The sequence below is a fragment of the Copidosoma floridanum genome, unplaced genomic scaffold, assembly GCF_036245765.1.
Source record: "Copidosoma floridanum isolate Cflo_tuat_1 unplaced genomic scaffold, Cflo_Japanese_pri ptg000013l, whole genome shotgun sequence".
In the NCBI taxonomy this organism is placed as follows: domain Eukaryota; kingdom Metazoa; phylum Arthropoda; class Insecta; order Hymenoptera; family Encyrtidae; genus Copidosoma; species Copidosoma floridanum.
This window is the reverse complement of record NW_028321890.1, coordinates 36,329,883-36,469,616: the sequence shown is the minus strand read 5'-3', so window position 1 is coordinate 36,469,616 and position 139,734 is coordinate 36,329,883. Positions and strand designations below refer to the sequence as shown.

General features: G+C 37.9%; 13 protein-coding genes and 1 non-coding gene across 30 annotated transcripts in view; 6 read left to right on the top strand and 8 right to left on the bottom strand.

The window, feature by feature from the left end:
* The first annotated feature begins 1,764 nt into the window (after positions 1-1,764).
* Positions 1,765-10,913, top strand: emb (exportin-1 emb). Of its 7 annotated transcripts, XM_014363113.2 has the most exons (14): positions 1,778-1,857; positions 2,138-2,397; positions 5,782-6,014; positions 6,091-6,285; positions 6,368-6,718; positions 6,799-7,753; positions 7,838-8,001; positions 8,076-8,210; positions 8,292-8,435; positions 8,522-8,668; positions 8,747-8,995; positions 9,102-9,354; positions 9,425-9,681; positions 9,768-10,913. In XM_014363113.2, exons 3-14 carry the CDS (start codon positions 5,817-5,819, stop codon positions 9,912-9,914), a joined length of 3,195 nt encoding a protein of 1,064 aa, XP_014218599.2. In that variant the 5' UTR covers positions 1,778-1,857; positions 2,138-2,397; positions 5,782-5,816; the 3' UTR covers positions 9,915-10,913. The 7 variants fall into 7 exon arrangements, with proteins under 7 accessions (XP_014218596.2, XP_014218599.2, XP_014218602.2 ...); XM_014363110.2 differs by having other exon boundaries at positions 1,765-2,397; XM_014363116.2 differs by lacking the exons at positions 1,778-1,857; positions 2,138-2,397 and adding an exon at positions 4,908-4,970.
* Positions 10,914-30,001: 19,088 nt separating this feature from the next.
* LOC106646820 (uncharacterized) lies at positions 30,002-44,684 on the top strand. The gene is made up of 3 exons (XM_089591575.1): positions 30,002-30,213; positions 30,300-30,592; positions 42,940-44,684. The coding sequence occupies exons 1-2, from the start codon at positions 30,050-30,052 to the stop codon at positions 30,436-30,438; spliced, it is 303 nt and encodes a 100-aa protein (XP_089447701.1). The 5' UTR covers positions 30,002-30,049; the 3' UTR covers positions 30,439-30,592; positions 42,940-44,684.
* On the bottom strand, positions 30,698-38,812 carry lace (serine palmitoyltransferase long chain base subunit). 2 transcript variants are annotated; one of them, XM_014362960.2, is made up of 10 exons: positions 38,368-38,812; positions 33,605-33,805; positions 33,338-33,492; positions 33,067-33,212; positions 32,742-32,960; positions 32,513-32,676; positions 32,272-32,433; positions 31,926-32,188; positions 31,698-31,827; positions 30,698-31,618 (listed from the first exon to the last, which is right to left on the bottom strand). In XM_014362960.2, the coding sequence occupies exons 1-10, from the start codon at positions 38,482-38,484 to the stop codon at positions 31,511-31,513; spliced, it is 1,665 nt and encodes a 554-aa protein (XP_014218446.2). In that variant the 5' UTR covers positions 38,485-38,812; the 3' UTR covers positions 30,698-31,510. The 2 variants fall into 2 exon arrangements, with proteins under 2 accessions (XP_014218446.2, XP_014218447.2); XM_014362961.2 differs by lacking the exon at positions 38,368-38,812 and adding an exon at positions 34,039-34,116 and having other exon boundaries at positions 30,699-31,618.
* Positions 44,267-86,588, top strand: Rtnl1 (reticulon). 2 transcript variants are annotated; one of them, XM_014363099.2, is made up of 6 exons: positions 44,267-45,944; positions 69,383-69,418; positions 83,862-84,069; positions 84,469-84,677; positions 84,757-84,862; positions 84,956-86,588. In XM_014363099.2, exons 1-6 carry the CDS (start codon positions 44,822-44,824, stop codon positions 85,011-85,013), a joined length of 1,740 nt encoding a protein of 579 aa, XP_014218585.2. In that variant the 5' UTR covers positions 44,267-44,821; the 3' UTR covers positions 85,014-86,588. The 2 variants fall into 2 exon arrangements, with proteins under 2 accessions (XP_014218585.2, XP_014218586.2); XM_014363100.2 differs by lacking the exon at positions 69,383-69,418 and having other exon boundaries at positions 44,268-45,944.
* On the bottom strand, positions 57,767-57,925 carry LOC111643906 (U1 spliceosomal RNA). The gene has a single exon (XR_002759756.2). It is a non-coding gene; the product is annotated as a U1 spliceosomal RNA (small nuclear RNA).
* Positions 86,589-87,544: 956 nt separating the features above from the next.
* Glyp (glycogen phosphorylase) lies at positions 87,545-95,551 on the top strand. The gene is made up of 9 exons (XM_014363134.2): positions 87,545-87,991; positions 91,469-91,570; positions 91,681-91,995; positions 92,074-92,185; positions 92,274-92,593; positions 92,657-93,082; positions 93,152-93,682; positions 93,755-94,084; positions 94,161-95,551. The coding sequence occupies exons 1-9, from the start codon at positions 87,749-87,751 to the stop codon at positions 94,314-94,316; spliced, it is 2,535 nt and encodes an 844-aa protein (XP_014218620.2). The 5' UTR covers positions 87,545-87,748; the 3' UTR covers positions 94,317-95,551.
* A 329-nt stretch (positions 95,552-95,880) lies between these two features.
* LOC106646875 (galectin-8) lies at positions 95,881-99,266 on the top strand. Its single transcript, XM_014363043.2, has 7 exons — positions 95,881-96,242; positions 96,892-96,977; positions 97,393-97,603; positions 97,700-97,897; positions 97,970-98,058; positions 98,134-98,325; positions 98,405-99,266. The coding sequence occupies exons 1-7, from the start codon at positions 96,153-96,155 to the stop codon at positions 98,550-98,552; spliced, it is 1,014 nt and encodes a 337-aa protein (XP_014218529.1). The 5' UTR covers positions 95,881-96,152; the 3' UTR covers positions 98,553-99,266.
* LOC106646872 (acetylcholine receptor subunit alpha-like 1) lies at positions 98,748-102,468 on the bottom strand. 2 transcript variants are annotated; one of them, XR_001339222.3, is made up of 10 exons: positions 102,311-102,468; positions 101,241-101,425; positions 101,065-101,121; positions 100,937-100,989; positions 100,626-100,839; positions 100,202-100,370; positions 99,963-100,115; positions 99,706-99,875; positions 99,286-99,631; positions 98,750-98,937 (listed from the first exon to the last, which is right to left on the bottom strand). XR_001339222.3 is itself a non-coding variant. In XM_014363040.2 (9 exons), exons 1-9 carry the CDS (start codon positions 102,459-102,461, stop codon positions 99,344-99,346), a joined length of 1,440 nt encoding a protein of 479 aa, XP_014218526.2. In that variant the 5' UTR covers positions 102,462-102,468; the 3' UTR covers positions 98,748-99,343. The 2 variants fall into 2 exon arrangements, 1 of the variants encoding a protein (XP_014218526.2); XM_014363040.2 differs by having other exon boundaries at positions 98,748-99,631.
* Positions 102,469-102,946: 478 nt separating this feature from the next.
* Positions 102,947-113,233, bottom strand: LOC106646871 (uncharacterized). 4 transcript variants are annotated; one of them, XM_089591597.1, is made up of 6 exons: positions 112,971-113,233; positions 112,007-112,331; positions 111,680-111,912; positions 111,526-111,597; positions 110,700-111,410; positions 102,947-108,671 (listed from the first exon to the last, which is right to left on the bottom strand). In XM_089591597.1, exons 1-6 carry the CDS (start codon positions 113,017-113,019, stop codon positions 103,582-103,584), a joined length of 6,480 nt encoding a protein of 2,159 aa, XP_089447723.1. In that variant the 5' UTR covers positions 113,020-113,233; the 3' UTR covers positions 102,947-103,581. The 4 variants fall into 4 exon arrangements, with proteins under 4 accessions (XP_089447723.1, XP_014218524.2, XP_014218525.2 ...); XM_014363038.2 differs by having other exon boundaries at positions 111,264-111,410; XM_014363039.2 differs by having other exon boundaries at positions 111,270-111,410.
* Positions 113,234-117,005: 3,772 nt separating this feature from the next.
* Positions 117,006-118,558, bottom strand: LOC106646876 (ubiquitin-like FUBI-ribosomal protein eS30 fusion protein). The gene is made up of 4 exons (XM_014363044.2): positions 118,477-118,558; positions 118,129-118,220; positions 117,571-117,759; positions 117,006-117,296 (listed from the first exon to the last, which is right to left on the bottom strand). Exons 2-4 carry the CDS (start codon positions 118,201-118,203, stop codon positions 117,165-117,167), a joined length of 396 nt encoding a protein of 131 aa, XP_014218530.2. The 5' UTR covers positions 118,204-118,220; positions 118,477-118,558; the 3' UTR covers positions 117,006-117,164.
* A 273-nt stretch (positions 118,559-118,831) lies between these two features.
* Positions 118,832-121,481, top strand: Sirt2 (NAD-dependent protein deacylase sirtuin-2). Of its 4 annotated transcripts, none has more exons than XM_014363042.2 (8): positions 118,832-118,909; positions 118,983-119,086; positions 119,169-119,423; positions 119,505-119,861; positions 119,936-120,131; positions 120,209-120,392; positions 120,475-120,528; positions 120,600-121,056. In XM_014363042.2, the coding sequence occupies exons 2-8, from the start codon at positions 119,053-119,055 to the stop codon at positions 120,666-120,668; spliced, it is 1,149 nt and encodes a 382-aa protein (XP_014218528.2). In that variant the 5' UTR covers positions 118,832-118,909; positions 118,983-119,052; the 3' UTR covers positions 120,669-121,056. The 4 variants fall into 4 exon arrangements, with proteins under 4 accessions (XP_014218528.2, XP_089447073.1, XP_014218527.2 ...); XM_089590948.1 differs by lacking the exon at positions 118,832-118,909 and adding an exon at positions 121,262-121,481 and having other exon boundaries at positions 118,991-119,086; positions 120,600-120,653; XM_089590947.1 differs by lacking the exon at positions 118,832-118,909 and having other exon boundaries at positions 118,916-119,086; positions 119,173-119,423.
* A 57-nt stretch (positions 121,482-121,538) lies between these two features.
* LOC106646768 (putative 2-oxoadipate dehydrogenase complex component E1 homolog) lies at positions 121,539-124,803 on the bottom strand. The gene is made up of 9 exons (XM_014362889.2): positions 124,692-124,803; positions 124,303-124,598; positions 124,006-124,225; positions 123,367-123,929; positions 123,121-123,278; positions 122,791-123,061; positions 122,105-122,728; positions 121,812-121,932; positions 121,539-121,732 (listed from the first exon to the last, which is right to left on the bottom strand). The coding sequence occupies exons 1-9, from the start codon at positions 124,801-124,803 to the stop codon at positions 121,539-121,541; spliced, it is 2,559 nt and encodes an 852-aa protein (XP_014218375.2).
* A 692-nt stretch (positions 124,804-125,495) lies between these two features.
* LOC106646831 (uncharacterized) lies at positions 125,496-129,746 on the bottom strand. Its single transcript, XM_014362977.2, has 7 exons — positions 129,648-129,746; positions 127,745-128,266; positions 127,585-127,656; positions 127,296-127,514; positions 126,708-127,011; positions 126,222-126,654; positions 125,496-125,986 (listed from the first exon to the last, which is right to left on the bottom strand). The coding sequence occupies exons 1-7, from the start codon at positions 129,697-129,699 to the stop codon at positions 125,753-125,755; spliced, it is 1,836 nt and encodes a 611-aa protein (XP_014218463.2). The 5' UTR covers positions 129,700-129,746; the 3' UTR covers positions 125,496-125,752.
* A 3,964-nt stretch (positions 129,747-133,710) lies between these two features.
* Positions 133,711-139,734, bottom strand: part of LOC106646767 (uncharacterized) — a 6,880-nt gene continuing 856 nt past the window's right edge. The window contains exons 1-2 of one of the 2 annotated variants that reach the window (XM_023389573.2): positions 135,769-135,973; positions 133,711-134,030 (exon numbers count right to left, since the gene is read on the bottom strand). In XM_023389573.2, the coding sequence (XP_023245341.1) occupies positions 133,737-134,030; positions 135,769-135,846 (372 nt within the window). In that variant the 5' untranslated portion in view covers positions 135,847-135,973 and the 3' untranslated portion in view covers positions 133,711-133,736. Of the gene's footprint in view, positions 134,031-135,768; positions 135,974-139,734 lie in introns of those variants that run through there. The other variant, XM_023389574.2, reaches the window with a different exon arrangement.

The following is a 139,734-nucleotide window of genomic DNA, read 5'->3' as shown; positions in this document are numbered from 1 at the left end:
ACTACATTGGTCTGTTTCCTTATTTTTCAGCAGGACAATAACCACTTATTGCTGCAAGACACACATTAGTGTAAGATGCACAACAAAATTGGTATCGTCGCTACCCAGTAAAATATGTAGTTATCGCAGCTTTTTTGATGAACTGTCGTAATGCTTTTTTTTCAAGAGTGCTTTGAATTTTTCTACCAAAGCAATAAGCGCAACCATCTACGTATAAAACCAATTTTTTTTTTTTCTTCATCCTAAAATATCTTTTTTTATCTTTTTTAACTTTTGTGTATGTCTCGATAACGTTATAAGTGAAAATAACTGCTACAATGGATTTAAAAAAAGCTATTTGCGTTTCAAACCAACTAGATCATACCCTAAAAACAATAGGTGCACTGAACAATAAACCTAAATAAAGTAAAATGATAACATCAAGTGAAGTACATAAATATGTACTTTCCATCCTACTGATCCACAATGAAGACAAAATTATTTTATACACCTATACTAAAACTCAAGTCCATGTACGTCCTTGAATGAAAATTACGTGATTCGTTAAGAAGATTGAGCCAACAACAATATTTTACCTTGTGTCGTTACAACATAAATAATCCATTTGATTATTACTGTGGAATAAATCATAATCAGCGACTCAAGCACGTATACTCATACATGCACACCAATATCAGAAAATATATTGGGGGTGGCATACGCATGCAGGGATCCCCATAAAAAAATATATGCACTATATGTACGCAAAAATAATGTAACAATTGGCTGAGTCGATTGAAAATGACCAAGGACATAATTATAAAGATATATTCTTACATTACAATATAATATATACACACTACGTACATATACATACATTCACCTCCTTTTTGCAATTTCCACCCCCTTCCCCTTTTGCTCGCTCACGTGGATTTTCCCGCACGTGGCATCAGTTTGACGTCAACTGACAAACGTACATACTGTAGGTATAACATAAATGTACTAAATGTATTTAAATGTCAACATTTGTACACTTAACGTTCGACATTCGCGCGGCAGTTTTTCAGTTTGGCAATCGCATATTATATATGCACTCGTATAATTTTTGTTTAATCACGAATTTTAGTGATTTTCACGAATGTGGAGAAAGTGAGAATACATTTATGTTGTGTGTTATGTACAAACTTAGATGATGAGTAGAAGTAAAAATGCGTTGTATAGTGTGTCCCAATAATTACAAGTGAGGAATAAAATGTGATCGAATGATAAAAAGAAGAGGTACAATCGTCATTATCGTCATATAGGTATATAGTGAACTCGCGGCGAGGGCGACTGCGCTGCGGATCCCCCGCGATTGCAAACCCCGCGAACAACGGGGTGCAACGGGCCTGTGCAATTGTGCATGCATGGCATTTCATGGAGGGTGCATGGGCTGGTGTGCATATATATATATGGCGTTTGTGTATATTATTGTTTTTTTTTTTTTTTTTTTTTTTTTTTTTTTTATACCCATATACAATAAGTATACAAAGTTTACGTGTGACGACTACACGTGACGAGTGACCGGACTCAGCAGGAGAGAGAGGGGGGAGGTGTATTTTTTATTTGGCCATACAGACTGCGGACGCGTGGATGAGAAAGAGATAGCATTATTCGTGAGAGAGCGACGAGAGAGGCGGTTGCGAGAGTTTTTGCGGCGCATATTACCTATCCTTACCTTACCCCCACCCTTAACACTAAAATATATTTACTACAAATATCTATATATAATACCGCCTATCCAGTTATCCACACACAGGACGGACCAACGGCGACGACGAGGACCGACCACCGACGACCGACGCGGACGGAAGACGGAATCGAGAGCGAGTGCCGAGAGTGTGTGACGTGTGTGTGCAAATAAATTGTGTTTTGGCTGGCTGGACAATTGCAAAAGGGATTAAAATTGAGAGAAAGAGCACTCGGTTTGTGTGTTTGTTTGTTGTTGTTGTTGTTGAGGGTCGAAAGTCGAAAGGCAAACGAGTATACGTGCTGGTTGGTGCATGGTGTGTGTGTGTGTGCGTGTGCCATTTCCCAATTCCCATGCGAGGAAATAATACATATATAAATATACATGTATACCTAATGCTCGAATAAAAGTGCTTGTGAGAGTATATAGAGAATAACTGATACCAAAGGGCCAGCGGCAGCCGCTGGTATACGACGACGGCTGCAGTTACGATATCCAGGACGACGACGACGTGCCGGCCCCGCGACACGAGCACCGCACCACTTACCTGTATACCTATCTGCTAGATATATACGATTGCGATACCGGTGGCCATCACTCGTATGATATTCAACGGGGACCGACAAGAAGACAGGACGATTATCTTGCTGCAAGCCCAAGAAGGAACGACATTACAAACTCCTGTATAGGTGAGCCTCCTCCTTAGTATATACCTATACTGTAGTATACAAATTACCTGCGGATTTACTTTTTAAAACCTAAATAACATTTGAATCTATGTTTAAAAAATTTTTTAAAATAGCGCAGAGCCTATACTGAATTCTCACATAATTATTAATAAGTAAAGCACCACTCGAAAGAAAACTCCCGCAATTTCATGGTCCATGATGATTACTCTTTGATGATAAGCATTGTGCCCTCTGTATGCAACGTTTTTTCTCCCTTTTTGTTATGTATATATGACTGTATGTATCCATCCACCTACCCCTATTGCCTTATATACCTACACCTATCTGCTGTTCATTCTTCCGTCTCTTTTTAGTATGGCCCTTTGTTGCTGGCTTTATAAGCATATAGGTGCAGTGTACAGAATTACAGATTCGAGGTTAACGGTGGATCCGAGCCTGGAGGTTCGCAGAGAGAGTTTGCAAGTAGTACGCGTCCCCGTTTTCCCCCCTCCTGTTCTTTCCAGTATAAAGAGACGGTCCGCTGTGGGCCTGTGGTGACGGTTCTCGGTGTAGGAGATTATGCTGAGTACGGGGAAAGCCTTCGCCGAGGGAAAAAGTGAGGTTACCCGCGCGACGCGTACCTCCGGTGTGTATGTGTGGGTCAGTGCATTTTCGGTGCAGCGTCTCTTTTCTTTGTATCTCTATTTGGTGCAATGCTAAGAAAAGCTTCAAGCTTTGAGTGTACGTATAAGTGCACTTAGCACTTATTTAATGTTGTTTGTTTTCAATATCGCGTACCCTGCAGTAGTTGGGCTAATCGTTTGTTCATGATTCATGATGGTTATTAAATTTCTCAAACAAGTTCAATCTCGCATCTTTCGTTGCAGTGGATGATCATGTTAAAAATTGCAAATTAATTTCCTACTATCAATTTTTGGAAATCTAAAATGATAAAAAATTATGGTACAAGGATGTGTGGAATTTTTTTTTCTATTTAGAGACCTCGTCGAGGCAAGTAGTAAAAATGATATGATGTAGAGAGATAAGTATGTGATGTGACGGGCAAAAAAAATCTTCCAATAAAAAATAAAACACACGAGTGGGTATTATCAGAGTGAAGTTTATCTGCATATCGTCATATAAGTGAGAATAGTGAACAAGCGCGAGAGTACCTGTACATGATTTCTATATGGCAATACTTATGTATATGGGAGTAGTAATGGGAGTGCTCCGAGTGCAGTGCAATGTGCATGCGCGTGAAAAACGGGTACACATACATAGGTATACGTAATGAAAATTCCATGTGTCTTTACTACAAGCGCGGGAAATGCTCTTTACAAGGGATGGACCACTGTCAGGTGTTGTCATGTCATTAAAATCTAGCTATCTTCTACTTTTCCAGTGCACTTATTTTTCTGGACCAGACTCCCGTTTTTTTGCTTTTTACTTGTGCCATCAGACGCAAAATATATGGTACAATACAGTGCCAGTACCTGCATAAAAAATAAAAACTGAGAGAAAAATAGTCTAGCCTCCAACCGTGCTTTACGCATATTGAGTACATTAGGTACAAGTACTCCTTTCGGTCTTAGCTTTCCCGTAGACGAGCGGAAAATTAAAAGACCCAACAATCATTACAATTGACCGCGCGAGAGAGCATTCATTGTCCGCGAGAGATGGGTAAGCAGCAATGTAACGTAAAGACTCTTACACGATTTCTGTGGAAAACTTTTTAAGAAAGTAACGATTTCATCTTAATTAATATTTGCTTCTTTAAAACCATCTATTACAATTGCATACCGCATATATATTGGGGAAAATCGATTGAAATTAATTTTAATACTTGATGTCAATTGAAGTGCGATTGATTGAAGATAAAATAAATGAAAATTTGTGAAAATTTTCTATAGAAAGTTTAAAAATTTCAACTTAAATCTAGATCACTTAACTATATACATTTTTTTTAATCAAACGAGTGGTAGTATTTAAATGTCAAAATTGGTACCAAGATTCGCCATTCAAGTCAATTAAGTTTTCAGTCGACTTTTTCTAAGGGAGTAATTGCGCATCTACTTTTTCATTAATCGCAGATTACGAAAAAGCGCTCACTTTACAAGTACAATTATTGCAAGACATAATATGGGTACACGTAGCCCTTTAATTTAATATCTATAATAAATACATGTACCCATAATCATAATACAGAATATGTATACACGTATGCCTACGTAATGTACAACGGATACTTATTATTTATTTATAAGTACTTATGCTTACACGTGCGAACGTTAACTTTTGTTTAAAGCGCCTTTAAGTATATGAAAGTCGCTCGTGTCCGACTATCCGCGCTGCGAGTGCTGCGACGTTAGGTACCTATACTATACCTATGGAGTGTGTATATGTGTGCCGTGTCTCGAGACTCGACTCGAGAGAGAGAGAGAGAAGAGCCGAATGCCGAATCGAATGCCCGGAAAGGAACTGCGTACCTATACACGCGAGAGTGAGTAGGTTCCTATGTGCATTATAGCATATACTTACTTAGTACTTACATTTCGGAATTCAATATTAATTTGCCGGCCCTACTCTGCATTCAAGTACGTGGGTAATGGGTATACCTAAGCTGCCCTATCTTTCGTTTGTCTGTTTGTTAGTTTGTTTGTAGGTATGTTAACCCACGAGATTGTCGCATGTGTGAAAATTGATAACAACCAAAAGTCGTGCAACGGAATGACGCATCTCCCGCGCGTTTTCTAGTGTTCTCACTTCTCGGGGAAACGTGCAACCGAAGGAAAAGAAATTAAGGAATAAGTATCGCCAGTCCTTCCTCGGTTCTCTGTTGCAGATATCACTGCAGAGGGTCGTTGAATCAGCCGAGAGCTTCTTAACGAGCAAGTTGAGGTTTTCTAATTGAATACTCGCTTTGTTGTTCGAAATAGGAGTCTTGTACTTGTATTCGTCGTCACCGTCGTCGTTAACGCCTAGGTTAGGTTCGTCTCGTCATTTTCAAGAAAGAAACGTCGTGTTTTAAAAAACTCGAACGTTCTTGGTATAATCCTGCATTTTAGGCCGCTTCGAGCTTCTTCTGTGTATTCCTGCAGTTGTAAAATATTTTATTTTATTTTATTGTAAGACAAAATCAGTGCTTTATGATCTTTGGTGAGTTGACGAAAAAAATTTTCCACGCGTTTTACTACGTTGTTCGTTACTGCCCTCCGGTTACTTTAATTTGACCTGAATTACAGGGTGACGTTATCATGGAAAACTTGAGCCAAATTCTAATAACCAGAAATTATAATTCAGTACCATGTATCCTCCCGTTTTAATATTATTTTTCAAAAATTTTTCCCACACTTACAATCATTGCATAGAAAATTATACTAATTACTTTTCTGTGGGGTCTTTCAGCTGGAGTGTTAAATCTGCAAAAGTAACTTGAAAACATGGCAACTCTTGCCGAGCAAGCATCCAAATTACTGGATTTCAACCAGAAATTGGATATTACTCTTCTTGACAATGTGGTAGGCTGTATGTACTCAGGGATTGGTGACCAGCAAAGAGTGGCACAAGAAGTGCTGACAACACTTAAGGAGCATCCAGATGCTTGGACAAGAGTAGATACAATATTGGAGTTCTCTCAAGTAATAGATTTGATGATTTTCCCTCCATATCAGCTTACATGTTTATCAAAGTATTTACATGTCAATTTTATTTTAGAATCAAGAAACAAAATTTTATGCCTTACAAATTTTGGAACAAGTAATACTAACAAGATGGAAAGTTTTACCTCGAAATCAGTGTGAAGGAATTAAAAAGTACATTGTTGGCTTGATCATCAAAACAAGCAGTGATCCGGAATCACTTGAAGCTTCCAAAGTTTATCTCAATAAATTGAATATGATTCTTGTTCAAGTAATTTTCTTGAAATCTTCCATTTACTTTTCTAAACGTTGATATAATCACATGGATTTATTTTTGAATATATACTCTGCAGGTACTGAAACGAGAATGGCCGAAAAATTGGGAATCTTTCATTGGTGACATTGTGGGTGCCAGTAAAACAAATGAAAGCCTTTGTCAAAACAACATGGTTATTCTAAGGCTGTTGTCAGAGGAAGTTTTTGATTTTTCTAATGGACAGATGACTCAAACAAAGGCCAGACATTTGAAAGATACAATGTGTACAGAGTTTTCACAAGTTTTTCAGCTCTGTCAATTTGTCATGGACAACTCTCAAAATGCAGCCCTTGTAGAGAAAACCTTGCATACACTTTTGAAATTTTTGAATTGGATTCCATTGGGATACATTTTCGAAACAAAACTTATCGACACTTTGATACTTAAAGTAAGACATCAGAATATATATTTTTTTTAATCATTTGAATTGAGTTTTTGAAATTTTTTAATTTGATAATTTTATTTCAGTTCTTAAACGTTCCAATGTTTAGAAATGTCACGTTGAATTGTTTGACTGAAATCGCTGGTGTGACTGTGACAAATTATGACGAGAAGTTTATTGTACTATTTTTACACACAATGCAACAATTAGTACTAATGTTGCCCCTGGACACCAACATTCGCAATGCTTACGCCGCTGGTCATGATCAGGAACAAATTTTTATACAGAATTTAGCAATGTTTTTGTGCACTTACTTGAAAGAACATGGAGCACTTGTAGAAAAAAGACAGTTGAACGAAGTTCTACTTCATGCATTGAATTATTTGGTAATGATTTCTGAGGTCGAAGAAATAGAAATCTTCAAGATCTGTTTAGAATACTGGAATCAACTTGCTGCAGATCTTTATAAAGAGCATCCATTCGTATCAAATTCACCAATTTTCATGACTAAGACTATGAATGTACCACCACGAAGGAAGTTTTACTCTCAAGTTTTGACAAAAGTTCGTTACATCATGATCAGTAGGATGGCCAAACCAGAAGAAGTGCTTGTTGTTGAAAACGAAAATGGAGAAGTAGTCCGAGAGTTCATGAAAGATACCGATTCGATCAACTTGTACAAAAACATGAGAGAGACTTTGGTTTATTTGACTCACCTTGATTATGTTGATACTGAACGAGTGATGACTGAAAAACTACAAAATCAAGTTAATGGTACTGAATGGTCTTGGAAGAATCTTAACACATTGTGTTGGGCAATCGGTAGTATTTCTGGAGCAATGCATGAAGAAGATGAAAAAAGATTTTTAGTGACAGTTATCAAAGATTTGCTTGGATTGTGCGAACAAAAAAAAGGCAAAGGTAATAAAGCTATCATTGCGAGTAACATCATGTACGTAGTTGGTCAGTATCCACGATTTTTGAAGGCACACTGGAAATTCTTGAAAACTGTTGTTAATAAGCTATTTGAATTCATGCATGGTAAGAATATTTTAAATATCCTGTATTAAACCTTCTATCGACATTGAATTAAGCCAAAAAATTATATTCCAAACAAATTTCCAGAAACTCATCAGGGTGTACAAGATATGGCTTGCGATACTTTTATCAAAATCGCAATAAAATGTAGAAGGCATTTTGTGACGGTTCAGCTTGGTGAAGCTATGCCTTTTATAGAGGAAATTTTGACTAACATCAGCAGTATCATTTGTGATCTTCAATTACAGCAAGTATGATGAACTTTCAACAGATATCTACAATTCCTTTGAGTATTTGTAATATTTACAATAATCAATGTCACTAGGTACACACATTTTATGAAGCAGTAGGCTATATGATCAGTGCCGAAGTAGATTCTGTACAGCAAGAACAACTGATAGAAAAGTACATGCTCCTCCCCAATCAAGTCTGGGATGATATTATCAGTCAAGCAGCAAAGGTATGTTGTAATGAAAATGTAAAGACTTGACAGATTATGTCCACCCCAACTGTTTTTAACTGGTATATATTTAAATCATAGAACGTTGATATACTGAAAGATCCCGATGCGGTGAAACAGCTTGCTAGTATTCTAAAAACTAATGTCAGGGCTTGTAAGGCATTAGGACATCCCTACGTTTTACAACTAGGAAGAATATACTTAGATATGTTGAATGTGTACAAGGTAAATTATTTTTCTTCTACTTCATGACTTGCGTTAATTTATTTAATCGAAACGTGAAATTAAGATAATACGTTTGTTCCCTTCAGGTAATGAGTGAAAACATATGTGCTGCTATAACTTTGAATGGAGAAGCAGTCACGAAACAGCCACTAATAAAAAATATAAGGGTTGTCAAAAAAGAAACACTTAAATTGATTGCAGATTGGATTAGTAGGTCAAACGACCACCAAATGGTAAACAACTTAAATTTTTTTAACAAATTTTATTTTAATCAAATTTTTTTATTGAAATTTTTTTTTTTTTTACGTAAGGTTTTAGATAATTTTATACCGCCACTATTGGATGCTGTGCTGTTAGATTATCAAAAAACAAATATCCCTAGTGCTAGAGAGCCCGAAGTGCTTAGTGCAATGGCAACGATTGTGAATGAACTGAAAGATCGCATAACCCCTGAGGTGACCAAGATTTTCGAGGCTGTATTTGAATGTACGCTGGACATGATTAATAAAGATTTTGAGGAGTATCCAGAGCACAGGACAAACTTTTTCTTGCTGTTGCAGGTAAAATCTTTTACTATACTAACAATCATGTCATATTTATTGCACTTAATTTATATTAGGTTGCTTAATAGTAAAAATATACTGATTTCCTTTAATGTTCTTTTAGGCAGTAAATGCTCACTGTTTCTCAGCGTGTCTATCAATACAGCCAATACAGTTTAAATTAGTTCTCGACTCTGTTATTTGGGCATTTAAACACACCATGAGAAATGTTGCCGAAACTGGTTTACAGATTTTGTACCAATTATTCCTAAATATGGAAAAACATGAAGAAGCTGCCCAAAGCTTTTATCAAACATATTTTATAGATATTCTTCAGCATATATTCAGCGTTGTCACAGATACATCACATAAAGCTAGTGAGTCACTTTCCATGTTGCTATAATGTCACACATTTTTCTTCATTTTACATAACTTATTTTTCTGCAGGTTTGACCATGCATGCAAATATTCTGGCATACATGTTCTTCTTAGTTGAAATGAAAAGAATTACGGTACCATTAGGCCCTCCAAACATCCCGGACAACATTTTATATGTTCAAGAATACGTAGCCAGCTTGCTTAAGACAGCGTTTCCTCATTTATCAGACAATCAAATTAAAATTACTGTCCAGGGTCTTTTTAATCTTAATCAGAATATTCCAGCTTTCAAAGAACATTTGAGAGATTTCCTTGTCCAAATCAGAGTGAGTATTCTTAAATGTAACTAATGGGGATTCTAAATTTCCTACTGAAACGTGTTTTTGATTAAAAATATAAATCTTTCTTCTAGGAATATACCGGTGAAGATGATTCTGATTTGTTCTTGGAAGAACGAGAAACTGCCCTACGAGAAGCCCAGGAAGAAAAGAGGGGACAACAAATGGCAGTGCCAGGCATTATTAATCCTCATGACATACCAGAGGAAATGCAGGACTGAACAATCCATCAAAGAGCTCACGTCAACCTATTTTGTACATCAGAACAAATGACGCTCTGCTGTAGGTACTATCGTTTTCTATGCCTACAACCAATCCTATCGCCACTACTAAGTACGCCAACTTTACGACTAAAAATACGTTTATAAAAGACGAAATTTAAAGAAAGAAAAAAAAAATGATAAAAATGTATAATATATCTATTTGCCCGTTGTTACAAAGGGTACCAACAAATGAGATGACTGTTTGTTTATCTGTTATAGGATTTTTAAAAATGAAAAAATGAAGTTTATGTTGTGGGTAAAAATGTGAAATACCTGCTTGGCGATACGATTTTGTGTATACTTACGACTGAACCATGTTTCTTACTCCATGAATGATAGTTTACTGAGAGAAAAAAATGTTAAGTAAACAAGTGATCGTACAACTAATGAAAGAACTTGATGTTATTCTGTGAGTGTTTAAGATGTTATGGATGAATGCAATAGATAATTGACTATTATGATCACGTGAACATAGAGTACACGAGTCTCCATATTATGACACACGAGGCAACTCTAGCGTCAAAGTTCTATTGCTCAACAAAAAACGAAAAGAAGTAAACAACAAGCAAGTGTAACGACCGACAATACACATTTTTTAATGTCTTGCTTCTTGTTATGTCTATAAAGTGCTTGGTACAAGTGTCAAGTCCAGTATGATTTTTGAATGTGGTAACTGCGGCATGAGTGAGAAAACATCTAAGAAAAACGAGTATGAAAGACTAATACATTAAATGGAATCGTCGGAGCAGGAATTTAAGCGATACAGATGTGCTAGAATATGTGTTTTTAACAGAATAAAGTTGTATTATATTAATATTACATAGTTAAGATCAAGAGCGAATTTTGAATTGGCATTTGTAAATTAATCTGCTGATATTTTGAAAGATAAACTGATATTGTGATTACGTTTTTTTATAAAATAAAAATCTGTGTTAAGAAGACAACAGAATCAAACAAGTACAACTATGATAATTTAAACATTTCATTTATCACTTACACACGTCGAGTCGTCGATAAATAATAAGAGTTGCCGCCTAAAACTAACATTTTTTTTATCGTACATTAAAATAAGTTGTGTGTCACCTTTTCGAAGCAAAAGCTTTAATTATTTATTTTTTGTGAATGAGGGACTATTTGAATCGTCCCTTAGTTTTTCATGGTACTAAAAAAAAAAAAAAAAAAGAAAAGAAAAAAATTCGTAGAAGAGCATATGCTATTCGTTTTTGCATTTTAATTTAAAAGTAGACTGAAATTATGAAAAATCAACTTATTCAAGTAAATGTTGGTTATTAATTTATTTTTTTTTTTGTTTTACTAGTATATGAATTATAAGCAACTAAGTCGCGTAACTTACGTGATTCCATTTTAAAAACGTGTTTTACAACTCGTAATAGATTAGTTCGCCCATACCGTCTGGAGTTGCTCGGGGACCTGTTCTAAGCGATCTTCAAATATATATATATATATATATGTATCCATTTTTGTAGAGCTCTTCGAACAGTTTCAAGCGGTTTGAGCAAACTAATAAGCAAATTTCAAAATCTTGATTTTCCAAAATTTTACCGTGCTTGTGTTATAATCTATTTATTTAATAATTCAAGCATACACGGTTGGCATATGCAACTAAAAAAACCTTGAGTAGATTTATCACAACGGGGGAAAAAAAAAAAACGAAGTTCTAATGAATTTGGGTAAGCAACTGAAGATAACGAGGGAATGAGCAATAGTGAGCGTGCGAACAGGAGAGCATGAGCGGAAAAAAATATTCGAGTGATTACAGTCGACAATTAATTAAAGTGTGTCTCGAAATATTTTATACAAATAAATACATGAGTCCTTTTTATAAAAGTCATATAAAATAATTGTGCGAAGTAAGTACCCTTGAGAGGATTGTTGTCCCATCATCAAAATAACTCCAGGTAATTTTGCAAGTTTATCGTATAATTTTTGCCATGTCAGTGAAACAACACGACAAACATTTAAAAAACTAAGTGCAAGGCAATATATGATGAATTAGTAAAACTGGGAGCATAATGAGCAAGATTATTTGATCATAAAATCATTGCCAGTTTATAAGAAAGTTGTATACAAATAAGAACGAAATGTTTTCTGGCTAAATAAATGTGATATAATAAATTTGTAAACAAACTGTCCACTATGTAACAAAAAAAAAAAAAAAAGACAAAAATGCTTCTTTTACATTTTTAAAGTGTAAACGATTAACCGTATAGTGATACAGAAAATATAAAAGTAGGTATTTACAAAATTTTGACGGTTAAAAACAGATAAGAGTAAAGGCAAACAAAAAAAACAACTTGTAACCGATTTTTATAAGAGTTGATTATTCAAAAAGGTATTTATTTACTGCCTACATTATATATTATCTTACACGGTGAGTGGGACTTTACTAGCAGTCTACGCATGGGTGTGAGGCAAAAAATAGTAGTAAATAGTAACAAATACGATAGATATATGAGTAAAAGATGCAAACGAGCACCAAATAACGAAAAAATTTTGTGAGTGTTAGCAAGATTGAAAAAAAGAGCCAGTGTGTCATTTGTACAATCCCACGGGATGCCGTGGATTAAATACACTTATTATACACATACAAATATAAATGAATGAAGTAAATATGCATGGCTACTGCATGGTGATCTCGGGACTGGGTTTACTATTTTTTGGAGCCATAACGTTGATAAGAGCGTACTATGCGTCCCAGGGTACCGAATCTCCGGTCTGAGCGACTCACCTGCATAGCCGTCCACGTCGTCGAAGCGAAAGAGAACGAAGGAAAAAAAAAAACATTTAAAATAGAAGAAAAAAAAATAACTTTACGATTGTGCGTCACTTTTGATATGAAGCTGTATTTATTTGCAAATTAATACAATTATTATGAACAACGTATCCCCAAGTTTAAATGCTTTTTGTACGCCATTTCATCGTATTCTTGCAGATTATTTTGCTTATAAGTTAATCATCTCCAATTGAGTATTTAATCTTTTACACGTTTAAAAAAAAATAATCTTTGAATTTTTTAATTTTACAAATATTTCGTTAAACTAGCGAGTTAAAACGTACGTTACCACGACTTTATTGCGTTTTGCCTATACTTTAGTGCAAAATGCAGGTGTATGACAAAGAAACTGTATGCTCGCACATCTCGGAAGAAAATAAAGTATCCCTCAGATCGCATGACTTCCTTCCTCGTTTACGAAACTGTCACTAATTAACACGCGATCTGTGGTATTCTTTGATTTTGCTCCCCAAGTGCGTATCTTATTTGGTACAAGTTACATAAGAGCACAGGAGATATTTTTTTCAATTTTCTTCTTTTACTCCATTGATCATTAATCCTCAAAAATTACACTGTAATTGAAAAATCGAATCTCAATCTTGGACGATTGCAAGGACTACAAAAATCATGTGCTTCATCATCACGGAAGATCTCCGAGGAAGATTAAATATCATTAAATACGCACTGCGATTGATTGCAAGATGAGTCCCAACTATATATATTTATTAAAGGTGTGAGGTAAAATTGAAAAAAGCACTGTCATAACTGATAATATATCTTAGCGTGTAATAAGCTTATTAGAGTAAATATACAATATTAAACTCTTTTATTCACATGATTGGTCGTTTGCGTTAACATGTCCCTTTCGTATGTTGTTTGAGGGTACCAAAATAATTTTATTTACTTTGATTTTGTCCTCCGTCGTGCGAGTATACGTTATACGTTTCAGTTAATAACTGATATGAGTTCAAAAATAAACCCTAACTCGAAAGTTCAACCGCATGGATTCGAACAGTCCAGGGCTACGTTGAACTCTAATGCTTTATTATGTTAGTATTAAGTACTTGAGCTCTAGTTGTCAGTACGAATTTTTTTTTTTTTTTTTCGTGGAAGAATTGACTTCATCCGGTAACTCGTCAAAACATTCAACACGTATGTTTTTCTCTTAGATGTAAAACTAGGAGGAACAGCGAACGTATCGTATGAGTTGGTGTAGTAAATAAATAGTGTTGCCAATGCGATAAAAAAAAAAAATTTGATAAGTAATAGAAAGTAAATGTCAGAAAAAGGTGTTAGTTTTAGGGAGAATAATAAATAAATAAATAAATTTGCATAAATTTATTACAATCAGATAATCCACAACATTTTTCATATACTCCAAGTTTCTTAATAAGAATTGTTTGCGCTGTGAATTTTTTCATACTTTTACTTATTAGTATTTGAAATTTGTTGCAACCGTTGCCCGAAAAATCATCTGTTAAAAACCAATAAATCCTTACAACGTTACAATCGATAAAAATAAGCAACGTTTTACAACTTGGACCGATTTTTTCAATATTTAACATTATTTACAGCATTTACAGCAAATTTTTATTTAATTTCACTTCTTGGATTTAAAAATTTTTTTTCTTTAATATCCTGCAATAATACTATTTTCGCTTATGAAATAACCCCTAACATCGTCTAGTGTACATGAAAAGAGCAGGTAATTAAGCTTTAATTCTCAAGTATTTCATGTTAGACGTGAGACTTGAGACGTTCTTTATTTTTAGGCTTAAAACTCGTCATATAATATTTTTTGCTCGAATACCAATCTATTATAGTTTTCTTTTACATTATCCATCTTATCGTTCACATCGTCATACATTTTTTTTTCACTAATATATTTGTTGTATATTTCAAGAGTCTTGTCATATTTAGCATATTTTACATCACCATTTGTTTCGTTATTATAATCGTCTAAGGTTCTATTATACAACGTCTCCCACGTCTCCTTTTTTTCTCTTCGCGTTTGCAATTCTGGATATAACCGTTGAATTTCTTTAACTACTGAAATTGCTTCAGGTGATTTAGTAACAATTGTCCTGTTTTCTTCTGGATTATAAAATGTTAAATAAAGGTTTTTTCGAATTATTGTGTGACTCGAATATTTATTGTTCAAAACACTATTAATGAAATCTAAATACTCCGATACTCTGGTACTCCCTGAATACTCTTTTGATTCATCGCATCCCCATGTTCCAAGACTCACGATTCCAATAACTTTGTTATCGAAGGAAACAGGACCACCACTGTCGCCCTACAAACAGAGCAATTAAAAACATTAAATGGTAACAAAAATGTCGGTATATAAAAAAAAATTGCTACGTGGCAATAAAAGAATGGCAATATTTTTTTTTCAACTTTTCATTTCCTTGTACTACAGATAGTGAATAGAAATACATATATCTATTTTTTTATTACTAGTCACTATATTTACAAAAAAAATTATAATTTAACAGAAGATCAAGACACACCTTGTCGGATATTCACTAGACATCAAATCTTTTTTCATTATTGAGAGAGCATTAAACGTTAGTAAAAAAAGAATACTAAGTAGAAAAATTTTTTTTACGTAAGTAGGTATTACTTTTTAAATTAATCACTTGTAAATATACGTTAGTAAATATATCATCTTTCAGTTTTTTTTTTTTATCACAGACACTACTTATTTATTATTAGTCGAATCAAAAATAGTGATATCATACCGGACAGACGCCTGAATGTAACCCAGGATGTTGTTCCACTCGACCACAGAGCATAAGTGATGTCTTAACGGTGCTACAATATCTTCCATCAAAAATTTTCACAAATGCTTGTCTCAGTTTTCCTTTTGAGGTACCGGTATGATTCTGTTCACCAGTTCGCACGGCGTAATCCCAACCAAAACCAGATACGTTTGCAGTTTTGCCCACGAAGTCTTCATGTTTATGTGGCAGCTTTGCCAAATCAATTGGAAAATTTTTACCAACATTGAATACTTTATCAACCTTAGAAAAAACAAAAAAGTCAATTGCAGTTTGTTTTCTTCTGAAGTGCTACAATTGATTTAATGTATCAATTTTGTACTTACCCTTACAAGGGCGATATCGTACAACATATGAGTGGAATAATTAAAGGCACTTGTGTATCCTTTATAAATGTACACTGTTTTTACACGTCTCCTGTAGGTATGATCGTGGACGTCATTTGTTCCCGCGACAACAAAAAATGGATCATCAGAGTAAACCTTTTTTTTTTTATCGTAAAAACAATGTGCTGCAGTCAAAACTAAATCTGCTGTAATAAGTGTACCACCACAGAAGTGTTGCCTTACATTTTGAATGGAAACTTGATATTTGATTTCGCCTTTGTCCGAATCGTGACCACCTTGAAGGTTTTCCGTTTCCAAACCGCCAACTGAAATAAAAACAACCAGAACGTTAAAGGTAATTTTCCTGCTTATTTTTTTTCTTCTGTTTTTTTCAACATTTGAACTTTTACTGCGTCCTTGTTGTGATAAATCGCATTCGCCTCTGTCACGTAAGCGTATATGGCCAGGGCAGTCACAAAGATCTCAGTGATCGCAAAGAAAGTGAAAACAATTATTCGTGTGTGTGCGGATGTTCGTTTTATAATTTAAAATTAATATGTATGAAAGCCTAAGTACAGTAAACTCATTGGTAATGTTAAGTTGAAAATCGTGATTTTGGTAGCTCAATGTATACGAACTTCTGTGGGAGTTTCGTGGGACGAAAAAATAATTTCTACCCAAAGAAAGTAAAAAAAATCAAATATTTCACATGCACCTTCAGTTTTATTTGACGTAAGTTAAAATTACTATAGTCGATTAATAATAGAAAAATTTAGTTATAACTTATTTTCAAACTTCATCTGAAACTTTCAGACCAAGCACTGATACACATGTAAGAAAATAAATAGTATGTATAAAAAAGGAAGGTACAAAAAAATAAATAGATTAAAAGTTTCTTTTTAATTTATATGTAATAACTTTTTTAATGCTAATGATAAAAAAAAATTAAAAACATACCATTGCTACCAAGTATGACAAGACATACTGCCAAAACGATAGGAAAATTAGTCCGCATCATTGTGTGATACTTGGAGTGAGATTCTCTGACTACACGATGGTAAAGAAAAATTTAGCTTTATAAGCAAAACCAAGTGGTTGTTTTTCCGACAAGAATTTGATGGATGTACGTTTCGATCAGCTTCATTGGTATCTGTTGTGATGAATAGAATATACGTTTTGGGAATTTTAATGGAAGATACTATTGTCATAATACTTTATATACACCTTAAAAAACTTACGCAACAGTAGCTCACCAAAGTGGGGAAAAACAGTGGAAAAACCTAAAACAATTTTTCAATTTGTAATTTTCAAAGCCGAAAATAAAAACTTGCTTTTATTGTCTTCATATTTGCTTTACGGGAAAAAACTTTCATTATTTTTTCTCTCTGTGCAGTCGTTTATTGGTTTATTCGCATTATTATCTATAAAATTCAAACATTTACTCATATGATTGTATTCCATTGCGTGTTTCGCATTTTACTGAATTTAAAAATACCGTCTACACCATCTTTATTTTCGAATTTTTTATACGTCTTAATGATCGTACTCATATGATTTACACATAGAAAATCAGAAAATATTTCTTCATAGAGAATAATTGCTATTCCGAATTTCTAATATCTTGTACATTAATTTTTAAAAAAGTTTTTTAAAATTTGCATGAATATATCTTCTGTGTGTCCCTTTCATTTCGTAATTTTCAGCAAGGAAATGTGTAACACACTTTTCTTTGGCAATATCGATAATTACGTTTTATTAACATTTTAGGTTTTGACTAATGAACAAAAAAAAAATCGTTTTAAGTGGAAAAAATCACCGAAATTAGATTAGTCTTTGTAAATTTTTCTAAATATATTTAAAGTAATTCTTTAGTAGCTCAAATTTGTTGAAAATAAATATTTTTAGTTTCAAGTAGCTTGTTATGCAAAATCAAGTATCAATGAATACTTGAAAAATTTCGCTCAACTAATCGTAAAAAATACGATCGTAAAGAACTTTAAGAAACTTATTTGCAGTTCAGTTTTCGCATAGATAATATTGGAGATTTACAGCAATAATTCTAACAACAATTCGTGCTAGTGTAGAAAATACTTCTTACGTTGTAATTAAATAAAAATGGAGCAATTTTGCCGTAGGTTCACCAATTTTTCCTAAAATTATAAATAATAACTAATGATTACTTTTACTTAAAAAGTACCCACAAAAACTGTGGTATACATGCATTTCTTTTTATATTACGAATTTGTTGTATCATTTAACTTGAAATCGTTTTCTTCTCTCAAAGTCACATAATATTTACACATCATAAAAACAAGTAAGTAAGCTTAAAATCTTATGTTATTTATTCTGGATTTTGATTAAGATGAAAATAAACATGAAATTCGAGTTACTTTTTATTTTTATTTCCAAGCTTCTGCATACATTATTTTTAGCTCATTTCACAATACATGGTACTTTTCTATTTTTATTATACATTAACTACTTTTCTTTTATTAACATATTATAAATTAGTTATATATTTTTAATACATTTCTTTACTTTTATTGAATCCAGCATTACACACTTTTTGATTTATTTCGCTTGTATGTTCAATTACTATTTCATCATATAATTTTGTAACTGTATATTATTTTTTCCACTATATGCTTGTAATTTTTAATTCGAGTTTCCAATTTTTTTATCGGTTAAAAAAAAATCGATCTGGGCCATGTAAATGATCATTGTCCTGATGGTTTAAAACTATCATGTTATCTGTTTCTTCATTGTTCAAAACATGATAAATGAAGTCGAAAAATTTCGAAACATTGGTATACCCTGAAGAATATTCTGATTCATCGCATCCAATTACGCCATAACTAACAATTCCAATAACTATGTTTCCAAACATAAGAGGACCCCCACTGTCACCCTGCAAATAGACAAATTATAAACATTCGATTGCAATATAATTTTAATGTAAAAAAAAAAAAAATTATGAAGGGGCTATGCAAGAATACTATTTTTTTTTTTTTTTTTTTAATTCTCTACTTGTACCTAAATAGTAGACAGCGAAAGTTTTTGTAATATAATGTTTGATATGGCAGTCAAAAAAATATATATATTTTAAATATAAATGATAACAGAACATACTGCTTTCGTATGTTGTACAAAATTTCTAAAATTTTGTCAATTGATAATATCAGTTTAATAAATGTCTTTTTTTATTTCTTTAAAATTGTACACACATTATTTATATTTTGTTAAAAGAATTAAAAAATTGTGATGACATACCGGGCAGACGCCTGAACGTATCCCAGGATGTTGTTCCACTTTTCCGCAGATCAGAGTTGGATGCCCCTCCGGTAGACAATCGTGCCAGTTCATAATTTTTACTGATGCTCTTCTTAACTGTCCTGTTGAGTAACCAATATGATCCATTATACCAGTTTTCTCAGCGTAGTCCCAACCAAAACCAGATACAGTTGCAATGATACCCATAAAGTCTTGGTCTGCACGTGGCAGCCTAGCCAATTTAATAGGTGAATTCTCACCAACATAAAATCCATTTTCAAGCTGAAAAAAAGAACGATCGAGTTGATTATAGTATTTTAAAAAATAATGTATAATTTATCCAGTCCATTAATTTTTTACTTACCCTTAAAAGGGCAATGTCATTAACAAACCTCTCGTTAGAGTTTTCATTCGATACATATTCTTTGTGAATATAGATTTTTTTTACAATGGTATTGTAAGTGTAATCTTTTACATGTGTCGTCCCTGCGACAACATTTATGGTACTCGTTGCTGTGTAACTATTTGTTTTCTTATCGTAAAAGCAATGTGCTGCAGTCAAAACTACATCTGGTGCGATAAGTGTGCCACCGCAGAAGTGCACGTTGTTTGAGGTTTGTAGGGAAACTTGATATTTGATTTCTCCTTTCCTCGATAATGGATTACCTTGAAGGTTTTCTCTTTCCAAACCAGCAACTGAAATCAAGTAATCAAATAGATAATAGTCTTTTATTACTTTATTAACAATTTTTTTTTTTAAAGATGAATTAAAAAATAGTTTCTTAAAGATGCAAATTTAAAAAGGAAAAGGGATATTTTCATTTTTTCGAAACAGGAAGTTTTCAATACTACTCATTTTATAGAGGGAAACACTAGCTTCCCTGTATATAGTGATTTTTACTATATTTCTCTCCTGAAAACAGTAATTTTACTTTTAATTGTTTTAAAAGTAATGAGATGACATTTTTATTTTACTCTTTCAAAATTGTGCGTATTTACTACTTAAAAATTATGCATTTTGTGCGATTAATAAAAAATCATTTTAGTTCATTTTTTCCAAAGAGTTCAATTAAAACTACTCTTTTACATTTTTAATTTTGACACTTTTCCCTTTGGAGTGATGATCTTTACCTATTACAGAGTAAAAATACATTTCTTTATAATATGTTCATTCAAAAATTATGATTGTATAAGAAAGCAGGAAAATCGATATATGTACAGATATATCGATACATATGCAGTAACGAAAAGGTATGTATAAAAAAAAGGTGCAAAAAAAGTAAGTAGATTGTTTTTTCATTTTTACGTAAGTCTAAAATTTTTATTGATACTGTATGTTCTGACACTCTTATACATTTGAAAATTTGTTAAAAATTTATACAAAAATTTTTTTAATACAACTGATGAAAGAAATTAAAAACATACCATTGCTACCCAGTATGACAAGACATACTGCCAAAACGATAGGAAGATTAGTCCGCATCATTGTGTGATACTTGGAGTGAGATCCTCTGACTACACGATGGTGACGAAAAATTTAGCTTTATAAGCAAAACCAAGTGGTTGTTTTTCCGACAAGAATTTGATGGATGTACGTTTCGATCAGCTTCATTGGTATCTGTTGTGATGAATAGAATATACGTTTTGGGAATTTTAATGGAAGATACTATTGTCATAATACTTTAAGGTAAAGGGCCCATCTATGAGACAGTTTTTTACCACTTTTTTTGCTATTAAATTAATGTACACTCTCTATGAGCGGAAATATATCAAGTTTTGGTATCAATGAAAGCATTAGATCATTACGAATAATATTATAATTTTTAAATTCAAATAAAACGTTAAAAAATAATTTTATAAACAAATATAAACAGGATGGAAATGCACCTATTAATGAGACACATTGAATCTGTAGGGCCCTGTGTATGAGACACACGTCCGTTACTATGAGACACCCATGTTATTTAAATGCGTCTTGAGTGTCTCTTAATAGGGACAACACATGTTTGAGGTTATGTTTTCACATTGTACCTATGTATGAGACAGGGTCTTACAATAAAATTCTTTATTATTTAATAACGTTTGAAGTTCTTTAAAATATTTGTTTATTCAAAAGATTATATTATAATGATATTAAAAAAAATTTCTTTTCATGTTTAAGTATTACGTATATAAATTAAACTGGGTGTCTCATGCATAGGTACCGATTTTAAAATTGTCTCATAGATGGGCCCTTTACCTTATATACACCTTAAAAAACTTACGCAACAGTAGCTCACCAAAGTGGGGAAAAACAGTGGAAAAACCTAAAACAATTTTTCAATTTGTAATTTTCAAAGCCGAAACTAAAAACTTGTTTTTATTATCTTTATATTTGCTTGGAGGGAAAAAACTTATTATTTTGAGAAAAACTTGAGACGTACTTTGTTCTACTATTCAGCCAACATATCGATCATTCAAATAACTTATTTTTAAGTCTGAAAAAAATACGTAATATCACATATGCATTACAAATTTGAAAGAAAATGCTATTTCCATCGAAGGTATTCATACGTAGTAAGTAAATATAACCAAGCTAGTAGAATATTTAGAGAAAACCCAATACAAAAACCCGATAAATTTTAAGCTTCCCGAATCCCCCAACTTTCATGTGTACAGTTTTTTTTTAACATCGTTTTACTATTTTTTTCTTTTTATTTATTTATTTTTTTTTTTTTGCTATCTAAAGCGGTATCTGATTAGTATTTCAATGATCTAATGTAACTTAAAATTAATTTTAACAAACTTATTTTATCCTATTGAGTAGACGAAAGTTCACTGTTTTGTGTTATTATGAAGATAAACGGAACATATTTTAACCGTAATAGTAATAGAAACAAAGAAATTTTCCGTTTCTTCCAATTGAAAGAGCTGGAACGTGCCTTAAATTGTCTGTTATATTTTAACTTCTTACAATAGCAATAATTTTATACAGGCTTTCGACTTAAAAACTTATTTATCTGTTACAAATATACAAATTAATTAACTAACTGGCAAAAAAAGTTTCACTAAATGTGATGTAAATGTTTGAATAATAGTAAAAGCAATTTCACTCATATTTTTAATAAAGAAAAAAATAATACTTTGTACTTCAGCCCAAATGTTGCAAAAACAAACATATGAACGAAAGACTTAAATTTTCATAGTAATTCAATAATTTATTTAAACTTATAAAAAAGTTACAAACATGTATTTTAACCACCAACTAACCATAAAAAAGAACGAGTTTAATGGCATGCAAAGAATGAGTTTAGTGCTGCCAGTGTGATACGAGGATACTTAGCTACTGGGAAGAAAGGCAATCTTTAGTTATCATTAAAAAAAAAAAAAAAAAAAAAAAAAGAACGATGAACAAATACATTTGTATGAATTTATTATTATTGGTCAACCTACAATATTGCTTACATCCTGTAACTTTAATAAATTTACATACTCAAAAATATTGAAAAATTTTCATATTATGTGGTAAACAGAAAAAAAAAATTCGTTACGAAACTTTCATCAACATTTGTATTTTCAGATATTTTAACTTTTACGAACACATATTATAACGTACTAACTTTTATAATGTCATTTACACCTAATAATCGCAAATGTGGGTGCAAGAAGGTATTGCATATGAACAATTTTTATACTTCAATAATGAATTAATAAATTATATGCGACTTTCGAAAAATTAGTCTGTTCAACACTACAAGAAAGGATTAAAGTGCGTTGAATAAAAAAAAATTACATCTCGAATTTTTTTTAAGTACATTATATTTTAGTTTTAAAAAGGTTGTTATACAGTTTGATTGATTACATATAACATTATATAACATAAAAACATACAGAAAATTTTGAGTAATATAAAAATAGCCTTGCGTCGTTAAAATAAAGTAAAAACCGAACAACTAATTAATTTGATGTATTATTTAGAATAAAACCACTCATAAAAGCACGCAAAAATCATCCTATCATTATAGAAAACAAAGAACTAAGTATAGAAGGTAGAAAGATTGAATTTACCGGTTTATAGTCTTACAAGACTTTACACTACGAAAACAAAATTATTTAATACGTTCTTTTTAAAAGATGAAATTTATCTTTCATACTATAAAAAAGTGTGAAAGTTTTATACTGTAAAATAGTAAAAGTTTATTCTCTTTGTAAAAGTAATAAGTACATTATTTCTTCGATAAAAGTTATAGAATACCACGTACAAATACCACATTCTTTGGACCCTATAAATTTAATCTTTTCACCTTCAAAATTAAGTCTTGTGTTTTTGAAGGTATCTCAAGGTCTGTCATATATTATTTCTCGCTTATTTACCAGTGCATTATACGTATCTAATTCACTATTTATTAAATTGATCACTTGGTTCAATATATTTAAATTGGTTTCATAATTTTTATGTGCTGTTTGCTGATCTGCTTCGCTCCGATGGTTTTCCACTGTTTCTATATACAATTGTAGCAGAAAATCATTTTTCTCTTTATAAGTTTCTACTTGTTGATTCAAGCGTTGAATTTCTTTAACTACTGAAATTGCTTCAGGTGATTTAGTAAAAATTATCTTGTTTTCAATTGGATTATAAAGTGTAGTGTAATTATTGCTTCGAATTATCATGTCACTTCTTTTTCTGTAGTTCAAAACACTATTAATGAAATCTAAATACTCCGATACTTTGGTATACGTTGAATACTCTTTTGATTCATCGCATCCCCATGTTCCATGACTCACGATTCCAATAACTTTGTTATCGAAGGAAACAGGACCACCACTGTCGCCCTGCAAAAATAAACAAACTGTAAATATTTGATCGTAAAAACGTTATTAGGTGGCTATGCCAGGATAGAAATACCATATTTTTGAGTTTTTATGTCCTTACATGTCATGTATTATACAGAGTGAACAAAAAGCATTTTTGTTATAGTTTTTTTTTTTTTTAATACGGTTATCACAAAAATAAAAATAAAAATTTAAACAAGAAGATAAAGGTACATTCCGCTAACTCACAAGATATGAAGCCTCACAAAAGGCGCAGTAAACGCCTAAGAGAAAAAAAGCGCCCAATGAATAATTTTTTTTCATGAAAGTAGGTACTATTACACAAAGTTTTTAAAATTTCGTCACTTGTTATGTCAGCTTAATGAATACAAGGTCTTTTAATTCTTTCCACCTTACAAGCACTGTTTATTTTTTGTTAAAAAAATTTTTAAAAACTTTTTATGTCATACCGGGCAGACGCCTGAATGCATCCAAGGACGTTGTTCCACTTGACCACACAGCACAAGCGATGTATCAGATGCGCTACAATATCTTCCATCAAAAATTTTCACAAATGCTTGTCTCAGTTTTCCTTTTGAGGTACCGGTATGATTCTGTTCACCAGTTCGCACGGCGTAATCCCAACCAAAACCAGATACGTTTGCAATTATGCCCTCATAATTTTCATGTGGACGTGGCAGCGTAGCCAAATTAATTGGAAAATTTTTACTAACATAAAATCCACTTTGAAGCTGAAAAAAGAACGACTGAGTTACTTAAAGTATATTTAAAAAAATAGTGTATAATTTATCCAGGCCATTAATTTTGTACTTACCCTTACAAGGGCGATATCGTACAATTGATAAGTGTAATCATCATAGGCACTTGTGTATCCTTTATGAATATACATTGTTTTTACACGTCTCCTGTAGGTATGATCGTGGACGTCATTTGTTCCCGCGTCAACAAAAAATGGATCATCAGAGTAAACCTTTTTTTTTTTATCGTAAAAACAATGTGCTGCAGTCAAAACTAAATCTGCTGTAATAAGTGTACCACCACAGAAGTGTTCCCTTACATTTTGAATGGAAACTTGATATTTGATTTCGCCTTTGTCCGAATCGTGACCACCTTGAAGGTTTTCCGTTTCCAAACCGCCAACTGAAATAAAAACAACCAGAACGTTAAAGGTAATTTTCTCACGTGGGACTTTTTTTTTTTTTTTCTTTAATATTTATACATTTATCGAGCTCTCGTTATGAAAAAAAGCATTCACGTTAGCACATTGGCGCATCCCGCAAGGACGATCTCTCGGGCACAGTGACTAATATTTAGCACTTTAAGCTACAGTCTAGGTCATTGTCTGGAATGCGTTGGGAAAAAACGGGAATAAAATATTTGGAATCAGTTTTTTTGCATCATCTTATGCAAAATCATGCAACCGTGGCACTTGTATTTTTAGTTAGTTATAGCGAGGCTGAGGACCCACCAACGGAAATTTGAAGACTTTAATAGAATTTTAATAAATTAATAACATTAGAACCGTTTCCGCTTTACTAAAAAATTATTTTTATACTAGTTAGTAACTGTCTATTCACTATAAAAACTTGGATATACGTATGTAACGATAAAATACCGTATTCGTCTTCTCGGCTTATTTTGACAACAAATTTAAACAAAACTCGAAAAGCGCGGTACTTGCGAAAATATAAACAGGACGATTTTTTTAAAATAATACGTGAATCTACGTTTGAACTCCATGCATAAAGAAAGTGCACAAAAAACACTGTAGGGGTAAACGGTACAGTTATTGACACCTTAAGGTAGTGATTGACCCCTGCATAATTTGTATATCTATATATAAAGGCTCCATTTAAAAATGCATGTGGCGGTCAATCACTATCGGGGGGTCAACAACTGTACTCTTTACCCCTGTCGATATTCTTCTCTTTTTTCATGCAACCCAATTCTTTGAATCAAATTAAATTTCTTTACCCTCATTCCGTTAAATATTTTCTTACGAGTAAAAAAATATAAGTAAATTAAAAAAAATATTTTTCGCAATAGTGTGCGGAAAATGGGTGTTTTCCGCACTGGTATTATTGTGGAAAATCGATTTTCCCACATAGTGTGCGACAAAGGTGTGCGGCAAAAGGTTTTTCCGCACAGTGTGCGGAAAAGGTGTGTGGCAAAGGTTTTTGTCGCACAGTGTGTGGAAAAAGTGTGCGGCAAAGGTTTTTGCCGCACAGTGTGCGGAAAAGGTGTGTGGAAAAGGTTTTGCCACACACCGGAAAAAATTTTGCTACACACTGGAAATCAAAATTCAAACATATTTTATACCTATTTTCCTCACACATTGCGAAAAAACTTGTACGCAACTCGTGCGGGACGATTTCCCGCACTCGTGTGATAGACTCGCACTCGTGGCCGGTGACGGTAACTCGTACCTTGCGATCACACTCGTGCTACGCACTCGTGTGCTCAACTGGTACTCGTTCCCGTCAACTCCGGCACTCGTGTGAGTCAATCACTACTCGAGCGGGAAATCGTCTTTTCCGCACTTGTTACGTAAATAACTATTATCACATTGAAATTTTCTTTTTTTAACTACAAATTTCTCATTTAGTTGTACGAAATGTTTTTTTCCTACCTCGGGCGTTTTTGAGGGTCGGGTGTGCCCTCGATAGAATAAATAGGATTCGCCACATAAGTGCCATCGCTCCGTGGCTACCTTGAATCCTTCGGGCCGCAAAATAGCCCCGGAGACGGTGACACTTACTTATCAGCCGAAAACTACTATTTTGGTCGTCTAAATTTTTTTTAATTAAAAGAAAATAGTTAACAGAATGAGGATAAAGAAATGTTCTTTGATTCGAAGAATTGGGTTGCTCAGTGGTGTTAAAAGAAATGATTACTGTCGTTTTACAGTCTCTCGATTCTCAGTTTAGATTAAAAGTATTAATAATAAGGCGGATGTGTATGTTTTTGAATACGGACATAAGCACAAGTAAACTCATTGGCGATGCAAAGTTTAGATCGGAGACTTTACTAGTACTATTGTATACTTATAGTTTTTAGTTTTTGGGTGAGTTTCGTGGACAAATACTAAGGGGCTGCGCACTCAGAAGTCCATTCGAGGCGTGAAGGACTTATAACGACTTATGTAGTCTTATTTAATGACTTCAAATGTTCGCAGCCCCTCGGGCCAATATAGTAGTTATATAATCGTATACCTGGTGGCGCATGTCGACAAGACAAGCACAAGGCCCGAGAAGCCTAAACAGGAGAGCCCGGACTTTTTGCGCTTACCATGGTTTGATGAGCGCCAAGTGTAAACTTTATTTTTCTTACTCGGGTGCAGTAAACTTTTAAAGGTTGGAAGAAAAAATTTAAAAAAAGTAGGAATCAGTAGTATTTGATGCACATGTCTTGGAGGATATTTTATGTTTTGAATCGTACGTATAATGAAACAGCTATTTTTAAAAACTTTCTTTTTGCCATGCAATTGAAAATGGACGGAAACTTTTATGGATATAATAAGACACCACTTTTAACATCTGAAATTAATTTATTTCATGACAAAATTCTTAAAAGCTTAGAAGTTATTGACTGTTCCACTATTGGGACAGAATCAAAAAGTGCGTCCCAGCATCGGTACTTTTACCTTAATTAAAAAGATCACTTGTATTTAATAAATTTTTCTCACCATTAGGACGCAAAGTCTGCCTATTGGGCACATTGTAAGTAAGTACGACTTTACACCCTACGAAAAGTAAAGCGACTTTGGACCTTGGGCACAAATATACAAAAATTTCGCGATTGTGACGAGATTTTTTTACTTGGCACTCATAGTACGAAAACTATTTTTCAAGATTTCATAATAATGTTTCAAATAAAACTAGAGATGAAAATTAAAAACATACCATTGCTACCCAGTATGACAAGACATACTGCCAAAACGATAGGAAGATTAGTCCGCATCATTGTTTGTCACTTGGAGTGAGATCCTCTGACTACACGATGGTAAAGAAAAATTTAGCTTTATAAGCAAAACCAAGTGGTTATTTTTCCGACAAGAATTTGATGGATGTACGTTTCGATCAGCTTCATTGGTATCTGTTGTGATGAATAGAATATACGTTTTGGGAATTTTAATGGCAGATACTATTGTCATAATACTGTACAAACAACTTTACTTTACGAAAAACTTAGATAACAGTATAGCTGAGTCGGAAGAACTGATACAAAATATGATATTTGCTTAAAGTTAGTCTCACTTCAGTGGCAAAAACATTAGAAAGATCTGGCAGAATGTCCCAGTTTAACTGTGAAAACTTGCCCTTGTCATCCTTATATTTACTTTGCAGAAAATTAACTTTTATTATTTTGACGATGAGTTATGACGAAGGTGGTTCTACTATTAAACTAATGTAGTCATCGTTCAAATTACTTGTTTTCAAGTGTCAAAAAGTTTACGTATCGTTACATACATGCATTAAAAATTTGGAGGAAAATGCTATTTTCATTAAAGGTATTCATATGTAGTGAGTAAATATAACGTAGCTAGTACGATAAATATTTAAAAAACCCACTATAACAATTCGATAAATTTCAAGCTTCCCAAATTTTCCGACTTCCACGTGTATAGGTTTTCAACGATTGTCTAATAAATACACAATACTCATAAATACTCTGTTATTTTCGTTAAGTTATTTTTCAACCCTTATTTATTGCTGCATCAAATTTATTGTAAATCGATTCAATTTAATGATATAATATTTCGTTTTGTTGCTGTTTATCGCTTTTCTTCTTAACATGTATATTAAATATTTCAAAATCATATAGAATTTTTTCTTACCAATAAGCAAACAAATTTTCGTAGGAATAATACGTCAGAATTTAGGAATTGAATCACTAAAGTTTTTCCACCATTTTTCGTCGTTCATTCTTATTATTCCAGTAAATTAATTAGCTCGTAATGGTCATTTCGATTCTTTTATCATTAAGCAGAGCAACGTACAATTAATACTATTTGTGTTATCTACAAAATAACATGATAAAATTTAATTTTTCTGTCCATCTAAATCTATAAGTTTCAAATACTTATTATTTATCTTGTGATTGTATTGAATTACGCGCCCCATATTTTCAAATAAGTTTACGAACATGTATGTACGTACTAGTAACGTACATATATATTATGTTTATATTTAAAAATCTTGTTTTCAGTAACGCAAAAACGTGTTATTTATTTAAGTTATTCATGCTTCATTAGTTAATTATCACAATATTTACACTACAAGGTCGAGTATGCGGTGCAGTCTCAACAATAATGTTAAAATTAATAGTTACAGTATTTAGTAATTCTTCATTTTTTTTTTCCATAAAAGTAAAAAATGTTTATGATCATATTTGTAATCGAACCTAATTTGTAACAGCAAAAATACTCTTGTATGCTATTTTCCATTAAAATTTGATGCAAACGATTTCTGTTCTACAACATTAATTTAAAAAGTTTATAGTTACTTGAATAAAATTTTTAGCAAAATACAATATTTATAAGGTTTTTTAAATAAATTATTTTACATTACTGTGCAATATTTTAGATAAAGTAATTTCATACAACTACGACAACGAGTCATTTGAAAATTGTTTGTAAATATGTATCTCCGTGTTTGCACTGACATAATTCGGATATCGGTAGAAGAAGCGTTTATTTGTCTATTGTCGGAGAATCAATATAAGTAATAAGTTTTTTTTTTTTTTTTTTTTTTTTTTTCTCTATAAAAAATACTCATATTTTTGAACTTTTTGCTTCGATTGATTATTGCCTCAACTAATCATCAAATTTTGAATCACCTAAAAATTGTTTAACCTTCGGCTAATTATGTTTTCTGTTAATCTACTACAGCAATAAATTTTTTCGGTAATTTAACCATTCGAAAAATTTTATTTCGGTTAAATTAATATGAACCCCTCACATGATCCTATATATCATCGGCACGAAATAAATATGTATATACAGTGCACTGCAGTACTGCATGCAGCACCAGCAGTACCTGGCAGTACATCTATAGTACATACTCCAATAACCCACTCGCGTCCACTTCATTCAGTCGGCAAAACATGTCTTCTCAGATGAGAAACGATACTTCGAATTTTTTACACAAAATTTACGCAAATGATCCCGTTCTGTTCAAGAATTACGTTAACAAACGCCTAAGTATCACAACAATCGATGGACGTGTGCACACTGGTATTGTTTACACAGTGGATCCTGCATCCGAGAGGTTAGAATTTTGTTTTTTTATAAAAATTTATTTCTTACTTGTGCATAACTGTACTTTATTAATTATCGTTTCAATTGTTGAATTAGCATTGTCATCATGGAACCTTTAGAGGGTGAGAAAACAATGAATATAAAAATCATCATGAGGCTAGCTGTCAAATCCGTGGAGTGTTCTCACGACACTGAACTTGTGTTGCCGGAAATTTTTTCTCCGAGAAAAAACTGATAAGTAATTAAGTTTGTGGCAAGAAATACTTAAAATTACAATCACCAAACAAAAGGCTGTGCTGTTAATGGAGGATACCATAGAATCATTGGTTTGTTTCATTCAACTTCAGTATTTTCCACAGGATGCAAAGGCTTCTTCCCAGCATTTCAATGTAAGGAATTTTTAGGATGAGTTGAAATGTACTACTACTAATAATAATAATAATTATCATAATAACATACACTAGTGATAATTCAATATTAATATATTTCACACAAGAATTTTGTTTGAACAATTATTACAAAAATAAACCTACGTGTATGTACTGGTATAGGGTGTAATTAAAAGATATTTTCGCAATACGTGAGTTGATACTAGCAAAGGCTTGTGTGAAATAACTTTTCTTTCCTTTTATTTGAAATTGTTGCATAATGACTTGTGCGCATACAGTAGGTTGATGAATTAGGGTATGAGCTATGCATATTCTAATTTATGTAAACTAGTTCTCTATCATTTTTACAAAATACAAGTATTATTAAACATTTGTTCCTATTTCGAACACATGATAATAAAAAAAATATGAAACAATCGTTAAGTTTCTATAGAGATTTAAGTTCCCCCCCCCCTCTATCATTCTAAGAACTTTATTGATTTGCTGATACAGGAAATCATCTTACTTTTTAATTACTGCGCGATGTGTAATTAAACAGATTATCAGTGCTCGTTTTGCTGCATTACATTGTATTTATTGCATGGTAGAAACAAATTTCAATTGTTATCTTTGTTTCACAGTAGGTGTCTATATCCTAAAAAAGTGTATATTCGTTTTAATGGTGTATACTATGTAGACCAAAGAGTCCAGATGCGAAGAATTATTATCAAATTGGTCTATCTATTACGAACTGTATGTCAAATAGTTGCACTACCATGAATTATTGTTATTACCCTCAACTTCATGCAAAAAATCTCGAATCCACTCGCTAATTCTAGTTACGACTCAATGCGTACACCAGGTATGAACATTTTCAATGTGTAATTGTCATTGACAAAAAATGCTAATCTCTGTGATCCTCCTTCATTGTAAGATAGGTCATTCTGTCTCGCTATCTGAGTAATACTCTATCGAGTTGGGATCACGTAGCTTTTTAGAGTATTTCAATCCAAGCATGTTGGAAATGTCCTCAATGTTATTCAATACCTGTAACAGATTGAACCAAAATTTTTATCCAATTTTTACAAGTATCAAGTAAAGATTTGAGCATTGAAATTTGATTTACATAATCAAGCTGCTCTTTGGTATGAGCTGCTGACAAGCAGAATCGTATTCTTCCTTCCATTAGTGGCGTGGCAGGAAAACCGACCCCTACTGTGGCTATATTCCGTGTTGTCAGGATTCGTACCACAGAACTACACATACGAGAAAGCGCAATGTATTGACATCACTTGTTTTTCATATTTGCTATGTAGGTAAAAAAAATGTTTTAATTTCAACTCCGTCAACTCACCCGATTTTTGAGTACAGGTACACAAGCATCGGCACAATGGGAGAATCGTTGTTTCCGTAAATAATCACACCGATCTGATTCAACCGACGTCGGAAATACCTCGTATTTCTCGCCAGCTGCTTTATTTTCCTCTTGCCGGCATCTGTGCCATCCTCACCGGCAATTATCTTCATCGACGTGATAATTTGTTGAGCAATCGGAGGTGCCATAGCTACCGCATAAGTGTGCGCGTGGCTGTGTATTCTCAAGTGATTGATCAACACCTACGGTCAAATATTACCGGTGTAAGTGGGTTAAAAAATAATTGTACCACAAACGGAATGTAGTAACGTTCGAAAGCGTGTACCTTCGTTCCTGCTATGTAACCGCCAGCTGATCCAAAACTCTTGGTAAATGTGCCCATGAGAATGTCAACTTCTTTGGGATCGACGCCGTAATAGTCGCACACTCCTCGTCCACGCTTTCCCATTGCCCCGGTACTGTGTGCCTCATCCAAATAGATGTACGCCTGCACGTAGGAATAAAAAATTTTCCTTAATGGCAATTTAGACTCAAAATTGTCTGCACCGTTCAAACAAAACGTGTACCTTGTACTTTTTCTTTAGCCTGAGCATCTCGGGGAGACGAACGATGGTACCCTCCATCGAGTAAATACCTTCGACAACTATGACAATTTTTTTCCACGACTCCCCGGTCCCCGGCTGTCCGCTCGAAATGGCTCTCTTCAGGCACTCTTCCAAATGCTTGACATCTGTAATTAATAACCATTACAAAAACGAGTTCGGCTGAAGGAAAAAAAAAATTTCCTCCACTCACCGTTGTGCTTGAAAACCCGAGTCGTGGCGCCCGAAAGTCGCAAGCCCAGAATGAGGGAGGCGTGATTTTTCTCGTCACTCAAAACGAGACAACCCCGGGATATCAAGGATGGCAGGTTCAAGGCGTTCGTGGCAAAGCCCATGCCGAAAACTATGGCATCCTCGACCCCCAAAAATCTCGCCGTGAGTTTTTCCAGCTCATCGTGTATCGGCATGCTTCCTGCAAGAAATATCAAATTGAGCGACAGTTCACGCACACGTGATTTTTTTTTTCGCCGGTGTACTTCATATCTGCCAATGAGAAGGGATTTTCCCAGACCTTCTACCTAATTCTAGTCTGCTGCTGCAACCAGCGCAGCCGTACTGTTTTAATGCGTTTATGCTCTCTTGGGCGCACGGCCCCGACGACTCGGCGAATCCAAGGTAGTTGTACGAACCGAGATTTATGCACTCGGTCTTGGTGCCCGTGAATCTACAAGCGTTGAAAAAAACATTTTACACGTCAATCAATCATGTAGATGGAAAAAAAATCGACTCCGTGCAACAGTATAGGATAATCGGTATGTATATATATATATATATATATATAATACCTACTTAAACGTCCACCCGTGGTCGGGGGTTACGCGATCTTTCAGGGTTACAGTTGCCCCGGGCACCGAACAAATTGGCCTGTTCCAGCAGTCTTTTATCCGCCTGTAGACGTAGTTCAGGTAAAACTTTTCGAAATTCTCGTAAAGCGGCGCATACCCCTGTAAAAAAAAAAAAAATAAAAAAAATAAATAAATAAAAAAAAGAATCAGTTGGTAACTTTTCAGCTCGACGATGATACGTAACAATATACTTGTAGCAAATATTGTGTACCTTTCTATTTTGCTCTTTGGCTACGTTTGGCGTAAAAAGTAATTGGTTTACAAATCCCAAGAACATGAGTACGTAAAAGCCAAAGTGAGTGAGGGCAGCCGTGATGAAGGGAACTTTTTCGTAGAGCTCTTTGTACTGTGGCGACTTTAATGTGCAATTCCTCGCTCCCTCGTCCCTCGTTTTTTCCCTCTCGTGGTAGTACTGAAATTACGTAAAAGGAAAAAAAATTATTAATTTTTCAAAGAGAAAAAAAATAAAGTACTGCATTGTGCATCACACATCTATAGGTAATATATACGCCGCTGCGACAAAATTCTCCTCGATCGTACAGCATTGTAAATATATAGGTGCATTACATCCGCAGTAAAATAGCGACTTTCGTACTATTTCTTGCCTATATATAAGTATACCTATTTGAGAATATATATATATACCTATGGACACGACTGACGAAATAAAATACCACAGCTATAGCTCATTAATGCTCAATCGGAGAAAGAGAGAAATTAAAATTAGCCCAAAGCGTCATCGTCATTTCCCTACAATGGCCACACGAAATCGATACCGGGCTAGTATAGAGATAAATATACTTATCATATTATGCATTTGCGGTTTATTTTGATTCGAAAAGTATTACATTTGAAATTCTCACGTAAGTATTATATGTGCGACAAAAGCTTTGTTTTTCAAACGTGTCAATACGAAGCGAGACCGCGTGTTTGAATATCTCGGTTAGTCGGTTAGCGCGGAGGGATCGTTACGTGCTGCATCAGGTGCAGCCGCGGCGAGCGTGTCGTGAGGAAAAACGAGAAAACGTTCAAGGAAGTCTGCGGTGTCTACATACCCAAGTGTCATATAGGGCTCTTGCGCGAATATTCGTTATCTCTGCAGTGCAGGTGCACTACGGCTGCTATTTTGGTCTAGAAGGAGGATTTTGAAAAAGGTGGCTCCAGTGGCCTCAATGTTAAAATTATAAATAACCCAACCGAGGTTAATAAAATTGAATTATATTCTTTGAATTCCCATCTTTCTATTCGTATAAAAAAAAATTAAGGTTGACGATGAAAGTTGTAAGAAATCATGCTTACAAAATCGTAGTTTTAAGACGGGTTAGATAGGAAATGCAAGCTTACGCGATATACAACCTACTGCTGCACTTATATCAATAACCCGTAAGGTGTAAAAAACATACTATCTTGTATATATTATTACGCAGTTTTCGATGACATGAGAAAAGTGTCTTGTTATCGAACAAAATCTTTAAATAATCGGAGACTAAGTATACAGTTGCGAGTGCAAGTCAGCTCTCAGCTGTCTGCATTCTGCAGAGTATATATATATATATATAGGTATAACTACTCTTGAACTTAGGAGCGTACCGTAACAGTTCATCAATTAGGGCACCATAAAACTTTTTTGTTTTTTTATATTAACTCACTAAAGTAACAGATAAAATGTAGTATATGGTTTACAACAGTCTCTACGATAATTTTATACCATATTTTAAAGAAAATAATGATTAATTTTTAGTCTCCCCATTTTGATACGGCACTAGGCGCTGGAGCCACCTTAAAGGAGGTAAATTTGTTAAGTCAAAAAGGGTGCATGAAGAGCATCATTTTCAGGATTACCAGCTCTTCCACCCTATGAAGGGACATCAAATCCTATAGTTGATGAATCCTATGATCTCAATACTCCTGAGGGTGATACTGAGGTGGATTTACCATGTATTGATGAAGGTTTTCCGTCTGACAATGAAGGAGAGATGCCTGATCCGAGCGGGAATTCTAGCGGATCGCACAGCAAGGTGTCTGACAAACTTGAGAGACAATCGTTAGAGAATTTGCCTCGAGATTTTCCCCTAGATGAACGAAGCTTATTTGATGGGAGGTCCATAGGAGGCTTAGCCCCAATTCTTAGTTGGGCAGAAACCCAGTTCTCATTAAGCACCACAGAAACAGATGATTTCTCTGCACTGTTGAGAAATGAAGATGAAAATAAGTCCCATTATCTTTTGATCAAGTTGGGTATTAACTATATCCCCATCAACTATTAAATATCTGTGTAGTTGGGATCGTGTGACTGCACTTCCACAACATGTGAAATTGTGAAGTGTGAGTTGACAAAGGGTCTTAGAGAGAGGATCCCAGTAAGAGAAAGGCCAATTCTTGATCCTTATGAGGTGTGACCATTGACTATATAAATGGAGAGATATCTAAACCAATCTCTACAAGAGGAAACCCCAATGTAGGAAATGTAGTCAACTACTTGAGAGAGAATAAGGTGTTTCGTTCCGAGAGCACGCTAGGACTCATCAGTAAGGCTGATGACGTGCTCCCTGCCTTAGAGACACAAGAGGAGTGGGCTTAGATGAACTCGATCGCGCTTATATAGTAATCGTGCGGGAATTTCGCCGCTTCACGGGAGTTGATTATTAGGGGCTTGGCCACCTGGCGAGTAGAGCCTGAAGCGCGAGAGATGTGAGACGCCACATATGTATACACGTCTGCTTCGATCGTTCGGGAAATCGGGGTGTACGTCGAAAATGCGACTCGCCGATTTTTTCTCGGCCACTTTGACGAGAAAATTATATGGATTAACGTATATGATGCAGACTTTTTTTTTTAGATATAATTTTATGCCAAGAGCACTGTTTGTGCGGACAAATGTTATCTTTTTCCAGGAAAAAAAAAAAAACAATTTAGAACAAAATATGTAGTCAAAGTATTTGTCAATAAATGTTTGATTTAATAGTAGTTTTCGTTGGATGAGTGTCATCGTCTCCGGGGCTATTTTGCGGCTCGAGGGACATAGCCGCGCTGCGATGGCGCTTATGAAGCGAAACCTATTTATCCTATACCGAGAACACACACCAACGTCTCAAAACACCCGAGGTAGGAAAATGAGCTTTACAATAAACTTTAATGTATAAAATGTATTGCATTCATCTGCCAGAAAATAAATTTTCCTCGTTATTGTGTTGTGAATAGTGATGAATGAATAATTTTTTTCAGCAAAATGGCATATTGAGGAACAAAAAAAAAGAATTCCTTTTGAGGAGTTAAAAAATTTATACAATAATTGTGCACAAGTCTACTTGTGGTGCATCAATTAAATCTCTTAAACGAGTTTGATGTTCAAATAAGGATATACGAAAAGAACGGAGCTAAGCTAAGTGAAATTATAACTAATAGTCTTGAATACAGTTACTCTTCACATTTACGTTTTTCATGCAATTCTGTGATAAATTAACCGAGTCTGCAGTAAAAACTCGCTTTTGGCAAATAATTCCCCGTGTACACACAATCGACAATCTTTGCGACTTAATTTTTCGAAAATGATAAGAAGGTAATCTTCGTAAGACTAGTGTGGCATTATTTTAGAAGAATTTCTATGAGAAACGTAATAAGCTTACGCAAAAGGGGCCATGACCGTGATGCTAATTTAGAAAAATCAACGTTACCCAAAGTTGGAAAAAAAAAAATTGGACCAATCGCTTATATAAACTTAATACTATTTTTCCGCTAAAAACATTAATGTAGACAACTGGTGGATACAACAAAAGTTTCATGTAAAAAAATTATGTAGAGCACTAAAACATTCGCAGTGCAGTTAATTTGTTGTTGTGTAATGTACGTGGCGTTGCTCCCACGTGCAACCGAGCACCAAACAAACCATTGAAAAGCAGAGGCATGCGATGCATTGAGAAAAAAAAAAAAAAAAAGTGTCTATTTAACGTTTCCGTATATCCGTAAAAACACGTTTTTCGCGTGAATTTTCCTCCATCCTGCGCCTCGAACCAAGAAAACCAGATGTCACAGCTCACATCGGACTGAGTACTATATAAATGTATGTGAAAGCAATAAAATTCTGACTAGCATTCGAGAATGATCGTCAACAAATAAACAGGCCCATTTGCTTGACCCACCTATAGGTAAACGATAGAGAGAGAGGAAGAATAAAAGGGAGAGGTATCGTACGATATTCCCATCCGCTGGCACGCCCATCAAGTGAAAAGGAATAGCCTATGCTACAGAGAGAAGCTGCTCAAGTACACAAGTGAAAAGACTCATCTCGAGCAGCATCGATCCACTTTTATTTGTGAGTAAAGTAGTCACAAACACATAAACAAGCGCAAACTGCATCCGTTCCTTGGAACGCGGGAAATACCCCGATGATATAATCACGCAACAATTTATTTCTCGTCTGATATATATATATATACGCCCAACCATCCCCCGGATAACATGCACATCGCGAATTCGCGGTGGCAGAAAGGAAGGTGGTTGTTGACGCGTGGGGGCGCGCTCAGTGAGCACGTGTGCATGCGCTACTTAGCGTATATATTATTATATTATATCAGCGGCGCCGCGCAAAATCACAACATACGTATATATATATGTATGTAAGTACATTATTAACATAGATATACGCAGGGGGGTATGCTTGGCTGCAAATTACGCCGCGCCAAATAGGTGGACTATAATTTGGTGTACCTATAATATGACGTGTGTGAGCCCCCGATATGTGTGGTGTGTGTATAAACGATTCACGCGGGCACGCGAGGTATACGAAGGGGGCATCAATTAAATGGAAAAACGGAGCGGAGCTATACGTGTTAAGTATTCGAGTGCGGGCAATCACGGCACCAGCATCAGATTTTCGAAAATCAATAACATTGCATACACAGCCACACCAGAGGGTTGCAGTACCTACGGGGGTACTTGTACAAAAAAATTAACGTATAGTGAAATTTTACTCACGGCAGGCCTGGGGTGTCCGTTGAGGGGTCCCGCGTAGCCATTGAGCCGACGCGTGCTCTGTTGGCTCGGGTGCTCGAGGGTCGTGCCGGTGGTCGTCGTCATCGTCGCCGAGGCCATGCTGACCGCGCCACTCCGGTGGTCACCCTCTTTGGCACCGCAGCAGCTCACCGTCACCCCCTGGCGTCTTTACCGGCTCCTCGTTTTTATTGATACCTGTCTCTGTACCCGCGCGGGTGGCTCGAAGGGGCCAACTTGTCCCGCGAGAAAATTTTTTCAGCCCAAGTCGTTGGCTCGCGCTTTCTTCCACTGCACCGTCGGCGCGCAGACTGGCTCCTCGAGGCGCGCGCTCTCGTGTATTGTATATAGTACAATTCTCTACAGCTACACCTATACACAAGTAAGTCTAGACCTCGTGTGTTGTTCACTCGAAAGCAGCTGCTGGCAGTGCTGGAAGACGCGGGTTGAGAGGGGTCTCCGCGGGAGCGCGCGCAACCGAAAGACCATCGAAATAAATATATTCTATTGTATAGGATATATATTATGGCTTTAACTATTTATAATAAATAAAATAATAACGCAACCGCCTATCCCCACACAACCTGGGGCACTTACTGGCAGCTTTAATTATTTATGATTAATAAAATAATAACTATAATAGGTAAAAGTTCCGATAGCGGTGGGGGTATGCGAGTAAGATCCCCTTTGCCAACACTGGCACTCAAGGACCCGACACTCGACTATACAAGTACCCGAGTGTACAAACCACCACCACCACCACCTACCAACCGACCACCCCTTGCGCCATCTGTGGCTGCTACGCGTGTTTTATTTTTACGACGAGGCTGTATATATTACACCCCCTCGCGAGGGTGTGCCACCCTCTCGCGCTCCTTTTCCACTGCAGGCCTACTCTGTACAATATATTACATGCAGCTAAATGCCGTTTCTACGGTCTTGCCTGGGAGTTGCAAGCACAACACTGTAAAGGTGGTAGTTATAAGTATATTTATGGTTGGAAAGGGAGTTGTTGATGATAAACAATATATATGCTCTGCCAGTGGAGATTGTAGACTATTTTCTTGAAAAATATTATGTCCATTCGTGCCCCGGAGCAGTAATCAATTCATATTCCTGAGCATTTCAGTCCCAAAGGTTTTAATAATTATCGTCGTGCGTTGCAGGTACGCCGAGAACTTTCGTCGTGTCGAATTTTCGTCACAATTATTACTGAACGTGACAAGCATTGTGTAAAACTGCGAAACGTCCTTCGTTTTTTAGCGTTTTTTTAAAAAGTAGACACATTGATAACAAGCCTTCAAAATTAATTGGTGCCTTGCTGGTGCACACATACAGTTTAAAGAATAACCAGTTACTTAATTGGTGAATTTTTTTTTTTTTTTTTCGTAAAAGTTACTACCTCCTGATGGTGATCGTTAAACGATATTAATTGACATCGTATCGCGATGGTATTGTAAATTTTCTAATCCGATGCACGTATATTCGTCCTTACGGTGTTTGTTATATATTACTCGACGTAGTTGACAAACGCTTGAGCATTAGTCGCTTTTTCTCGTCCAACAAAATCTCCAGACAGCGTTCGGGCATTTTGACACATCGTCGTAATTATAACACCTTCGCTATACATTTATATGCCTGTTGCACATTGCACATCGTCTTTGAATGGTCGGTACGTGTGGCTCACGTAAAAGTTGTACGTTGACGATGAAGTTGTGAGACACCTTATTTCTTTTATCTAGTTCATTTTCGTGGTACTTTTACCTGTTGATAAAACTTACCTAATGCCGTATGCAATTTTTTACGGCTAATCTACGTATTAAACCGAGAGATAAAAAAAAAACAGTCACGACGAGAACACGGCAATGACTCATTTGATGGTGTTGTTTTTTCACCGTCATTGCGAAAACAATAAAATACGTGTGTTCGAGCAATGTGCAGTCAACGGCTTTTTTAAGCCTCTGACGTCAACGTGTATTTTTTAAAAGGGGTAAAAATCACCGTGGATATACGCAGTACCGTTAAAATATCGAATAGGTTTTTGCCCGCTAAGGAAAATTTTTTAGTGATATCACAGATGTATTGTTTGGTTTCGTAGATTTATTTATTTTTAGTCGAACAAATTTAATGTGCTTTGAAACTGCAAAATTCGAACCATATACGGAAGTTTTTTAATTAAAAAATTCTTCATTTATCATTAAAACTGAAATTAAATTGGTCACTGGTTAGGATCGCGCCCAGTTTTCTGCATTTCTATCGAGCACCGACTGATATTGCAGTCTTTGTACTTTTAATGTACAAAAACTCATACAAATGATAATAAAAGAAACCGTTTATTTAAATTGGGAAATATAGAAAAAAAAAAAAAAAAAAAAACCATTTGGATATATATTGTACAAAATAAAGTAATAATTAGTATTTTGAACTTTTGAAAATATGATTTAATAATTAATGTAAATGATATTACGATTAAATAAATTTTAGTTACAACAGAAAATGATAATCTTAAGGGTATGATTGTACAAAATATGCGTTCAATTTTACTGACTATGAGTGCACGTGCACCGAGCGCATTGGTAACCGGATCCACCTTCGTTCATCGACGTCGAGTGACGTTTATCGATCCAGCCGTCCTTAGTACTCCTTATCACTGCTACGGTTACAAAAAAAAGTATAGGTACGGAAAAATCTTTGGAATCTCGCACAACTTTATCCGCAAAACTATACTCGTAAAAGGCGAGTTTTGTGGAGTGCTATAGTAAATATATTACGTGTACATAGATATAGCGTCGAATAGAAAAATCGGATCGTAGCTCTTATCGCCGACATCTGTTAGCTATTGCGCGATTTGATCTTGAGCTCTTCGGTTACAACGTATATATAAATTATGTTTCATTGAGCGGTGAAGTGGCCGTTACAATGGGCTCTTGTATAAATTGTAGTCATTTAACATTGTAATTTTACATTGTATTTTAATTTTTCTAAATTGAATGTTTATTCAAAGTATCGTATTTGGTTTCGTGTGTGGTGTGTGACCCAGATGTGGAAAACTTATTTACGAAAAGTAACGTATTTTTCCAACCATAAATGAGACTTACACCTCCTATACTCATTTACTCAACCTTTTATTTCAGATTATGGTAATCCTGATTAATTTTTTTTTTTACACATGTTGAAAAAATAATTTGTCAAAGTATTAATTTTTTCAACTTTGTATTCGACAAAAAAATCTGGCTATTTCTGCTGCGCTTAGTACTTTAGTGCCATTTGAGTCAAAAATGTTGAGCCGTTAAGCTGCTTCAGCAGTGCAAGGCTTGGTAAATCATAAGAATAATTGTAATATACGGAAGAGAATCTCAGAATTATTTTTTTATCAATAAATGAATTCTTAAAATATGTTATCCAGAAATTGAAAGTCTACATGCTATAAAAATATTATTTTAAGAACCTCTAAGAAAAGCGTGTGTGTATGTTACTACTGTAAAAAAAAAAAATTTATTAAAAAAACCAACAAATTTTAAAAATGCCATTTACAGAGAAACTGAAAAGTTTGAAACGAGATCGTTTTTCAAAAAAATTTTTATGATTTTAAAAAAGAATTTTATTTTTCCATAAACACAATACTATAATAAAAACAACTAATTCGGAGAAATATTTTTCGAGTAACAAGAAAGATGAGCACGTGGCTCAACAAAAGGAGCTCACGATTGCGATCGAATTTTGAAATCTTCATAAATATTTCGGCTATTATAAACTCCGAAAACTTTCCAGAAACACGCATCATTGATTACAATAGGATTTTTTTGCTTTTACGTAAGAAAAAAGACTGCCTAATGTAATTGAAACGCTTTTGGATTTGTATTTTTTTTTTTTTTTTTTTTTCTACCATTTCAAAACATTTGTATATAGTCCAAGCTAATACTCCACATGCTTTGAAATGTCTGACTAAACGACTATTGACATTTTACAGACAAGTCTAGTTTAAACTATATTGTAAAACAAATTTTTTTTATTAAAAACTGACTGGGTTACCATATAAATGTGTATTCCAAAACAATTCTTTGAAATCAGACAAAAAATTAAAATCCATCAATATAATGGAGCTAAGATATCGGGCATCGATATACACGCACACAGCAATACCGATCGCGTCGAATCAACTTTTCGAATGTGAAATGTCGCGGCAGTAGATATGCTCGTTTGAAACCCGAAAATTTTTGTTGTGACCCGTGGAAACCTTTTTCTTTTTTTAACATTAGTAGGTACACTTGATTAAAAAACATCATTTGAACTCACAAATTCAAAGTCGTTTCAATTATAGTTGAATGTTATTGCATTAAAGTAAACAAATCAAGACGATTCAGCTATAAATTAATGTTCCTGTCACGGTATTATTTGCAATTTAAAAATGAATGAAGCTTTTATTAAAAACAAACATTACGATGAAAAATCTGAAAATTCTTTTGACCACCGTAAACAACTATTTAAAATATTCCTCCCCTTTAATCGAATGGTGCCTTTTAAGTAACGTCGTGAATTTCAAACCGTTTGTTTCAGACCAAAACCAGCGAGAAGAAACTAAAAATTGAAATCTCCCATCCGAGGGCGCAGACTCTGCTCCATCACGACGTTCGAAAGCTGTACACACTCCTGTACTGTGAAAGGGTCGAGGATAAAAGGGTCGCGCAACCGGAGCATGCGTGCGTGTGCGAAAAAGAGCAACAACACTCGGCAGCTTCCAGGCAGTCCAGACTCCAAAATCCAGCACATAGGGAGGGAGCTCCGTTGCTCCTCGTTATCTCTCAGCTCCGCGAATACGTCAATACACCTGCAATGTATATTTAATACATCCGCAAGTTGAGAAGGAGCCACACGGAGTATACCTATATATCTACGATACAGTACATCACAACGACGGACTCTGTTTTCTTCCCTTCCTCGCTCGTTTTTCGGCATCGCGCATCACCGGGAAAAAACTGCAGACGGTAGCGAGACAACCTCCCGGTATACAGGTAGAGAGAGAAAGAGAGAGTCCCTTCTCCAGCGCAAGGACGCAGTGTGGATAGCGGTATTTATACCAACAAAGACACCGGACAGACAGACCGGGTGGTTGCTGTTCCAGTAAATAACTCAAGTGCATCGTCAGAGAAGGTGCAGCCTTTCAGTGGTTTCCAGTTGGTGTTTTAAGTAGTAATAGTGCACGAGTGGATAAGAGACAAGGAGGAAACAACCCTTGCTCCCTCAACTCTTGGGGGGTGAGCGAGCCAGCGCAGTGGTACTTACATATAGATATATACACGGTACGTGGTGTTGCTCCGTAATTCGGAGTTACGCCGTGAGACGTAAAAAAGACAACACATCCGAAAGCCGCCGCCGTCCGAGCGCGACTCCTTTTTTTTTTTTTTTTTCGAGCAAAGCCGACTCTCGCGCTCCGGCTTTTCAACACACCTATAACACGCCAGTCAGTGAGTCAGCTGTGAGTGCGCCGCCAACGCGTTAGCAACAGTAGCTGCACCAGTGTCAGTGTAATACAGTCCATCTACGCGCGAGGAGGGTCTTCCGCTGGAGCTTCCGGCCACCTTGTCCGTAAATTTTACAGAAAGCAAAGTGCGCGCAGAATCATCGTCCTTCCTATAATATCATACATATAGATGTGTCAACAAATATAATCATCCGTGTGCCGCTTATGCTGCTGCCTGACAACTCTCGTCTGCTTCCTGTATACATACAAAACTTTGCGCTGTGATATCATCGTCGTGTGTGGTGTACATATTTTATACACATGTGATACGTGCTTTTGGAGTCCGGCTGAGAGCAAGAAAGTTTTTATTTACCGTTTATTTTTAAACTTGTACACACAACGACGCATACCGTCTCGAAACTCTTTTTTTTTTTTTTATCCATTTAACTCTTCCAACTTTTGCTACTCCACCACCGGAGCGCTTTTTTCCCGTAAGTACTCCGGCTTTTTACCGCGGCACAAAGACACAACAGTCCAAACGTGTAGTGTCGTCCCGTGCTTTTTTCATCTCGTCCGCATCTACTTACTTGCTTACACGGAATTTCGAGCTATTTACAAAGTGCGCCGGCCAAAGTTTTGATTAAGCCGTGCGGCTCGCCGTATTTACACGCGCGCCCGAAAACACACTCGTCCAAGAAGAAAGAAAGTAAAGAATCCGTCTGCGCGGAAACAAAGCATCCCACCGAGACTCGTCTCCTCCCCGGGAATCTCGCCGCGCGTTCGAGGAATTGAACTCCCGGTGCAAAAAGAAAAGCGAATAGGTGCCCAAGAAAAAAAACAACAACAACAACAAGGAATCCAGCAACATCAACGAGGGCTTTTAAATAGCAGCGCAAGTGTCGGGAACCCGGACAGTCGGTGAGTGCTGGGGAAGCGGTAGCAACAGTGTAATAGATAACATATACACACAGCGAGAGAATGTCTGACTTTCTGGAGCACCAGCAGAACATCAAGCTGCCCAAGCACGACTCGACCGACGATTTCGAGCATCTCGAGCACGAAGTGCACAACCACCACCACCACCAGCAGCAGCAGCAGCAGCAGCATCACGAGCCCTTGCTCGACCTGTCGAATCCCCTGGCGTCGTCACCTCTGATGCACCCGCACAACCTGCTCGACGGGCTGGCCTCGCGCGCCGACCTCCTCGACACGAGCGTGCCAACGAGCAACGGCGCCGAGCCCGACCTGCTGCCGGTACCCGCGACCCCACCACCCTCCGCGGACTCAGCCAAGTTCGAGCCTGGCGGCGCCCAGCAGGCCGAGCCCAACTCCTTCGAGCTCGAGGCCAGGATCCGCGAACAGCTGCAGGACGCCAAGGCCGCGACCATGGCCTTCATGGAGTCGGAAAAGGCGCCGGCGCACCACTTCGACGACGACGACCTCCTCGGCGCGGGCAGGCCCGCCAGCGTGGACAGCGACGAGGACGAGGAGTCGGTCACCAGGAGCGAGCCCAGCGAGCCCATCCTCAAGAAGCCTTTGGCGATGCCGATCGAGCCGAGGGACGACGACTTTGAGGAGTTCGAGGAGAACGGCGGTGAGCTCGTGCAGGATGTGAGGTCGTCGACCCTGCCCGAGCCGGAAAAGTCGCCCGAGCTGGACTTTGTCAGGGACGAGATAGTGGTGCGCGAGGCCACCAGAGAGATCCAGAGGAAGCCCGAGGAGGACGACCTCTGGGACGTGCTGGAGAAGCCGGCGGTCAGGCTCGTGGAGGACGAGCCGCCTACGAAGCCCCTGCCACCGTTGCCCAAGGGTGCCCTTGTCGACCAGGACGAGGACGAGTTGTTTTCTGGTGGGGACGGCTACGCGGACAAGTACGGGCGGACGGGCGAGTTTCTCGCCACGGAGTCCAAGCAGCAGTTCAGCGGTGGGGAGACGGACGAGTTCGAGTCCGAACCCGAGCCCTCGCCGGCCAAGCTGGCGACCGGGGCTGCGGCTGTGAGACCCGAGTTGGGCGACGCGGCCGAGAGGAAGGTCTACTGCGCCAAGCCCGGAAACAAGGCTGGTCTATCGGCCAGTGCGATCTTCAGCGACATCGGCATCGGTGAGTTTGTGTTGTGCTCCGCTTGTTTTTTTTTTTTTTTTTTTTTGTTTTTTTACACTTGGGGAAAAAAAGTACGATGCTACGTCAGTGCAGTAGAATAGGGGTATGCGTTGTTTTTGGTGCTGTTTATCACGTTCCGATGGCATTTACACTGCACGCACAGACACGGTTATCGTTCATAATTTCATTCATGACAATCGCGGCTGAATTTACACGCGCCTTACTTCTAACTTATTCCAAAACTTTTCTACCTTTGCTCTGTCGTGGGCAATTCGTTTGGAATGAATTCATGTAAATTTCGGGATATTTCGTGCTAATCGTTTGATTATACCTTTTGCACGCTTTGTCGCACACCCCTGGTTATAACTGGACATTGCGTAATCGATAAATTAATGTTACATCCATGACGCAAAGGTAAATTACGAAAAACAAAGTGAGTGAGTTAGTTTGTAAACATTTATTTTTGTACATGACAAAAGTACTAACAATAACAAACGCACGTGCATGATAAAAACTCACACGTTAACGACATTACTTGTACCGTATAATTTTATGTTTAGCACGTGTTTGCTCATTGTTTACTCTATAGTCTCTTTCATTCACACGCTGATAACATTGACAAAAAAATGAACATACATACTTATCTAATCCCTACAAGCTCCTTCAAAAGAAGATAAAATATGTTTGCTTGGATAATTGAAATTTCACTTACAGATGTACAAAGAAGAAAACTTTTCCTACCACTTGACGAATCGCGTGTATGCGTACCCTTCTTTCCCAAATGTACAGGTATATCTAAAATCCTTGCCACGCGTCACAGTCTCATTTTATGTAAATTGTACAGGTAGTCTCCCTCTCGAAATTTTTCCGATTGAACGTACAAGAGGCGAGGAGGACGCGGAAGTCCATCGCACCCGCGCTGATCATGTATACATACATATACAGTGTATTAGGTGTTGTGCACGCGAGCGAACTACTTAGGTATTATATATATACCCATGCAGCTGTCGATAGCGCGCCAATGATTTTCGACCTCGTAAGGCTTTCGCGTGTCTGACGATCGGAGTACCCGGTACAAGTGGAGTAAGAGGAACCGAGACAAAGTAACAAACCCTCGCGTTTTTCCGCGCTTCTTGCGCTGCACGACTTGAAAATCTACATATTGTTACCCACACACGTTCTCTCGTGGCGTGCAAATGGGGAGATGCTGGCCTGCTTCCCGCTCTGATTTTCCATTGGCCCCCATTCGATTCTTCTCTCGTTGCTGCCTTTTTTTTCCTGGTATAATAAAGTTTGCGTGATTTCTCTTTGCGGCCGGGTCTTTCAGGGCACTGCGTTTCACGCCTCAATGACTTTGTATTTTTAAACCAAAGGACTCGACCGTATGATGCCCCTTTTTTTTTTTTTTTTAAGTTTCGAGTGCGCGATCGAATGAGCGTATTTATAGTATATAGGTACCCACATGGGAAATCGTCCGAAGATACAAAGTGGAGGTAATTGGGTTCGGGAAACGCAAAAACTCGCTGTGCAATGCGCATCTGTAAGGTGTACGCCCGTGAGTCACACACGCGTGACAAGGATTCATTAGACCAGTGGTGCAATTATATTAATTTGGAAACTAAGTTTCACGTCTTGCTTCATTCGAGCGAGCGAATTCGCAGAATATACGCGTAGTGTTACACGGAACAACAGAATTTACGTGTGTCGCGTATGCGTGATTACACCGAAAATCATCAATTTTTTTTTTTCGCATGATTTTGTGACTTGTCTTATTTTTATTTTGTATTCCAAAAAATTATCGTTACCCTGAGTACCTGATGTGACACGCTTTTTTTCAAATTTCGAAAAATTCGTTTACTCAGAAGAGGCTGTTGAAAAAAATTACATGATCAAAGATTATATCGTACTTTTTGAATATATGTATTTTTGTTAAAATTCATCAAATCCGATAAAATTGTACAAATGGCCTGCAACTTATGATCACAATATTATTTTTTGGCCATATGCCATTAACTATAAGCTTACGAATAAGATTTTTGAAAATGAAAAATAATAGTAGGTTAAAACATTATAGTCAGTTATTTATATTTTGGTAGATGTGATCAGCTTAAAGTTCCTGTAATTTTTATTTAATATTATTTCTTAGTTTAAGAAAATATTATTTTAAAGCTCCTTTCACATATTTCATACAGTATATTATACTTTTACAAATCTTGCTGTGGAATAGCGAGACCAAATTTCTAATTAACTTCAAAACAAACCCTCTTTCCAAATTTCAAAATATTCTCTAAAAAGTCCATCGTATCGGCTTTTCGTATTTACCGTGATTTTTGTAATAAATCGCGTTACAGTACGATGATTAAAATAAATTAAGTTGTACGGATAAAAAATTGATTTTAATTCTTTATTGCGTGATTTCTTGCAGAATTTCTTATGTATATATGTCAAACAGTTGGTTAAGTGCGCCACGTATAGTTACGTACACGCTATATATCTGTACGCGAATTGAAAGTTGTCAGGATGATTCATCGCCTAGGAAGTATAACGGTCACGTATACAACAACGCGGATTAGAATGTACAGGTATATTTATAAAGTCTTTCAAATAATGTGTCTTCATTGTATCCTCCTTCGTGTTGGTACAATGAACTGTCTTCGCTCCCCTCGATCGTATACTTTCGTATTTTGAGTTGTTGCGTTATCCTTTCCAGTTCTGGTATACTTTGATGGATATTTCTGAAATGGTACTTTATTGCTAAAGAAATAAATAAATTGAAAATTGACATCCAAAGTACTACAAAGATTTACTTGATAAACATAGATTCTTTATCGGAGTTGTATGCCATTCTTATTTGTTCTGAGCAAACATGTGACACGAGTCTTCTCCCTCGCTTTATTTGACAAAGGAACACAATTAGCTCCTGGGATTTCAGAAAACTAGTTACTACTGTGCCTATGTGTATACAATTGCTAACGTGACACTTCCTACACGTGCGGATCGAATAAAAAGAAAAAAAAAAAAAAAAAAAAAAACCCATCTGATCGTTTGAAAATCAATTATTGTCTTAATTACAGCAATTAAAATTAAAGTTAACCTATTATGACAAAAGTTTTTAAGTATGCGTGGAATTTTTAATAGCCGAAGCACTCCAATCTTATGATAAATAATCGTTTTACACTACTAATCCATTAGATTAAAAACTTCAAGTTTGTTTTACTAATTTCTTTCCCAACGTAATTACGGGATTCGTTATCCGCTTTTCAATTTGTAATTTTGAAAATTTTTGTAAAATTTCTTATTTCTTCTGTTAGGCGTTGATTATTCAATTGACGTATTGAATTTTTGACAGCATTGATAACCCTATAGACGATGTGTATCACTGATAAGCATATTTCGTTAATCTAATAAAACATTTTATCGCCTAATGGTTGATGTGCAACGTTTTATCAAATTATTGATTCTATGAAATACATTAAAAGGTAACTCAACGCTTGTACTTTTAAATTAAGATACGGACCTAATTGACAAACTTAGATTTTTTGACAGAAGACCAAGTGATGCTTCAAGTCGATGGATTAATTTCATTTTAGGTGCTGCGTCAATATCACAACAGCATACTCGTGCAACGAATTCATCTTCAGTTTTTAATTTTTGTTTCACTACCACCGACGATCCCTGTATTTATTGATTTATAAAACCATGTTGGTTTACACTCGAGTACATATTCCGTTTTTCCGAAATTTTCAACTTTGACGTATGCCAATTGTCATCTGATCGCTTCTCTGTACTTAAGATCTGACTATTCGAAGCACCGCAAGAGTTGTCGCTTTCTACACAAAAGTGCCTCCTTTCATATCGTATCTCAATCACAGTAAAGTGCTGGGCAGATTCCTCGCAACCCGTAAGAGTTATTTTTGTTTGGTTTTCCTTTTTTTATCAACGTTTTCAAAAAAAGGATAAAATTTTTGATTCATTTTTTCAGAATAACATATTTAAATACATTCAATCAAAAATAAACAGAAAATACAAAACTAGGTTTTTCAAAGATAAAAAGTGTTTGGTCTGGATAATGAAAGTAAAAATAGAAGCTTATTTTTTTACGCTTGTTTTCTTGCGGTATCGCGATCGCTCTACATATATACATGTATGTGTGTGCCGTAGTCTATTCATAGAGATTAAATCATTGCTATTGAGAAATTTAAACGTGAGTCATGTGAAGAATCTAAAACATTTTCTTCGATACAATAAGACAGAAAGGATCCCTTGCAGTTGATGAATAATTTTATTTTAACAAAAATTTGAGACATTAACTTATTATACAAAAATACTTGTTAACACTTAAGTTGAGCCACTAATAATATTATTATTAATAAAGTGTATTTGATTATTCCACTGTTATTTTTCTACGTAATTTTATTTTTTCATATGTATCTAACGAGTATTTTTCCATTTTTTAATTTACGATCATTAATACTTGCGGAGTACACTGTAAATGATCATTTCTACTAGCGAAATATCCTGACATTTCAGAATGCAAATTACGTGTCAAAAACAATACAAATATAAAATAACCATGAGAAGCCAATTATAAATATTAATTTACTCATTGCAATGGGTTTAAAATTAAATCAACGACGATTCAATCATCCAACCTTCCATTTGGAAACGATTTCGATGGATCATGATTGTTTCCCATACGCCATTGTATTATCTATGTGTTGAAATTGATTTTAGGGAATATGTACACATAAATATTTTTTCTCCATAAAACTCAACTATCTCAAAAATCAGTATAAATATACAACGTTCTAAAATTCATGTAAACACCTATAAGTAATGAGTTATTAATTTACAAGATGTATTGAAATTTTGGAAAAGTTAAATTATCTAGCTCAATAAAGTTTTCTAGATTGCATACACGAATAAACCCTATAAAGTATACGTGTACTTCGGCTCGTATGGCACAAATACTGCTCGTTAGAAAATCCCACACAAATGAACCTAACGATCTTCTTTTTAGCGAGAGATACAGTGAAACTAGAGTCTAGGGTACGTGTATAACGGAACAAGAGGAAGTATTAATCAAATTCGAGTTTGGAATTAAGCATTCGTAGGCGTACAAGTGAACCATCGGGCGTGGAGGCACCGCTTCCGCCTCCATATACTTACGAATTTCCTCGAATACTTCACGTACCTACACGTGCACACAACGAAGGGAAGAAAAAAAAAATTCTTGTCCGTCGATACACTTGAAAATGAATATTTATTCCCCATCACGTTCGCTTCCGTACGCGTACCCATATTTTATTCTGACTCACTTGTGCACTCAATCAATGAACGCAAAAGATTTTTGCTCAAGAAGATTATCGCGCTCGTTTAGGCTCTAATTTTTTTTTTTTTTTTTTTTTTTTTTCATCACTGCAAATAGTAAGTCCTTATATACAGTCGTATGGTTTTCGAGAAATTACACTTCGATTGGCATGCAATCTGAGATCCATGCAGTACTTGTAGGGTGCGCTCCCACAAAAGTGGGACATGAAAGTGGCCAAGCCTAAAAAGTGTGCACGTATAATACCCATGTACGCATTATACTTGCGAGGGAGCGCCTATATACCTACGCGTGATAGAGTATTGCAGAGGGTGGCAAGACAACAACACGCGAACAAGCGATGGCACGCACGTAGCCACGAGCAAGGGGTGGCTTTTCACTTTCTTTATACCCGCCCCGACCCCATTGCCCCTCCCCCCCGCGGGAGCTCGCGAGCCGTCGCATTATATCGATCCTGTGCTGCATCCATCCCCAGAGGCTGTACAGCCCCGACCACTTTCCGCGCATATATTGTATACCCACGACTTTGTGTCTTTCTCTCTCCGCTGTTACCGCACGCGTGTGTATACACGAGAAAGCCTCGATAGACTCCCTCTTGTTGACGTCGTAGGTGGTCGAGCTTGCTACCCCTTGGCAAAAAAAAAAAAAAAAAAAAAAAAAGTCACGGACGTGTCAAAAGTATTGGCATGGAAACACGGACTCATAAATACAAATGAAGGGTATGGTTAACAATTAAGCCGGCTTGACTATAACTTATTCGTCTGCTCAGAGTTAATGGTAATGATTTTCGTGTATCAAGTTTGAATTACTTTCGATAAAAGTATGCAAATTTTTCTCGGTGCTTTTCGTGTTTTTCAGACCGCGAGTCTTCATCAAGTATTTATCGAGAAGCCGGCCTAATATAGGGCCACTGCGCCTTTTTACGATGCCGCGTATTTTACAGCGATCGAGGCGGAAAAGTAGCAGCTTCTGTTTTCGATGCAGACAAATTTATAGTCATTTCCGAACTCGCGCGCTTCCCAACGAGTATAAAAATAGCTTCGCGAAAGTGTTCTCGGCGAGCTTTTTTTTTTTTTTTTTTTTTTTCGCTCGGGTTTGTAAATATTTAATTTCATCGGCGGCATTGCGCAAGGTTGCGCCAACCGGGAGGGTTCCGTAAAAAATCTAGGAGTGTATTTCATTCGGTTCTTGTTGAGTGTCTTCAAAATCGAGTTCAAAATCATCGCCTGATTTCGCGTCGTATTTTAATACTTAAAATGTAGGCCGATGCGTAAAAAAACTTTTCTGCCCTCGGGTTGTTTTGGGAGGCTGGTACTTCCTCGGGCAAAAAAGCAGTTTTCCGATACTCGTTCGAAAAGTCTCCTTTACGAACCTCGTTACGGACCTCGCCTTCGGCTCGTGCCGCAAACCTCTCGGTTCGCAAACAAAGACTTTTCAAACTCGTAGGAAAACTACTATTGTTACCCTAACGGGTATATTTCATTCGATGTCTCTAAGGAAAAGGGTACTTGTTTTTTTTTTCAATTAAAAAAAAAATGTTGCATCAATTGTAACAAAAGAGGATGTTCTTTAAAATTTGTAAATGCAAAAAATTTAGTATAGACACTTTCGGTAAAAAAATGGTTTCTAAAGTGATGATGACAAATCGAGAAATGATGTGATTTTGTACTGTAGTCCGAGATTCATCGTGTTTACAAAGTTTGTGTGAAGGAAAGCCGATATAAAAGGCGAGTGCAGACTAGATCATCGTATATAAATAGCTTTTACAGGTAGAAGGTGTAAATATACGTATATATTCAAGCCATATAGCGTCTCTAACTTTTACGGTGTGTACATAAATTCGATTTTAGTCAACATATCGCGTACCAACTAGGGCAGGCGGCTCGTAAATAAATTCACCAAATTTATAAAACTAAAGCATGCAGATATTTTTTTCAATGAAATACAATGTTTGCTTCCTCTTTTTATTATCATAGCTCTATTTTTGCGTTGATATATGGCTCTAAAATATTTCGCGCTTCTTTCATACATCGATTAAATATCGAAATCCATTTGGCGACTGTAATTTCATCCTTGTGCTCTCACCACACACACGTACCAGGCTTGACAGCCCTGACTGTATTTTTAGAATTCACTTAGCGCTGTCTCCGAAGGTGACTCATACTATATGACTTTATATGTATATTATATGCCCATTAATTATTTCATTTGTCTCTCCCGCGAGCAATTATGATCTTATATTTCTTTCGATGAAACGCAGCCCCACACCCACATAATATATAATGACTTTTACTGAAATAACACCGTAAGATTACTCGTCCGTAAATTGTTTTGTCGTCCCTTCTTATAAAATTTATTCCTCGCTCTTTTTCTCCTTCTTTCCATCAAACGCCTCTTTAAGTACCTTCATTTCCAATAGCTTCATAGCTTTTCCAAATCGATTTATTCGAATGTTACTTTAAAATATTATTAAAAAATAAATAGGCTTTTTTCATGAAAAAAAATATGTTTTTTGCACATAAGGAACTATTGATACATTAGTTTTTGGAACAAACAGAAATTTCTTTACATCATGGACGAATAAAGTTTTGCGTTATTTTTTATTTTTTAGATTTAAAACTTTTACTTCCTAATTTTACGATGCTAGAAAGTAGCAGTTGAAATAATTTTTTTTTTTATAATTCATTACTCATACAGCATGTGAAATTTTCATACCACCCTTGCATCTCAATTATAGACTCGTTTTGAACTGAAAATAGCCTATCAAATATCAATGCGCGGTTACACTTTTTGCTTACAATAAAAATGCGAGTTGCTTCGTGTGTGCCTATAAGTTTTTTTGATAAAACTGAGACGCCACTTCCGCATTTTTCTGTATACACTCGGGAAAAGCATAGCGCGCTGGCATTTAAATGTCCCGTAAATAGCGCAGTCGTGTTCCGTGACACCTTTTTTTTTAGTAGGGCTTCATCTATACACCTTACCGTACAACTGCAGGGGTCATCTGGGAGCGATGACATGGGGGAATTTTTTAAGTACCTCGACTCGCCTACATATAAATAAGACGCATGTATTCACAAGTAGCAACAGCTGATCGTGTGTACATGTCACCTTTTTCGTAACATCGTGTAGGTGTACGTCTTAATCTTCGAGCCCACTTGTGTATTATGATCGAGCAGCTTCTCGACATGTCATGAGCACCATTCCGCCCATTGAATCGACCGGCTTACTTAGTCATCCTCCTCTAGAGTCTCTTTCTCTCTTCTCTCTGCATAGACCCAAAGCTCCATTTAAAATCAATACTCTAATGTGGTTTTCACGATTAAGACTATTTATTGGTTTATTTGACAAGTTCAATTGAATGAATGTTTGCTTTTTCGATCCTCAATCAAGTATGTCAAAGGTAAGGAGATACTGTGCTTATTTTTTTCTTAACAACGCCGTATCGGATTTTTGGAACTGCGAATCAAGAAAAGAATTTCGAGGGATATCCAAACATTCAAAAATATGTATTTTAACAGATTATAACTTTAGTTTCCTTGAAACAATAATTTGAAAATAAGATAATGTACTTAAGTATACGAATATAAAAATCTAGATGGAGAAAATTGTTTCAACATATAATGCATAATGGTATCTTGGCGTGTATTATAGAACCACCGTCCAAATGATACATCATATTACGAATGCGTCTCGTGAGTATTGTCGGTATTATAAGTTATTTTTCTGTTGACATTACACGCAATTGGCGTGAATGATCCCTCGATAAACTATTAGTCATCTCAAACGTGATATAAGTAACAACAAAAGTAAAAATGAACGAATGGAAAAATTTTTAAGAAATGATTTAACTTTTTTCCTTTTCCAACATTTGCAGAGCTATCCAACAGCTTCATCACATGATACGTTAAATATTACTTGAGAAAAAATCAGACCTGAGCTAGTCATACCGATTAGTATATCATAATCATCTCACCTATTAATATAAGACATTGGAGAAATTATTTCATTTTACCGTCGAATCTTAAATTTTTTTTCAGAAATTCAATTTGATTTCACAATTTTTATATTTTACGTAAATTAAATGTAAAAAGAATTTTACGTCCATGCGTAGGTAAAAAATTTTTACCGTATCGTTCTTTTATCAACCTTTCATGTTATCATGAAAATTCGTCTTCCTTACCGACTACCGAGCTCAAATATCGATGCCGCATCGACGCACGACGTTTCGTTTCTATTCCGCAGCAAGTTTCAGAGGTGTCGCTACTTTTTACTTTGAGAAAGTTTATTTTTATTTTTTACTGCATAAAATTCATTCCATCATCTATTTGCTACAGAAAATTTAAAAATTATAATTATATTGCTTCAAAAAATATATCACTCATTACACAGCTTTCGTAAAACAAAATTTAAGCCAACGAAAAAAATTTTTCAAATTGAAATAATTTGCTTAATGATATCGAAGCACAATGTTTTAAATACACCGTAAACTGCATCTGTGCAAAAAATGCGAGGGTAAATTTCTTTTAATTTCATTATTACGTGTAACACACATATAGGCACACAACTGAACGTGGAAAGACGCCAGTATGGAAAGTCGCCAGTCCAAATTGTATTTAAGTCGACTGCATTATTCTGATGCCTTTTGGGCATGGGGCCAGTATTGGCCGCTGTGCCGTGATTCTCAATTCGCGACGGGACGTTCGCCTGCGATTGTGTACAATGTCTCTATCTCTGGTGTTAACGATTTTTTTCCCTCGCCATGCGTTTGCGTGACTATTTTGCGGCCTCGTAATTTACAATTTTTCTTTCCACTTTTGTACTTTGCCACGTATTTTTAATTTAATTTCATGTTATTAGTAACATGTATCTTTATAATATTTTGATTGATATCTTACAAAATTTATCGAATCTTTTTTTTCTACTCGTGTCGTATATTTGTATATGAATGAGATATATGATAATCCATGTGGCAATAATTTTTATAACAATTTTATATTAGAATTATACTTCATAAGTATTTGTTTTACTGGTGTCGATAAAAAGAAATTTTATTAGAACTTTCATTGTTAAATAATATTATGATGGACGCAAGACATATTCAAAAGATTGTGTCGTGTTGATAGTGGAAATATATTCGTGCGATAAAAGTTAAAATTTTACTTGAGTTTTTCTTTTCAATTTATTGCTTAATATTTATCATGTTAATTTTTACTAAAGCTTGGTAAAATCATTTTTTTTTTATTACTTTTTATAAACAACATAATATTCCAGTTCAAGACTATTTTGACGGAAGCAATTTAAGATCTTGTTTCCAGTTTTACAAACATCGTCTGCAACTAAAAAATAAAAAAAAATTTAATACTTGAATCCATACTTACAAGACTTGTAAGGTGCAAAAAATAATTGCAAATTCTTGCCTTCATCGTCACATTTCAAAATGACAGTGTTTATTCGGTCAGTTGAATTTGGGTACCTTCTTTGAAGGTCTTGTCTGATGAAAAATTTGTCCAAAATTCTTTCATTTATCTGGATAAAAAATAGTCAATAAGTAACAAAACTTTGTAAGTACATAACATATAAGTTTACTTACAGAGTTTAATTTTGAATACAGGCAGCCCATTAGACAGTCAGTATGTTCTTCTAGCGTTGGGATGATTTACGGATAAAAAAAAATATTTAATGATTAGTTTATTGTTTTATAATATAACTTTGCGCAATAATTAATAAACAAAAAACAATTTCAAAAAGCTGTAAAAAAAATTTGTTTGGAAAATTAAAATGTTTTGGAACATTAGTCATTACGGAATTGGCTCTTATATAGAAAACTTGAATAGTAATGAAAATTTCAACTCACTTCGAACACTATAATCATTATTACAATGCATAATTTTTTCAAAAAACTGAATCTTCGGAGTTTCAGTTATACTTTGTGATAATGGTACTGCACTCTGTAAATAAAATATTAAAATCTCTGATAATGCTATAATTACTATTTTAAAATAGTTTGAATGCTTGTTGTTTACAGTTGAAAAAATATTGCACAATTTAAACTATTAATATAGGTAAGGTATTCCCGGATGGATGGCACTTGTGTGTCGAACACTGTTTTTCTTACCGAGGGCCCAACCCTCAAAAACGCCCGAGGTAAAGTGATTTTTCACAATATTGCGCCGAAAGAAGGAACTTTTCGTGTACAACCAACGGGAGGAAACGAAAAATCCCTTAGATCGCAGGCTTATCGTCAATTTCCTGCATTCTTTATTTTTCCTCGCTAGTTGAGTAATGTATTATATACTGGGCGCAAAGTGTGCTCACAAGCCATCGGTATAGGAAAAACAATATACGCGACTTGGGCACAAACATACAACAATAACGTTTGTACTTTATGCCCTCGTAACGTAATGTACCATTGTATGTACAAAAATGTGTACGGATTTCACAGACAAGATCGAAATACAATCATAATAGGTTAATTCATCCCTTTATGTGTAGCGGTGATTTTACCTTACCGGGCTACCAAAAATAATACGTCCGAGATATCCACATTAGGGATATTCTCAAGGGTCAACCCGTCCGTAGTGCAATGGACAGGCCTCGCCCTGGAGAAACCGCCTTGTTGATCACGGTTATCTCTACGTCATAAACCAATCAAAATTCTCCGTGACGATTAATTTTTTTTTAGGATTTCTTTATTTTTAAAGTGCCTTTTTGTGCTTTTAGTTTGTTATTTATCCATTTTTTTTTTTTTTTTTTTTTTTCCTAAATGATGAAACAAATGGTTAATGTCAATTTAATTAGCAAATTATACTATTAGAGTTAATACCGTATAATCAAACGCGTTATCGAAATTTTTAGGTATGAATAAAGTTTATCACAAAAATATTAATAAACGTTTGAGAACTCATCAAAGTGGTGTATTGTTAAATATTACACTAGTGGTGTCAAATCTATTTTAAATAGAAAAAATGTATCTAGAAAAATTACAGGACAAAAACATTCTGTCATAGAATCAGCATGTTTATAAGTGCGTTGAATTCGTAACGGAAACGTTTTGCAGTCCACAGTCTTTCTGTGTAGATTATTTTTAAAAAATTGCTTAATTTAATAGAGGTAGTAAAGTAATTGATGATAGATATGTTTGATTGTTGATTAAAAATAGTATATTACTCATTTTGGGAGGAAAAATTAAGACTGCTTCCTGAGCCGGAAGAAGTTATTTTCCTTTCGCGAAGTGGGACAAAAGTTCCTTCTTTTGGCACAGTATGGTGAAAACGCCCATTAATATTACTATTATGCATATATGAGAGTGGTATTTTCAACTAAGCTTTTTAAACCTCGTATATACAGTGAATTACCTTATAGTACATTTAAACTCGAATGCTGCGTATAAAACATTTAAAAAAATTTTTGTTTACGTACCAATAAAATAAAACTAGCAGACAGAGCGAAGATTATAACGATCGACTTGTACATCGTGCAATGGATTAAAATTGTTTTAATACCGTGACCCAATTCAGATATATACCAGCGCTTTTTTATCCAAATGTGACTGGAATCACCCAAATAGTGGAGTTTATATAGCTGAGAGGTAGTGGAAAATAGTGGGAGTCCATCCCTACCATTTACAGGTTCTGCGTAGTGATAATCATTTTTTTTTCCTAATATCCCTACCGATTTTTAAATTTTCAAATTTGTTGACAATTTCATGAGTTATTGAATTAAATTTCGAAAACGTGTATGAGTTTTGAATTTTTAAATATCTTGTTTTAATTTCAAAAAGTTTTATGAATACCTAATTACGTGTCACGATTATTTGGATAAAAACGATACAAATAATGAATTCAGTTACACGACACAAATTAAAAAAAAGTCTTGGTACTAAAAAATTCATCTCAAAAAATATGTCTTATATTTTATATTATCTCTCAAAACGTAATGTATATATTATTTCTACAATATTTACAATATAATTATTTACTAATAGTTGACAAACATTCTATTTTAAGTCTTATTTATGGAGTACAGTTTTGATTTAGTTTGATTTACAGTTTTTATTTTGGTAAAAGTAACGTGATGGTCATTATATTCATTGGTTAACCAGATAAACGGATGAGGGGTCTGATCAGTTAAAAACATTAAAACAGGTAAAATCGCTAAATGTACGCAATTTCAGATAATTTAAAAGTAAAACAAGAAAGTACAACACGCCTATATAACAACGTAATCATTTCAAATTATTCCTTAAAAGTTACGAATTATTTATTTAAGCGATATTGTCGTTTCTATCCGTAATTTTGACGAAACAAACACAACCAGCTGTAATTACAAAACCAACTATCTATCGGCATAGCACCTGCGAAAATATCTAAAGCTTTCTTTTCCTGTTTGCTTATTCGACTACGTATACGTCGAGCATAATCCAATTTATATCAAGTAGTGTTAACAATACTGTACTGCTTTAAGTAATGTAAACTACAATAGATATTTTCGTGTTCAAACTGCGAATGAGATACATATGACGTGTAAAATATATTATACATTAGAGTGTATAGAAAAAAATCGAAATATTCCCACGTAGCCTAACCTTCGTTAATGCATGAAAGGTTGCAGTATTATTTAAATTATAGAGATTCAAAAGTAAGTTTATAATATAGTTAGACGATTTTTATCATCCTTTTTGTAGAGAATCTATACTCTGAAGAACCTGATCGAACTTTGATCGATGAACTAAATCTCAATACTTAAATTAATGATTAAAATTAAAATTAAGAATTTAAGATACAATCAATATTGTAGAAGACATTAGGTTTGAAGACTAAGAACAGATTTTTTTTTAGTTTTTTAAACTGTTTTATTTATTACGGTACTGAAATTAATCCGTTTGTATTCCAAATGTTCTCAAATCGTAATTTTAAAATAATGACATTATAATTTTATATTCGTAAAATTGGGTTAAAAAAGTGGTTGTTGTTGAGTCCACTTCTACTTGGCTTTGATTGTCAATCCATATAAAATTATAAAAAAACATGACGATCAAATTCGTAACAAACGTTTTTTTTTTTTTTTTCATATCGATCGCTTATTCGTTTGAAACATCACAAAATCATTCTTTTATTATAACATACAGCGTAGCTAACTCTATGGATAGAAAACCACCAAGAGGTATACGTATAAAAACCATATCGCATGACAGCGATCCCCAAGACGCGCTACTCTACCATTATAACTCTGTGACGTGTTCGCGATATTTAGGGTCGTGGTTCTCAGTACTTATTAAAGTGGCGAAGGGTCGCTTTCACATGTACATGGGCCGGCGCAGAGCCTATGTACAACCTAGAAGGTGTGCATTCACACATATATAGTGTGTGTTATGTGTGGGTGAGTAAAATTACAGTATGTACAATACGTAGGGCTTGAGTGCATGTACCTTCTAGGTATTTAATTATTCAGCCGTCTCTTGGCTCTCTTTCCCTGTTACTGCTACTGCTGGGCTGGATTTTTCTGTATTCAGAGCAGGTTTACGCCTTACATTCATTCATTTTATTTTTTCCGTGAGAATTTATTGCGTCGTACCGTCTACTTTCACGCATCATTTAAAAATAAATTTTTCATTGATTTTATGTATATTGGAGGATAATATTCACACCACATAGGAGTATTTGAGAGTACTGGAAGGTAGAAATAAAAATTTTTTTGTGAGTGAACCTTTGAAACACAAAATTTTGTAACCTCGTGTAAATCATGTTGCGTTTCAAATTTTAGAGAAATTTATAAAGTTCAACTTTGTCTTCGCTTTTTTGTTCAAAGTTCTTGTAGTTCTCCTTCTCTGCATTAATACTTGGCCACATTATTTTCAACTACGATTGATTTATTTTTAAAATGTGATGGAAAGCTCTTATCTGTCTAATTAAATATAATTTGCTGTGTGATGTTTGCTTTTGCCTTAATACTCATATTTAGAGTTAACTTGAATTGTCACTCCAATAAGGTTATATATTAAAAAAACGTCGTATTTTAAAATAATTGTTAAAGTTTAAGAAGAAGTACGCCTATATTTTTTATAAATTTTTTTTTTAAATCATCAAATGTATGGTTTTTTTAAAGAAAATATAGATACATAAAATTGTTACAAAAATACTTGAAACGTTAAGGGAAATGTGCCCATTAGTGATCCATGTTAAAAAAAAAAATCAGAAAATTCTGTTATAACGAATTAAATATTCCTACAATATCTTAAAATCTTATTTATTACAACTTTTTGTTCAAAAATATTTTACAGATAATGTTTCTTAACTAGGGCATCGGAAAGATAAATCCATCAAAGCTCGTTGAAACAAAAAAAGCTTTTTTTACGATGAAGGAGATGAAATTCAAAAGTCTAAAAATCGGACGGTGATATTTAAAGATTTTAGTACATTTATTTTACATTTATTATTTATATATAACAGCACACAGAATCAGACATTTTATTTAAACGGTACATTTGATCTTTTACATCGTAACACATAATGTTTGTCAAATACGTTTGTAGAAAAATTTTAATTTTGTCTCATACAATGTTTCTTCTGCTAAAAAGAAAAATTATTATATTTTTACGACTCTCTCATACAGCAAAAAATAAACATCTTGAAATTTTTGATTTATAACTATTATCTAATGATAAGCAGCTTGTGTATTTATCTTACACTTCGAGTGCTTTATCTGCTCAATCGACAATTTAAGTAAAGGTTTAAACAAGCAACTAAGAGATACTTGAGTTTATTAAATTTCTTCAACGCATTATGAAACCTTAAAAGCAAACCCATTTAAATAACTATTGGCTAGGCTATACCAAAGTACTGTACATTAATTACACCTTCGTAGTGACAAAAATAAATTTAAAGAGCTGTACTTTCGAAAATTTTATGGTTACAAAAAATTCCTTTCAAATCAAGTATCAATATGTAATGGAAAGTAATAATATTTTTATTCAAACAAACTCTTTATCTATCCCCGAAAGCCTGTCCGTAACATTAAAAACCTCACGTATAGCACTACAGTATTAGAACAAGTATATAGATTAAGAAGAAGACGAAGAATAATCAGCTGGCCGGTCGCCGTAGACGGCGCGGTAGCAGTGGCAATGAAGGTAACAACATCAGAGACAGCAGCTCTAGTCGGGCAGGTGCGTTGAGCTAATGAAAATAGCAAAGGTCCGAGCTTCGGGACGCTTTTGTCCCCGAAAAAGAGGCTAGCCGATCTAGCTCGATCGTACCTTGTCCCCCACCCCCTTCTCCTACAACACACGCTAAGCTGGCCTGCCAATTTCTGAGGTCCCCTTCTTCGTCTATTCTCTCTATACAATATACAACTATCATGTATTGTACACACAAACAATTTTGTGTTGCTTACCTTCGGGAGTCAACCAACCGTGTGAGCTTGCAAGCTCCCACCGTGGCATGAAGCTTGCGACACGTATATTTTTATTCACACATACAAACTTACGTTCATACGTACAGGCACACGATGTGCCACTCGTAATTTTCCACTCTGGAAACTTACGCGTCGAGCTTGCACGAACCCGTCAACTTTTATAGATTATATATGCTACGCCTGACGATGTCGGGCTGATTTATTTTCTTTCGCGCTTCCGATACAATAACAAGTGTACATCGTTGTCGACGTGTATTTTTGGAATAATTGAGACCTAGGGGTTCGTGATTCGCGATGAATGCAGACCCTCTCTTTTTAACACGATTGATTAAATTTATCGCTTGAGCGTTTCGACATTATTTTATTACGTGTTCGACTGTTATACGGTAACTTTCTCACGAGCCACACGCAGCGATTGAATTAAAAATGAGAAAAGTTTGGAATGTAAATATTTTGTAAATTACATTTTTTTCGTGAAAATTTGATTATAGAACAATTAGTTTAATAGAAAAAAAATAAAATAAAATAAAATAACTCACGAATGGGTGTAATTTTTCCCGCTAACAATTAGCCGAAAACTTATCATCTAAAAATACAAAGAACCATAATGTCTAATCGCACACAGGTATGTACGTACAGTAGTTATCTTGTACGCGTAACATACGTGCAATGTGCTCAAATAATCTCAGCTCGCGTAGACCGTTCATCAAGATAACTTAATTCCATAGTCTTGACAGAGCCGCGTCCACAGCGAGAATGTAAAACTCTAGTGTGCAGTAATTGCACCTGACTCTACTTACATTATCGCCGATCTCATACACCTATATATTATACGCACACGCAACCCGATATCAAATTGACCCAAAATTGTACAACTCATATACCGATCCCTTGACAATGACTAAGGACAACCCGTATAGTGTAACAGCACCCACAATTTTCCTTAAAAGAAGAAAAAAAAGTCTCGTCAATGGTTTAGTAGAGTACATAAAGGTGGAGGCGCGTACAGGAGGCAACGAAACATCTCGTAGGAGCGGGAGCGCGTATAAAACATAGGTAGTAACAAAATACACATGGGTCATGCGCGCACGCGATGGCGTCTTTCCCTATTACATACAGTATAGGCTGTACATGCACCTAGTTTTAATCAGTCCTTACACGCGTATCATACAAGTGAAGTTGACGCGCATACATATACAGTATATAATATAGTATCGACAAAGCCCCCGACACATATGGGTACATACCCCTTACCCACGTAATACACACACGTATAACGTATACCATTGTCATCGTATACCTATATATACCCAACAACTCATCATCGGCGAGTACATGTGTCTATATATACGCGTATATATGTGAGAGACCGAGCGAGATGTAGGCATTGCCCACTACCACCAGTGTATATATATACATATGCACGCAGCCAGAGAGAAAGAGCGAGCCTTCCCCCGGGTCGATAGAGCCGCGCAGGCAGTCCTCCTTCTGATGCGCCACGCGAGACTGCCGCTGCTCGCGCGTTCGCCGTCGTCGCCCTCCAACTCCTAGAGTCGACGCGGTGCGCCGCAGTTTCCTCTATCTCGCTTTGCTCACCTACTTCGTTCGGTCGAGTGTGACAGGAGGAGCTGCAGATCGGCACGCGCTTTAATCAGCGGTGGGTCCTCCGCTGGTACAGGTGTCCTGCGGAGAACCGGACACCCGCCCAATCACATTCCAGTCATCCGTCGCGACTCCTCGAGTGCGGTATACGCGAAAGAAAAAAAAAAACAGTGCTCTCTCTCTCTCCTCGCGGGTGTGTGATTTTTTTTCTTTTTTTTTCCCCCCCTTCCGTATCAATTGACAACGAGGGATCGCTGTGGCGTTGGATACGTCGTACGGAAGTAAAAAAAATAAAAAAAAATAGTAAAAGAATAAACGAGGGAGGTGTACACATCATCCCCGTTAATCATGGACGGATCGGCGTGCACCAAGGACGCGAACTCGACGGCCGGCAAGGGCTCCGGCACCCCACCCCTATGGACCGTGCTGCTACCCTGTAAGCCGCAACAACCCACACACGCACACTCGTACATATACACCTATCACAAGGCTATTGACAATTGTCGTTTAGTTTATTCGATCTGTGACCTTTTTTGTTGGGCATGTATGGGTATACGCGCGTTTCAAATTTACGGTCAAACTTTTGGGAATGTGTACGAGAGTAGGGAAAGCAGTGGGACGCGGCTGTAGGTCACCATACGATATACACGTACCGTATAATTTACGCATTGTCGAACTGGGATGTTAAAAAGAGCTCTCGGTACATAGATTTGTTTCCTGCTCCTTAGAATCTCAGCTGTCCGGGGCTCGTGGTAGCCAGTAAAAAGCAAAAAAGCTCTCGATGCACGCCCATATAGAGCCGCGAGAGCTTCTCGAATGCATTGCACAGTAAGAGAGAGAAAAGGTACAATGGACGCGTATATACCTGTATCCATTATCCTGCGGATATGCGGGGAGTAGCTGAACATAGATTTCCCAAAACAAAGTCGTCGTTTTTTTTTTTTTTTTTTTTTCTTTTTTTTGTTCGCTAAAAGTACCTGCCTATGTATAGGGACGCGTATACAGAGCACAATCTGTACCGTATATTGCGCGATTAGGTACGGTATATGAGAGCAGAAAAGTTCATTGCGGCATAACACCGCCGGGGGAGAGTCCATTATCAGTCGGGAAAGCTCCGTACGTCCTGGCTTTTTGTTTGTTGTCTTTTTTCCCCCCGCAGTGAAAGCTCCGCCGATGCGAGACTCACGGGAATATAAGTAATACTGGGCTAATAATTATACAATAGGCGCCAAGGTAGAGTAAACATACTTTGGTTGCCACCTCCAAGTAATATCTTCTATACGTGAACAGACCTTTCGATCATTGACCACATAGTCTCAGCATCGGGTAATATAATATATACGTGCATAGGTGTGGCGTTAATACAAACGTATGCAGTAATTACATTTTCTATTTTCTTATATCTAAAAAGTACATATTTATAATATGAGTATTATTTTCAACTGCCCGGGATGGTCGCGTTTCAGCTCTGAATACTCGCAAAAATGCGCTCTCTCTTCTTCTCTTTTTCTTTGCTTGCGAACCAACTGCATTATGGTATATTTTATCACGAAGAATCACAGGCATGCATTACCGTGGGTAGTTACGTGTATACTTACTATCTGCGAGCTGTGATTTATACACGTATACGTAACGCGCATAGTCGCGGACTTTTTTTTTTTTTCTTTCTTTCTTCTCTTTCATCGTGTCGTTAAAGATCTTCGAGACAAAGACATACAGGTACTCGCATCCTATATGTTTCCGTGATTTCGACAATTTGCCTCGGAATTTGTTTGAAGAAGATGGAGCACGGAACCGGTTGGAGGAGACGCGTCCTGCAGTTATTGGCGTTTCGTAACGGCAAACGAGAGATGGATTTACGTGCATTAAAATTCATTACTGAGGAAGGGATTATCCAGTTTTGTTGCTAAGCTAATTTATGATGAAAGCGGGACGTGCTTTGCTGCTGATTATAATCTCACCGAGTCAAATAAAACGTAAAGTCCAACGAGCTTGCGAGCTTTTTTCCCCGCGTCTCTGGCTAGTATGGCTCTTTATAAAAAATTCGGCTGCGGAAGTTCCGCGTTTTCGCCGGTTCGCTGAAAGACTTTTCCCTTTCTCTCGAGCTTTTTGTCCACTCTGCAGAGGCTTAAGGTCGCCGACCTCGAGATATGCACCACTACATGAAGCGAGATCCACCTGACCCTAAAAAGGGACGACGCGAAAGCTCGGACGAAGCTGTCCACTCGTGTCATATTATTACTTTTTTTTCCTCCACCCGCAGTAGGTGTATGTACATGGCCTCTACCGTTCAAGTATCTTTTTTTTTTTTTTTTTTTTAGGGTAAAAAGAAATCGATACAAAAAGCTTCAAGCTTTAATTCGCAAAATATAACATTTTCACAATTGCATTAATCATCATGCATCAAGATTGTTGCAATTTGAGAAAATAGCATAGATGGTCGTTAATTTGCATTTGTTTAGGGTAATTTTATTTCGTAAATAAAAAAAAATTCACGTTTTTCTTTCAATTAATTGTCGCGTGTTACTATTTCAAACGGTATAACTACGTACTTTTACCACGTCTGCTTGTGTTATCCAACGAGGCATCGATCGAGGTTGATTAGCGCCCCGTGAACCGATAATCAATTTCAATTTGGCGTACGTGTGTGCAACCGAGTAATTCTTACGGCTCCTCGGTAAAAGAAATTGAAATTGAATTAGCCTTGAAAAACCAAACTTTTATCGCTACACATTTTCAACCTCAACAAGCTATATAATAATATACTAACCTACCGGGTAGAAGTTGATTTTACATTGGGTGTATACATGCACCTGATGTCATTTCTCCGGCAGGCGACACCCGATCCTCGATCCTGTTATGCTCGAGAGGCGTTGGCGCAAGTATACATTTATATATGTGCACACATGCGCGCGCCCAGACATTGATTGTAAATGTCATTGAACTAACGAGATGAAAGAAAAAGGGCAGCCACAATATATCGCGTCCGTTCCCCCCTCGACGTGTGGTTGCATTGCGCCATGCCCGTCTTTAATTCTTTCACGGTCAAACGGACTCTCTGCGTGTACGAGCTGTAATTAGCAACGCGATATTACAACTTGAAAAATTCATCGCCTCGATTCCGCGAGTGTCGAGTGGACGTTCTTCTTTGCAACGTCAAGCACTCGATTTCTCAAAACTGATGTATATACATACGCGCGCTGTACAGAGAGTCAGCGAGAGAGTCATTCATCGCGAGAGTGATGTGTTTTTTATATTTGCATACAGAAACACTCGGGTCGTGCGTGCATCGCGTGCGGAGATCGATACAGTTCTCTACAGTCCATGTAGATTTTAGGCTTCATTTATCCCGGTAACAATAATAGCACGCGGTTCTTTGTGGATTATTATTATTTTTTCATTCCTATCGGAGAATATTTTATCGATCGCTCCGTTCTTGGTCTTTGTTTCGCGGTAATTCGCAAATTATTTATTATTGTTCATTCTAAATAATGTTTACAACGTGTTTTTTTGTTCAAAAATGTTGCAGTTTTCATGGCAATAATTTCTGGTCAGATAACATCTACTTATATTTCCATTAAAAATACCAAATGAGTGTTGTATGTATACCTACACGTGTTATAAATCTAGAGTTTTCATTGTTTTTTTTTTTTTTGTCGATATCGTGACATTTTTACACACAAGTATGTTTGGCGAGTACAATGCGTTTTGAGGCTAGTTCGTTTGAAATACTGTTTTTGAAGTAATAACCAACGCAAAAAATTTATGGTAAATTTATCCACTTGACATTTTCAACGTGCAATTTTTGTAATTGAAGCCTCACAAGTCAAAACTGCCGGTGCATGTTTTTTAATGAGTCTCAAAGCGCTGGTGATGCAAATGCGCTACAAATATCATGCAAAGTGTCTATACACGTGTACACGAGTACTTATACTCGTGTCGGGTTGAATCATGTACTTGCGTTTACACTATGCCGAAAAGACTTTTATTATGACCATGTCGATGCGATATTAATTGTATTAAGTATCGTAACAGTAAAAAAGCAAATCTTGAGATAAAACCTTACCAATATTTTATAAATGTTTTTTTTATCTCTCATGCAAGTTTCCATGAGTATTGATTTTCCATACACTGGCGCATCGGCCGATGCGCACACCACCACCGCCCGTCCTCGTCGGGTTAATAATGTATAAGCGATAAAGATGCGCGACCACAACAAATATAGGTACTCCAAGCCATAGTTTCTCCTTTAGTGCAAAAGTTAGGTATGTAAGTACGCAGCAAAAAACCGTCACGATAGTTAAAAAAGCCGTGACTACTGTGCGCTACACGCTGTTGAAGTGTATATTTATGTACTTGACATGCATATCGTCGCGAGGCGTCCTTCTCGCGCTCCACCTATATCAGCTGCTAATAACTCGCAGCTCCTCTACGTTTGAGTTTTTTTTTTTTTTTTTTTTTTTTTTTTTTTTTTTTTTTTTTTTTTTGCTTTGTCTTCCACTCCGCCCACGCTCGCGCGCCTATTGTCCCTACTTTTTAATCCACGCTATCTGTGCGAATCTCTTCGAGAGTCATCCGCGAAAGTTTCCGCTCCAGCGGTGCGGCTCAGCGGTTTTTTCTGACGTACAATATCGGATATCCTTCCGTTTTGCCCTGGATTTCATTTTTTTTTTTTTTTTTTTCACTCTTGAACTCTCAGTCCGCGCATTATGTGGCCTGTCCTCGTTCGAAATCAAAGTGCAAAAAATTAGTTGGGAAACGAAAGTATGTTTATCATTCGTCATTGCCGGAAATTATGTAAATTATACATTTAGAGCACCAGACGGCGTATCTTATCTGCATTAGTTACGCTATAGCTTTCCATACTGTACTCAGTAAACGTGTACTGCCTTACTTCTATATGCATGTGCATCGAAGCTTGTACCTCTCGTTACAATTTATTTTTCCTCCGACCAGATTAGAAGTTCTTCGTTTACACGCATATTTTTTTTTTTTTTTTTTTTTTTTTCACTTGACATATACCAAAAACACGAGCATGTTCATGGGTGACGGATACTAATACTAATTTGGTATTTGTATGTGTTATTTGCAGATGCATGGTTTAACCCAGAAAGACTGAATCCAAAAGGTGAGTACGCAATTGATTACACTAATGATTAACCTTTGCGTCGATTCCTGAAAATGTTTAGCCCGCGATATCTCATTGACCATTTACGCGATTTGTTAAATGCGGGTATTATACTATTTAGAGCGATGATTTCACTACATGTTTATAGTTATGGTCGTACGAATAGTTTTTCTATCATAGAATTGGATTAATAAATAATGTTCGTTGCGATGAATTGAAACTTTTAAAATTATTATTTTAAATGTGTTGTGTCTACAAAAGAACTTTACAAAAAAATTATCTCTATTGAAATATACAGTAAGATACAGTGAGCACCAGGTAAACAGACGTAGTTCAAATTTTTATTTATTTCTGTAACATAAAATTACTAAATCTTTGAGATTTATGGGGGCAAAATAGCGGCTCGAGAAGACAGGTATTAGATCGATTCTTTGAATGATTCATTAAATCGCGGCTGATAATATTTATGTACTTTTTTAACACTAGCACTCTGAGATAAGCGATATAACAAAAGTTAATATACTTTTTTTTTTTTTTTTTTTTTTCTAAGCAGAGATGTGAAAAATTATACTGTATTGTGTAAGAAGTTTTTTTTATACACATGGTAAAAATTATCACGTAATGATACTCAACATGAAGTACATTCTTACTTTCTTCAAAGTTAAAATAATTTTTGAAATATTTTTTTTTTTTCAACTATAATACTTGAGTTTTAATGATTACCACTAATTATTGAACATCAATCAAATTTTGTAAAATTCGTTCGTATAGAATGAAGCATTTTGTTGAGCACACTTTCTCTAATGTAACCTAGCAAATATTTAAATTTAAACCCTTGAATTAGAAAATCTTAGATAAGTAAAACATTTATATCTTCGACACAAGCTGGTTGTACTATTCACGCGTTAATATAATCATAGACCAGCGTAGAACTTGGGCGCATTCCTACTATATTCGTCACTGGCAAGAGAATTTACCTGTTAGCACCACCTGTTTCAGCAGCTCAAGCCTACGTCTATTTTAAAATATACGCGTCGCTATAGCTCTTTTTCCAATAATCCCAACACCCTCTGATGTACGTATCATTCGATCAGATGTTGTAAACCGATGGATCAGGTTTTTTTTTTTTTTTTTTTTTGGGGCCAATGTTAAAAGTGAAATTAAAATGAAAAAAGAAACTGTCGCACAAACTGCCCTATTCATAGCTGCAGTTGTACTCCGATATTTACAGTCCCCTTCGTCCACTTCTTGTCGCAAGGTTCGTCCTTCAGCGAGTGGTCGTAAATTCACCATTGCTTTCGCCAGCCCATTCAGCGAGACTTACATTTTTCCTCATCTGTTGCACAACAGAACTACAAATATAGGTATACGTCGCAGTCGAAAAAGCGAGCCATGCCCGCAGAGCGACGATTCCCGCCGTCGTCACCAGACCGCAGTGCGTCCAACCTCCGAAAAATCGAGAGAACCCCTACCCAAAGTGTCTACACATCCCGGCTCTCTTCTTCTTCTTCTGGTATGGTCGTCCCTCCCCTTTCTCCCATAGCACTGCAGCCTCACCGTTGACTCGCAGTTTCAGTACCACGTCGTCGCTGCCTCGCACAAGAGCCGGGGGGTTATTCAACGCTCTCTCGCGTCCTCGTGTGTAATCGGTGAATTTCGCCAGTGCGCAATTTTTTACTCGGCCGTTCACGCGTTTGTGTATACACGTTAGCCATCGCATGTATACCGATTTTTTCTTCCTCCACCTCCAAATTTTGCTCAACCACTCGATCGAATTTGTTACATTTGCTTACGAATAAAACAAAACTGTGGCAGGCTCTTCCTCGAGCTTTACTTGTAGCAATTTGCAATGTACAACGCAAGAATGAGGCAACGCGTCGATCGATCGGAGTGAATAATCGCCCGATGTAGAGCGGGACAGCCCTACCGAAAATAATACAGCATACTTATAAACTGCCGGGTCGTGGGCACGAAAAAAAAAAAAAATATACTTGGTTTTTCGTCAAAGTGTCTGTACGGAGCCATGCAAGAAAACGAGGCTCGAGAGGCCAAACGAGAGTAATGCCCGTCGGCTTTGCGGACTTTCGATACCTAAATATAACGTCCAGCCGGGCAGGTCTCTTGGGCTCTCACCGGTGGATGGCTCGTTGCCAGAGCACTTGGTCGGCTGAGCTACCTAACTTTCTGGCCGCGGGTCTTCTTCTTCTTCTCCTGCCTACAATAGTTACTTTAGATCGCCTTATACTTATGTTACGGTGCTGTCCTTTTCTACAGAGCCTCCGGCCCTAAGTTAGCTTATATTATACGCCAGGTGTTCGGTATAATGTGCCTATATACCTGTGTAAAAACGCGCGGGGTGTACGTCCCCTTCCTTCGTTCCTCCGAATTTTTGAGTATAATATAATGTAGGCATTTTACACTTTCGTCTTCTCAGGTGTATACCATTCAACGGGTTTTCTTATTTCCTCCGGTGCAATTGATCGCGGTGAACGTGAAAAAAAAAAATGGGGTTTTCAAATTCACAATGTTTGTGTCGCGATGATTAAAGAAATACAAATCTTAACATACAAGTATAAAAATAACAATCATCCTCGAGAGTAGCAATATCATTTTTTCCGGATGAGTCACGTACGCGCCGAGTTTACCGGTACTGCCGATCGTTGTTCGATACAAATTTCACGCAGTTTTCTGCCGCGCGAGAGGAAGAGTGTGCAACACAAGTACTTATACTTACACGGAGTGATTGTTCATTTCGTCGAGGAGGGGGAGGAAAATCGGTTATATCTCGATCGTCAGTGATAGAGAGAGAAAAAAAAGAGCGTACACATACAGCATCAGCGGTCACCGTCACGTTATACCGATGACGACACCGCTGACGCTTGTATACGTGTACAGCTCAATTAGATCTTCGTGTGGTTGTTCCTTCACATGTGAAGTATATATATAGGTGTGTATAGGCGTGTGCATCGACTGTTTCACATGCGGGCGAGTGTTGTCGAAGAGGAGCATCGTGTACAAATTATATAAAGGTGGTGGCGGTGCTGCTGTTGATTGTGTTGTAAAGTTACAAGTACCGCGCATTGACGACGAGACGCTTTAGCGCTACTGCTCATGAAAATGGCCATCACGAGGCAAGAACGTGAGTACCAGCTATATAAATAAAGCGAATCTTCGAAGCTGGTGTTGTACACGTTAAAAATTCTTTTTAGCTGCTGCTAATTTGTATACGCCTGTGTTCTATTATGTAGATACATACAGCTTTCAATGACTCAAGATGCACGCATGATTGGGTTGTCGTAGATCGGGTCGATGGATCAGCAATAAAAAACTTATAGGTGTTTTTTTTAATTTTTTTTGTTTAGCTGTATCTAATAAGAATATCGGTATCAGATTCACTGAGAAAAAAAATTGACTGGGAATAGTTGGGGTGAGGTTTTGCTCCAGATGGAGATAATTTAGTACCTGATGCCACGAGAAACTGTCGTGGGAAATGGGTTTTAACTTTGATTCGAGATGCGAATATTTGCTCGGACTCTTTCGAGTGTTTGTTTTTAAATATCCCGAAAATAGATCCTATAACCAAAACTGCAAATGATGGTACGTGCAAGTCGACTTGAACTGATTCTAAATTCTTCGAGCAGCAGCATTTCTCATCGATTGAAACAAATGAAACCAATGTTTTTTATTAAAAATGACCATTTGGCATGGATTTTTGGCACAGCCGGCTACATTGTGTATCCTCTGCAATGTGTGCAACAAAACCCTCTTTTCCCCTTGTATTGTATGTATGTTTTACGGGCTCAAAAATGTCGATACATTTCGATTTTTTCATTTTTTTATAAATATTATCTGTTTGTATTTATGTACCCTTTGGTTGACCGAAAAGTCCGTACATAAGCGTGTTGGCTTGTTTTTGTCCCTCTTTCAGTCTCAGAAGTACAATATGCACTGATTCATTGTGATTCTAATTAAGTGGTTCTTACACGCTAGGTATTTTAAAAATTTGAGCAAAAAAGTGTGGAAAAAATTAAACATTAGGGTTTATATAGTTTGGCACGTGTCCCCAAAACATGTGGTATACGCGACTTGCGTATCGCGAATGAGACAAAGCCCCGAATTGTCTCGCACTCGCTTTCTTTGTTTAGGTGATTGACATCAATTTCTTCACTTCTCCCTTCCTTTCGTTCTTTCTGGTACATATGAGCGAGCTTATATTATCCTCTTTTACGTTTATACACGCGTCATTTATGAAAATCACATTCACGTTTTTCCTGTTTTAAATTGATGAGGAGATTATAGGTGTACACCTCAGGTAAAAATTCTACTCTCTCTAGATTCTGATGAAACGCCCTTCAGGTTCAGCTCCTATCAAACAATAATCCAATTAAATTGGGTTCCTACAGTACAGGAGTTTGTAATTAAAGAGTTGATAAACTATAACTCAGTTAATCTCTGGTTATATGGTTGTTACCAGTTCCCTTATATATCTTTAAACCTATATTAGTATAGCATTGATTTTTTTTTTTTTTCGAAGCATTGTTTTAATTACCATCCTTGTAGAGCTGACAAAAAAATCGGAATAACAATGCAACAATGAGCGCTCGGGGTTTTGCCCGGATGCTATAGAAAACCCACTTTTTTTCATACGCGTTACCGTATTATAAATATACTTTGGTTTGATATATAGAGACTCTGAATTCGGCCAGTCGCGTATAATTATTTGTTTTAACATTTTTAGGAGTTTTAAGAAATAATATTGATGGATTACAATGCATTCAAGTTTGATATATTTGACTGCAATATATACTGATACAGTTTCAGATTCATCTATTAAAATTGCAAATCAAGGACATTGTTGAAAATCAGAAATACTATTTCAACACGCTATATGTAGCTATTCGTCAAAAATTATCAATTTTATTCCTATTTTATGTACAATGAACAGCCGCATTTAGCCGTGAGTTCAAGGTCTGTACTATCGTTGTGTCCTGATGCGTAAACCTACTCTAAAAAATTGCCTCCTCGCATGAAACACTCTGTCCTATCGCAATGGTAAGCGAAAAAAAGAAGAAAACTCTCGTTGTATGCCAAAGAACAAAAAGGCAACATTTTCCATTCGAAAAAATTTCAGTTCGTCCACTCTACATATTATGTATTTGATTGCCGCTCTGTTTTCCGCTCCTGTGGAAGAGGAATAAAAAAAAGAGAGAAGGTAATAAAAGTACGCTCCGTTTATATTTTGGTACAATATCACCGCCACAGTGAGCTAAAGCGAGGGTCACACGCGAATATTACGTAAGATAGCCACTGCTGAGATTTTCCTCTACACACGTATTGCATATAAGTAGGTTGTGTATAATAATATATACTTGTACGTGTCTGCGTGATACCGGCTCAGGTTAGCGTCACTTTGGCTCGGCCAATCTAGTCTCTCGGGCCTAATTCATTCGCGTGTCGGCGGCAGCTTCTCTGTGCCGCGCTACTAAATTCTTGGATGCATATCTTATATATACACTTTGAAAAAAAAAGATTATGCGGACGAGATAGAGAATTATTTATACGTAGTACACATGCTACACGTTTACGGTTGGATGCGCCCGGTGCGTTTCTCCTCCGTACGGCCAATCGAATGAGTCACGAAGATAATGCGTTTTATAAATTAAACAACATTTTTCTCGTCTTTTTTTTTTTTGTTTTTTTTTTTGTTGCTACCTCCCGATGTATGTGTATTTTTAAGAACTGAAATATTGATCAGTGGTACCCAAGTGCTTGATTTTAACGCGTGCAATCTTATGCAACTGTTCGCAACACCGTAACGACCGACACCCTGTATTTGTACAGCCTTTTTATTATTTTTCATGTAATAAAAATGCATTTAATCAAACAAAAATTTATTTAAAAACAGAGGCACCCAAAATGTAAAAATCTCACTCTTGAAAGGAAAAAAAAAAAATGTTTTTCCTCAATGATAATAATGATCATTTTGGAGTGAAATTTTAGGAGAAGGAAAAAAGCTCTCTTTCCCATACTTTAACTCACAAAAACTTGGAGTGGCCCTCTTTTCATTTGATTAAATTTTGACCGTATAATATACATTTAGACGCGCGATCGATTACATTAATCAGATCGCGAGGCGAAAAGCGAATTCTCGTTTCGGCCGACCAGTGAAATAATTAGCGAACGATTATCGCCGAGCCGGGACCTTGTCTGGCGCCAACACCATTGTGTCATATACGTGTTCGACGCATATTGTGCATTGTACGGACTGACGGAAATGCACGTGCTGCGCATCCAACCTTGCAGCACTGACAGAGAGAAGCGGGTAACCTACAACCGCGTAACCTTCCCGAAGGTGCATTCTTTTGTACGACACAGTTGCTGCTACCATTATGTGTTTTATACTCACATATATATATATATACACCCAGAAGCTCAAAGAGCCCACAAAGATTCCGCACTATTGTCCATGCGCGTACGTGTACCCTATTTTGGAGCTTGCTTGAAAAAATTTCACTCACTCGTCCTTTTTTTTTTTATTTTTTTTTTTTTTTCAAGGGATGGCCTAACCGGTTATTTGAGACACTACGTATCGTCAAACTCCAATGATTGAAAAACGTAATCAAATGTCGGGTCTCCCACATCGGCAGCCGATTTAGAGCACACTCTCAAAGACGCTTATTCTCGACCGAATCCCAGAGATGATCGCGGAGTTGCTCCCTCATATCGCGATCAGAGTCGGACCTACATATAATATGTAAAAAAAGAGAGAGAGGGAGAAAAAAAAATCGAGCTTAGCTGAACGACGAACGAGTTTGGTGGGCTGCTTATCTGGAGCAGCGCCAGCTCCGCACAGAGTGCACTTGATATGAATTTCTCTCTCTCTCTGATATTCAGTAGAAATGTGAATAGAGAGACGGGGGATGAGCCGTAATTGCACGGATATTATTAGAGGGGGCCCTTGGACATAATATATAGGGCACCGAACGACGTGGAATTCTTTTCAGGGCCCAAGTCTTTGATTCGGCTTCTTGTGCCCTATACTTACATGTATGGTGACTCGTGATTGCGAGGGTCGCGTTTATGGGTGATGCTTCGATTCATCTTCTCTCTCTCTTTTTTTTTTTTTTTTTACTTAAACTAGAGCGTGAATCAGAAGGTACAGATGTGCGCGTCTGGTAATTTGAAACAAAAGACGAGTGAAAATAACGAAAAGCATAGTCGCGCGACCGCGCTGATTTTCGAGACAAAAGTCGAATGCGGAGAGAGATCTAAAAATGCCAGCTTTCTTTCTTCTCTACTTTTTGACTGCTTGTCAAAGGCGATGGATAAAGCTCTTTCTTTTTTTTTTTTTTTTAATGCTTCAGAGCTTTCTTCTTCACTGTAGTACAGCAGCGACAAAAGTTATCGTGCCATTAAAGAGTTTGAAGCTGCTGCGCGACTAGTGCTTTCCAAGGATGACTTTGGGCATATCTTGGGGTTTTTTTTCGTTCCTTTGTTCAGTTTGCACACTTTTGTCATTTGGTATTTCTGTCTCGAAAAATTCCGGGGTTTTTCGATGAGTCGGAGCAGTTTTTATTTTTACTTCAAAGTTCAGCGATAACGTGAACTAGCGCAAGTTCTGCGGTCAGCGATATCGATTTTGCGTGACAGTATATATGCAAGGTTCTTCGACACCATATACTATACAACACCTGCTATAAGCGCCCAACATTATAACATACGGTTTTTCTATATACACAAGGGTGCTGTTGCTATATCATATTCTTTGTTCCGAAGATATAAGTGCGGAAAGTCTTTTCTGTTGATTATTCAACCTCAATAACTATATACAAAAACGAGAACGTATTCTCGTATAAAATTCATTTAGTTCAACGCGAAAATATGTGTACACGTGCATAGTTTGTGGAGGAGTTGCGAGGAAGAGGTATAACAATAAGTGTACGACACGGGGGAGTTGCTCCGACAACAAAATCAATAACAGAGATACCGCGCACCTATACTTGTACTTGTGCGCTTCGTCGTTCAAGTGCATTATTTCCGCGTCTGAGTAGTGAATGCAGCACTTCAAACGATGAGATTTTCACAAAGATAAGAATCTCAATTCATCGGATTTTTTTTTTCTTTCTCTACCGGTTCGATTGCAATTAATTCTGTATCGAAAATTTAAAATATACCTCCTAATTGTACCTACCTGCTACGTTGAGAAAAACAATTTATAAATATTAGTGTACTACAGAATCGTAATCTGGTACTATTCCGTGCTGTAGAAACTTTTTATTTACCATTTACACAATAATTTTTGTTTTTTTCCCAGCAAATAAATGGTAAAAATGAGGTTGCCAAAAGTAAAAAATTCTTAGACGGTGGGATGATACTCAATTAATTAAAAAAAACTTTTTTTTTTCAATGTAGATGATAAGTACCTACAAGATGATCGTAAGTGTCATAAGTACCATCTCACGCAACTTTGTCGACAGAAGCAAACTAAATAAGCTGTAAGCACGACTCGTCGGATAACGCATAAAAATAACAGCCGGTATAGGTGGTGAAAGCAAAACGTGTACTAGTCAAGTTCTGGACGAGCGCAACCTTACCGATCCTCAGCGCGTTTCGTAACACGCCCCGAGTTTTCAATGAAGTTACGACACACCAGATCAAGATCAATCCTCGATAATGACCTACGCTATCGAATGGTTCTTCAGCGAAAGTTTCAAAGTCGGAATGTCACCCAGTGTAACTTTTACACACGGCAATTCTCGAACTCGTGGCGGTTGGCCACTTGGCATTTGATAAATTACTACCGAATGCTACTTTGTTCGCTCTATAATCTTGCGATAAGATAAATACGTCACTAATCGCTCCGCGGTTTCGAAAAAATTGAATTTTAAAAAGTCCCAATGTCTAATCGAACGTGGTATCGACTAAATTATAGCAATTTACTTAGCTCTGACGAAATACACTTGTAATTTCGTTTTCGTGATAAAAAAAACATCATTCTTTTAACGATAAATAAATGCGAAATGAAATCTGTGTTTCTGCAGATAAATCGAGCAGCTTCCCTTTTCGAATCGGCAAGGCCACTTTTGCTGGTCGGTGCTGCCACCTTTATACTACGGAACTTTCTTTCTTTCTTCCGCTTCTGCTGTCTTTTCTTCTTCTTCTCGGCAAGTTCCCCTCTGTTTCGCCTACCGCAGCACGCAAGCGCTCCAAAAGAATCATCAGCAAAAAAGTCCTCCCCCTGCTTGTTTGCGCTTTTTTTTTACCCCTCACAGTGTCGTGCATTGGCTTCTTTTGTTTATTTTTTTTTCTATTGTTTCAAGAATATATATAAAACCACTTAAAATTAAATTGTACGTAATGTAAAAATAATGATTACATGTTAAACGATCGCTAATACTGATACGGCTATACGTGGAAAAAAAAAGGCTCGACAGACTATCTGTCTGCCTGTACTTCATTATTTTTTAAATATCCTACCGTCCACGTATACAAGCATAAAGATGTAAATTTTTTTATAGATATACTTATAAATACTGTAGCAATTATACAACGAAAATACAAGTACAGCTCTTTTAATTTATTCCGCTCCAAAATATACTTGTTTCTCGCAACACCGTTGGTGGTACATAATATACCGTGATGCTCGACGGTATTACGGTTGCCCTACTTCGTTATGTATTACGTATATGTATATCTTTTTCTCCGTAACTACACGTAAATACCTAGAAACCTATACATCTTCAAAACTTCCCCGCGTGTGCACGCATCAGCATCATATACATAATAATTATATATTGGGGTGCCAGTGACCATTTTCTTTGTGCCCCAGCGCATCTCGTCTTCTGCAGCAGATGCAAGCCAATCTTCATCTCTTCCTCGCCTTTCCCCGTCGTATACTTGAGTACAATTATATATTATAGCATTAAAATCTACTGTTGTTTACATTTGTTTACTTTCGATTCGTGAGTACAACTCGTATACCATCTACGTCCCGTAAAAGCTGCCCTTCACATAAGATAAGCGTACGTATATACAGCAAACACGTATACATGTATATAGTTTGCCTGCCCCTCCAAGTTCCTCGTTGCCTCCAACTCGCGCGGGCTCTACACACTATTACTTACACACTCCTCGGTGCTTTCTCTTCTTTTTTTCCCTCTGTATAGGTATACCTGTATATATATATACACTTACTTGTCTCATCCGCATAAGCGCTACACTCGCGGTCGCGACTCATACACCCAGAGGCGTGTATACTCACCACCAGGTCGGTCGGTCATACAGTCGCTCCTCGCCATCAGGGTTTTTTTTTTCTTCTTACGTTAAACACAAGAAGTGTATATATTTTTACAGCTCACAGGTTACCTTAGTCTTGTCGCCGGCGCACTTGACTCGTGACTGTCGCGCCGAGTTGTTATATATAGTGTGTTGCTCCGAGAGCTCAGCAGAAGAACAACCACTGACTGCTCCTGCCTGCAGACGACCACGCTCTTCCTCTTTCGTTGTTTTATATACATCATATACACATAATATATACATATACTTGAGACGTGGTGCGCGTACACTTTATACGTGTAGACCGATATGGTGCAAAGACGCGGTGGGAGGCAAGCCTCCGTCCGGGAGCTGCCTGCAAAAGGACCCGGTGAGTTTTCCTGATGGAGTTTATTATATTCTCCGCATACTGTATACCCACAATTGTTGGGCACAGTGTAGATACAGGGCGTGCTGGTGTATGTTTTATACTGTTGATGATCGATCGTGAAGGTCGCGTGCAGCTTGTTTTATACATAGGTATACGTGTACTTATCTGTGAGGGGAACGAACGAACGTGTTATTTTTACAGGGTAAATCGCATCGAGGGAGAGAGTACAAAAGTACTTATAAGTTTGCATAAGTTATTGCGCGCGCGGGGTCGGGAACATATGGTTGATGACGCACGCACGTACACGGCTATGTGTGTGTGTGTGTGTATGGTACACGTGCACGCGTGCGTTACTATTATTGCGTTACTGTTACATATGATGATGGGGATGAGGGGTAACACTAGGTATTACCTATATTAGAGTTTCGCCGATTTTTTATCGTGGCCAAAATGTATACCAACAATTAAGCCGATTCGCGAGTCCTTTAAAGTTTAAAGGGACTTCCCTGTCCCGTCATCGCCGTATACAGGTACACATGTACCGCTCCCGTGAATTACTATTTCTCTATATGCATAATAATATAGTATATAACTATGGTTGATCGAGCGAAGGTGCTCTGTGGTGCGTGTGTAAAATAATATTATACGAGGTGCAATGTACCGGATGTGTTTTTTCTTTACCGTTACTTTTATTTTCACCCGATGGTCGATTAAATTGTATTTGTTTGAGTATGTATGGACGCGGTGATCCATACTTTTCTATAGATAAATAAATGACGCTCCGTTCGTCGCGTACGCTTTTTTACTGTATACGTAATATATTGTGACAATGTAATCGAGATAATTGACATGTTTCGTCGGAAGAAAAAGACCCGTCAAGTTTCCGTTCAGCTATAGCTTGTCTTTATTGCAGCCGTTTGCTCCTCGTATTTGTCTATAACAGCAAATAATCCGCTTATTAATGTATAGGCTCTCGTCAGTGATGTAAAGGTAAAAGTACCGTCTCTCGAAAATTAATCAATGTATAAGAGTAAGATACCTAAGCATTCTACATCGATATGCCACGAATCAGTTCTCCCACCTCCATGTGTATCGAGAGTTGAAAAGAAAAATCGAGATGATATTAAACAAGTACCGCGCTTATTGACATATTAAACGTGCAACAGCAGTTTCGTGTGTTTTTCGTGTAAAAATGCGTCCATACTGTTGATCCGCCTATGCATTTAATGTGTGAGGGTATATACCACGTACGCACAGCTCAGATACCTGTATAGGGATGGATACCGGTTTTTCGGAGCGCGGACTTTAATATTGGATAAAAGGCTCCGAGTGGTATGTATGTATGTGTACAGGGGGGCAACCAGACACCGCAGCTCTTCGTAGCTCTTTTTTCCTTTTCTCCTTTCTTTCTTTCTCTGCAGCGCACATCCGTAACTATGTATCTATAGGGACTTTCCCTTCCTTTGTTCCCAAAAGGAGTAAGGTAACATTGCGCCCTGCATTTGGATCGGTCTTTTAAAAAAAAATCCTTTCTGGTATCGTTGTGTAGCTGGCCAAGAGCGAACGTTTTGGGAGAGAAATCTCGTCGAAGACAACACTTCTTTCTGATAAGCGCTCCGTCCTATCTGGCAGCTTTGCGTATCGTAACCCACTTTATCATAGAAAAGTTGAGAGAAAGCCAGTCTTTGGATACCCAGCTATGGATTTGCGACATAACGATAATTCAGTGTGCAGTCGAAAAGAGGAAGAAAAAAAACCTGCCACGTGAACGAAAGAGAGATTCGTCGTTGGTAATCGCTGACGCGCGATGTCATGTTTAGTGTGCGCCGTGAGAAAAAAAAAAAAAAGTCGACAGTAAGCATATATATCCCGTAAATCAATTTTCACGCGTTTGCCACAGACTCGAAGTGTAAGGCTAATTTTTTTCTTCTCGCACTTTGCACGCTATGCCTGGGTTTTTTTTTTTTTTTAAGTGGTGTCACTCATACACCCACGCAGTAAGTCGCATCGCATAGTGTTGGTGCGCATTTTTATTCACGAATAAACGAACACGCCCGATCGCACCGTATCGTCAAAAAATTCGTAAGCCAAGGTCGCCCTCGCCTTACATTTACACACCGTTTGTGTTTGTGAGTCTCGCTGTTGTCTGTTGTTTGATTGTGTGTATCTGCCACGGCGACGTCGCCGACACCCACACACGAGTGTCGGGTATATATATAAATAATTTAATGCTTCGCTCCGCAAGTGCTTCATCTCTTGACGACGAGGGGCGCCGCCACTGCCCCGCGCGTCTTGTCCCCTATACCGTTTGTCTCAACGATTTGGGAAAAGGCGGTGAATCATCGATCGATTAATAACTGCGTTACTTATGGCTAATCAACTGTATGTTGTGTTTCACCGTATTACTGAAATGCCGTCTCACCTTTCACCCTTGGCACTTTCGGCGTAAAGACCTCCCGAAAAAATACCACTGCCTACCAATGTTACGATGTAGTTAAAAAAAAAAAAAAAGAAAATAATAATATTTTTCCCGACAAAACGCGCTCACGAAAAACAAAAAACAAAAAACAAAAAAAAAACAAAAAAAGAGAAGGAAAACAGCGCGTACGTAGGATCTCCGTGATTTTTGTATTCCCCGCGACTCTTCTTCGCGCGAGAGTCCGCGTGGCTATTATTAGCAGCCGGATTCGATCTCGCGTGGATACTCGACCGAGCCGCTATTTGGGACGCCCGAGAGTCCAAAACGCTAAAATAAGCACACACGCGCCGTCACCACCGCCGCCGGCGTTTTCATATTTTCGTGTGTGTGTGTGTGTAAGTACCGTCATTGTGTTCATTATTGTTAAACGATCATTGGCCAATTTCCCGATCTAATAGTTTTTTCATCACATCATACCCCTCCGGGGCCTCGAATCAATTTTGATGATTTTCTTTTCCGAAAACACCATTTTCTGAATGCGCAAAAAGTCAACGACACTAGAAAACCAAAAGAAAATGAGTAAAGGAGCCGACCGACAGTAGAAACACTCTTATTGTATATAATTATGTACGTGTCGATGATTAAAAATTAACGCCACGCACTCGAAAAATCAGCCGGAACTGCGTGCGGCTGCTCTTTATCTTTGACTTTTTTTTTTTTTGTTGCCAAATATGCGTATCGTGTACGTGAAAAAAAAAAAAAAATACCCCTACACGTAGTGCACCGGCAGCCGGGTGATGTCAGTGTTTTACCGTATACGTGTATGGATTACGTGTTCCATACTAATTGATTTTTCGCCTCGACGCGCGCAAGCCGACCCGGCCGCCGGTTTATTCGCTCGCCAGCCGACGAACCGAGACGACGTTTACTACGCTTCCTTTGAGTCTTTGTTGTTATTCTTTTTTTTTTTTTTTTGGAGCTGGTTACAAGTTCAAAGTGTCGCTCATTGTGACTCTTTTTTTTTTTTCACAAGTAAAAAGTTCGTGGTTACAGGTGTAGTTTAGCCGGTGCTTGGTGTTGTATCCTCGCTAGATTTGGGATTTCCAGTTTTCTTTGAAAAGTATATACATGAAGTTATCTCTCTCTATTTTTTTTTAGTTCTATTTTATCAAACGTGTACAAAGTGAACTCTTGCCTTCCAACGAATAATTTTAAGCGTTAGCCAGAATTACGTCTTCTCTGTCCAATTACGCGTATATGCACCAGTGTAAATTTAACAACGTATATGATAAGTTTTTAGCCATACGATAAAAAGCGAATTTTCCGATGCGTTGTTGACGCAGGCGTAAGTAAAAACGAAAATTGTTTTGATTTTTCAGTGGCAGCGTTGATCTACTGGCGCGATCCCAAAAAGTCGGGAATCGTCTTCGGTGCAAGTCTCATTGTGCTCTTGTCGCTGGCCTACTTTAGCCTGATCAGCGTGGTGGCTTACATATCCCTACTCACTCTCACCTTCACCGTAGCTTTCCGCATCTACAAAACTGTCCAGCAGGCCATTCAGAAGACGTCAGATGGACACCCGTTCAAGTAAGTCCATACCTTCCTTTTTTCTTTCTCCCAGCTCTAACAAAACTTTGCTGAAATATAGTTAAAAGCCGCGAGGAATTGTTAATTCGCTCATGCAATTAAAGTACATTATCTTTAAACTGCTGGTCCGTGATGATAATACGTTATAATTTAAAGCAATTTTCACTCGATGACCAGTAGACTAATGGCTAATCGTTTACTGTACAAATGCACTTGTGTATAATTATATCAAATATTTTATCATCAAACTTTTTCAAAAGTTTTCAAAGACGACAAAACGTAATTAGATTACCAAAAAAAAAAAAAAAAAAAAAAAAAAAGAAAATCCTCTGCTTTGTGCGTGTGTAGAGAAATTTGAAAGCTGCGTAAATTGCTACAATGATCCTTGTGTCCTTACAGAGATCTTCTCGAGCTTGAACTCACACTACCCACCGAGAAGGTGCACGAGGTGGCCGACATCGTCGTGGCCAGCGTCAATGGGGCTCTCAAGGAGTTGCGTAGGCTCTTCTTGGTTGATGACTTTGTCGACTCTCTCAAGTTCGGCGTCTTGCTCTGGTCGCTCACGTACCTTGGCTCTTGGTTCAATGGCATGACGCTCATCATCCTTGGTTAGTATCCTCCAAAGTTACCTTTTGGATTTAAAAATTCTTATCACTAAACTCAAGTGTGAAAATTGTTGTGTTGCAGGAGTCGTTGCTCTGTTCACGTTGCCCAAGGTTTACGAAACGAACAAAACACAGATCGATGCGAATCTAGCTCTGCTTCAAGACAAAATCAACGATATCACAGCCAAGTGCGTTAAACTTCATACTTGATTTATTGTTTACTCCCGTATTTTTTTACAAAAGCTGTCCAACTAACTAAGGTTTGTTTGTTTTGTTCATAGGGTAAAGGCTGCGCTGCCCATTGGAGGCAAAAAGGCTGAGCCATCAAAAGAAGAGTAAATAAACGCCAGGACGAGCGTTAAAATCGTTGCAGAGCCACGCGAAAGTAAGGATGAGCGAAGTATCTTAGAGACGGAGTGAAAGACGGCTGGGAAACGAAACAAAACAAAAAAAAAGGATGTCGGGTGTCGCGTAACGCCCCAGGAAAGAGAGGAAACACAGACACACTCACTTATCATCACAATCATCGTAGAATCGCCGATTTTATAAAAATGAACTGACTTGTTGCGAGTATAATATGAGAAATAAAATAAAAATTTTAATTAGAGTGTGAGAAAAAAAGAGATGAATAAATAGACAGATTGTAAATAACGGATCATTGTTTTACTTCAAATCAATGTTGGATATAATACATATATCAAAATGGTTGTTGTTGACACAGAATAAACTAGGTGATACAATTTTAATTGTTTGTTGTGTGTCAAAATAACAATGATGTATCGTAAGAGAGATTTACCCGAACACTGGATCAAAATAAATGAATAATTAATAATACCGAAAGTTCGATCTAGGGTCGAAATTAAATAACATACAGCTTTACGAGGTCGAACAATCGCGAAACACGCGCATCCTTTGATATAAATGAAAAAAATAAAGATATCCCTAAAATAGAATGAAAAAAAAAAAAAAAAAAAATTTACAAAAAAAGAATATAACTCAAGTAACATTTAGTGATTAATTGTTCGTTATTGTGATGCGATGGTGACGAATTTATATAGCGAGCTACAGAAGAAAGTGCGACAGAACGACGTCTACGGAGTAAATGAACAAATAAACAGCGAGTAAAAAACAAACCAAGATTTCATTAAATGATAATAAAAGTAACGAAATAACCTATCGTTCTATATTGGACAATTATAAATGTATGATTGTCATGACCAAGATCTTACGCACTTTGGGTGTTTCCCTCCCAATAACTGCACGTACACGTAGAGCGTGCATCTTCCCATCCCATCCAATTCCCTTTCGTAATACATATGTGCAATCACGTTCGTTATCCTTTTTTTTTTTTTAAGAAAAAAAGAGAAAAAAACCAAATCAATGAAATAAAAAATATGCAGTAAGTGTATTATGATGAAGTAAATGAAAAAAAAATTAATAATCTAGTATCTTAAATACTTAAAAAACAATGGGGAGCATATAATCCATTAATCGCATTACACCGTTCACCAGCATTCTCTCGCATCATCTCGTTTGCTACTTGAATCACTCATCATAAAGAAGAGTCTATCCTTTTTTAACTGTAGAAAATGTTGTTGAGGTAATCATTAATCAATTAATTAGACTATATGCACGGAAAAAAGCTATCAATGTGAAAATGTTTATTGCATACGGTGTTGTATTGAAAGTCGAGACAAAAAGAAGGGAACATAAAAGGGGTCTCGTTAATGAATATTTTAAAAGTGAGAAGGAAAAGAAACGGAGTGTTATTTACGTATCGAGAAAAGTGCTTGTCGAAATTGTTTCTTTTTTATTGTTAGATCTTAAGATATAATGTCTAATAATCAGCGATCCCTCGTGTTTTAGTTGTTATATAGTATGATGAAGAATAAATATGAGAATTTAATGAAGGAATTATTGAAATTATTATTATTATTATTATCATAATTGTCTCTTTGAAAACGTTGAGGATTGCGAAATATTATTGCTATTGATATTATTGTAATTACACATCTAATATATATAAGAGAAGTATATATATAAATATTAAATTATTTCAAAAATAAAAAAAATAACAATTTATATTGGTATGTATGTGTATATAAATGTATACACACGACATTACTATGCTGAAAAAAAAAAAAAAACATCGTTCACACTTGAAAAGAGTGAGATGGTAAAAATGGGCTTATGGCGATGCAATGGAAATCGAGTTCGCATATTATAATAAACGAATTAACAATAATAATCCAGTAAAGCTGAAAATGAAGATGATGCAACTTAAATATTATATTATACACATTCTTAATATCTATTGTAGCTACATAAATCCATGCATGTGTTTTTAACTCTTGGAAAAGTGGCAAAAGTGTTGAAAGAATATGTGACTTGTAATACGCGTATCGCTTCTTGACGTTTTCATTATTGCATCTGCATTCGCACGATTAATTTATAAATAAATGATATAAATAAAACACGTGTTGTCGATGAATTTTCCAAATCTCTCTCAATCGTCCCAGCAATCACCGATTCTTTATATCATTTTGAACCCTACATTTTTTTCTTTTTTTGAGTTTTGCACCCTATACAGAAGCCGATTTTTTCCAGGATCTGTAATTTAAAAACTACGCATGGCAATTCGAAAGATTTAATTCAAAAATGAGCAGCCGGCTACGGCAATTTGCGAGCCAGCCGATCTCTCGGAACACACTTGGCCAACCCATAACGTAACGGAGGGAGTTCGTCTCTCTCATCTCGGGGGAGGAGAATCAGGAGGAGGAGAGAGGAGAGCGTCAAAGCGCACGCGCGACCTTTCCCAAGGTGACACCGGCAGCGCGCTCGCAGCTCTCTCGCGAGCGAGCCCACAATGAGTCGTTCCCCGTCGTGCAGCAGGGCCGAACTCTCGTCCCTCGGGTTGTTGTTGTTGTTTTTCGGTCACAGTTGCGGAGCTAAAGTAACTACACACGGCACAATTACGCGTGCCGCTGCCATATACACTCGAAGCGTGTCCCCGGGAAGTAAGATACGAGCACGAAATATCACAAGTTTGTGCCGAGTATAGCCATCCGCGGAGAATGTCGGTGAGCGACAGTGACAGCGAGAAGAGAAAGCAGATCTCGGTACGGGGTATCGTCGACGTTGAAAACGTCGCCAACTTCAAGAAGACCTTCAACCGGCATCTCCACTACACCCTCGTCAAGGACAGAAATGTCGCGACCTCGCGCGACTACTACTTTGCCCTCGCGCACAGCGTCAAGGACAACCTCGTCTCCCGCTGGATACGCACCCAGCAGTACTACTACGAGACCGATCCCAAGGTTACTACCACTCACCTTTTATCATTTGTTGCACGGATGTGTGCGAATGCACTTGATTTTGATAGATATATATATCATACCCCATCCACGCGAGATTACAAGATAAGTTAAGTAACAGATTTACCTTGTCCTCGAAGTCGATTGTTTTGATTGTATGTACTTGTTGGCCGTATTTAGTCTATTATATCGTCGGTTTTTAAAGCTCCATTTTTTTCTCGATATTTTTTACACTGCTTACTTAGATCGTTCGTGTGTTAAGTACAAGAGATGTCATTTAATTTTAACATCTCCGTTGCTTCTCCGATACTTGTATGTAATACCTAACCTTGTGCGGTACCCGGAACGCGATTATCGTCCTCATCGGATATTTATTAGATCTCGTCACCTAGTGCAGCCGTAAAGTGTATACTTACATGCCGACGATGGTCTGTCGCGTTTTTGCAAACGTTAAAAAGAGGGGAGGAATAGTAGAATTTGGCACTCACGGGCTTTTTAATTTCATTTCGGATTGTGTTATGTCGTTGTCTTCATCTGATTCTGTTAAATTTTCACCGCTTTGGCGCGAGCTTTTAACGCTACCCCTCAACGAAATGGTTTATCTGGTACGTTTGTTTATACATATGTTATGAAGTCTTGAATGAAATCTTTTTTATTGACACTTTGTGTGAAAAAGTGTGAATTCATATGTTAACAGTGGGAAAATAAAGTTTATTGAAACGAGTTGTTTCAGGTGGCCAATCGACGATTATCGTTCGTTGATGTGTTGTTTTCATACAGATCGTCGGAATTCACTAAGCGGCATGTACCGAACACGCGATACCTGCGTGTTTATTTTTTCTGTCTCTCTACCGCACGTTTTTTATTTGCTGAAACATTTTTTATTCGAAAGTTCCCTCCGTGCTCTGCTCCGAAGTTCTATTACTTTCGAAACGTTTTCTTCTTCCATCACTCCAACGTCAAACGTCAACGTCAACGTCAAAAAAAAAAAAAAATAAATAAAGACAAGGGATTTTTTCTGCAGGTAAAGTTGTTGTGGCGCCCTTTCGAAATTTCAATTTCGAAGATTCACAAAAACCATAAGTTTTAAACATCGTTCGAACCACACACCAGAGAGTACTTACAGAGTTGATCCGAATTGTTTTGATATCACGGCTCGACTACCTTATACAAACGAAATCGGTGCCGCGAGCCGGCCTTGCTCTCGATACTCGCTTACCTTTGCACCACATAGTCGTCGTCGTGAGCGCAATATTATATTTTACTCCTCCTTCTATTTAGCACGTGTTACACGATAAGTATGTATACACGCACTTAGGTGGACGAGGGACGTCGAATGAAGATATTAGTTTCGGTGCTCTCGTCTTTCATCTACAACTCTTACACTGTGACACGGTATCGTAGAGACTCTCCTTTACCGAAATTGATGAGACTTAATTTGAAGTTATGTTGTTTGAACAATGTGGGTGCGGGTAGGTATATGTAGATAATGTCTCCGATAATTTTCTCGTGTATGGTATTACATACTTTCTATTCGATTTTTACACGATATTTTAATACATAATTAAGCACGTGGGGTGATTTCCTTAAGCTTATAATTAAATTTATTTAGTTTTAATATACGTGTTTTTAAAAAAAATAAGCCGAAATCACTTTAAAAAAGTGCTTATTGATATTATCTCATATGGTTAAATGCAGCTAAACCATATCTTTAACTTTTACTGTCATTTTACGTAAACAATGGAAAAAAAAAAACAAGATAGAAGTCAATGAATATTAAAAGAAGTTGTGTTACAGTAAATGTATGTATACTTATTAAAAACTTGCAAAAATGGTCTTATATGATTACGCAACAACAAGTATACAGTGGACTATATATTTGTTGAGACAAAACAATTAACTATAATTGTCGGGGTCGGCGTTCCAATTCTGCTAAACTAGCTCGTTTTTCTTATCGGCCGCGAACCGATTTCAGTTAAATATCTGCATTGTTCTAAGAGTAGTTGATCAATCGCAAGCGCCAGATATTTGTCACAATTACGAAACGCGATTTTTTTTTCTTCATTTCCTCTTGAATAGTAAAAAAAAAAAACTGGCTATTGATACTTTGATAATGTAATAAACATCGATTAAAAGAGTTCAGATTAAAAGCGAACGGTTTATCGAAATTTTTGCATCTAAATCGGAACAAAAGTCATCGATAGAGCGCGGCCTTTACGTAATTGGGATAATTAGCTCGGCGAGCTTTTCTAGTTGATAATAAAACGAGACTAAGAATCAAATTCTTTTTTTTTTTCTTTATTCTTGTATATACAGTTAAGCGATTGTAACGAACTGCCGAGTTGGTAGTGCTGCGAGAGATCAATTGATTTGTATTGATTTTCATGGCAACGGGGCAGTGTACACTTTGAACTTTATCTGTATCGTAATAACCGATTTAGCTTTAAAAGTTATACATTCGTAATGCAAAAATCACTAAATTTTGAGATTTGGATCCAAATTTATATACTCATTACTTACGTAAAAAAAGAAAATATGGTGTTAAACTAGTCAAAAGGCAATAACAGTGCTATTAGCAAACAGTGGCACTGTTCGCTATGCGTATAACACAACACATAGAATAACAGCCGAAGGACAAAAACACGAGAGCGCTCTAAATTTACATCCATTAAGCTCTCAACGTATGTGTCGGTCTCTCTCGACTGATGATGACGAGTCGAAACGAAAATTTTACCAGCCCATCATTGCTACTCTCATTTTTCTTTCTCTTTCGATTCATCAGCATTATCCCTATAAGTACGACGATGATATGCGTCTCTTACCATCAAAAGATTCGGAAGCGAAAGTCCAGTCCTTGATTTGGCGGTTCAGCAATAAATACTTGGTTTCAGGTACATAAAATCGCTGCTTCCGGGCTCGCTCTAGCTAAATAACTCTTCCTAGTTTTTTTGGATACCTTCCCAAATTCACGAAATTTCAGCTCCGAGCTGCAGTTATATATTTTGGTAGATGTGGGTAAACGTAGTGTGTAAGTATACGGCATTTAGATACGTATTACAAAAACTCTGGCTCGAGAGCTTTTTTTTTCCTTGTTTCTGAAAAGTTGAAGCTGTAGGTTTTGCCCCCCATCACTTGTCAAGGAAATCATTTTGAAAAACTCGACTGTCAATTTCAATAAACAAGTTACGCACTAGTTTTATCGCGTAATCTTCGATTTCCGCGTTGCTTGTATAATATACGTGCAGCAGGGGATGATTTTTTTTCTCTCATCCAAGGACTACGTAAGATAATCCGTGACCCCAAAATCGACGCGTGAACGGATAAGAAAAAAAAAAAATATCCCAACAAATGAAAAATCCATTCGGACGACCTTAACTGGCGCTCAAACGATCCGTCGATACGAGTATAATCTTGGCATATCGTATATAAAATTGCAGCCGAGCCTATAAATAAACTCTACGATTATATCTTTTTTTGCAGAGATGCTACTATTTGTCCCTCGAGTACTACATGGGCCGAACATTGCAAAACACGATGATCAACTTGGGTATTCAGGGCGCCTGCGACGAAGCCATGTATCAGGTGGGTGATGGACCAGATTTGTCGAGGAACATAGTGTTTATGACTATAGGATCGAGAGAGACAAGGAGAAAAACCGTTAATTTACGTTAAATAAAAAAAAAAATCGCTAGATGGGCCTTGACATCGAAGAGCTGCAGGAGCTGGAGGAGGACGCGGGTCTGGGAAATGGAGGTCTCGGGCGCCTGGCCGCGTGCTTCCTCGACAGCATGGCCACCTTGGGTTTGGCAGCCTACGGCTACGGCATCCGCTACGAGTACGGTATCTTCGCCCAGAAGATCAAGAACGGCGAGCAGGTCGAGGAGCCCGACGACTGGTTGAGGTACGGCAACCCCTGGGAAAAGGCGAGACCCGAGTTCATGCTGCCCGTCAACTTTTACGGCCACGTGATCGACGCTCCCGAGGGCAAGAAGTGGGTCAACACGCAGGTGAGTTCCTTTGGATTGTTTTTTTCTTTTTTTTTTTGTCTACATTACTTTAGTGTACGAGTCGTTGTTGCGTTCAAGGTCGTGTTCGCCATGCCCTACGACAATCCCATCCCGGGATACAAGAACAACGTCGTCAACACTCTGAGACTGTGGTCGGCCAAGTCGCCGGTCGAGTTCAACTTGAAATTCTGTACGTCCCAACTTCCATCTAAAGTTGACTGATTGACTAAAAGTGAGAGATGAGAGCGACATTTACAACCGATATTTTCTCGTTTCAGTCAACGACGGCGACTACATTCAGGCCGTGATCGACAGGAATCTGGCGGAAAACATTTCGAGGGTACTTTACCCGAACGACAACTTCTTCGAGGGTAAAGAGCTGCGCTTGAAGCAGGAGTACTTCATGGTGGCGGCCACCCTGCAGGATATCATTCGACGTTACAAGTCGAGCAAATTTGGCTCTAAGGAGCACCACAGGACTGATTTTGACGCTTTCCCGGACAAGGTGGCCATCCAGCTGAATGACACCCATCCGTCCCTCGCGATCCCCGAGCTCATGAGGATCCTCATTGATATCGAGGGCCTTTCATGGGACAAGGTACTAAAAAGTAAATTTCACTCTCTGTTTCCATGAAAATCTAACCGAACGCGTTCTCTGTAGGCTTGGGAAGTGACAGTCCGTACTTGCGCCTACACGAATCACACCGTACTGCCGGAGGCGCTGGAGAGGTGGCCCACTAGCATGCTGGACAGCATTCTGCCGAGACACTTGCAGATCATCTATCACATCAACTTTTTACATCTGAAGAGAGTCGAGGCCAAATTCCCAGGTGACTTGGATCGTTTGCGTCGCATGTCTCTTATCGAAGAGGAGGGCGAGAAGCGCGTAAACATGGCCCACTTGTCAATCGTCGGCAGTCACGCTGTCAACGGTGTGGCCCGCATCCATTCAGAAATTTTGAAAGACTCCGTCTTCCGTGATTTTTATCAGCTCGACCCGCAAAAATTCCAAAACAAAACCAACGGCATCACTCCCAGAAGATGGCTTTTGCTCTGCAATCCCAATCTGTCCGATATCATTGAAGAGGTGAATGATTTGACTCGCTTGTGCTTTTTTTTATTCGTCGATTTTTCGACTAATTTCGTTTTTCTGCAGAGAATTGGAAGCGACTGGACCGTACATTTGGAGCAGCTCGAGCAGCTCAAGCAGTTCGCCAAAGATCCGTTATTCCAACGCGCTGTCGTTAAAGTTAAGCAAGAGAACAAGATGCGACTCGCCGATATTCTCGAGAAGGAATACGGAGTCAAGGTCAATCCCTCGTCGATCTTTGACATTCAGGTCAAACGTATTCACGAGTACAAGCGCCAGCTGCTCAACTGCCTGCACGTCATCACAATGTTCAATCGCATTAAGGCTAACCCGAACGCGGCCTTTGTGCCCCGCACTGTGATGATCGGCGGCAAGGCTGCGCCCGGTTATCATCTTGCCAAAAAGATCATCAAGCTCATTTGTAGCGTCGCTCATGTCGTCAACAACGATCCCATTGTCGGGGATAAGCTCAAGTTTATCTTTTTGGAGAACTACAGAGTCACTTTGGCGGAAAAGATTATCCCCGCTGCCGATCTCAGCGAGCAGATCTCGACTGCCGGTACCGAGGCATCGGGAACCGGTAACATGAAATTCATGGTGAGTTGATTTTTTGAAGAACCGTTCTATTTTTATAAATTGAGTATATTCATCGATTCATACATATTTCAGTTGAACGGCGCACTAACCATCGGTACTCTCGATGGAGCCAACGTCGAGATGGCTGAGGAAATGGGTGATAACAATATCTTTATCTTTGGAATGACTGTAGACGAAGTTGAGGAGTTGAAGAGAAAAGGATACAACGCCTACGATTACTACAACAAATTGCCAGAGGCAAAACAATGTATCGATCAAATCCAAGGAGGATTCTTTAGTCCCAACAATCCAGGAGAGTTCCAAGATATTGTCGATGTTCTGCTCAAGTGGGACAGATTTTATCTTCTGGCTGACTATGCCGACTACATCAAAACTCAGGACAAAGTATCCCAAACTTATCTCGTACGTATGATTTTAAAAGTTTTCAATTATAAGCTATTCAACAGGAGTTTGATTAAAATTGTCAAAATGTTTGTAGGATGAATCGAAATGGGTTGAAATGGCCGTTCATAACATCGCCTCGTCTGGTAAATTTTCATCAGATCGAACGATCGCTGAGTACGCCCGAGAAATTTGGGGCGTCGAGCCCAACTGGCAAAAACTGCCTGATCCTCATGAGCCACGTGATATTTAAATTTTTTTTTAATGTTTATTATTATGTTAAGATGGTAAATCAGCATCTCCCATCGCATACAAGGCAAGATATGCCTCATGGAAGATTTTTTTTATTAATATAATTCGACTCACGCACTTACGCTTATCCATGTACATTTACAGGTAGATGACATTTAAATTAAGTCAAAATTAATGGAATTGTAGACACCTATACTTTGATTATTTTTACAAATTTTTAAGTTTCGGTCGACATAGATTCTTAAATAACGAAAACAGAACGAAAAGTTCGATAGTATTAGGAAAATGTGGCACACTGTTGTGTGAATCTAAAAGTGTTTTTACATTTTTAGAGCTACTATATTATCGTTATTATTATTACTGTTAATTGCCTTTACTTATTAGTTTATACTTTTGAACCATTTAAATTTTCTATGTACATGTATTTTCTATTTTTTCTTGAAACTCCTCTAGTCTCCAAAAAAATCGTGACGAAACTTTTTTCGTTTTTGTAAAAAAAATTTCACAGTTGCAATCATTTCGTTACACATTATAGATTTTAGATTGAACATTGGGAAATACGTATAGCTTTTGACAAACATCGTCGTTTTATTTGTTATCAAAGGCAAACTGATGTATCCAATACTCAGTGCATAGGGTTATTATATTGTTAATAATTTTAAATCTTTTAACTCGCGCGTGTTCCAAAGAATTTTTTTTTCTGTCACGTTACAAAAAAAATTAAATTATATTGGCTTAATCGTAAAGTTCCTCTATTTAAAGTACAATGTATTCTAACTGAGAAACAATTTTATAGACACATGTACAAATGACAACGAAACGCACAATGGAAAATCCTATTGATATTTTTACAAATTTTATGCGGAATAACGTAGCCGAGACGTTTATCGATGTACCAAGATTTATCTTTGTGAGATTGTTATACAGTACGATTGTTAAGGAAAAAAATAAAATAAAAAAAATAAATTTAAAAAAAAAAGTCAGAATACTCAAACCACAAACAACCACGAAGGCTGACCTATTTTCATAATAAAAACTGGAAGTAATAATAACAAAACAATGAATACATCCGTGTGATGAAGGACTCTGTTACTTAAGCAAAAAGAACGTACGTCTCGATATCGCAACGCATGTAACAAAAAATATACATGTATATTATACTTATACACAAATGAACTGATGAATGTGAAAGATCTATTATGCAATAAAACAAAACAAAAACTTTTATTCAAACAATCACGTTTTTCTATTTTTTTTTTTTTTTTTTTTTTTTTTACTCAACGATCATCCCGATCCCTCGCTTGGGAAAAACAAAAATTCCACCCTCGAGGGCAAAAAGCCTCGACCTTATCGCTCCTAAAACAGAGTACAGGTACACACCCAATATCTTGATAAAACGTTATCTCTAACAAAAAAACGTTGCCCAAACCCACGCAACAGAGCCAATAAGCCCGGTCAGCACTTTGGCACGGGGCTAATGAGTTTAAAAAGCGATCGATCGGCAAGGCGCGGAAGTGAAATTTCCGAGAGGCACTCCAGTACTTAAGTACCGCGGCTAGCGTGTGTGCACGTATAAAGAATATCAACTCCAAAGAAGCCACAAAGTGGAGCGCAAAGAAGAACAAGAGAGGCATGTATATAGACTGCTACTGTACAGAGTGAAGAGTCGTTGGGTAATTATATTTTTAGTTGCCGGCGGGATATAGATCCGACAGGATGCGGTGTGTCGATTCGCGGGATATACACACGGATATCAAAATAATCAGAGATCGGTAGAGCAGTAAAACACCATACCTACATATATCGTTCATTGTAATTGCTTCGATCGAGTGAGAACATGACTCGAGAGTGGCTGCACGCGGTCGTGGCTCGGAGGAACGAGGCTCTGAAGAATTTCGAGTTCTTCGACGAGGAGACGGTGCCCGTGGTGAGTATACCGCATTCGTATCACTCGCACCTTTCCTATATCTCACTTACATACTGCGTCGTTGTTTTTTCTCTCTTTGCTTGACGTGGTGTGTTTTTGCGTGTCAACTGCGCCACTCTCATCGCTTCGGCTACTCTCGGCTGAGATCGAACGTCTTCGTGTACGCGCGAAACTTTTCGAGCTTTTTATCACCTTCGTCGTGCTTGCGTTTCGTTATGCGAATGTACTTTTTGTGCTGTGCAGTGCAACAGATTACGTGATTTGATCTCGTGGGCTCGGTTCGCGTTTGAATGATAAGATGTGGACAAATTTTTTGCAAAAAGAAAACAAACAAACAATGAAAAAGGAGCATTTAGTTGTGTTGCATTCCCGCGTGGCATGAATATCCTTAGTAACTATATACACGTACCGATTGTTTGGGAAATCGAAAACAGTGATAAGTATATATAGTATCTTATAATTTGCGACATGATGAGAAAAATAAAACGTACGATTTTTCATCGAAACGAGCCACTGCCGAGGATCCGCATACAAACGTTAGAGTTGATCTACAGAGTATGATATGAGCGACGACTACTCGGCACGTTTTTTTTTTTTTTTTTCGTTTACTTTCTTTAATCATTATTTCCCTGCGTTTGTTTTTTCGCAGAATATATCGACGCTTTTCAAGTTGAACCAGCTGACCGCGACGTCGGCAATCATCGTCACGGGCTACATCCCGATCGACGCCACCAGGTAATTAGAGCCTATTTGCACGCGACCTTAGCCGATGATTTAAAAAAAAAAAATAATAAATAAATAAATAAATATGTACATGCATATCGTGCCTCCCTCCTTCGATCGGAAAAATGTTTTTGTTGCTCTATTCATGGTGTTAACGTGGCAACGAAAAGTTAAAAACAAAAGATGCCCAACTCGACGTCGCCAATGACAACACGTTCAAATAAACCGATAGTTTAGTCGTACAAAAAATCTCATACCGATCAGTAGTCCAAATACACAGACAACCCGTTTCGGTCGATTTCGTCAAAATTTATTAAATTTTATTTATTTTAATTTTTTTCGCTTTGGCAACAACAATATGTGACAATTTTGATACATATATATACATAAAAAAAAAAAAAAAGTAAATCAAACATTTCCTTCGGAGATTCTCGCTAAATCTGAGATGTAGAGCATCGGGGTCGATAGCCTTGCACTTCAACCCTCGGCTCGATCGCGGCTACATAGTCCGGAACAGCAAACACAAGGGATGCTGGGAGGAGGAGGAGACCTGCTCGCCATTGCCGGCTCGAGGCTACCTTTTCCGGAGAAATTCCTTTTTTCACCTCACGATATTTTGCACCCTCAATGAATTTCAGGTAATTGTATTTCTTTACCCTTTTTTCACCGGTTTTTTCGACCTTTTTCAAAGTGGAAAGTGAAAAAAAAAAAAAAAAAAAAATTTTTTTGTTTAGATCGCGATAGATGGAGAACACTTTTGTGCCTTTGCCTACAGGATTCCGCTGCAAGAAATCATCGGCCTCGAGTTCAACGACCATGTCGAGGAGACGAGGGTCCGACAGACCAACATCCACGAGTATCCCGATCCGCAGATTTGCAAGCCGACCAGAATTTTAGAGTTGCGAGACGCCCAGCCACTGAGCGATAATTTGGTAAGTTTTACAGATTAATCAACTGTTTTTTTTTTTTTTTTTTTTTTTTTCCAATGTACAATTTTTTCTTAGGGATTGCCTGCCGTCATCGATCTCCCGCAGGGATTCGACGTTGGAGCGAAATTGACGATCAAGGGTAGACTGAAATTACTGCCGCACTCGTGAGTTTGAACAATCGCCGGAAAACCATGTACTTTTTTTGACCTTTAACCCATCAAATGTTCGTGTATTTACAGATTCTACATAAATCTTCAAAAAGGAAAAAGCGTGTACCCCCATCCGATCATCGCCTTGCACTTGAATCCACGTTACTACTATGGAAATCAGCCGTCGTGTTTAATCATGAATAGTTGGAACAGTGGCATGTGGGACAAAGAGGAACGCCACGAGGGCCAATCTTGGACCCCTGGACGAGAATTTTCGTTAATGTAATTTTTCCAATAGCTCGTTCAGCACTCGCGGAAACACCATTTTATTTTTTTGCTTACAAATTCATTATCGTTGCAGAATCCGCTGTGAGTTCAATGGCTACAGCGTGTGGCTCAATGATAAATTGATTGGCGAATTCCAGCACAGGCTGAAGCCGATGATCATCAATACCGTCCGCATCACGGGAGACTTGGTGCTCTACCAGATGCTCGTCTCATACCAGTGAAAGAAAACTACGCAATTCACGCAAACAGTTTCTGCGAGAAATTTTTCCTGAAAATGATCGTACTTTTGCGCCAAAGCTGCCTTAGAAGTAATGTTGCATCGAACGAAGCAATTAATATTGTCATGGTTTATTGAAAAGGAGGCACTTTCGACAAGATCATTCCAAGAGCGAGTTTTTTTTCTTTCATTTTTTTATTGATTTTTTTTTTTTTTTTCCATTCAAGTCAAGTCTCTGTCAAGTTTGCAATCTTCGCCTCGGGCGAAGTAATTTTTTATGTATATTTTGTGTTCGACGAATGCTTCTTGTCGAGATGGCTCTGGAATATCGCAATCTATCGTTATTGTTTGTTGACGTTTTTGTTGACGATTCTCAATCGTGGAAAATACTACGTGAAAAAAAAAAAAATTATTAACAATTTAAATTTTCCTTAGAAATAATAGTTTTTTTTTTTTGATCATTCAGATGATATAGTCTATAAAATAAAATCCTTTACAGAAGTTATTTGTAAAAAAAAGTATAGAAAGAGTTGGGGAAAAAAAAAAAAAAAAAAACAAGTGCTCCGTAAAGACAATGTCGCGAAAGACTTCCTTTTTTATATATTTATACAATAATTTCGTATAATTGTTAATATATTTGTATGTACACTTAGAATATATATTTACGAGACTAAACTTATGAATGTTTATAGCGTAAAATGATATTTTCAAACATAATAAAAAGCGCTTCAATTCACGTCGCGTGTGCGTTGTTTTTCCTCTTTTCAACAATGGATGATCGTTGTCGTACACCCACTAGCTGTGCCAGTAGGGCTCATTATCGCTTGTGAAGGTAAATCTTTTCATGTGCACCCAACTGATGGCGAATATAAGGTAGACCACGCAAAACAAGCAAAACACCAGTCTATCAATCGCCGTCGCTAGAAGCATCCACTCCAGCTTCGTGACGGTTTTGTGATTCGGCGAAGTAAACAGCTGTTGTTGGCTGTTGGTGAAACTCGCAAAGGACGTCGTCGATATCGTTATATCCATCAAGTGATTTTCGCACATCTCCTGCTCCCCTGCCGATCTCTGCGACTCGATCTGCAAAGAGAATGACACTCATCGTCGAGTCAACCGATACCGTTTTATTATTTGTTCATCAACAGCCTACCGACCTCTTGGACAATGTGATTGAGGCCCAAGTAACGTCCAGGGTTGCCGAGCAGGAGACGCCTCATCGGCCGCGGGATGCTCGTGCAAAATGCAAATTTATCGATATTTATCACAATGGTTGCAACGACCAGCGATAAGGTCGCTTGGCAGAGACAGGCACTGTAAAACCTAACTAAAACAATGCCGTAAATAACACGCTAAACCATATCTCGCTAAAATCCCCCCTCCGTCCCGGATAAAGTGTACAAGGACATCTTACCGATAATTGGCATACTGTCGAACCTTGGGGGTATTTTGTGGCCAAAGTAGATGAGGTACAGCACGACGATGAGGATTATGCAGGCGTTGACGATGAGTTTCATCTCGCTCTGTGGCCTCAGCCAAAACGTAATGAGGGACAAGAAAACTATTGCTACAAGAATAACAAAAATATATACATTTTTTGCTCCCTCGAGGAAATTGTTTTTTCAATGGGAGTGAACCACTGCAATTGCTTACGAATGATGGGTACAAAGACGATGTGGTAGTAAATTTCGGAGGATCGGGCGAGCTCGAACTCAAAGTCCAAGGTGATGTAGGCCTCGGGACAACAGTCGAAGACCTCCTCCCTGCGTATCGGCGTGACGTTTTGCACCACCCACTCGTTTATGACCACGTAATCGTTGAGCTGCGAAAAACGTCTCGAAGCTTTATATATTATATATGTATCCGCTTTTGCTCCTTGAATGCATTCAAAACAACACTGCATGTAAGTATAGTGTCAATACTTTCAAAGGCACACATGTCATGTGCAAATAAAGGAGAATCGGGCGAGTGGAGCAAAGTGCATGCATTATATATATATATATATATATATAGAGAGCGATGAGAATGATAAAAAAGGCACACGCGTGTGTATATATATATACATGTGCACACTAACGTCGACGCCGGAACCGAGCAATTTCAAGTCCACTTGGGAGCCGTCGTACGTCCACGAGCTCAAGCTCAGCCTGCACGTGTTCATCTCGAAGGGCCAGTACTTGAAGTCCAAGTGACAGTAGCCGTGAAATATCGTGGGCGTGACCCAAATAGCGAGACCCAGCTCGTTGACTATGCAGTGCCGATCGCCGTAGTACTCCATACCGTGGGACGCGCTAAGCAATTTATTCGCCTTGATGTTTATTTCATTGTTTTTTTTCTCCACTCTACCAACTCTCTTACAAGATCGGTACATTTTTTTTGTTTTTTTACCTATTCAGCACGTAAATGTCGGGCAGCCAGATTTCGTGGGCCCCGAGGTTTACCTGGAGCATTCAAATGAAAATTTGACACAATTGTTCGTACGCGTTTTAATAATTTTATCGAGTATGAAATTCGACCTGGGTGAGGTTGCCAAACTCGGACGAGTTCCATCTCAGCTTGTCGTCGTTCCACGTCTACGTGGCAAGTCGACGCGCAACAACAAAAAGCAAAACATACACTCCCTCGATATAAGGTACCTGTAAGTGAACGATCGCGCGTTTTGGGCGAATTTCGTGGTTTTTCGCGTTATTACCATGATGACGAACACGTTGGCGGCCATGACGTTGTCGTGATCGGCCACCTCGACGGTCTGCACGTTGAGCTTGACGCTGACGGTCGTCGTGTTCCAGTGTTGGCTGGGCCTCGCGAGCTTGTCATACTTGGCGAGCAGGTGTTGCCTCAGCTTGTCCGTCCACGTTTCGTTCCACGCTTGGTTGTCTGTACGAATTTTTTTTTTTTTTTTTTTCTTAACTTTATCTTCCACTGAACGCTGGCGATCTACTTCGATTGCAATGAATGTACGCAGGATGATACAAAGGGGGGGGAAAAAAAACATCGGCGTTTCAATGGTTGTACAAATTGGAGTAATTTAATTACGCGCGCGCGCGCGTACAAAAGCACATGCAAGGGCGAGAGAGAGAGCGCGAAAAGGGCTCAGTCGAGTAGGGGGGCAAAAAAAAAAAAAAAAAACAAACCTTATTGTTGCAGCGAAATCGAAGACAAAAGGGAAGAGCCGTGAACGTGTGGGAGGAGAGACCGCGCCGATTATCGTCATCAGAGCGCGCAGATTTGAAGCGAATGGGGCTGTAAGTGGATAAACGCCTATCTAATGCGCGCTTCTCCAGAGCCCGAGCTCACTCTCTTTTTTACAAGCCCTGCCGTCGTGGGTGTACACGTATGAACATTTTTTGTTACTTTTTTCTTATTTTCGTTGTTCAACAGGTCGGAAATCGGTATCGAAAATTCGCCCATCGCGTCAAACGGCTTAGCCTCGGTTCAATATTCCATTCGAGGAGGAGACGAAGCGGACGACCCATTAGGTTGATTGGTGGCTAAAAGTGGGACGGTGTGTGGAGCTGCTGAAACTGGAGCACTTGTCGTTACGATAAACTGCTGGTGTGTTGCACGAAGCTTTCGTTGAAAAAAAAAAAAAAAAAAACTGTACTCGCGAGGGTTGGCTCGACGAAAATCGGTTGGCGATCGCTCGATGGATATCTATATATACTTTGTGCGATCCAAGAATCAACGGAAGCGTCGAGAAATGTTCGCATTTGAAGGAAAAGAGAAGGGAGGGGGGGGGAAAGAAAAAACGTAGTCACTTACTCTTGGGAAGGGTGATATTGGCGGCGAGGGTGCAAACGGCGAAGCAGTGGGCGACGAGCAACGCGCCGAGCAGCGGCCTGCCACTTGTCATATCGACAGATCGTCGTCCGTCAACTAACTGTCCTTGCCTCTGACGCTCTCGGCCTCCCATCCATCCATCCCGCGCGAGCTTTCGCGACTGTGTGTGCCACTGTTTTATATTATAGGTGCTATATGTATATACGTCGTGTGTAGATCCTTGCGGCTCGGGACCAAACTCATGCTTCTAGTTTTATCTAGATGAAAACACCGCTCGGCTACTCGTGCTTTGCACGTATATGTGGTGTACGTTTGTTTGGAGGATGGAAAAATTACCCCTCGTCTTTATCGAATTTAATATTTGCCTGCTGATACCCACTCGGCAGTGTATTTTCATTCCAACTTTGTTGCGGTGAGCGAACCCGACCGAAGTGCGGGTTTTTTTTTTTTTTTTTTTTTTACTCACAAATTGTTTGGATCGTGAAAATGACAGTGGAATGCCAAGTTGATTTTTCAGTTTAATGGTGTAGCAAATTTAAAAAAAAAAGTAATTTCACGTAGGATTAGTTATCACTAGAGGTGGTGGAAAAAATGTGAAAAAATGTTACGGATGCGATCTTACATAAACTGCATCTAAATTTTTATTTCATTTTAATGGTACAGAGTTAACTTTATATAATAAACTTAACGATAGGAAAGCGCAAATTGTGCATTATGAATCAGTGCCACGATGTTTCATCTTTCAATTTTTTTTTTTTATATATATTAAAAGCACGAATAATAAAATGAAACAACAAATACCTGAAGTTTTTTTTTTGTAAACATAAAATAAATATACATTACTTTACCATTACGTGGTACTTTCATCGAGATAATTATAATCAATTAATCTAATAACTCTGTAAAAAAAAAAAAAAAAAAAAAAAGAAACAAATAAACAATGAACAAGTATTAAGTTTGGCTTGAGGTCAATTAGTTAAAAAAAAAAAAAAAAGAGCAACAGATAATGGGAACATACGTAATAAGACCAGACTTTGTTGTTTACAGAAATGCTCCTTATTTTTTATCGTACAAAGGCAACGGAGTGCTTCTTTTAACGATAACTGGCACCATCTCGATTTTCGTCGTATAAAAAATATATATAAATGTAAACGTTCCAAAGACTTCACCCTCCTAGACATTCAACATCGCGTAAAACTTAATTACCTTAGTTAAAAATAGAATCGATCTATTTGGACTGTTTTTTTTTTTTTTTACAAACTGTTCTTGGCCTTTAATTTTTGCTGGTGAATAATATAAGCGCCAGCTGCTTCCCTAACGTTCCGTGATAACATTTTCTCCCTAAAGTTGATAACATTGATGTTGGTTTTGATAACTTTGGCAGCCTTATTCAGTTCAACAATGCCAAATCGCGTGGTGCCACCTTGCGAGCTCAGAGGAATGAAACCATCATTAACCTGGACGTTGCGAGGTACTTTAACAGGAGTGTTATCCATAATTTTGCGCTCGGTGTTTTTCGATAGCTTTTGTCGTCCGACTGCTCGCGAAAGGGGCTTGTCCGTCAGTTTCTCAAGCACGTCCACGGGCAGTCGTTCCAGACTCTTAGTCTCCTGTGCTTTCGATTTCTCCTCGAGCTTTCGTTCAGCGTGCTCTCTCTGCTTTTTCTTACGATTCTCCTTTTGGGCCTTCACGCTATCCTCCACCTGCTGCAACGATTTCAAAGCAGAACGACGCGCCTCGTCAAAGGTTTCAACATCCGGAGCTTCGTCGTCGTCGCAAGAGACTTCCAACTTCCTCTTCTTGGATTTCTTTTCCAATTTCCGAGACTCACTGCTCGACCGTAATTCCTGGCTCTGTTGAACGCTCTCGATGTCCAAGTTTTCTTGGTCGGACTTCTCATTTGACAAACGCTTTGTATCCTTTTCACGTATTTTTTTGGGTACAGCTGCCTCTTCTTGATTCATTGATGCAGCTTCTTGAGTACCCAGGGATTTTTTCTTTTTCTTCTTTTGCTTTTCTACCATATAAGCCACGACGGCTGGAGGTTCCTCAACAACCTGAACTTCGGTCTTCTTCGACTTTTTCTTTTTCTTCATCGAAGTGTCTTCGTCCGGTTGTTCAGCCTCGATTTCTTTTTCCAGGTTTTCTTGCGTCTTTTGCTCGCCTTTGAACGATTCTTTATCTACTTTAATCTTTTCGGGGTTATTCTTTTGCTTCTTTTGGTTTGCTGCTGCAAAAGCTGAAATGGCATAGAGTTCCTCAGGGAACTGAATTTCGTCCACTTCTGCCTTAGCCTTCTTTTTCTTTTTTCCAGCTGCTGCCGTATCATCGGCTGCACTCACACTCTGAGAGCTCTCGTCCAATAAACTTTTTTGCTTGTTCTTTTTCTTTTTTTTCTTAGACTCCGTAGGCTCAACAGATACGTTTTTCTCCTTTTCTTTTGGCAAATCTACTCCCGACTGCTTGTTCTCCTTCTGGCTAGATCCTGTAGATTCAGCGGATGCATTTTTCTCATCTTCGTTTTGAGAACTCAATTCTAAGCTAGCTTGCTTCTTCTTCTTCTTTTTCTTCTTTTTTTTGGACGCAGTTGATTCCGAAGTAACGTTGTTCGCATCTTCTTTTTGCAAACTGTCTTCCAAGGTGACTTGCTTGTTCTCCTTTTTATCGGACTCGGTTGATTCGATAGTTTCATTTTTTTCCTGGTCTTCATCCGGCAAAGTTTCTTCCCAGACAGATAGGTCGTTTTTCTTTTTCTTTTGTTTTTTCTTGGGCTCTGTTGACTCGGTAGATGTATTATGGCTGACATCCTGTTCTACGATTTCTTCGACACGAGCTCGTTTCTTTTTATTGGTCAGCTCCTTCAAAATGCTGTCTTCAAGATGTGACTGTCTGAGCGATACATCAACTAACTTTCGCTTTTTCGATTTTTTGGAGGATTTTGGTACCTCTACGGGTATTTGCTCTATTTCATTTTCTTGCTCATTTGCTTCATTTATTTGACTAGTGCTTTTGACTTTTCGGCTTTTCGATGACTTCACCTGTTTATCCAAATCACTGTTTTTCATCGACTCCAAGATAGGAACGGAGTCGTTTAATTTTGATTTCTTTAAATATTTGGTTGTCGGTGTTTCAATATCAATAGCTTGAGCTGTTTGACTCAGCTGATACTGCGACCACGGCCAGCGTTGCGAAATTTCATCATCTGCGGTCCGTTTCGGTAATGGAGTGCTAGCCTCGATGCCAAGAGTTATGTTTTTATTGAACTTTTCTAGTTTGTGCTCTGGTTTGACAGTAATTATGCGATATTCGTTCTCGCCAAAACCAGCTTTAGAATCGTCAAAAGCAATTTTGTTCTCATCATCAGAGCTTTCATCGAAATTTTGAGTTTGCACAGATGTATTTTGGCTTGTGTTTTTCAAAGAATGTGAGGATTCACGCTTCTTATCCGCTATTGACTTCAAAACTTCCTCAGATCTCTTTACAATTGACAAATTGGATTTTGAGCTATCGGAAAGTGATACATTGGCACTCGTACTTTGAAGTAAACTGCAGTTGATGATACTTTTAATTTTGATCGATTTAGATGGATTTGACGATTTATCTTTTGATTTTGAGTCATTGAAACTATGATCTTTTGTATCTTTTTTACTTTCGTTGTGTAAATTTAAAGATTGATTTTGGCTCTTATTTTTTACAATCAATTTTGAATCGTTTGCACTAATGTTCAACTTGGATTTCGATTTATTACTGACCTTCTCTTCTTCAACCTCACCCTCGTCTTTATTCTCTTCTGCTCTATTAGATTTATTAGCAATCTTTTCTTCTTTAATTTCCTCTTTTGTTTTATTTAATTTGGATGTATTAAACTTGGATTTAAATTTATTAGCGATCTTTTCTACAAGTTCTTTTTTCTTATCCTCTTCTTCTTGATTGGATTTATTAACAACCTTTTCTTCTTCGATTTCCTCCTCATCTTCATCATCCACCGATTGATTAGATTTGTACTTATTGGACTTGGATTTATGAGCACCCATCTTTTCAACTTTCTCATCTTCATCCTCATCTTGATTTTCTTTGTCTTCATCATCCGTGCTTTCGACATCTACCTCGTCATTGTCGCTTATATCGTCCATCACATCACTATCATTATCAGATGTAATAAAATCCTTAAGATCAGAGCCATTATCTTCAGAATCTGAGTACTCCTCTTCAGATGCGTGGCAATCATCCCCATGTACGTCATCATCCTCGTACTTTTTATTGCGTTTACCTCCAAGATTGTACACAGCATCGATATCCGAGTCAATGCTGTTATCAGACTCATCTTCATCGTCATCAGATTCGTTTGACGAGTTATCCATATCTGATTGATTAGACTCACTATCGTCAGAGTCTCCGCTTGGGAATAAAATATCATTGTTATCATCAGAGTCAGAGCCATCGAATGCTATTGTTGAGAGGTGGTCTGAGATGGAGTCTGGTTTTGGTGGATTTAAATAACGCATACGCTCCATATTTTTTTTCAAGGATGTTTCGAGTTCCTCTTCTTTTTTCTGCTTATTAACGATTTTTTTGGGGCTAAGCTTGGACATCGACAGATCCCTTTCCTCGAGAGATGACTTGGCTGGAGTCTTTACAGGAGTATTTTTTGCAGATTTCAAGCTTTTTTTGGAGACGTTAAGACACTCATCAATTTTCTTTTCTTTTTCGTCCTTTTCTGTATTTTGCTCTTCTTCTGACACATCAACATCAGATTTTGATGAGACAGAACAATTCAACGAAATTCTCGTATACTTTTGTAAGGGCGAGTTAACAATTTCTCTCAAAGATTTGTCTTTCTTCATAGATAATGGAGTCATCACTTTATTAGACTTTCTTGTTGACTTGTCTTTTAACTTTTCATCATCAGTGTCACTGTGATCATTTTCATCTTCAGACGATTCAATCATGTTTTTATCCAATGATTTTCGAGATGTACCAATCAATGATTTATTTGAAAAACTGACATTTTTTGAAACTGTTTGACTAACCAGGCTCTTATTCATTGATTTGTTTGACTGACTTATATTTAATGTTTTTTTACTTGTTTCTAGACAATCATCTTCATTAATGTCTTCATCATCTATTTCCATTTTTTCAACAGCTGAAGTATTCATTGACTTAACAGATAAGCTTGAAGATGACCCTTTGTTTGATGACTTAGAAATATTCAAATTAATGGATGAAGACACTTCATCTGATTCACTTTCTCGAACTTTAGAGTCTGATAACGATTTTCTAGCTTGTAAAGACTTGTTTAATGATTTACGTCCTTTTTGGGGGGAAGCGAAAGAGTTTAATGCTGCCAATGGTTGTTTTGAAGCAGACTCATCTGATTCACTTTCTACATCATCAAGTTTTGATAACGACTTTCTGGCTTGCAAAGATTTGTTCAACGATTTACGGTCTTTTAGGGAGGAAACAGAAGAGTTTAATGTAGCTAATAGTCCTTTTGAAGGAGACTCATCTGATTCACTTTCTACATCTTTAACTTCTGATAATGACTTTCTGGCTTGCAAAGACTTGTTTAATGATTTGCGTCCTTTTTGGGAGGAAATAGAAGAATTTAACGTGGCCAATTGTTTCGAAACAGACTCATCTGATTCACTTTCTACATCTTTAAGTTCTGATAACGACTTTCTAGCTTGCAAAGACTTACTCAATGATTTGCGTCCTTTTTGGGAGGATGCAGAAGAGTTTAATGTGGTCAGTAATTCTTTTGAAGCAGACTGTTCAAGTGGTTTTTCTTCTTGACAAGATTCATCTTCATTTTCATCATCGCTATCGGCATCAACAACAACGTTATCTCCTACGGTCTTGTCTAACTCTTGATTGTTTGAATCATCGTGTTGTTCCACTTGGTAATTTTCATCAAGTTCATTGCTGTTATTTTGTTTTTTTTCCAGTGACTGACGAGACATCTTTAAAAACGACTCAATTGCTTTTGGACTTGGCACATTAGAGACATTGCTCTCTTGACTCAGTGATTTTCTTCCACACGAATTTCTTTGATTATTTTTTGGTTTTTCCTCGCTTTTCTGGACAAAAGATTTTTTAACCGTATCTCTGTCCCCATTTTGCACTTTAGACTTATCGGACCACTCATCGGCCGGAATATCTCGGAACAATTCTTTCACAGAGTTCTCATTATCGCTCTCCGATACCTTGCTTTTAAGCTTGTCTGCGTCTTTCTTCAGTTCCTGCACAGGTGTTTTCTTGGCCAGTGTGATTTTTTCGGGCACTTCATCGACAGGACGCTCTTCTTTTTCTTCTGGTGAAGATGTCGCATTATCCTCGTCATTTTCTGTAACAGCAGAAGATACACTATTTTTATCTTCACCAGATATGATGTTGCTTTTGATTATTTTTGAGTCAGTCTCATCAGTAACATGAATTTTTTGCATTTCATTAAGGCCAGTTTTATTAATTGAGCTATCCATATGTTCTGAATGTGGGTCATCAGTATCGTTATTATTGGATACCAGCTTAGCACAGATGTCAGTTTCGTTCGCTGTAACTATTTCTTTTTTCATTTCAACTTTGTTAGCGGAATAAATACTAGAATGGTCAACTTCCGTGCTAGAGGTATCGCAAAATTCTACCAAGGGTTTTGAAGTTTTTATCGGACTGTTGAATTTTGTAAGGGGTGTGATGTCTTTGGATTCAACATCTTGTTCAACTATGCTAGAACTTTCAACATTATCATTATAGTTGGTGACAATTGACATTTGACTAATCGTAACAGAATTTTCTAATTTATCACAGATTTCAGTTGCAGAACCCAACTTTGTTTCTTTTGTATCGAAACTGTCGACAGATACCGAATTTTCAGTTTTTTCGTTGACCTGTTTTATATTGTCAGAGTCATAGAGTTCATCAATATTTTTACTGTTTAAACATGATTCTTTCACTTTGGAACTGATTTCATTTACCCTCGTCTCTTTTATTTCAGCTTTATCTTTTTGTATTACAATTTTAATATTTTTCTTATTTTCAGTAATTGAACCCGACTCTGCGATGGAAATGTTACTTTGATCAACCGATTTCAAATTTTGAGTTTCCTCAGTGTTTCCGACAATTGAGACCGATACATCAGCCGGTTCTTCAATTTTACATATTTTATTTTCAAAAGTTGGTGTTGAAATTTCTTTATCATTAGTTATTAAATCACCGTCCCTTTTATCAAAATCGTTAAAACCTTTGACATCCGGGTCATCTGAAATTTTAGAAATCGATTGTTCCTGTTGATAATTTTCATCAGCGGGCAACGAACATTCCATTTCATCACAACTACCTTTTCTATTGTTTTTGATATGTAAATCTACATTTTCCGATTTGCTAATGATTTCAATAGGATTTGAATTTGCCTCATCATGAGGTACTTTGGTTAGGAAACTAATATTTTTGTTATTTTCAGTCACGGAAAATTCGTTTAGTATATGAATTGATTTGGTATTTTCGGTATTTGTAAAGTCTTCAACATGAGTTTGACTAGATACTATTTTATCATTACTTTTTCTGTTAAAAACATTCGCGTCGCAACTATTGACTTCTTTGGAATCAGAGTTCTCTTTATGTTCGTCCGATACCGCCTGATCATAATTGTCTAATTCAGAACTTGAAATATCTTTTATATTTTCATTTTCAGTATTTATAGACGAACTTTCTTCACCAGTCATTATTGATTCACATCCTTTGACGTTTAGAGGTGAAGAAATTTCTTTATCATTAATAAACGAGTTGATTTCTGCTATAATAGACATATTGTCAGATTCATCATCGGAAAGTACTATTTCAATCGGATTTTTATTTTTAAAGGGGTTATTTTTTATAGAAATTTTAGTTGTGTCAATTTGTGTCGGAAAAAATAATTTATGTTTATAGCTGGGAGAAATAGTCTTATTTTCATATTTACTTGAAGGCAAAACATCAAGTTTTTCCGTTTCGGTCTTACTTTCGTGCATAACAACCGTGTTTTCTTTATCAGACGTATTTAATTCTTTATTTTTAACATTAACAAGAAATGTGTCGTCTTTTACGTGATCGACTAATTTAATATCTGGTAAAATTGACTCACAGTCGTTACAAGAAATTTCCATTGATACTTTGTTTTCGTTATTAAAAGATATATCTTTTTCATGATTTTGAAAATCAGTGTTAGAATGAGCACGATTCTCAGATTTATTTTGAACGTCAATGATAGAAACTGATGGTTCTTCATCATCCTCATCATCAACCGACATTTTGTATAAACTACCTTCACTACCACTATCTACATCTATTAAAACTTCGCTTTCGACATTTATAACATCATTAGAGGATTCAACATTACCTATGGATTCTGTGGATGGTGGTATAATTTCTTCTATGTCAGTTTGCACAGGATCACGTTTAGGAAGTTTTTGGACACAATCAGCGACTACAACTACGGCTGTCTTCGTCTCCGGTATCTTAGTAATTGTGTCATCGTTTGGTTGACTTTCGGTAACGTCGTTACTTTTTAAATTTTCATCAACTTTCTCAAAATGTTTTTCTATTCGCTTCAATTTAACGTATGCATTTTTAATATCTATCTTTTTAGTATTTACGTCATTTTCCTCCGGTTGGTCATTATAGGGTTTATCATAAATGTCGTCAGCTTCTTTCGTGGGCATGTTGGCCATAACCGATTCAGTTACTTTTACAACATCAATAATTTCATTTTCATCATCGTTCGAATCATTATCAAGGGTGATTACGCTAATAGTATCAGCTAGACTATGATTTTTATCACGTAACAAAACTAACGAATTCGGTTCTGTCGCACCAGTTTGTTGTGACAAATCGCAATGTAAATCACTCATTGTTCTGCTGCATTCATTAGAATCTAATGCACTTAATAAAGGTTCTAACGTACTCTTACTAGTTTGCGTGACAATTGTTTTGGTAGTTGACTCATTACTATTTTCATTACGGCTGCTCGATTTGTCGGTCAAACTTTTTTCCAATTTTTTAGCCGAGTTCAACGAAGGCTTTTCCGAATCAGTGAAATCTTCTTCATCGGCTAAAACAATACATAACAAGGATTACTCAATATTGTATTTTATCTAAAAAGAGAATTTTTACGAAAAAAAAAAAAAAAAAACTTAATCATAGGTATACAGTAATTGAAAATTTACCTTTCATATTTTTTTCTGCTTCCTTAGTGGTCTTTGTTAATCTGTGAACGGGTTCTTCATCACTTGAAGATTCTGTAAATGATATTGAAAAAAATATTAAGTATCGACATTTTGAAATTGAAATAATTAGATGAGAATAGTATAAGGATCTTACCACCACTATCTTCTTGGATAACAGTATTTTCCAAAGTTTTATTAGACAGTTTAGTTTGTTCTTCCTCCTTGACGGTAGGTTCAGCTGGTACGATAGAAGCTCTAGTTCGGCGTCTTGCAGGGGTCGCAATCAACTCGTTACCCTGATAATCAAGTGAACTGGCTCTGGTTACATTTTTATTCCTCGTTACAGTAGGTGTGGACTTTGTCTCGGAACCTGCTCTAAGAGTACGCCTGAGAAACATTCATATAGATTATAAATACTTTGTCCATAATAAAAAATGCTTCTGGTTAGAGAAAAAAAACAAAGAAAGTTCGTAATACTTACGATCTAGCGGTGGTCGTTGGGGTGGCAACTGGATTCTGCGATAGGGAACTCCTTCTCCTAGTGCTAACCCTCCTAGGCGCGATGTCGTCCACTTCATAAATTTCACTGACATCCGAGGACGCCGAAGTCTTTCTTGACCTCATGCTTCTCGTGACGGCAGGCCTACTGCGAAGCGTGCGCCCGATGACTGTACTGGCGTCCGAGGTAACCGAATCCGGCGAGGAGTTGTCGGAAATCTGCTTGTTGATGATCCTCGTGCTCCTCCGAACTGGCGAATCCGTGACGCTCGCGCTAGTCAGAACTCTCGTTGATCTTCTAACAGTTGCTGCATGTCCATCGATATAAACAGAAACAGACGTTAACATGTAATAGTAACTTGTCTAGGTTTCCATGCTCGAGTGTCAGAGTTTACTGTGGGGGGGAAGGGGGGTAGTCATAGCCTTAAAAGAAAAAAAAGAAAAAACGAATGCCGAAACAAAACAACAGTACAGCGGCCATAGTTTAACGGTGAAATTCAAAATTAGTTAAAATGATTATTTCTCGAGGAATCGAACTTAGGGGCACGACAGTATCATTAGCCGGTAGACATTTGTTAAATGGTCGTGGTTAGTCGCGTGGCGAAAAACGACCGTTAAGACAGACAAAGGAAAGGCGGGCAAAATACCGGCAATAGCCTATTTTGTACCAAGGCAAGTCTCGATAATCTGCCAGCAACGAACTTTGATAATGTTTAAATCGAAGCACTTACAGGGGGTTAATTAATTTGATCGAGACTAGGATGTTTGTATGAAAAGGCATCGCGCACATTAGTAGGTACAGACATACTTATTGTACATGATTGTGTAACAGTTACATTGAAATACTTTAGTTTACAGTGAATAAAAGTATATCTGCTAAGGTGCAGCGAGAAAACACCAACGAGGCTAAATGTACACGTATGATGATTAATTAATTAGGTACTCACAGCTTCTGGGTTCTGATTCCTCGTCAGAGTCGCGAGCACCGCGTGGCATGTTGCTCGCGATTTTGGATACACAAACGTATATTTAAATAAATCTAACTCCGACACGTAAAACCTTATAGTGTCATGTACTCACACTTGCTTGAATCTCAATAACTGTAGTAAAGGGTGTTAACTTAAAGGTCAAATGGATCAACGAAAAAAACAACACGTGTACGAGAACAAGCGCGAGCAGGATTGCCGATCCAAAAAATGCACATCGGACAATTGAATTGGCTCGCAGCACACCTACCTACTACACATATAAATACATGTGTATGTGTGCAGTGTGCGCGCGCTGTGCGGCTCAGCGCTCCCAAAAGTGGCTACCGAACTTGGGGGGAAATTCAAATTGGCTATATGGAGCAAGACGCAAAACCTCAGATAACTCGACAACATTCCATACACCATAACTTGATCAATTAATCCTAAGCTATTTAACCCAATAACCCAACGCGCCCATACGCAGTATCACGAGCATTAATAATTAATAAAATAAATTAAACAATAACGCAAGTGCCAATCCCCACACAACCCGGGGCGCTTACTGGTCACTTTAATTATTAAGAAAATTAATAAAGTAGAGCAAGCGCCAATCCCCACACAACCCGGGGCGCTTACTGGCCGCTTTGATAATTAATTAAATAAATAAAATAACACAAGCGCCAATCACCACACAACCCGGGGCGCTTACTGGTCACTTTAATTATTAAGAAAATTAATAAAGTAGAGCAAGCGCCAATCACCACACAACCTGGAGCGCTTACTGACCGCTTTGATAATTAATTGAATAAATAAAATAACACAAGCGCCAATCACCACACAACCCGGGGCGCTTACTGGCCGCTTTGATAATTAATTAAATAAATAAAATAACACAAGCGCCAATCACCACACAACCCGGGGCGCTTACTGGTCACTTTAATTATTAAGAAAATTAATAAAGTAGAGCAAGCGCCAATCCCCACACAACCCGGGGCGCTTACTGGTCACTTTAATTATTAAGAAAATTAATAAAGTAGAGCAAGCGCCAATCCCCACACAACCCGGGGCGCTTACTGGTCACTTTAATTATTAAGAAAATTAATAAAGTAGAGCAAGCGCCAATCCCCACACAACCCGGGGCGCTTACTGGTCACTTTAATTATTAAGAAAATTAATAAAGTAGAGCAAGCGCCAATCCCCACACAACCCGGGGCGCTTACTGGTCACTTTAATTATTAAGAAAATTAATAAAGTAGAGCAAGCGCCAATCCCCACATAACCCGGGGCGCTTACTGGTCACTTTGTTAATGAATATATTAAATAAAATAACACAAGTGCCAATCCCCACACCACCCGGGACGCCTACTGGTCACTTTAATTATTAAGAAAATTAATAAAGTAGAGCAAGCGCCAATCCCCACACAACCCGGGGCGCTTACTGGTCACTTTAATTATTAACAAAGTTGATAAATTAGAGCAATCGCCAATCCCCACACAACCAGTAAGCGCCCTGGGTTGTGTGGGGATTGGCGCTTATGTTATTTTATTAATTATATCAATTAACAAAGTGACCAGAAAGTGCCCCGGGTTGTGTGGGGATTTGTACTTGTGCTATTTTATTAATAATTAAAGTGACCAGTAGGCGTCCCGGGTTGTGTGGGGATTGGCGCTTATGTTATTTTATTAATTATATCAATTAACAAAGTGACCAGAAAGTGCCCCGGGTTGTGTGGGGATTTGTACTTGTGCTATTTTATTAATAATTAAAGTGACCAGTAGGCGTCCCGGGTTGTGTGGGGATTAGCACTTATGATATTTTATTTGATATATTCATTAACAAAGTGATCTGAAAGCGCCCCGGGTTGTGTGAGGATTGGCGCTATTGTTATTTTACTTATTTTATTAATAATTAAAGTGACCAGCAAGCGCCCTAGGTTTTATGGGAATTGGCGCTTACTCTACTTTGATAATTTTGTTAATAATTAAAGTGACTAGTAAGCGCCTCAGGTTGTGTGGGGATTGGCGCTTGTTCTACTTAATTAATTTTGTCAATAATTAAAGTGACCAGTAAGCGCCCTGGGTTATGTGGGGATTGGTTTTTGTGTTATTTTTTTACTTATTTTATTAATAATTAAAGCGACCAGAAAGCGCCCCAGATTTTATGGGGATTGGCGCTTACTCTACTTTGATAATTTTGTTAATAATTAAAGTGACTAGTAAGCGCCCTGGGTTATGTGGGTATTGGTTTTTGTGTTATTTTTTTACTTATTTTATTAATAATTAAAGCGACCAGAAAGCGCCCCAGGTTTTATGGGGATTGGCGCTTACTCTACTTTGATAATTTTGTTAATAATTAAAGTGACTAGTAAGCGCCTCAGGTTGTGTGGGGATTGGCGCTTGTGTTATTTTATTAATAATTAAAGTGACCAGTAGGCGTCCCGGGTGGTGTGGGGATTGGCACTTGTGTTATTTTATTTAATATATTCATTAACAAAGTGATCAGAAAGCGCCCCGGGTTGTGTGGGGATTGGCGCTTGCTCTACTTTATTAATTTTCTTAATAATTAAAGTGACCAGTAAGCGCCCCGGGTTGTGTGGGGATTGGCGCTTGCTCTACTTTATTAATTTTCTTAATAATTAAAGTGACCAGTAAGCGCCCCGGGTTGTGTGGGGATTGGCGCTTGCTCTACTTTATTAATTTTCTTAATAATTAAAGTGACCAGTAAGCGCCCCGGGTTGTGTGGGGATTGGCGCTTGCTCTACTTTATTAATTTTCTTAATAATTAAAGTGACCAGTAAGCGCCCCGGGTTGTGTGGGGATTGGCGCTTGCTCTACTTTATTAATTTTCTTAATAATTAAAGTGACCAGTTAGCGCCCCGGGTTGTGTGGTGATTGGCGCTTGTGTTATTTTATTTATTTAATTAATTATCAAAGCGGCCAGTAAGCGCCCCGGGTTGTGTGGGGATTGGCGCTTGCTCTACTTTATTAATTTTCTTAATAATTAAAGTGACCAGTAAGCGCCCCGGGTTGTGTGGGGATTGGCACTTGCGTTATTGTTTAATTTATTTTATTAATTATTAATGCTCGTGATACTGCGTATGGGCGCGTTGGGTTATTGGGTTAAATAGCTTAGGATTAATTGATCAAGTTATGGTGTATGGAATGTTGTCGAGTTATCTGAGGTTTTGCGTCTTGCTCCATATAGCCAATTTGAATTTCCCCCCAAGTTCGGTAGCCACTTTTGGGAGCGCTGGTGCGGCTGTGCCGCCTTTCTCCAGTAGTAGTAGTCCCGCGTGATTTCGGTGATAAAATTTTGATGATTTTTTCGAAAAAATTCGGCTTATTCCTTTTCATGCGCGTAAATGTAAGTAGTATTGCATTATTTTTTTGGATTTTAAAATATATGCGTATAAGCACTTAAGAACACATGCCTAGATAGAATTGTACAAAAAAAAAAACCTTTTATAAATCTACATTGACGCAAATACGTGTATCTCATCAGCTAGTGTCAGCATGTGGAAAAGAATTTTTTTTTTCTATTACAAAACATTAAACAATACCATAATAAGACTATCCATAAATGAAGCCTGCAAATTTTGTATTAAAAATATTTAATCCACAGGTAAAACGATTTTCTAGCGATTATATCGACATTGTATTACCCCGGTTTTTGTAATTCCAATGCAATAGCGATTGAAAAATTGTATTTCAATCGGTAATAATTTTTTTTATTTATAATCGAATTTTCATGGGGACACATTTTTTTACTCTTAATAAGCGAAAAATTTCTATCATTTTTAAAAATTATATACAAATAACGCACTTGGCTGTTGGTAATGAAATACGGCAATTACCTACTATAGAAAATGGATTCGTATGACATTTTTTGTCATAATTCCCAGCCAACTAGCCAAGACTTCATATATACACGTAATGTGCTGATAGTCAAATGGCACAGTATTTTTTTAACATAACAGATTAGTTGGATTTCAAGGATTAACAAAAAGGACATACTTTATGGAGAGAATTGTTTAATTTTTATTAAAAAATAGTGAAATAAGTGTTGCATGACGTGATTTGTATTATTACTTTCGGTTTACAAATAATATTACAAATACGCGATGCGCAATCTTAAAGTAACAAACATTCGGTGTTTAAAAATAAATAGAATGTTTATGAGTTGGGGTTGGCATTTGGTCCACGTCTTCGTCCGTATGTCTGTACAACATTGACAAATCTGCGGTTGTACTGGATACGTCTCTTAGCACGTCCAGTCTTTTTCTTGCTCTTTTCTTGTTTCTCAACCTAAAAGTATTATAGCCATTTTTAGAAATGTTTCATTCGTAGAATATGAGCTATTTAAAATTATTAATTTTAATGACTTTTGTTACAGATGAATGAAAAGTAAAGCTTAATTGACACCTCTACTTCACTTTAATCTGTTTTTTACTCTAGCACTGCTATTTTACTACTTTTTATCAGTTTAAAACAGCAGCTTAGATCAAACAGTGCAGAAAAAAGTAATCTCCCATAATGGGACCATTATGTTATTTAATGAGCAAATCTAAGTTGATCTTACCTTGGGTGTTTGTCCCTTTACTTTACCGGCACGAGCAAGTGAACCGTGCACTTTACCTCCAAGCAGACCTTCATTAACTTCAATGGTATTTGTCGTCAAGTCATTCACACATGTATCATCATTAAGTGGTGCACCAGCGCAGTAAAGTATGCAGTCTTTCGTGATATCTTCAGAAGCCAAGAGCTTAGCCTGTAGAAAAAAGATTATATTGTTTTAGTATCAGTTTCATAAATTGTTTGATGAGAATGGACTAAATTGTATGATTATTGTTGTTGGAAATCTATGAAAAATCAGAAGCTACTGATCAGCTTCCAACTCCCTGAGATTCCCACTTACTCTGGCATTATTGCTCGTACTGACACTGCTGTTAAATACAATTGTCAGGTTATCATGTAATGCCTTACTCTATTAATATTTTTGTAGGTAAAAAAAAACTCAAGATTGAAGAAAACTAACTCAAATGTTATCAGTTCCATCAGGTATCATTCTTTTACATTAAAAGTTCATAATCTTTCAAGTGTTGTGGTGTGTATCCACGTGAGGAAGGCAAAGTCTAACCTTAATCTGGGCAACGGTATCGTTGTCCTCGCAGTTGACGACGAACGTCTCCTGTCCTCTGATGAACAGTTGCATCTTGACTGTTTTTATACCTGTAAACAAAGTAGTTGTAGCAAAAATAAATCCACACAATTTTGCTACGAGTAACAAATGCGAAAAGAGAAATAATAGAATCACCACGTGTAATGCATTTCTTAAATATTTACAAGTACTTTACGAATTTTTTAACGAAAGAACTTTTAGTTGTTGAAGAAAGTTATTTTTGTAAACTATATAAAAGTTAATAAAAAATTATGAAAAAATCGTAAAAACTTTAAGTATATGATATGATGCCGTAGCGATGATTACCTCTTTCGTGGACTCACGACATGAAAGACAATATTGAGGTTACGTTGACCCCAAATTCTCTCTCCAGTGTGTACGACTCCACTGATTGGACGATATGAGGGCTGTCGGTGATTCGACAACAGTAAACTTGCCGCGAAACTTAAAAATTGGCTAGACGATTAGATACAAATATAGTGTTATAATAACAGAGAGGTTTACAATTCAATTTACAATCAAATTGATTAAAACTAATAATTTACTAATTTCTCGATAAACGCATTGAAAAACGCGTTCGAATAAATCAAGGCTGTTGTGTTGGTAACGTAACATGCGCAATAATTTTCACTTTACTCGTTGGCAGTTGGCATTAAAGACCCCCTGCAGCCCGCACCCCACAGCAGCTAGTAGAGCAGAAGTGGTTGAAGTGACAGTGCGACAGTGCAAATTTTTTTATGTAAATTGGTTTAATTCCGAGATACTTTATGCATGATCAATAAGTCCGAGTTATGCATTCTTTCCTTTAATAGATCGCACGGTGTCGTACGATCGTTGTTGAATAAGATATCTGCGGTAAATTTCTCTTCGTTATTTCGAGTAATGGAAGACAAAGAAATCAAAAAGGAGCAAAAAGGTAATTTTCTGCAAACTTGAATTTTGCGCATAAAGTTTCAGTTTTTGGAGCAACACAACCTTCTATATGACATTTTTTTTAGACAGCAGTGTCTCGGAGCATGACAGTTCAAGTTCATCTGCGGATTTAGCTGATTTGGTGGAAGGTGCAGAAAATTCAGATTCAGGAATGGAGAAAATTCGCAAATTTTTGGAGCGAAAGTTACATATTTTTGAGTCCAGTCATGAACCCGGAGAGAAAGTTCTTGAAGACGTAACAGTAGATGGGATTGTTGATTTTATAAAGACTAACAATGTCACAAAAATAATTACTATGGCAGGTGCTGGAATATCAACCTGTAAGTTTGTCATTACTTGTAATTTCTATATACTTATAACGTATTCTATATACAATATTATTCCAATATATATAAACGTAGCTGCTGGAATCCCCGACTTTCGTTCTCCGAAGAGTGGACTGTATCACAACTTGGAAAAGTACAATTTACCCCATCCTCAGGCTATTTTTGAATTGGATTTTTTCAAAACGAATCCTGAACCATTTTTTGTACTTGCAAAAGAACTACTTCCTGAGGGATACAAACCAACACCGAGTCACTATTTCATACGTCTGTTACATGAGAAAGGACTACTTTTGAGGCATTACACTCAAAACATCGATACCTTAGAAAGAGTGGCTGGATTACCAGAAGAAAAACTAGTAGAAGCTCACGGTACATTTCACACTGGTCGATGTCTCGATTGTCGAGCTCCATTCGATTTAATTTGGATGAAGGGTAATTCAAACTTTGTGGATAATTATATTCTGATGTCTCTCACATTCAAATTCACTTTCTGTTAATATTCATAGAAAAAATAAAAGAAGCTACGATACCAAAATGTGAAGAATGCACCGAAGGAGTTGTAAAACCTGATATTGTTTTCTTTGGAGAAATGTTACCAGATAAGTTTCACAAACTGATTGAGCAGGACTTTCCACAAGCAGAACTTTTAATAATCATGGGCTCCAGCTTACTCGTTCAACCATTTGCATCTCTAGTGGATAGGTAATTTCCTGAATTCTCTATATATTTGTACATATTTTTATCACTCTATCTCTCTCTCTCTGTCAATAACGTTGTAGGGTCAAAGGCAGTTGTCCGAGACTGCTTATAAACAAGGAAAAAGTTGGAATGGCTGACAGATTATCAAGATTCTTGGGTATAAATAGCGGTATGAATTTTGATTCACCAAATGCCAGAGACGTGGCTTGGTTGGGTGACTGTGATGCAGGATGTCAGTTGCTAGCTGAAAAGCTTGGCTGGAAAGTATGTCGTTTACCTACCTGTACATTGTAGTATATCAGAAAAAATTTTGAATATATTATATTTCATATTAACACATTTGTAGGAGGAATTGGACGACCTTATTACGAAAGAACATAAAAAATTGGACAGCGAAACAGTGAGTAAAATAATACCGTAATTAGATTGCTTGAAAATAACTAAAAATCATGATCGATAATTATATTTTAGGCACAGTTGAAGGATTTGGTGGAAAAAGAAAATCGTCGATGTCAAAATGAAAAAGCAAGTAACTTGTAATACTAGTATTTGTATTTTATTGGAAGAATTTTTTAAACATTCAACACTAAAAATGAATGGTTTCGAGCTTAATCAACATTTTTATTGGCAAAGATTAGAATTAGTTTGTAATTAATTTAAATTATCGATAAACAACAGCATACCTTTCTTGCTGTAGAAATTTTAAAAATATAAGATTTCTCGTTCCACGATGATTAATATTTATAACTAAAAGATAGAAGTACGAGCTTTGTACATACATTTTAAAAATACTATATTTTCAAAGTAAATGTAGATATTTAATTTTTCTTATGTTGTGTACCATTGATCATTACACTTAAATTTTTATCAAGACTGTGCAGATATTCCATTACAAGATTCATAATATAAATAATGCAATGTTGTAAACCGCGAAATTGAAAAAAAAATTTTATTTTACAAATTGTAATTTTTTAAAAACTTTTACCACTTTTTATTCAAAAAATAAATTTTATTACAATATCAACGTATTATAGATCATGAACAATAACTTGAATTTGCACTTTATTTCATTGCAAACGGTTTAACGACGACTTCTTCGCTTTCACGTTGATGCAACTGTCCAATGCCAACAGCTGACGTTGCTAGAGGCTCTCGCCCAGAGTAACGTAACTAAAAAACATTAACTCATCTTTAAGTATGATTACGACAAAGATCCCTCGCGTAGTTTGCACTCGCTAGATGTATATAATACACGTACCTTGTGCCCACAAAGATTTTCAAATCTGATTTTCATAAAATTCCACGCACCCATGTTTTGGGGCTCCTCCTGACTCCAAATGAAAACTATATCGACAACGCAATCATTTGTTATTAAGATTATTTTCAGCAAAATCCAAGGAAACAAAAACACTAACCCTTTGCATTTGTGTATCTCTGAATTTCCTCGTTGATCTCGGCCACGGGAAACGGACACAAACTCTCGACTCGAATTATCGCCACATCCCGAGCTCCGAGCACTTCCCTGCGCTTCTCAAGCTCGTAGTAATGCTTCCCGCTTACCAATATAACTTTACGAACAGCGTCCTCGTTCACCTTTTCATCTCCTGAAAAAAAAAAAAAAAAAAAAAATTGCCATTATCACGAGCCATTCCATGTGAAAAACGTCATTCGTACGTGTATTACCTATGACAGTCTTGAAAATAGTGCCTGGAGCCATCTCGTCCAACGACGACGTGGCCGAGACGTGTCGGAGTAGCGTCTTTGGGGCAACGATAATCAGTGGTTTCCTATAGTTTCTCACCATCTGTCGCGAGCCCATTAAAACAATCAGTCCTCATAATTGTGTACCATAAGTTAACTTGTATGGTTTCAAAAACAATAATAACAAAGTATACGAAGAAAAAAAAAAATTATGCAACTCGAGTGTCCGTTTGTAAGCCTAGTTCGACACCACACCAAAATCAAACAAATACAACCTGTCGCCTGAGAAGATGGAAGTACTGCGCTGGCGTGGTCGGATTGACAACTTGCATGTTGACGTGGTCCGAGTCAGGGCTGTCCTCCTTGCTGTCCGTCTGTTGCAGGAAGCGCTCGATCCTGCAGGAGGTGTGCTCGGGCCCGGCACCGTCGTACCCGTGCGGCAGCAGAATCGTCAGGCCACTGGCGGTCATCCACTTGGTCTCGCCGCTACTGACGAACGCGTCGATGATCACCTGGGCACCGTTGAAGAAATCCCCAAACTGCGCCTCCCAGACGACCAGGCAGTTCGGCAGGGTGATGCTCAGCCCGTACTCGTACCCCAGCACCGCCTCCTCCGAGAGTATGCTGTTGGCCAGCTCGAGTTTGCCAACTTGTCCCTCGAGCATCGCGTTCATTGGGATGAAGATGTCGCCGGTCGACTGATCCACGAGCATCGCGTGCCGCTGCGAGAAGGTGCCCCGGCCTACGTCCTGACCGCTCACGCGGACGTTGTAGCCCTGGTAAAGCAGACTCCCGAAGGCCATGGCCTCGGCCGTCGACCAATCTATGCTCCGCCCGTCCTCCTCGAGCCGCTTCAGCCGGGCCGCCACGTGGGACTTGAGTAGCGTTGGATGCACGTTCTTTTCGTACACAAACGGTATCTCTTAATCGTCAGTATAGGAGCGTCGAGCGCTTTACATACCAGTTCGTCCGGGCACCTGACGCTCATGCTCGCGACGAAGCGTAAGAGACTCGTCTCGACCCCGGTGTCCCAGGTGGTCGTCACGCTCGAGTCCGCCTGTCCCAGCTGGGACCAGCGCCCGGCGAAGTAGCTCGGTTGGGGCACGTAGTCGTCGACCCGCTGAAGTGCCTCCGTCAGCTGGGCCCAGTACTCCTTGACGATCGCCTCGCCCTCCTCCGCGCTCATAACGCTTTTCCTCGACAGCTCGTCCAGATAACGGTCAGGTATCGATCTGAAATCGCAAAATTGTCGTCCACCAAAGCGTCAATAAGACAAAGTGCACGTACACACCGCCGGCTGTTGATTAGTTTGTATCTGAGGGGATTTGTGAAGGTGGGGTCGTCGAGCTCGTTGTGCCCCCAGCGCCGAAAGCAATTCAGGTCGACAAATACGTCCTTCCGAAACTCCCTCTGGTACCCGAAAGCCAGCCTAGTTGCCCTCACGACCATCTGATGAACCCCCACGCAACATGAGTTTGCCGTGTGTCACGAAACGGATCTCGTGTATAAGCTCTCGGAGTAACTTACATCCACCTACCTCCGGATCGTCCCCGTTGACGTGGAGAACCGGCGCTGCGATAAATTTGGCGAGGTCCGTGCAGTACCTCGAGGACCTGCCCCTGGAGCTTGGGGTCGTGAAGCCAACCTGATTGTTAACCACGAGGTGTATCGTCCCTCCGATCTCAAAGTGCGGGACTCCAGTGAGGGCCAGGCACTCCTGATTGATCCCCTGGCCGGGGTAGGCAGCGTCCCCATGGACCTGGATATTGAGCACCCGGTCGGCCCAGCGAGCGCCCGGCTCTTTGGAATAGTCGCCATCCCGGAGATGCTGCATGAGACCCCGAGCCCGGCCCATCGACACCGGATTCACCGCCTCCAGGTGGGAAGGATTGTACAGAACGCTGGCGCTCAACCCAGGACCCAGCTCCGCCGAAGAGACCAAGTGACTGACTACGTCGCCCGTGGCCCTCGCGTCCCCGGAAAACTCGGGCAGTCCACGCAACTTGCGGAACAGCTTCTCCGGGGCCAGTCCCAGCATCCCCGTCAGCAAGTTCAGCCGGCCACGGTGCGGCATACACAGCACGAGCTCCTCCAGCGTGTCTGCGACCACATAATTATATCGTATGTATAATGTTATATTTGGTCCTCTCGTCTACACAATGTAGTTTTGACCCACCGTTTCTCGACAGCTCGAACAGTTCATGGAAGAAGCCCATCGTGCTCTCGGCGCCCTCGGCCCCGTATCTCTTGAGACTGACGAACTTGATGGCCAAGAACTTGTCGAACGCCTGGCTCCTGAGCATCTCCCTGGCCACCGCTCGCCTCGTCCCGTCGCCGAGGCCCTCGAGGTGGCACTCCTCGAACTTCCGCGCGAACCATTCTCGCTCCTCCTCGCTCTAGGACATCACACGACATGGCGTAGTTGTTTATACATTAATCAAAAATACCGGGGTGGTGGTGTCGTCTCGCTCACCTCGAGATAGCTGAACTCGGCCGAGAGGCTGCCGCTGTAGACTTGGTCGAGAAGGTCGCGGGCCTCGGCCACGCTGGCCTCGTCGCGTCCGGCGCGCACCAGTAGGCCCAGGCCCGAAACGCGGTCGTCGAGGTCGAGGCCGTAACGCTCGGGTCGTAGCTCCGGGAGCGGACGGCGCGGCTGGGACAGGGCGATTGGGTCGACGCTCGCTTGCTTGTGGCCGTGCTCGCGGTACGCCCCGACGAGCCGGTAAAAGTTGCTGTACCTCGAGCGAGCCTCCACCTCGGATCTCGGCACTGTTGGGACAGAGGGTTTATTATACGTTACGTGTATATTTTGGATGGTATGTGCGGTCGTGATGGGTCGTCGGGGCGCACGTGTATACCTGCCTTCGAACGGTCGCCGGGGCAGTTTCTCGCGGTGCCCGTACACGCCCGCCGGTCCGGTGTGGTAGGCCCTCCGGGATAGCCCCACAGACACTAGTCGGAGGTTCCTGTGCATCGTGGACGAGTACATCCGAGTTTTTTTTTCGCCGGTCTGGCAAACAAAACCGTAGCAAACACTACGAGCAATGTACTCTGTCACGACTGGGGCATCATTGTTAATGATTGTAGTCCACACGCCAGATAAATAAATATATAACTACGGGTGTGGAGAGAAAGAGAGAGATGTTATCTCGAGCGGGCCTTGGGCACGGTGGGGGCTCTTCGTAATCGAGTGGGGCAGAGATATCCATACATTTTTTGTTGTCGACGATAAACAATCGTTATCTGTTTGCACATATATTATATATCTCGATGCGCGTCCCGTAGGTATACGAGTATAAATTTATCATCTGTTGGCTCGTCGTTTATTTCACAAACTCTGGAAGTATACTTTTTCACTTGGATAAATTCAATTAACGCGTATAAATTTTTTTTTAGTCTTACATTATGTACGGTTTTCCTATATGCTCGCAATACCGCGGGTGAATGACTTTCGCTCTTTGATTGAGTCACGTGGTGTTCGTTTGCCATCGATGATTCTGTTACGTAGGTATATCACATTGAATCGGGGGGAGGGGGGGGAGTGTATTATATACCAATGGGAATTTCACGATGTTATATAGGACAAAGCGTGGATGGGCGTAAAAAAATGTGCCTTTAGGATTTTTTTTTTTTTTTTTTTCTTTTTGTCATACAGTTATAGTCATGTTTGTATATTTTATTGGTAATAATCTCCATTAGATCACAGTTGCTATTTATTGACAACAGCATCGCGTGTATTCCAAAACAGAAAGACACCCTTTTTTTTGCGCTCAATTTTTCTCACTTGATTGGATAATTTTATGATTTTTAAATACAGTATTTTTCCTTCGATCCATCACTAAAGCGTCGAGAGATCGAAAAAAAAAAAAAAAAAAAAAAAAAAAATCACGATCTTAATTATTGTGCACATGGTATAGTGTAGCTTAGATGTCTGGATATGCCGAGCCAATGTGGGCGCGGCTCCTGTAGGTGAACTTGTAGGTGACGATGTTGAACTTGGTGCCGCCAAGGGAGACAGGACACGGCGTGTCGGGCCTCGCGTAAAAGCATATAGTGTAGAGGGCCATTTCGAGCTCCGGCGAGGTGCCCACGAAAATGTTGGTCACCGGCTTGTCGATGCCGTCGTACTTCATGTGCAGTTTCACGATTGCCGCTTTCTGGAAAACATCGTTCAATCATCGAGTGAAAACTTTCTTTTCCATTGCTTTCAATATTCAACAAAAGTAGTACATTGCAATAAAAATTATTTTGAAATTCGTTGCAAATTTTTCCAAGCCTTTGAATCGACAAATTTATCAAATTTACCAAAGTAGATCAGCTCTGATTAGTGTGAGTAAAAAAATTACAGTAAAGTAACTATTGAGAATATCGTAGAAAAAAGGGCCAACTCACGTCACCAAGGTCGACCTTCTTGATGTAGCCGAGGTAGTCGAGTTTCTTGTTGAGCTCCTGGGCGTTGAAGTAAATCCAGTTGTGCAGCCCGGATACCTCGGTGCCCAGCTTAAGCTCGGTGAGGAAGACGTGCTCGAAGCCCGTGCTGGTCCTCAATCCACCGCCCCTCGAGTACAGATTGAACCACAATTGGCGAAGTATGTCGTGGTACACGTAGTAGTTCTTCTGGACAAAGCCCTTGTCCGCGAGGAAGCGCATCGCGTGGCTCATGACGTTCGTGCTGAGGAACGTGTCGACCAGTTTCTTCTCCTCCTCGCGCTGCAGGGGACTTATCACCTCGTTCTCCTTCGTGTCCAGTTTGTAGTTGTCGTAGATCGACAGCACGCGCTCTATCGTCGGGATCTTGAGGGCCTCGGGCTTCACCGTGAGAAGCCTGAAACATGTACATGTTGTCACTTGTCCCCTACAATCGAAGAGATAGCTTACGGCTCGGGAGCCTCGTCCTTGGGGCTGTTGCTCGTGGTTTGTTTCTGCAAGTTGAGGGTGATGTACTTGTAAGCGTTGTTCACGTCCCTCAGGAAGAGAGCCTCGGAGAGCTTCTCCAGGTCCTCGTCGGTGACTCCGGTGCCCTTGCTGTACACCGGATTCATCTGGTATGTCGGTTTGCCGGCGTTGGCCGCTATCGCCCCCGCCGCCGCACCACCCGCGGCTACCACCGCACCCGGTGACAGTCCCGATGGCTTGGCCGTTGTCGGCTGGGCGCCGGGCTTGTTCCCGGGATGCGGGTACTCTGTAAATTTTACTTGTATATACATAAATCTTCGTTTTTTTTTATTCCCTCACATTTTTTCCTCTTCCTGATGCAATACAAAAAAAAAGATAAACGCGGCGTCCCCGCTTTTTAATATATTCATCGGCACAGGACACTACAACATTACAGCATCACAACGATCTTTTGGCGTTTTCATGAGTTATTACATATTCGTTAGCTCGTTTCGACAAGAATCGGCTTTTGTTCGGGAGGCACTTGTACCGAACTAACGAGTCTTTGGAAGTGAGAAAAAGATGGATTACCAAACGGTCCGTGAGCTGCAGGTTTAGTTGGAGTCGAGCTGGGGCTTTTACCACCGCCAGCCACGTCGGCCCAGGTTCTCGTGCCGGTAGGTTTAGCCGTGGAGGACGGTGCCACTGGGGCAAGGGTCGGTTTGGCTATCGAAACGGGCGCGACTGTCGGTCTGTGGGTGGTGCTCGACTGGGCAGTCACGGGCTTGGCTGGAAGCGGTCTTTTATCACCTGTGGGTACAAGCAGATCATACATTTTTCAACATTGCTCCTCACCATGGGCGTAAATACATATACTTACCGGGCGCCGGAGTCGACTGCTGGTGAGTCACTGCAGCTGCCGGTGTTCCCGGGACGGAAGCCGGCCGGCTACCTGATCAACCGTTTGAGAAACGCATACGTACAATGTTTGGGAACAAAGATAATTTTGCATTAGGTATACTTTGATTAGCGATACGAACCAGCGTGTGCATCGGGTGCCTGGGCGGGCACTTTGGGAGGTGGTCCGCCGCGCTCGGCGCCGGCAAAGTCGGCCGCCCAGTCTTTGTGGGTGCCGGGACGGCTGGGTTTGTTGGGCTCGCCGGGGTTGGGCTTGCGCGGCTGGTTGTTGGCGTCCTCGCGTATCTTTCCACCGACGCTGCCGACGCCGATGGCCAGGGCCGGGTCCGCGGCCGAGGCTATGCCCTTGTTGGCGCTGGCCGGAGTCGCGCTGGTGGTTCTGCCTTTCGGCGTTGGTGTGGCTCTGGGGGTCGTCGATTTCGGCGCGGCCGTGCTCGAGGACTCGTCCTTCTTCTTTTTCTGCCAGAACTTCCATCCTGACGAGGAGGTCGTCGAGGACGGAGCTACGGTCGTGGTTGTGGTTGTGGTCGTGGTTGTCGTCGTGGTGGAGCTGGTCTCGGGCGAGGTATCCGGCGACACTGGCTCGTCCTTGTTGTCCTTGTCTTTTTTATTCTTCCAGAACTTCCATCCTGCGCTCGACGAGTCTGACGGCCGGGAAAACGAAACATTTTACTCTCTCCATCCACTGTATACAACTACTGATGGTCCCGGAGCTGGTGATCGCGTTTTTTTTTATTATACTCTCGATTTTAGTGCTTTTGGATTCTTTTCCGATCAATGTTTCAAATATTTTTTAATACTATGGTATCTTACGAATGTATAAATTATCCGAATTATTGTTACAAGTGATTTTATTTTCATTCGTTTTATTTAATAGTATATATTATGCAGTTATAAAAAAAATATAGCGAAAATTGAAGAACCAAGATGGATTTTGCATGTAGTTGAAAATTAAAAAAAAAAAAGAGATCACGTGGCTCGTAATTACATCAGAATGTTTTGCGAATGGGATATGTTGATAATTCTATGCAATGAACTTTATGAAATAAGGTTATCGCGATATAAATTTTAGTGCGATCGTGGATTGTGTGGTACGTGTAGCATAAACGAAATAGAAAGAAATAAATAGCTTGCTTCAGTCTTTTTTTAGCATTTTGGACTAGTATTTTTAAATAAAATTTTTCTAGTGCTATAAAAAAATATATGTAAAAGATAATCAAGATTTTCAAATACATTTTTTCTCAGTCCTAAATATTTACAATGCCACAATTTTTAAGTGTGACTATTATTTGATTTTTTGTTTGTTAACTATTCGTTTTTGTTCACGGCAATTCGACCGCAGTCTCGAAATTTTTTCAGCTGGAAGAACAAGTTGAGGCGACATTGGTCTTGAGCTGAGTGACCTGCATGCACTTATTGCACAAATGCTCGTGTGTGCACAAGCAAGGAACGCAGGATATAGCTTACTCATCAGAACCGAACTGAATTCGCAATGAGATGAAAAAAAAAAAAAAAAACCAACGTGTTTACACTCCATTGAGTTGTTTTTTCTTTCCACGTAAATATCACGATATTATTTTACTTTTATATATACATTATTAATACAATTAGATTTAAGTCTTTGAACTGGACGAAAAGTTTTCTATTTTAATTATTAAAAATTAAACCTTTTTTCAAATACACATGGCAAACGAAGCATATTGTATTGATACTTTCACTGCCACAAGTTTTCTACTATTAATGATTTATTTCGATATGAGTACGATTTATACCACAAATTTTATTGTTGCCGTGATAAAACAAAAATTACTCAAGTTGAAATCCTAAGCGGTAAACCGCAACTGTCGATTTAGTAACGATTTCCCTTTCTTTAGGTATAGCCGATCTTACGATAAACCGATTAATCGCGGCACCCTACCACCCTCTGTCGTCCGGTGACTATACAACTATTTCACGCCTATAAACCAACAATTTTCACACTCACGGAGTCTTTGGCTAATGAAAATAAAACAAGGGGCGAATTACCGATTATCAGCGACAGCGACAGCAGGAGAATCAGGAAGTGGACTCCTCTCATCACTCACTTGCAATTCTCCCTCGTAGGATACCAATATAATATAACGATCACTGCCTTGCAGCTAAGTAGGTATATACACGTTTACTTACTCGCGCGCTCGAGATCGACTGAAACCTCTTGCCGTAATGGTTTATGGTCCGAGCCAACCGATCGCGCCGCAGAGCCTCCTTCCCTCCCAAGGCAGCGTCACTAAGTTATTATTATTATTTTTCTCTTCTCGTCTTCTCTCCGACAAACTGCTACGTGTGTTGTGAGTGTGTACACATTATACCAGAGATTTTCGAAAAGTAGCATACTGACCAGTCACACACTACTTTGGTTGGCCCTCGCGTGAATAATGTGACTGGTCATTGTGACATTTACTCCTTGTATATTATGTACATACATGTTTGTGCACCTACATAATTATTTTTAAAAAACACCCGAAAGATTAACGGGTAATTTATGGATTTGTTCGTTGTATGCACCTTGGTTTATTTATTTATTTGTTTATTAAAAAATTTAATTTTTAGTCCTACGGCACGTAAAAACCAAAAATTGTATTAGAAATGATTAAGTTGACTGGATGCTGCGCCGAAACGATGATCTCACTATATCTTTCTCGTGATTGGTGTGTCTATCTTGCCACTGATCCAGAGGACTGCGGAAGGTCAAGCGGAGCCGGTTATATGTGTTTATACTCATTAGGTATTTTATTTTCAACTTTAGAAGGTAGCCAAGGCGAGATTCTTGACCGATTGCTTCTATTGTTGCGAGCGAGAGAATTTTTTTTTTTTTTTTTTTTGTACTATGTACACTTAAATTCACTGTATATACTTTCAATTTTTTGCTTATGAATGACAAATCGTTTGATATTATTTGTGAAAATATCATCAGTTTCATCGTGAGATAATATCAAAATTTTACCATCAAGCGAGTAAAAGAGGAACTCTTTAATCTAACTCGTTTCAGCCGACCTGCTCATGACCGACCTTGAAGTGGAATATCTAAGTGTGTTTATGAGCACAGTCGTAACATCATTTCTACATTCTCTTATCGGTATGTTGACGATACTGTTTTTTTTGTTCGTAAGAACTGCGTCAACAACTTGTTAGATCATTAATAAAATGGTATAAATTTGGTTTGCATGTATTTTTTGTTTTGATTCGAATAATACTGTGGTTCTTAAAAAAAAAACCTGCTTTTTTTCATACAATCGTTTTGTGTTTTTCATGGTTACACCTACATGATTACGAAAAACTAATGGTTTTGTAGAAAAAGTTAGAAAAATTACAGTATTTATGAAAAAAAAAAATTTTGTTGCGATCCAAAACTTTTCCAATATTCATCTGAACTGTCAACTTTTAAAACAGTAAAAAAATTTTAACTTATTCTTTATTTTAAGAAGGCTCTTTTACCACTTGTTATAAATCAGGTGATAATAACGTGGAAGACTATTTAAAAAAATTAATTTTTTTTGTAATTTCCCAAAGTTGACGATTTTAATATAAACACTTATTACATGCTAATGTAATCAGTAAGGATAGGTGATTTTCTCCAAAGTTTCTCAAGAGAGCGAAATACTCGATTTACATGAGGAATTTATTTTCCAATGGGATAAACGCGTTTCTACCAAGCTTGTACTTAATTCTCCGAATATCTGTCACTCGAGAACACTATCAGTATATTTTTTAGCTACGAGATGTATTTTCCATTTTCCTATGTATCCTCAAGTAGGTTATCACAGTTTGAATAAAAAACCAGTAACTGTTCAATACTGTTATTCTCCAATAACTATAATGCTGCACTAACATCCCAATTGACTAATTGAACAGAAACGTATTTTTCAACAAATTTATCACAAAGTGACGATTATAGTTTATTAACCAAACGAAAATACAGTATTACATTGTTTTCCAGAGGTCATTGGGACGGCAGTACGAAAGGGAAATATATGAACGCCCACACGACGAAAAGAGCGAGCAAGGCGAGCATAGTCTTGGATCGAAAGCTGTCCCACCCGATCAACGTCTGGTTGCACCTTTTGTACGGAGGCACCGTACAGTTGGCCTAAAATCCATACAACATCATGTCGTACTTTGGAAAATGCATTTTTTTTTTTTTCCACGAAAATTAAAAATTCAACCTCGCACTCCTCGTCCTCGATGTCGTCCAGCAACTCCTCGGTCAGCCGATCAAAGCTACGTGAGGCGCGCATTTCGATTTGCGTCGCTTTGTCCCTCGTCGATTGGGTCGATCGGTCCTTGGTCAACGAAGGTGCGTAAAAAAGTGCGCCAGACGGTGTTGCGAAAATCACCTCCTGGTCGTAATATTCGTTTCTATCTTCAACCTCTACGTCCGCATCGTTTTCGCCGCTTCTTCGGCCGTTTTCTACCAGCAGCCCGAATTCGTTAAGCTTGGGTTAATCATCACCTTGGTGTACATTGTTATTGCCATCATTTACCTGTACCGGAATTTTCTTGCTTTGTTATTCTGATTTTGGTCTGACGAACTTTTCATTCAAGTTACGGCTATGATGAAAAATCTGGTTTTCCAACGGAGCAACTTTTATCGTTAAATAATCTCCAATTTTTGTTGTAAATCAGGGGAACCGAACGATTATTGGTCAACATTTCAACAATTTACAAAATTATTTTCATCAACTTGATTTTCCTATAATTTTATAGCTTCAACCGATACAACGATATTTTTAACCCGAATGTGCGTACGTGTGTACATCTCATAAAATGTGCCAAGGATTGTCATTTATTTTTTTTTATTTTCATCGAACTTCATGGATTCGAAAAGTGGGCATTGTGAAAAAAGTACAGCGAATAGAGATTTAAATTTTCCAACAACTTTGTTTATTACTTTTTACATTTGTATATTTTATTTCGGTGATCGTTAAAAAAGTAGGTTCTCCACTTTATCGACGGAGTCGTTATCACAAAATAAATATCGTGCAGAGTTTATGATTGTAGGTACTTAAGATTAATTTTTGCGGACAATATTGTCCAACATAAAATTATGTTAACAAATATTAATATTATCAAGGTCTCCATATTTTAAATCAAAATTTTAGCACGTGTATTTTAATCATAAATGACCATTACATCGAGTAATGATAATGTGTAACATATATTGTACATCGTGATTTTTCAACGTCTTTTTAAAATGCAAAATTTATATATAAAACACTTTTATTTACTTAAGACGGATAAGTAAAGCGGTTCATTGCCTAAATGTAAGACAAGCTAACCAAAATTTGTTCTTCATTGAAAACACTTTGGCAAAAAATTAAAGAGCGAATCAAACGCTTAACTTATTAAATCACAGCTAAACAGTTGCAGTATGATTATTGTCGCATTTTTACGTTTAAAATACGTTTCATCAAACTATTATTCGACTCTATAAGATTTCACCAAACTTCAAAACATTTTGTTCTCTTTTTACATAACAGACGTTCCTTTGTGCTCAATTATTTTTTTAGCAATCGAAGCGCACGATTACACATTATATTAACTTAACAATTCCTTAAAGAGGCTCTATGTAAAACAAAAGTGAAACCCTGCTGCTCGTAATCTTATACAGTTATTACAGTGTATAAACAAAAACATGCGTGTTGGTCATGGACCAAACTTTACATGATAAATCAGCTTCAAAGTCTCATTGGAGATTGTAAAAATTATATGATTCTTATACGCAAAGAAGTGTTTGTGACGCACTTTTACAACGTTTTTTGTTCAAATCGTAGAAATAAAACTTTTCTTCGTGCGTACCCTACAACCGGTCACACATTGTAAAGAGCCTCCTTATACAATCATACAGCTAAGAACAGAGATGGCATTTTCGCGATCGCGATCATAAATATTGCACGCATCGGCCACCCACATAATATACGCGCCTATCACTTGTGTCCGCGAATGTTAATCGCTTCGATAAGCAACTCCACTTGACCGCACCATTTGCAATTATAAACAAAAATAAAAAATAAAAAGTTCATCTGCGCAACAGTGGATTATCGTGAAAAAAAAAAAAAAAAAAAAAAAAAGAAAAAATCACACGACACCGTACTGCACGAGTAGAACGTAAGCGACGATCCAGACGATGAAGGATATGATGATGGAGACGAGAAAGACGGTCTTGAGGTGGTGCCAGGGACTCTCGAGCCGGTGGACCGGCTGGTGCCGCTGGGCCCGGCTCTTGCAGGCGCCGTCGTGGCACGCCAAGTTGACCCGGTGCTGGTGGTTCGCCGGCACTGCCCCGGGATTACCACCCAGCTCGCCCAGCTCCGTCTCCTCGATCCGGGCGTCGCACCGCACCGGCGTGTTGTACCTGCCCGTGATGTCCATCTGCAAAAAAAAGGACTTGTAATTCGTGGGATTTTCATCAATCCGTTTTATCATTTTCCCAAATATATTATAGATAATACGCTCCATGTTAAAAAATCAATGTTAATGTTTGCGTAGAGATGATTAAAAAAAAAAATAGAACTGTTTTTTTTAAGCGATAAGACGATTGTCGGTTTGGGTACATCGCGAGTGTTTACTTTTTAGATAAACAAGTATACCTGCGTCTCTCCCAATCTCAACTCAGCGATAAGGATAAGTATAGGTACGAGAGTAGTAGGTATAATATATAAATAAATACCCACTGCTGTGGCGTGTTTGCGCGAATGGTCCGTTACACTGAGCGATAATCACGTTTGCCGCTGCATTTATTTGTATCCGAATCGAGTAAATTCTAGGAATATGTAACGAAATATCTATGGATGATCCGACGCAACTTTTTTGTTTACAAATAACATGTAGTTTTCTTCCTCCTTTTATGAGGAAAATCGTGACAGTTGCGGGAAAAACTGGGATTCCCCTCTTATATCTCCGAATGATATGATCTCTACGGAAATCCAACTATTGAAATTCCCTTTGTTCCAGCGATTCCGAGAATTTTAGCTATGGACATTAAAGAGACATTCTTCCCGCGGCACACTTTCGCGATCAAAAGCCATCATTTTCAATGCAATGAAAAAGGCGTGATGTCCTTTTGAGACTATCTCTAAGACAAAAATGATCATTTTTCAGAGTTATGTAATAAAAAATTCTTCCACAAGATCTGAAATTAAAAAAAATATTTTCAAGAATTTTTTTTTATTACATCCCAAAGTATGTGACTACTTATGTGAAAAAGAAAAAAAAAAAAAAAACCCTCGAACGGGCACAAAAATTCCATCTTCGATCCATGCGCCCTTGGCTGGATCGCACCCCCGCCAAGCAGTGCTCCCTTTATACCGCTGGACCTCATTCACGCGTGGAATTTATCAACACTCTTTGAGAGCATACATATATATATATTCCAATGTGTTGATGTTACATTGGTATTCTAATCGTATGTTGACATGGTATATTTTGCAAATATCGGAGCGCCGACGCGATGAAAAATGCAGTATTTTTTGAATACCACAGTATTTAATCGTGTAATTGGACTCTGCCCCTGTACTGTAGTAATTAAATGGACAAAACATTTTTTTTTTTAATATACTCCCCGACACCCGTGCAAGATATCGAAGATTGGAGTTCTTCCGTGGCATCGTTCAGATGCACAACAACTACACGATAAGCAAGCGAAGCTCGATCTATTTTTGCTGCTCGTCGAAATCTTAAAAAAATCTGTAGGTGAGGGGGAAAAAAAAAAACCGTCATTGAGGAATGAAAAGATATTACTGTCCGATGTTAATGCAAGGTATACCAAGCGAAGTTTCTGCTTACACGGTCGCGATTCCCGATACTTGGGGCAACACGACACGCGAGCATAATATACACACCAAACAAACTGTATACCTACTCGTTGTTCCACACCATTTGACCAACAAATAGACATAAAGTATGTATAGGCACGAAAACAAGTATATGCTCGCTTATTCAAAGAAACAACGATTTACCGATACAACAAGTGGAGGAGGAGGAAAACACGGAGCGTCCCGTACAGTTTTCTTTTCACCACAGCGTACAACGCTCGTTATGTACCTCCCGATCCGAGGATTATCGGTAAATACAAGTGATGTATACCCGCACACGCGCGCGCTCCACTTACTTGATCGGAGCAAAGCTCCTGGTACATGCCACGCTCATTCTTCTCCATGCTGTGCGTATGTCTAACTTTCGTGCTCATGACCTATATAAATATGTATACACGCGTTTCTCCCGTCATGGCTCATCGCGGAATATATCCTGTATACACTCGGACGCTACATTTCCCGGATCCGCACTAGCGCGCGGTATCAGCGAGACTGACTCTGTACGAGTATACACGCCCAAGGGGGGAACTGTCTCGTTAACTCGCCACCCGCCGACGCTCGAACTATATCCTATAAACTGGTATGGGGGGGGGGCGCCTTTTTCCATCTCCCCCTCCGGCCGCGCTTCTTATCACCGATCGATCGTTATCGGCTTCCATATCGACACCTCCTCCTACGCATACCATACTGTGTGCATTCCATACCTTGGCGCTAGTAGTTGTGTATTTATAATCCCTCTCTCCTTATACATATACTTTCAACGAGTCTCGGTTTTCGCGCGAAAAAGACACTGTAATATTTGTTACGAAGGAAATGGCACTTAACGCGGTGTAAAGACCGAATTACACGCGCTTTAGAGTGGAGTACAGAGATAGCTCTTGATTGTGCAATTTTACGTCTGGGAGTGGAGGAGGGAGGTCGGCGATTTTCTTTAAACAGGAAGCTCGTATATAACTTGTACTCCCTCGGGCCTCTGATGGAGTGGATTTTGTTGTTTATTCGATTCGACTAGGGGGGCAATGCGGCGGTTCTTGACGTTAAAGATCGGTATAGGTATACAGTATGGGTCTTTTTGTGCATATGCAGGACAAAGGTGATTAAAATAATCTACGTAAATTCGAAAATTTTCGTACAATACGGTGATTTTATTCAAAACTTTAGGATTTTTCGCGGCTCAACCGCAGCTTCCTGTTTTTTTTTTTTTTTATTATTATTTTTATTTTTGCCTTCACATTATGTACTTATCATCATCGGCATTTCAATCGATCCGAGGTCGAGTCGCGGTTTACCTCGGTATCCACCCGCATATGTACTCGTGCACATAGTTACGTACCTTTTTTTCTCCTCTCGCTCGAAAATTACGTAAAAGCTGTACATATACCTATCCATATATATACCTACAGGGGCCGATAAGATTTTAAATGAGATAGAGCCGGTAGTCGACTTGGCGTTATCGTATAAATATACCTGTGCAAGCGTTTTCTTTCTTTCGACACAGCAGCTCTCGGCTACTTGTATAGACGGATGGAATGTCTTGGAAATAGTATATTATGTATACGACGAGCGACGGATGGTTATCAATCGATGTTTGAATGAGCGAATCAACGTAGGAGCATTATTTTTTTTTATTATCTTTTATTAGTTTTGAAAAAGATCTTCTTCTTTTGTGCTGTCATGTGATAAACGAAAAAGCAAAGATCACATGAGCATAAAAAGAGATTTTTCCTATACCTCGAGCATTTTTTTTTTTTTTTTTCAATTTTGAACGCTCGCTATGTGCCCGTGGTATAGGAATAATAGCATCCACATCTGACCAGGGTGATGACAAAGGATCCTCGGGCATTTGGATTTTTTTCTCTAGTGAACACGCACCAAACTACCATATCTGTGATCTAAAACACGTAACTAAACTCACTGAGACAAAGTGCAATGCTCATGTATACTCATGAGATATGGATATATTCAAAACTTCAACAAAGCTCCCATACATTGCAATTTATTTTAGGTGGATTTTTTTAACTCATCGCCATACAAGTACAATACCACGATTAAAATAAAGTCGAAAAACATCTTCTATAAAAAAAAAAATTTCGTAGCATTACTATTGTGTGAAGCGCTTCATTTAATACGCAGAGACAACTGTACCGTACGCCGAGAAAGAAAAAGAGATGCTCTGTATCGTGTGCTTAAATTGGTTCGATTTAGATGAGTAGGTCGTTGTTGGAGGAAAAAAAAAAAAAAAAAAAAAAAAAAGAAACTTGTGACCAAAGAATCAATAGGCACCATTGGTGACGATGTACAACTATATAGAGGCAATACGAACTCCAAGGAGGAGAAAGCAAAAAGCATCTCCCCGAACTGCCGCATATGGCCGATCGAAAGTGAAAGCAACGAGAAATCAAAACCCGATTTTGACATTAACGAGATGCATGAAACAGGTAATATACGTGCAATCGACTCTCCGTGACTCATCACTGCACACGAGATGAGATGATTTTTTGATTTTTTAAAATTTTAGATTATCACGTAACGTATCTTCATGGTGGAAAGAGAAGTATATGATCATTTGACCTGTAATGTAACAGTATTGATTCAGAATCATATATATAAATATACTTTTAATTATACAACAGAAAAACCTACTCGGTCGTCTCTTTTGTTTACCAACGGGATAAACACAACGAAGCTAAAACTAAAGCGACCTTGCCTGCTCACGCACGGGTGAAAGTATCGTAAAAGACACACACTTGTGAGCACCGCCGGGAGATTGAAACTCACATGGGCTTGTATATATAGGTATATATGCTCCCAGCATCCAATCTCGCAATGAAAACCTAATGGACCTGAGAAAGAAACCCGAGGTGCTTGTGGCTGTGTACATGTATACAGATATATTGGAAACGTTCATCGCTCCTCGATTAAATCGATGCAATTTTCTCCTCCCCTGTTAATTTTATACGCGCTATCAATTATAATTAGACAAGAAAAATTATAATAAAATCTCGTTCTCCACGCGCTGTATGGGTTACTTATCTTCTTCTTCTTCTTTTTTTTTTATAATAAATCACACGCGTAACTTTGATTAAAATCAATCTTTGTACTCCCTTAGATCGGACCGTGTTACTATAGGTTGTAATTGACGAGACTACACGATTCCAGAGCCGATACATCAAGTTGCTCCTTTTGATAATAATAACGCACGTGAATCATATTGTAATAATGTATCGAGCGTTGACCTTCTTTTTTCGAGTTGCTCAACAACTAATTTTCAATTTAAAAAAATAATGCTACTTCAGTTGTGTAGGTATCACTGTCATAGGTAATTTACTGCTCCGTTATACACGTAGCGTAAAATGTCCATGCAAATTTTTCGGTTCGAGGATCCAAGCGAGTATGTATTTCACGCTCAACGAGTAAATACCGATTTACCGTACACGCATCGAACATTTGGGAAAGAAAAGAAGAAGAAAAAAAAAAAAAGTAGCGAGTGCAACGCAAAACTACCGTAAATCACGTTTGTGCAATATATTCGAGCTTCGGTTGAATTTGCACGCTCATCACCTCGGAAAACAAGGCAGGCCACGCGCGCTCTACAACGAGTTTATATATTATGTACTTAATATTATAAGCGCTAAATCGCCGAAAACAACTTCTTTCCAGCACCGGTGGACAAAACGAACTGTCTCTTCATTATTATTCCGTTACTCCGAGACACACTTTGCCTATATGTTATTTACACACGTAAGTGTCCAACTTCGGGGGAAAAAAAAGAAACGAAACAACTTATTTTTGATAAAAGTCGACAACTGACCACACAGTCGAGGAAATACCGCGGATGTTGATACCTAGACATGTACTTGTCGATAATAATGGCCTACCGCAAGTTACGGATTATTCGGTATACGAATAAAAAAAAAAAACTGAACACGCTGTGATAGGCTCGGGTTTCTCGTAATATGCGCAAAGACGACAGGACAAGATAATAAATTAACGACTGTATATACTACATCACAAATACATTTTTATTTTCTGCTAATAAATTCTGGGGAATACCGCGATGCTATCACTCGAGCTGCACATAATAAAAAGTGATAAATTAATGTAGCAGCAAGTTGTTGTTTACGAGGGAATGAAAAAAAAAAAAAAAAAAAAAAAAGTACGTTTCGTATCAACAGTTCGGAAAAACGCTCCATAGCGTACAGAGAGAGAAAGGAACGTTCTTGCAGTTAAACAGATGTCAATTTGCGCAAGTGTCGGGAGAC

What these genes read in the sequence shown, in the direction of transcription:
- emb (XM_014363110.2), top strand. Translation starts at nt 5,817, where the DNA reads ATGGCAACTCTTGCCGAGCAAGCATCCAAATTACTGGATTTCAACCAG. An exon ending in CAATATTGGAGTTCTCTCAA is followed by an intron (nt 6,015 to 6,090) that starts GTAATAGATTTG and finishes ATTTTATTTTAG; the next exon opens with AATCAAGAAACAAAATTTTA. An exon ending in TTATCAGTCAAGCAGCAAAG is followed by an intron (nt 8,211 to 8,291) that starts GTATGTTGTAAT and finishes TTTAAATCATAG; the next exon opens with AACGTTGATATACTGAAAGA.
- LOC106646820 (XM_089591575.1), top strand. Translation starts at nt 30,050, where the DNA reads ATGTCTTCTCAGATGAGAAACGATACTTCGAATTTTTTACACAAAATT. An exon ending in GTGGATCCTGCATCCGAGAG is followed by an intron (nt 30,214 to 30,299) that starts GTTAGAATTTTG and finishes TTGTTGAATTAG; the next exon opens with CATTGTCATCATGGAACCTT.
- lace (XM_014362960.2), bottom strand. Translation starts at nt 38,484, where the DNA reads ATGGCCTCGGCGACGATGACGACGACCACCGGCACGACCCTCGAGCAC. An exon ending in CCAAAGAGCAAAATAGAAAG is followed by an intron (nt 33,493 to 33,604) that starts GTACACAATATT and finishes TTTTTTTTACAG; the next exon opens with GGGTATGCGCCGCTTTACGA. An exon ending in TACCTGTACTCAAAAATCGG is followed by an intron (nt 31,828 to 31,925) that starts GTGAGTTGACGG and finishes TCGTATGTGTAG; the next exon opens with TTCTGTGGTACGAATCCTGA.
- Rtnl1 (XM_014363099.2), top strand. Translation starts at nt 44,822, where the DNA reads ATGTCTGACTTTCTGGAGCACCAGCAGAACATCAAGCTGCCCAAGCAC. An exon ending in CATGACGCTCATCATCCTTG is followed by an intron (nt 84,678 to 84,756) that starts GTTAGTATCCTC and finishes GTTGTGTTGCAG; the next exon opens with GAGTCGTTGCTCTGTTCACG. An exon ending in ATCAACGATATCACAGCCAA is followed by an intron (nt 84,863 to 84,955) that starts GTGCGTTAAACT and finishes TTTTGTTCATAG; the next exon opens with GGTAAAGGCTGCGCTGCCCA.
- Glyp (XM_014363134.2), top strand. Translation starts at nt 87,749, where the DNA reads ATGTCGGTGAGCGACAGTGACAGCGAGAAGAGAAAGCAGATCTCGGTA. An exon ending in AGAAGTGGGTCAACACGCAG is followed by an intron (nt 91,996 to 92,073) that starts GTGAGTTCCTTT and finishes GTTGCGTTCAAG; the next exon opens with GTCGTGTTCGCCATGCCCTA. An exon ending in AGGGCCTTTCATGGGACAAG is followed by an intron (nt 92,594 to 92,656) that starts GTACTAAAAAGT and finishes CGTTCTCTGTAG; the next exon opens with GCTTGGGAAGTGACAGTCCG.
- LOC106646875 (XM_014363043.2), top strand. Translation starts at nt 96,153, where the DNA reads ATGACTCGAGAGTGGCTGCACGCGGTCGTGGCTCGGAGGAACGAGGCT. An exon ending in ACGAGGAGACGGTGCCCGTG is followed by an intron (nt 96,243 to 96,891) that starts GTGAGTATACCG and finishes GTTTTTTCGCAG; the next exon opens with AATATATCGACGCTTTTCAA. An exon ending in AGCCACTGAGCGATAATTTG is followed by an intron (nt 97,898 to 97,969) that starts GTAAGTTTTACA and finishes ATTTTTTCTTAG; the next exon opens with GGATTGCCTGCCGTCATCGA.
- LOC106646872 (XM_014363040.2), bottom strand. Translation starts at nt 102,461, where the DNA reads ATGGGAGGCCGAGAGCGTCAGAGGCAAGGACAGTTAGTTGACGGACGA. An exon ending in CGTCTTTGTACCCATCATTC is followed by an intron (nt 100,116 to 100,201) that starts GTAAGCAATTGC and finishes TTATTCTTGTAG; the next exon opens with CAATAGTTTTCTTGTCCCTC. An exon ending in CGACAGTATGCCAATTATCG is followed by an intron (nt 99,876 to 99,962) that starts GTAAGATGTCCT and finishes GCATTGTTTTAG; the next exon opens with TTAGGTTTTACAGTGCCTGT.
- LOC106646871 (XM_089591596.1), bottom strand. Translation starts at nt 113,019, where the DNA reads ATGCCACGCGGTGCTCGCGACTCTGACGAGGAATCAGAACCCAGAAGC. An exon ending in GGAATCAGAACCCAGAAGCT is followed by an intron (nt 112,332 to 112,970) that starts GTGAGTACCTAA and finishes ATGGACATGCAG; the next exon opens with CAACTGTTAGAAGATCAACG. An exon ending in AGCAGAAAAAAATATGAAAG is followed by an intron (nt 111,411 to 111,525) that starts GTAAATTTTCAA and finishes GTATTGTTTTAG; the next exon opens with CCGATGAAGAAGATTTCACT.
- LOC106646876 (XM_014363044.2), bottom strand. Translation starts at nt 118,203, where the DNA reads ATGCAACTGTTCATCAGAGGACAGGAGACGTTCGTCGTCAACTGCGAG. An exon ending in ATACCGTTGCCCAGATTAAG is followed by an intron (nt 117,760 to 118,128) that starts GTTAGACTTTGC and finishes TTTTTTCTACAG; the next exon opens with GCTAAGCTCTTGGCTTCTGA. An exon ending in TAAAGGGACAAACACCCAAG is followed by an intron (nt 117,297 to 117,570) that starts GTAAGATCAACT and finishes TAATACTTTTAG; the next exon opens with GTTGAGAAACAAGAAAAGAG.
- Sirt2 (XM_014363041.2), top strand. Translation starts at nt 118,942, where the DNA reads ATGATCAATAAGTCCGAGTTATGCATTCTTTCCTTTAATAGATCGCAC. An exon ending in AATCAAAAAGGAGCAAAAAG is followed by an intron (nt 119,087 to 119,168) that starts GTAATTTTCTGC and finishes CATTTTTTTTAG; the next exon opens with ACAGCAGTGTCTCGGAGCAT. An exon ending in CTGAAAAGCTTGGCTGGAAA is followed by an intron (nt 120,393 to 120,474) that starts GTATGTCGTTTA and finishes ACACATTTGTAG; the next exon opens with GAGGAATTGGACGACCTTAT.
- LOC106646768 (XM_014362889.2), bottom strand. Translation starts at nt 124,803, where the DNA reads ATGCACAGGAACCTCCGACTAGTGTCTGTGGGGCTATCCCGGAGGGCC. An exon ending in GTTCGAGCTGTCGAGAAACG is followed by an intron (nt 123,930 to 124,005) that starts GTGGGTCAAAAC and finishes ATGTGGTCGCAG; the next exon opens with ACACGCTGGAGGAGCTCGTG. An exon ending in AAACTAATCAACAGCCGGCG is followed by an intron (nt 123,062 to 123,120) that starts GTGTGTACGTGC and finishes TTGCGATTTCAG; the next exon opens with ATCGATACCTGACCGTTATC.
- LOC106646831 (XM_014362977.2), bottom strand. Translation starts at nt 129,699, where the DNA reads ATGAGAGGAGTCCACTTCCTGATTCTCCTGCTGTCGCTGTCGCTGATA. An exon ending in GGCACCCGATGCACACGCTG is followed by an intron (nt 127,657 to 127,744) that starts GTTCGTATCGCT and finishes ACGGTTGATCAG; the next exon opens with GTAGCCGGCCGGCTTCCGTC. An exon ending in AAGGACGAGGCTCCCGAGCC is followed by an intron (nt 126,655 to 126,707) that starts GTAAGCTATCTC and finishes TACATGTTTCAG; the next exon opens with GCTTCTCACGGTGAAGCCCG.